The sequence below is a fragment of the Gossypium arboreum genome, chromosome 13 (genome assembly GCF_025698485.1).
Source record: "Gossypium arboreum isolate Shixiya-1 chromosome 13, ASM2569848v2, whole genome shotgun sequence".
NCBI lineage: Eukaryota > Viridiplantae > Streptophyta > Magnoliopsida > Malvales > Malvaceae > Gossypium > Gossypium arboreum.
The window spans coordinates 10681658-10825836 of NC_069082.1; the positions used below are offsets into that span (position 1 = coordinate 10681658).

At 32.2% G+C, this 144179-nt stretch overlaps 8 protein-coding genes and 4 long non-coding RNA genes across 17 annotated transcripts; 3 read left to right on the forward strand and 9 right to left on the reverse strand.

The window, feature by feature from the left end:
* The first annotated feature begins 4935 nt into the window (after nt 1–4935).
* Nucleotides 4936–8858, forward strand: LOC108461766 (uncharacterized). Its single transcript, XM_017761697.2, has 6 exons — nt 4936–5316; nt 6354–6565; nt 7018–7335; nt 7442–7516; nt 7615–7689; nt 8141–8858. The coding sequence occupies exons 1-6, from the start codon at nt 5103–5105 to the stop codon at nt 8690–8692; spliced, it is 1446 nt and encodes a 481-aa protein (XP_017617186.1). The 5' UTR covers nt 4936–5102; the 3' UTR covers nt 8693–8858.
* A 2074-nt stretch (nt 8859–10932) lies between these two features.
* On the reverse strand, nt 10933–13159 carry LOC108464267 (transcription factor TCP21). The gene has a single exon (XM_017764463.2). The coding sequence runs from the start codon at nt 12722–12724 to the stop codon at nt 11957–11959; it is 768 nt and encodes a 255-aa protein (XP_017619952.1). The 5' UTR covers nt 12725–13159; the 3' UTR covers nt 10933–11956.
* Nucleotides 13160–23876: 10717 nt separating this feature from the next.
* LOC108462953 (uncharacterized) lies at nt 23877–26979 on the reverse strand. The gene is made up of 3 exons (XM_017762871.2): nt 26650–26979; nt 25191–25356; nt 23877–24316 (listed from the first exon to the last, which is right to left on the reverse strand). Exons 1-3 carry the CDS (start codon nt 26759–26761, stop codon nt 24061–24063), a joined length of 534 nt encoding a protein of 177 aa, XP_017618360.1. The 5' UTR covers nt 26762–26979; the 3' UTR covers nt 23877–24060.
* Nucleotides 26980–28273: 1294 nt separating this feature from the next.
* LOC108464525 (E3 ubiquitin-protein ligase RING1-like) lies at nt 28274–32060 on the reverse strand. 2 transcript variants are annotated; one of them, XR_008277457.1, is made up of 3 exons: nt 30792–32060; nt 29913–30055; nt 28274–28664 (listed from the first exon to the last, which is right to left on the reverse strand). XR_008277457.1 is itself a non-coding variant. In XM_017764872.2 (2 exons), the coding sequence occupies exon 1, from the start codon at nt 31814–31816 to the stop codon at nt 30797–30799; it is 1020 nt and encodes a 339-aa protein (XP_017620361.1). In that variant the 5' UTR covers nt 31817–32049; the 3' UTR covers nt 28274–28664; nt 30792–30796. The 2 variants fall into 2 exon arrangements, 1 of the variants encoding a protein (XP_017620361.1); XM_017764872.2 differs by lacking the exon at nt 29913–30055 and having other exon boundaries at nt 30792–32049.
* Nucleotides 32061–56614: 24554 nt separating this feature from the next.
* On the reverse strand, nt 56615–57238 carry LOC108463696 (uncharacterized). Its single transcript, XR_001868129.2, has 3 exons — nt 57161–57238; nt 56817–56867; nt 56615–56689 (listed from the first exon to the last, which is right to left on the reverse strand). It is a non-coding gene; the product is annotated as an uncharacterized LOC108463696 (long non-coding RNA).
* Nucleotides 57239–59476: 2238 nt separating this feature from the next.
* Nucleotides 59477–62697, reverse strand: LOC108461880 (protein TRANSPARENT TESTA 16). 5 transcript variants are annotated; one of them, XM_017761854.2, is made up of 7 exons: nt 62550–62697; nt 62036–62274; nt 61173–61239; nt 60704–60868; nt 60566–60607; nt 60091–60132; nt 59477–59885 (listed from the first exon to the last, which is right to left on the reverse strand). In XM_017761854.2, exons 2-7 carry the CDS (start codon nt 62221–62223, stop codon nt 59685–59687), a joined length of 705 nt encoding a protein of 234 aa, XP_017617343.1. In that variant the 5' UTR covers nt 62224–62274; nt 62550–62697; the 3' UTR covers nt 59477–59684. The 5 variants fall into 5 exon arrangements, with proteins under 5 accessions (XP_017617343.1, XP_017617344.1, XP_052879837.1 ...); XM_017761855.2 differs by having other exon boundaries at nt 62036–62279; XM_053023877.1 differs by having other exon boundaries at nt 62036–62241; nt 62550–62669.
* Nucleotides 62698–82276: 19579 nt separating this feature from the next.
* Nucleotides 82277–83031, reverse strand: LOC108464377 (uncharacterized). Its single transcript, XR_001868280.2, has 2 exons — nt 82845–83031; nt 82277–82541 (listed from the first exon to the last, which is right to left on the reverse strand). It is a non-coding gene; the product is annotated as an uncharacterized LOC108464377 (long non-coding RNA).
* A 14859-nt stretch (nt 83032–97890) lies between these two features.
* Nucleotides 97891–99228, forward strand: LOC108464376 (uncharacterized). Its single transcript, XR_001868279.2, has 3 exons — nt 97891–98084; nt 98394–98839; nt 98950–99228. It is a non-coding gene; the product is annotated as an uncharacterized LOC108464376 (long non-coding RNA).
* A 3136-nt stretch (nt 99229–102364) lies between these two features.
* Nucleotides 102365–109538, reverse strand: LOC108462003 (lysine-specific demethylase JMJ29-like). The gene is made up of 8 exons (XM_053024497.1): nt 108913–109538; nt 108717–108820; nt 107357–107456; nt 107036–107269; nt 106627–106713; nt 105514–106281; nt 104657–104983; nt 102365–103150 (listed from the first exon to the last, which is right to left on the reverse strand). The coding sequence occupies exons 1-8, from the start codon at nt 109276–109278 to the stop codon at nt 103013–103015; spliced, it is 2124 nt and encodes a 707-aa protein (XP_052880457.1). The 5' UTR covers nt 109279–109538; the 3' UTR covers nt 102365–103012.
* An 11996-nt stretch (nt 109539–121534) lies between these two features.
* On the reverse strand, nt 121535–125405 carry LOC108461431 (succinate--CoA ligase [ADP-forming] subunit alpha, mitochondrial). Its single transcript, XM_017761271.2, has 7 exons — nt 125079–125405; nt 124581–124790; nt 124184–124354; nt 123430–123553; nt 123098–123159; nt 122519–122600; nt 121535–121845 (listed from the first exon to the last, which is right to left on the reverse strand). Exons 1-7 carry the CDS (start codon nt 125295–125297, stop codon nt 121706–121708), a joined length of 1008 nt encoding a protein of 335 aa, XP_017616760.1. The 5' UTR covers nt 125298–125405; the 3' UTR covers nt 121535–121705.
* A 3802-nt stretch (nt 125406–129207) lies between these two features.
* On the reverse strand, nt 129208–129709 carry LOC128286919 (uncharacterized). Its single transcript, XR_008277607.1, has 2 exons — nt 129350–129709; nt 129208–129261 (listed from the first exon to the last, which is right to left on the reverse strand). It is a non-coding gene; the product is annotated as an uncharacterized LOC128286919 (long non-coding RNA).
* A 912-nt stretch (nt 129710–130621) lies between these two features.
* Nucleotides 130622–132142, forward strand: LOC108462004 (receptor-like protein EIX2). Its single transcript, XM_017762012.2, has one exon. The coding sequence runs from the start codon at nt 130622–130624 to the stop codon at nt 132140–132142; it is 1521 nt and encodes a 506-aa protein (XP_017617501.2).
* Nucleotides 132143–144179: the final 12037 nt, after the last annotated feature.

Below are 144179 nucleotides of genomic sequence, written 5' to 3' on the forward strand. Positions count from 1 at the left end.
GTGCCTTCACATAAAGAGGCGGCACTAAAAAATTCAAAAAACAGTTGTTGGTGCCGCCACATTTAGAGTTGGCACCAGGAAATTTTTTTTTACTGATTTTGGTGCCTCTACATGAAGAGGCAAAAGTGAAAAATCCAAAAAAATTTATTGGTGCCACTACATTTGGAGTTGGCATTAGAGAAATAAATTACTTTTACAGATTTTGGTGCCTCCACATGAAGAGGCAGCACCAAAAAAGAAACAAAAATACTAGTGCCACCACTAGGGGGAGCAAAATCCGATTCGATTCTAAAAACTCGAAAAAAATTCAAATTTTGAATTAAATAGTTCGAGTTATTTGAGTTAATCAAGTTATTCAGATCAACTCGAATAAAAAAATTAAGTTTTTTGGTTTAACTCGAATATGAATTACACAATTCAAGTTATCTGAAAATCCAAATAAGAAAAGGTAAAACTACATTGTTTTGATAAATGTTTATCTTTTCTAAAGTTAAAAGGTAAAATTATGTTATTTTGATAAATATTTACTCATTAAGTTAAAAGGTAAAACCATTATATTATTTATATAGTTAAATAATCTTGTACTTCGTCTACCAGTTAAATAATCGATCCATATAAACGCAACATTGAGTATAAATAATAGGATTCGTTAACTAGACTCAAAATTTTTTTACTCGATTCAACTAGACTCGATCAAATATTCACCCTTAGCCACCAAATTTTGTGTAACCTCTGCAACTCGACCTAGACTTTAGGCCCGAATTCGAGGGATTACATCGGCCACCAAAATGGCCTAGTAGCGATCGGGGTTTTATAAAAAGTAATTTTTAGACGATTATTTAATTTAGAAGAAAACTTAGTTTATTTTCGGAAAAACTCGTGAGTTATCAAAACTGATTAACTTTAACATTTTTCTTGTAACGATGATTATTTTTGAAAACTTACACAATTTATTTATTCTTCCCAAAATTTGTTTATAGCTTGACAATGGAAAAAGTGATATTCAATTTAGTTTTAATAAAACCTATATTTAATGCATACTTGAATATAATCATTATTTCATCACTTAAAAGAAATTTAAAAGTCATGCATGTTAACTAAAAACCAAAACCTAAATATGAGTCTCATGCCACAAAATAAATAAAATAGTACAGTTCGTGAAATAGTATAAATTATAATAATAAGCCCAATAATACTTTCATATAAATAAAATAAATTTAAGTCCTCTATATGTCGTGTTCGCGTCCTAACTTGATGGGTTGTCTGTAAGGTTGGAAATTAAAAAGGGAGTGAGCTATGAAGTCCAGTGTGATTTTGTCACAAGAAAACTAGTGCGAACAGTAGACAATTCATACAAAATATCAACTCATAAAATAAATCACAATTAGATAGCAATGCAAAATATCGTTAAATCAAATCACTTCATCAACATATTATCTTAGTGTTAATAGTCATGTAAATACTTATGGATGCAATACAGTTTCAATTGAACAGTACAAAGGTTCCTACCCCACCACTAGACACCACAATAGGAATTCCCCAAAACTTCTTTACCTTTACACCACAATGTGGATGGATCACTAATGTTGAGATGAACTGGTAATACGATGTGGATAAACCACCAGGTTTTTTTTTCTTATAAAATAATTTTTGCAGACGAGCTATTAATAGGTTGTGGATACACAACACATTTGTAAATAAAAGTTGTTAATACAGTGTAGGTAAACCACTAATTCAGTGCAGATAAAGGTTGCTAGTACGGTATAGATAATCCATTAAATGGTGCAGACAAGCTGCTAATACTTCATTCGTACATATAGTCCCATCACATGCAATGCAATATGACAAGCTCAAACAAATCAATACGGTAGCATTTAATTATGTTTTTAACAAAACAATATGATAGCAATTAGTATGCTTATAACAGTTCAACATAGTTGCAAATAATATGCTTATAACAGATCAACTCAATACCAAAAGTCATGCTTATTAAGTGTTTGGTTTAATGGTAACATAAGGCATGTTGTACGTACAATCACAAATGCAGATACAATAGACATGTGTATTACTCACCATTCATGCAAATATCTATATAACATTAACTCAGTCAATTAGATCATGGATTCTAGTATTACTTATATTATCAAGGACTAAATTGAATAAAATAAAACATTAAAACAGTTTGGGAACCATTTAGGGACCTCGAAAACAAGATGTATTTACCAATTCTTGGCAAGAATAGAGATACTATTAACGTCAATCACAAATCCGAGAGAAAGAATGATTGAATGAAAGATGTTTTAATCTGGAAAAACAAAATAATCAATAACGAGAAAGATGAAAATATGGTGTAAAGAGAATAGAAAGAAAACAAAAAGAGAATAAATAAAAGGATGGATGACAAATTTTATTAGGATTTGAAAAGGGGGAAATCGAAATTTTAATTAGGAAAATAAGATAAAAAGATGGTAGAATTCTAATTCTATTGGAATTTTGAGAAACAGTAAGATATAAATTATAATTAGGAAAGAATTGAGTCAATTCTTAGGGTTTGTTAACCTTAGAGGCAACATCTGCAAATTTTCCTAAATTTTTGCCGAATCTAAAATTAAAATGAAATGAGGCAGCAGCTTAAACCCTAGTTTCAAGGAGTACCAACGCATTACCATTGAGCCTGTTACTCATTCTTGCTTAATTTTTACACTTAAAAATTACATATTTTAATGTTTGTAGTGTCTTTAGCGAAATTATGAAATAAAAAAAGAAGGGATTTAAACTTAGGTCAATTAGGAAGGAACTTAGTGTGCTACCCATTAGGCCTAAGCCTATTTCTTTTTTAGTTTTTACCTCAAATATATTTGTTTTAGTGTGTTTTTATCCTAATTTGTTGAAAATAAAAATATATATATAATAAAAAAAAAGGAAGGACCTTTAAGATAGAGAAATAGCACTTAACCATCAAACCTAAAACTCATTTCTTACATAATTTTATTTATTAATTGTATATATTTATTTCGGGCTCAACTTACCTATTCTTTATTAGCTTATACATTTACTCAAATTTTTATGAACTTATTTAACTTTATAATTTTTAATGCATTCCGATTTTAATTTATATACAATAATTAATACTTATAGTCAAGTCTAATTATTAATATTTTAATTAAATTTACCTATTTTTCCAATTAGGTCCTAACTCAATTAAAACACATTGTTTTCAAATTAGACCTCGCAATTGAATTTCGTTTTAAGTTGATTAATAAAATAAAAACCTAATTATGTTTTTTTTTTTGACAAACTGGCTGAGGTTACTGAAATTTTAACTAATTATTTACGACACTAATTTTGGTATCCGACTTAAACCCTCAATTTATTAACCCGATTATTCTAAACTGGTTTTTGGGGTGTGACACTTAAAGCTGAAACCAAGATTTTTATTTCCTCTACAGATTTTGGTGACTCCACATAAAGAGGCGGCACCGAAAAATAAAAAAATACAAGTGTTGCCACATTTGGAATTGGGACCAAGAAAATAATTTTTTTACAGAATTTGGTGCCTTTACATGAAGAGGCGGCACCCAAAAAAATAATATTAATAATAAAGAAATTATTGACACTGGTGCCGCCACATTTGGAGCTATCACCAGAATTAATTTTTTTTTCTACTTCAGGATTACCTGTGAAAATAAATGTATTTTAAAAAATACATATAGATGCCATTTGGAAAATTGGTGGCACAAAAAAATTATTTTTGAATGTAGTCAATATCTAAATGATTGGCTGATGATTTGGTAAAATTTTAGAGTAGTATCGCCTTAAGAAGTGGCAGCATCGACGTCTATTATAGATTTCAGGCCATTCCAATAATTAATATTGAAAATAGGTCATTTTCATAATTTATTAAGAAAGCCATTTTACTCTTAAAAAAAAACCACCTTAAATTTATTTTGATTGGTACAAAATCACTGTATGCTTTTCTCCCAAGTGCCCATTTAGGAGATTTTTATGAATGATAGCACCCCTTATTTAACTCCATTTAGTATAAAATGCAACAATTCAAATTAAAAATAATTTAAATTAAAAATAATCTAAATTTAAAATAATTTAAAACTAAAATAATCCATCATCATAACTCATAATTTAAAATATCTTGAAAATTTGATAACCTAATTTAAAATACTTGAATTTAAAATAATTTGAACCCAAAACAAACTAGATCCAAAATAATCTGATTGTAAATTTAAGAACTCAAATTATTTGAATCCAAATGGATTCAACTAGACCTGATCATGGGTTGGGTCATTCGTCCAAGGCGAAGGCCTGCCCAAAAAGTGAAAGAGTTTAGACAAAAATAAAGACCCAAAAAATAAACTTGGACAAAAAATAAGACTCATTTTCTAAACGAGTCGGGGTTGGGTAGGATATTCGGCCTGGGCTCAATCCGAATCAATTATTTTGTTGTTGTTTCACTGTTGTTTTATTGTCATTTCACTGTTATTTTGCTATCATTTCATTATTATATTGTTACTATTCTGTTATTATAATTTGAATGTTGTATAGCTCCTGTTTTATTATTAATTTTGTTACTATTTTAGAGTCATTTGCTTTCTAAGTTGAACCTATATTAGGATTATTTAAGCATAAATATTAAATACTTTTTAAAATTTATTTTCAATTATTGAGAAATATTTATTTTAATATTTTAGTGTATTCGATATATTATATTTTTAAAATTTGTTCTTATATTAAAAAAATAATCTAAAAATTTTGAATACAGACAGGTCAAGTCGGGCTTAGGTTAAAATTTTTTAATTTAGACTAAGCTTGGACAAAATTTTAAGTCATTTTAAGAATGAACCAGGTCAAGCCTGAAAAATAAGCCTAAAATTTTGTATCGACATGACTCGACCCATTATCAAGTTTAGATCCAACCCACCCATCTATGCTTTAGCTTTGACTAAAACGGCACCGTATGTCCCTTGATTGAAAAGAGAAGGGTTTTTGGTATGGGGGTTTTTGAATTTGGATCGTTATTGGCCAGGCATTCGTTGAATTCTCCTTCTTCAAGCTTGCAAAAAAAGACTGTTCCCCAACATTAATCGATGTGGTATTTATGTGTGTTTTACCACAGGCTGCTCGATTACCGGAAACCCGAAGTCGAGTCCCTGGCTGACCTTTTCGGAGCTTTCGAAGACAAACGGCGCCCTGGTAACCGAGTTCTACAATGGCGGCTACCTCAACACCATCACCCCGACTCCCCTTTCTATTTCGTCGACTTGCCTTCCGAGGACGTGGCCAAGAACATCGCCAATCGAAGTAAGTACTGCCGCCACTTCCTATTTCTTTCATTTTAAAAAATGTCTTTTAGTCAAATTGTGGTTTTAGTCCCTCTACTATACTTAAACTTGGAATTTAGTCTTTTACTTTAGTTTGGCATAGTCTGATAATTCTAATAATTAACAGCGATTATCCTCACAATTAAAATGCTGATTTAGATTTTTTTTCCCCATAAAATGATAAAAACACATCTGAAAAAAAATAAATCTATTTGGATAACTTACATGATTTCATTAGTGAATGTAACTGGAATGTCCCTCTATTATAGAGACCAGATCAAATTATAAATGGATCAATTTAGTACATGCACTATTAAAAAGAATCCAATGATTCTGGATTCTAAATTTCGAGGAGTTATATTTTGAAAGCTTTTTATGATTCTGCAAACAGAACATTTTGTTTGGAGTTAAACTGCAAATAAGGAAAAAAAAACTATGTCATTTTTTAAATAGTAAATGTTAACTTGTTACAAATTGGTCTTATTTGATTTTTTTTTTTAATAGAATAGGGATTAAATTGATCCATTTAATAGTAAAGGGACTAATTTGATCTAGTCCTTATAATAGATGGACTTAGCATATACTTTAACCTTATTTCGTTTATATTTTAATTGCAATAGTTAATGGTATTTAGTTATTTGGAATAAAATCATAGTTAGAGCAATATAAAAGTATATTATGCTAAAACTAGAGGAATGGTTAGCGGTGTTAGTTAATATTTTGAAAGTAAAATAATGGATTATACCACAGGCTGTAGTTTAAGGTTGTAGTGATCTCATCTGAGGGTGGGAACACAAGTTTGAATCTTGGAAGCGCACTTGTTGGGAATACTTTAACTCTCGGGTCGATAAGGACTATTCTTAAGTTCAATATGACTTGAGGACACCCTGGGTTTACACACAAAGAAGGATTGAATTATAATATGATTAAATTCCAATTTTGAGCAGAATAGAGGGACCAAAATCATAGTTTGAACTTTTTTTTTCATTCTAAGAAGTTTTGTGAATCCCTTTGTAGGTATACTTGTGAAGGGAATATATGAACTTTGGGGAGAAGGAGGTAGCTATGAGGAGCTTGAAGAGGCTGTTAAAAGCTACCCTGATGAGCGAAAGTTGCCATATTTGGGGTCTGAAAGTACGTTTAAGATTACCGTGGATAGTTTTGGGAAGGTTATGAGCCTTCTGGAGCAGAATGAACGGATTCGGGGGCTTTCATATATTTCTTTTAAGGTTTGGTTCTTAATATGATTTTCTTGATCCTGAAGTTTGCTTTGAATGACCGGTTTCCTTTGGAACATTAAAGCCATAGCTGGGGCATGTAGAGTAAAAGGAAAAATAAAATGTTATAATATGTTACTCGGACTCGTGAGTGAGTGTTCTGATACAGGCATGTATTTGGAGGATCCTTGGAGTTTGTATCCTATATCAGGTACTTCAAGAAGAATTAGAATCCGAGCAACAAAGATGTTATATTTTCATATTTTGGTGCTTTTTCTTTAATTGTATTTTATGTTACTTGACTCATGGTGAATGTTGGATGGGCATGTGTCTAGCACATGTATGCTTTGTTTTCTTTTTAAGTTTTACCATATCTCCGAATATGTATAGAACGCATATTGAAATGAAGTCTGGAGGTAGATAGATCGTCTTTGCTATGGTAACTGTAATCAACATGTTTGCAGGGTCGAGTTAATTTAAAGAACCCCGATCACAATTTCTGGCTCATGGAAACTGATGACATTGCAACTAATAATGGACTTCCACCGGTAGCACAAAGGAGAATATTCTTCGGTAGGGAAGTTGGTGGAGCAGATAGGAAGCTTCTCCCCACGTATCAGTTGAAAAGCCGAAATTATCTTGGACCAACAGCAATGGATGCGGAAATGGCTTTCTTAATGGCCAATCAAGCGCAGGCTGCGCCTGGGAAACTTGTATATGACCCCTTTGTTGGCACGGGGAGCATTCTGGTTTCAGCAGCTCACTTTGGAGCAATGACAATGGTGTTTTATTTTCTTATTTTAGTCTGATTTATTCTTCATCCCATTGCTTATTATTATTATTATTATTATTATTGGAAATCATACGGGACTGTTTGAATTCATCCAGGGTGCTGATATTGACATCCGAGTGGTGCGTGATGGGCGCGGCCCTGACCGTAATGTTTGGAGCAACTTCAAACAGGTGAATCTGCAATATAACTAGCAATACCTTTTTCCTGAAACCCACCTGCAAATAGTTCTGCATGAGATTACATGCTCATTTGCCCTGCATCTTTTTAGTACGGATTGCCGATGCCAATTGCTTTGTTGAGGGCGGATAACAACCTTCCTCCTTGGCGTCCTGGATTAAAGGAGGTAATTTCTTGTAAAAATTGCTTGCTTTTGAATATGTTTGTGCCTTCTTTATTCGTATTTGAATTTGATTTGTTCCATCTAGGCATTGTTTTGATTGAAATACAAAAACACAGTATGTGGCTGGTACATTTGCTTAATTCGCTATGTCATCATAATCAGTCATTCATTAATGGGTAAACAACTAAAAGAGCCCTTGGACTAGTTTACTTTTGCTAAATAAGCCCCTTATACTTTTCTTGTACCCAAATAAGCCCCTATATATACCTTATTAGGGTACAAGTTAAAGATTATAGACTTATTTGGGTGTAAATAAAGGTATAAGGGCTTATCTAAATAAATTGACAAAGTTCAAAGGTTTATTTTGTGAGGGAAAAGGCAATCTTTGCTATCCATTTACTGTCATATATTCTGAAATTTACTTGTATGATGTTTTCGCTCTGCTTTGACATAGGTGTTTGATGCAATAATTTGTGATCCTCCATATGGAGTTCGAGCTGGTGGACGGAAATCTGGAGGCCGGAAATTGCTCAAGGGGGTTATTGGCCCTTACACTGTTCCAGATGACAAAAGGGCAGACCATATACCTTCAACTGCGCCTTACAGCTTAGCTGAGTGTGTGCATGACTTGCTTGACCTTGCTGCTAGGATGCTTGTAATTGGTGGCAGGCTCGTATTCTTTTATCCCGTGTCGAGAGAAGAAGACTCGTGCGAAGATCATTTCCCTGAGCATCCATGTTTCGAGTTGGTTGCCACTTCAGAACAGATACTCAGCTCACGATACAGTCGGGTTTTACTCACCATGGTAAAGACGTCCTCGTACACCGAGGAACTTGCGTTGGCAGCTTGGATGAAACATTTGGAGTTCAAGGCGAATCATTCCAAGTGGTTGGAAGAAGGTAAAAATCTTCACTCTTCTGTTTTCAGTCCAGCAGATGTTCATCACTCTGGTGATTCAAAACTGAGCAAAGAATCAAAGCGCAAATATAGAGGGAAATACGTGTAATATCTTTGCTGTTGTTTTAGGGGCTATATTTATTCTAAAAAGAAAATAAGGTAAAATTCTGATTTTCACCCTTCTTGTTTGTAATTCTATAAACCAAAGTTACAAAATTATTGTCTCACTTTTTAATCGAAAGTGTTTATTTCTAAAGAATGGTGAAAAAAACAAACCTTATTTAGCTACTTTAGGTCTAAAATAAAAATATATATATTTGCCTTAATTAATTGAAAATACTCATCTACTTTTTGAAAAAAACCATTTTTCTTTCTTAAAAATAACCCTTTTAGCTTTTAAAAAGAACCCTTTTGTTAATAACCAACCACATATTATGCATTTATTATTTTCTATAAAATAATTGTTTTTCGATACTATAAAATAATAATTGTTTAAAAGACAATTTCTTATAAAATAACTTTATCATATTTTCAATCCAATTAATCCCAAATGAAATTTAAAGATAATTTCTCTTTCAAATTTCTTTCTTTTTTTCATAAAACATGTACTTAATTATTGTTAAAAGGATTTAATGCCCTTAGTAGTCTTTATTCATTTTTCATGGGCCCTAAACTGAGAAGACCCACTATAGAGTAAAGAATAATCACTATTTTCCGAATTTAAGCGAGATCAAACGTAATTACCGAATTCGGAACAATCTTAGACCAAAAGAAAACAACCCATTCCAACAATATCATATATACGTGTGTATATATATATACACGAGTAAAATGCTCCCCAAAAAGGAGCAAAGAAAACATATATAAAAATTGGAGCAATCACCAAAATCTGAAAATTGAGGCCCCCCCATGATTTGCAAAAGCATTGCTGTTGCACTTGCATGTGCTCTGCTTCAGTAGCCAAGGATTATCTCAACTACTATGGCCCAACCCCATGAATGAAAGGATATGGTGGCCCCATTTTTCAGTTAGGGACCAAATTTCGCCTGTCTGAAATCTAAATGGCTATTAAGATTTTTGAATTAGGATAGGGATTGAGATCCTCCAATGACATCATAAGACAATCCCCAATTTCCTTCTTTTTTTTCAACAAGCCATTTAATCCCCCCAATGAAAGGGGGGCCCGCCATCATCAATTATTGTGGACCTGCCTGCAATAATTTAATTTTCAAACAAAGGTACAATGATGAATGATTTTTGTACTCATTATATCTTCACTAATATTTGCTTTGTTCATTGCTGCCTTCACTACTTGTTTGTTTCCTCACTTTTTTTATATTTTCTACCCCCCAATTCAATAAAATATACTATCAAGCTTCATGTCCCCATTTCTTTTCCTGGAAAACACAGAATGAAGTCACCATCTTCGCTAGCTATTTTTTGATAGTCAAATCCATTCTCAAATCATGAGATGGCCAAGTTTTCAAGGAACTGAACTCAGTGCCTGTCATTGCTTCCAAGAAAATGCTTACTAGTCGCAGCAGTTCATGCTAATTCCTAGTAGTATATTTTTCTAGGGTCAGAACATGCCACCAGCCTCATAGAGGGTCCTAACACTTGCCAAATGGGGACTGCTATGTACTCAACCGACTGAACCAATCCATATTAGAATTGATATGCAAGTAAAAGTTCAAAGATCCACAAATAGTTCAATTCCCTACCAAGCAACACCTTCTGAAAAAGTATGATTTGAACCATCACCACTGAGCTTTGCATTAACTGCAACATTTTTTTCCGGTGGAGGGTCTGCGATGACAGCTGCATGTGCTCGTTACTGACCTCTCCAAGTGCTAAGAAGAAGAGTCATGAAAGTATCATTTAAGCATATGCAAATATACGTTCATAGGTCCGAGAAATAGTAGCAATAAATAGCATGAGAAAGTCATTAAAATCCAAGTTAGTGGCAACTAATTTCCAAGGACTAAATTGAGAATCGTAGCTAGTTTTAAAGTTCTAGGCTCTCTTATCATCAAGATCAAAGAAGCTAATTCTAGTGTCTAATGTTCACAAAGCTCATAGTGAATATGTCGATGAAGCTACAGTGATCAGATTATTGTACCTCTAAACCAAACTATTAATCAGCATATGGGATCTGTTTATTGGTTACTAGAGATATCAAAAGAAGACATCCACCATTGAAGGAACAAGAGTTAGTAAGCCAGAGGTAAAAGTATATAAAAAATCAAACACGACTCAGACATTGAATTTGCACAAATAATCAATAGCAAAACAAAAGTCATGCGTACAAGAGAAGATGATGGGGATAATTAATGTGCAGAAGGAACTAAATTGAGAAAAACATATGGGTTTTTTTATTCACACAACAGGCACCCAAAACAATACATGAAGAACACATTATTTGCACACGATAAATCTAAGAAATGGCTAAAAGTACAGCTAAATTTTTCCAAAATAAAAATCTTACAGAAAGGAATGCAATCTTTCACACAGCAGTCTCCTTTGAGACCATGCGATCAAACACAAACACTGAAAGCAGAAGAGAGAGGGCCAGATCAACCCACGTCAACAGCATACCATGAGCTATGCACTTAAGAACCATAATTTCCGATGCTAAGCAACAGCTGCAAAGAAACTAATAGTCCTCAAACAACCATAGCAATAGAAGGAATTCCAGAATATTTAGGGAGACCATATATCCACAGCATCAAGTTAAGTAGCCAAGCAAGCAAATCTCGGGCGTTCAGCATCCAGTCACCCTATTTTGGTTAACCGATCAAACCCCAATAATATGTAAATCAAGTACAATCCAGAAGTAAGATTAATCGCTTTGCTCGTTCGTCGTTCCTATGACAAGAACAATGGAAGAACTTGCCAATGAGGGAAAAGCCTGAATTCTCCAAATCCAGGCTTGAAACCTCTAATTCTTCAATGCAGCAAGAAATCAGCAAGTACTTGCTCAAAATCAAAGAGCAATAAGCAAACCCAAATTAATGACAAAAGAAATCCCCAAGTATATATCACTCATGAAAGCTCTAATTCTTGAGCCCCTCTTCTTCTCCAACATAAACTCTCAAATTCCTAAACAATTGTGAAAGCTCTAAAACCCTAATTAATCATCAAATAGAAGTGCTAAGGGAAAAACCCTAATTTGAATCCATTCATCAGACTCCAAACTCACAAATCGTTTCCTCAAAAACCCTAACTCCCCTAACCCTAAAAATTCCAACTAGAAATGATCTTCCACATCCACACACATGAAAACAACATTGATACACAAATATTTATAGAATCTATGTATTCATATAAATATATATATACTCCCAACAACAAGGGTAAACCGGTCCACCCAAATTCAACGAGGGTCATCGTCTCTTTGACCCGAACCTCCCGGAGCACCCGACAAGGAGGCTAACAAATTCAGATGACCGGGAAGATAATTGCCAACCCTCGCCGCCGACGCTTCACCCATCGCTTGCTGTTGCTGAACGAAAAACGCAGCTGCAGCTGGTTGCTGAGCCGCTGTTTGTACCACCATCTCGGGAGGAGGCGGGGGCGCGAAGCTCCATATTTGACCAAAGTCAGGCCTAGCTGGAACAGCCCAGAACGCACCCGTGTGTGTTCCAGCGGGCCCCACGATAGAACCCACGCCCGGTCCCACCGTGGCCCCTCCGGAATCGTCCTTCCCGGCGTTATCGTCGTCGGGCCGGACACGTTTTCCGAGTAAAAAGGGGGTGGAACCCAACAAAGGCTTATGATCCAACGACGAAGAAGTCGTTGACGTCAAAGAAGTGGAATTGGCTCCGCGGACGGAAACTGACACGGTGGAGAAGCTGGCTGGAGTCGTCCCCGTACCTGTAGCGGCTATGATGGAAGGCTCGGCCTGGCGTAACAGCCACTCGATGGTCTGACCGTCGGATTTATGACCCAACTCGCGAGTCAACTGGAAAACACGAGCGGCGCAAATGATGGGCATCCTTATCCTCCGTCCACGACCGTCTACTTTGCTGTGACGGTCTTTGGAGGGAGGTTTCTTGACGGCAAGGGCACCGTTCCCCGGCGCTTGTTGTCTCTGGGTATCCATTGTTGCTCCGTTTTTAGCAGCAGCCTCTGAATTGGACATGCGGCACCAAACAAAACCCCAAAACTGTATACAATTTCGACTAGGCTCACTGAAAATGTTCTCACTTAGTTTTTTTCTTTTTCCTTTTTCTTTTTTTTTTGTTGGGGGGGGGGGGGTTAAGCTGAAAAGATTGGTTGCAGTGTTATTGTAGGTGTTTGATGTGAAAAGAAAAGCAAAAAAAAAAAAAAGAAAAACAAATTAATGGAAATACAGAGAGGAGAGGGATGGATATTGGGGAGGGAGCAGAGTGCTAATCATTGAGCGGCAGCAGCTGGTGGAGACAGGAGGGAGGGCACATGGGTGGTGGTTCCCACTTCCTAAGCCCCCTTTTGAATCACATTAAAATTACGCTTTTTTCAATTATTTCCCTCTCAACTATACCTCTACCCTCTTCCTTTCGTTTCATCTTATCGTACCCATAGCTAAATTAACATCTACGGTGGATTTAGATTGATGATAGGTTTATTTATAGTCTGTATAAAAATATCAGTCATAATGAGATTAAATATTATAAAACTATTATAATATAAGGTAAAAATAAATTAAATATATTTTAATTTATCCTCCATTTAAATTGACCTTTAAATTTTTAACTTCAAGTATTTTTTAATTTTAATATATAAGTTAATGATAAACTAATTTAATAGTTAATATTTACTTACTTTCACTTTCTTCTTCTTTTTTTTTGTAAATAGAAATAAGTTTTTATTTATTTTGAAAATGTTTTATTTTTATAACAGTTTTTGTTATTTTTAATTTAAAGTTTAAAATTGTTTATTATAGGTCCAACTATTTTAATACATATGTATTAAATAATTTTTTCTTCAATATTATTGTATTGAAAATCAAAAGAGACATTAAATTTTTAATTTTTGTAATTTAATTTTTGAATTTAGATTTCATATTAAGTTGTGAAGACGTGACACTCTCTCAAAAAACAATATTATTACTCGAAATTTTTAAAATATATATATATAAAATCTAAAAACACAAATTTATGAATTTACTAAAAAATTATAAATATATATTTTAAAGTTCATGTGATGATATGGTATAAACTCTTGCTAGCACATCATCACACTTAAATATCAAATCAAGAACAACAATCAAGTTTCAAGATTAAATGTTGTTTTACTCGTTTTAGTGACTAAATTATTGAGTATTAAAGTGAAATAAAAAACAAAATTGTTTATGAGATCAATGACATACTTAACCTTTAATCAAAATAACATCTTCTTATCTAAACTTTGTATGTCATGAAAACTAAACCGTAGACGAATTCTTTTATTTTAATATTGATGCATGTTGATATAGATGAGTTTATATGTATCACTTAGAATTTATTGATATTTAAAATATATATATATATGAATTTGTTAGGATTTGGGAATCGATAGTCTAAGTGAGTGATAGGATTTGGACCTTCGACTTGGATGAACCTAACCTAGAAGAAGAATGTTCGCCTACAGGCATAGTCAGATGAGGAACTTGTGGGAATACAAGATGTTCGAAAAGATAGCTCGTGCGGGAAGCCTGCGAGGGAGTTCGCGTAAGCTTTGCAGGAATGAGGTCGCAAGAGGAGAGCTCGCTCAAACCTCACTAGGATGAGGTCGCGAGTCATGTCTATGAAGAGGACCCCCACTCGTGACTAACAAGTGTGAGGTTCGCTAGGAGAGTTAGCCTTAGGATCAGAAATGACCGTATGCTCTGCAAACAAACGTCTAATAAGCCAAAGGAGGCCTAGAGAATGTCAGCACTAGGGACAGGGAATGTCAGTATCATCGGCCTAAAGGTCAAGACAAAATAGAGTGCCCTATTGTGAGCTGTAATAATAGCAGTAGGAATGTGTATAAATAACCCTTATATTTCCTGTAGTACAACACGAGAAAATATTACTCAACAGGATTTATATTTTTAATTCTAAAATTTAATATCCATATATGCACATCTTAATTGCATAGATATATATATATATATATATATATATTTCTAATTAGGTTAAACTTGAATAAGTTAATGAATTTGTATTTTTACATATTGTTATAAAAATAAAAATAAAATGTTTAAGATGAAAATATTAGAAAGTATTAAATAAAAATATTAAATTATTTTATAATTTAATCTTTGTATTTTCTGTCTTGAAAATAATATTTGTAAAATAAATCCCAGATATTTATATCTTGACGTATAAAAGTTTTATTATTTTAAAATGTTTGATTTAGTGAGATTTAATTGGGCACTATATAAATAAATTATATTAAAATATATGTTAAAAGATTTAAAAATTAAAATTAAAATTCTAAAATCATATTTATAAATTAATAAAATATTAACCGGTTAAATATCACATAAAACAATATTTGCAAGTTTACTATTTATTTAAGGGAGTAATTAATATTGAATTTATTTAAATAAAAATTTGGTGGCATTCTTTAGAAAATATATGTTTTATGAATATTAAATTTGATTTGATGGTTTTAATAAATGTATTATTATTAATGGCAATAAAACCAAATCTAAATTTAGAAAACGATATTTAATTTCAATATAACTAAAAAGGAAGTATTTTAGAACTTGAAAATTATCCTAAAACTCAAAATTTTCATATATATAATTACTTAACCAAGTTAGCATAAGTGAACTATTTTGTTAATGATTAATTTGATAACATCAAAAGTTTACAACTTAAATAAAAGTTAATGCTAAGTTCAATGACTTAAAAATAAAAACTTTACCGTATATCTCTCATCATCCGTTTATTATATTTATAATTACAATCTTAAGGTTATTCGTCAACACCTATATATTGGAAATACGAGTAGGGATGACAATAAAGTAAGGCGAATTTTTTTTTTTTTTTGTGTGTGTGTGTGTGTGTGTGACAAAGAAAATAAAAGAACAAATTACATCATGTAACCCATTTCCTTAAATGGGAAAACTTCAAACACTTGTAAACCTTGACCATCCAAATGAGCCAATTTAACTAGTCTATCAGCTTTCTGATTTTCTTCTCTAGGGATATGACAAATACTCCAATGATGAAACTCAGATAACCGCTGCAAAGTTCTCCTAATCAAAGTAGAGTTAGATCCTATTTTGAAACCCTCCTGAATGGCAGACACCACTTCTAGACTATTCGTCTGAACCGTACATCAACATAACCTCGATCACTCAAGATGTCTAAGCCATCTAAGGTGTCCCACATTTCAACCTCGAATTCTGAGTAGCTCCCCAAGAATCTATTAAAGCCAAAGATCCAATTCCCAGCTTGATCTCGCACAATTTCTCCTATTAAAGCAGAGTCATCCTCAAGTTTTACTGAATCATCAATATTCGAGTAGACTCAATTCCCATGTAAATTAGAACATGATGTTGAAGGTTGAGGTGATCTCGTTGGGCCCCTAACTGTCATTATGAACTGTCTGGCCCAGCTATAAGAGACCTTGATCGCATCGATATTACTCCAAAATGTCCCTTGAAAATTAAAGAGATTGCGATTTTTCCACATGCGCCATATAAGGATCCCAAAAAACCATTTCCAGTCAACCTCTCCAAATCCCAAGTCATGCTTGTTCTACATGTTTGAGACGATCCATTCCTATAAACTACCTGAATAAAAACTAACAATTTTATTAGTAGGAATTAAACGATTTCAAATATCTCTTACAGCAAGACAATCCCTAATAACATGCAACACATCCTCAATGATATGTCCACAAACCTCACACGCCGAACTATGACTTATACCTCCCTGAACTCTTTCCATATTAGTTTATATGCAACTAAACTTATCTTATTTTTATTTAATATTTTTATATGGCTTCTTCAATCACATTATAACTTATCTTGAAAATTTAAATAATGCTTTACAATATATTATTTTTAACAAAATTATACTAAATATTATAAAATTAAGATATTATAAAAAAAGGTTAAATTGAACTATATGTTATGAATTACTAAAAAATTAACATATTATAATTAGAAAAATATATAAATAGGTATAAATTTAAAAGAATAGAATTTCAACAAATAAATCAAGCATGTTTACCTAAAATCAACTCAAAGGATATAAAATAAAATAAAAATCAACTTGCTCTAACTTGGAAGAAAAATGTCAATAGCGAAGGCGGATTGAGATCTTAACTGATTTTGAGGGTTTTTTTATCATAATCACCTTCTATAAATAACATTTCATTATAATAGTCAAGTTTATTGTAGAACCAATTTTTTTATATTTTATTTATTTTATATATATAATAACAATAACAATAAAGTATAAAGTTTGCTATTTAGTAAATGTGTTATTATTCTATACATTACTAATAAAGTAAAGAAAAACCTTTACAAGCGGGGTTAGGTTGATGCCAATTATTTATTTTTTTGACCAAAAGATGCCAATTGTTTTTAGAGTGTATTAAAATAATGATAAAATAATTTTAAAAAGACACTCGGCTCCACTGGCAATGGATAGAACAATTAGCCTTAGTAAATTAGTTATTTATAATAACATCTTGTCCTATTCATAAGTGAAAAATAATAATAAATTGTAGTTAAGATATTATTTCAATTTTTTTTTACATTTTATCTAAAAATTTATTAATCATATTTATTGAATAAAAATAATATTTAATAAATTGAATTATTTAAACATATTATCTAAATCTCACTAGTTAATATTATAGTTAATATATTGTAGTTTTTAAATTTGAAAATTGAAAAATTCAAATATAATTTAAATATCAAATATTATTATAGGGTTAGTGTTTGACATTGCTTGAAAAGTGTTGTGGAAAAGCAATGTGAAAAAGTACAATTTATTAATTTCAAGTGTTTGGTATTATTATAAAATTTATAGTAAAAAGTTAAAATATTCATTTTAGTTATGAGATTAGAAATTTAATTTATGCTTGAATTATACATTTTGAATATTTTTAACTAATTAATAAATTATTTTTAATTTTAAATACATATAATATTTTAAAATTTTAAATATAATAGCGAATGATATTTAAATAATTTAATATAATAGTAACTTATATTTAAATGATCTAATATAATGATATATAAAATATTAATTAATCTAATTTTTAAATAGCTAATATAAATAAAGTCAATAAGATTATTTTAATAAATTTACTTTAAAACATAAAAGTCAAAACTACAAAGTTTAACTTTTGTGTTAAGAAGAAAAAACATTTTGTGATTAGGGTGAAAAATGTGAAAATGTGGTTTTTTTCCCTCAACTACAATCTCAAACACGGTTCAAGTGTATAACAACCATCGCTCAATAAAATTTAAAATTTTAACAAACAAATATAGATGTTATTGAGAGGATTAATTATATTAAAATATTAAAATATTATATATTTGGTATGACACTATCATTTTATAGTGAGTATTGAAGAGTTGTATGGAACTTGAAGAACTGTGTAAGATTCTTTTATTTCCTTTTAAAAAAAGATTACAGTTCACATGTTTTTCTTAGTTATATATTAATTTTGTTGAAATTAGAAAAAAAGAAAAAGAAAATAAAAATCTTGGGTGTTGGTTGAATGGGGCTGCGTTGCATTAAAAAGAACATATCCCTACCTACTAAAATTCTTGATTGGTGGCTGAGACAAGCTTTTATTATACAGAAAATGACTAATCCCAAACACCAACTTAGTCATATAATAATATTAAAATTTTACTTATCTTAATTACACATATCAATTTTTATTTATTAAACGTGTTAGATAATTCGTATATTTTGACTGCAATTTTCGTTAAATATTTTTATTTAAATAACATATAAATATTAATATAAAATATAGGCCTAACATTTTCCAAATATATCAACAATGAATCACAAAGTTAAAGCAGACTGAATTTGCGTTTGTACATCAACTTTTTTTTTAATAATAACATTAAAAAATATAATTAAAATATGGTATAAACATTATTGTCAATATAAAAGAACATGAGTTCGAGTGCGTTAAAGCACATTATTCTTCTATTTATGAGTTAGAGAGGGATTACGAATTGTTCTAAGTATTGTGTCAAGAAATATGGATATGATCAAAATCTATATTGAGATTGTGCAAAAAAAAATCCATTAACTTTTTCAATAATGTATTCTAAGTTTCGGAAAAAACATTTAAAAATCCAAACTAAGAAAAATAATCTTACTTTTTTTTTTATTTGGGTTACAATATGATGGCATTTTTAAAGTTATTTTTGTGTTGAAATTGAGATTATTATTTTTTCTTGACTATTTGATCTCTAAAATTTTCATTTACATAAGTCTTTCTTTCAAATTGATCTTTAAAATTAAATTCCGTTAAGGTATGATAATGTGGTTCTTTGAAATTGTGTCACACTACCTTGTTATTGCTTGAATTTTTTTTAATTTTTATAATTTCTTTATAGTGTATTAATATTTTTCAAGTGATGACGTGTCACAATATCAAAATGTGACACCATAAAATTACTAAATCCAAAAATTGAATATTTATTATTGCTTTGTCTTTTACACTATTTTTTCAGCAGTAAAGACTCCTTAGATTACCTCATAAAATTACATGGGCCTGACGTGGGCCGCACTTAGAAAAAAACAAAGTAGTTAAACTAAAGTCAAAATTAAAAAAAAAAAAAAACTTTTCAATTAACTATTTAAACTTTAGCTAATAATCTCAACACTAATTAGTTATGTGCGTAAATGATGTCGTTTTTGACTGTTTAATACCAACAATAATCACTCATTTATTGGCTAATTTAATTAGAACAGACGGTCATAGATTAGTATGGTATTAATTACGTTGTTCTAGAAGAGCGAAGTTAGAAATTTAGTATTGGGAATCAAAATAAAATTTTAGAATTGTTAGGGGTTAAAAGGTAAAAATTAAGCTTAAAAAGCTTAAGTTGAATTCTTGTTAAAACAATGGGACTAAAACCGGAAATATACCATTTAATCAAGAGAGGCCAATTTAAGTTGAATTCTTGAAGTCAGTTTTTTACCTTGATAAAAAATTTTAACGTGGTCCTTAATTTTCTTTTGTTTATGTTAATTCTGAAACTTGATAAATTTTTTTGAATTGGTTTCAAAATTTAGATTACGTTAAGATGTGATGACGCGACATTTCAATATTGTACCACACTATTACATGAATTTTTAAAATTTTATATAAAATCTAAAAAGTATAATATATATAATTTTTAAAAAAATCAGACGATGACATGGCCACAGTCCTAGATGCTATGGATCCAATTTTAGGGAACGAATTCAGAAAAAAAAAAACTGCTGCCAAGATCTAAGAATAACAATAATAATAAGGAAGTTGAAGGACCCATAAAAATCAGGGGCTAAATGTTGATTTAACCCTTATTACCGTTGTTAGTATTATTAAAATGATAATTAGGAGAAACGACAAAGGATAATGGAGCCAAAGATTTGCTGTACGTAATCATAATTGGATAACATCTATTATTATTTGTTAATTATTTTGAATAGAACATTCCTTAGTGATCAGCATCTTCGTTTTCCATTTATTTAATTCCCACTAAGCCCCCATTTATTAACCTACTTATTTTATTATTGTACAATGTTTCATGCCTCCAATTTTTTTTTTCCCTTTTTATGTCTCCATTGAAATACCTTTTTTTTTTATTTTTTTATTTTTTTTATTTTTAAATTTCGTCAAAATGGTTAATTCAAAGAAAATTCTTTTGTAATTATTATTTTATTTTTATGTCAATGAAAGGTCGCATTCTATTAAAATGGCTGTACTTTTGTCAGTGGAAGGGCCCCCATCCTATTAATATCTCAATTATCTTAATATTGTCTGCTTTTTTAAGAAAAAGTGAATGGCTTAAATGTATTGAGAAAAATTTTGTTACCAATGAATTTTGACATTTGTATTATTTTTAAAGGTGAATATTTGAATATAACTTTTATGCATGAATATCGATATAATATATTTTTTATTATCGGTGAAATTAAAAATAGTTGGTTTTATAAAAAAATTATTAATAAATTTATTTAAAGTATAAATTCTAAATCTGAAATATAAAATTTAATATAAATTATAAACACTAAACTCAAACTTTAAATTTATGACTTGATACTCTCTAAAACTTAAATTATAAATGCAAAAATATAACAATTACAAATAATATTTAATTATATTTAATTAAAATTATTAATAGTTATTTATAAGTATTTCAATGATTTTTTCTTTGCTTGATGATAATACATTATATTATTATTCACCTATTATGGTACATTAAATATCATTAATTCTTTAAAGCATTAACATATTTGCACTTTGTGTAAAAGTTATTTAGACATGAAAGAACTTGGTAAGGGTAAGAAAGTGGTGCAGTCAATATAATTAGAACTTGGTAAGGGTAAGAACTTGGTTGGGATGAAACCACGTTCACATATATATTAACACTAAGAATAGGTTTAAATAGGTGGTGGGTGTAGTGCGGTGTGGTATGATGTGTTTAGTTTACTTTTTGTCTCACATTACAATATCGCTATAGTAATTAATATCACCGCCACTACTGTTTTTACACTAACTGTTGATAAATACACCACCAATCCAAACCCAACTTAAATTTTGCTAAATTCATAATATAAACCCTAAGTTCTATTCAAGTTTAATCATAATTGTAAATGACTACTTAGACTATTTAGTCTCATGATTTTTTTTGTTTTTAAAAATATTTTTATGTAATATTTAATAATTATGTACTTTTTACTAGTATTGTATAAATTTGATTAAATTTCTAGATATAAACAACTTTGAATATTGGTAATCAAATTTGGTCGTATTTTAAATAAGTTTTATTTAATTTCATTTTTGGATCTAATATATTATTCAAATCCTCTAAAATACCATATAGACATTTGAACTAGTCTAACCCTTAAATAAATTATTTTTATAATTTTTAATGTTAATAACAATTAGATTATATAAGATATTAGGGGTGACTATGTTGACGATTTATTTTATAGATGACGCAAATATTCTCTAAAAATGGTAATTTACATTGTAGATAATGCGAAGAGTCACTAAGGTGATCATTAAGAAATTATTTGATTAGAAAATGTATGTAGTCTTCTTTTGTTTTTCCTGGAGAGGATTGGGGTTTGATCCTTCATCTCATAATCATATTTTTAGAAGATGTGATTTTTTTTGGGAGTTAATATTAATGAGATTGAGTTTAGTGGTTTCGCAACGATGCCTTATTTATAACGGTGTTTGATGCTCATACATAAGAGGTATAAAAGGTACTTATGTGTAAATGTGTAACAATTATATAAATTTAAATTTAGTAAAATAAAAGTATGTATTGAACCTACGAAATTAATCATATTTAAATATATAAAAAATCAATTAAACTTCTTTTGTTAATGATTCCTGTTTTATTCATATTAATCGTTAAAATATAAATAAAAAATCAATAAAATAGAGATATGCAGTAGCTTTTGATTTAATTTTTACTTTTAAAAAATACAAAAATACTCAAAGATCATAAAATTTATAGAAATATTAAAATTAAATAATTAAAACATTGCAAAAAAAGTAAAATAGAAAAGATTTAAAAATAAATGGAAAAAAGAAAGGTTGAGTTGGGAAGTAGGAAATGAGGAAACAGTTGGAAATAGAAACGTAGTTTGTTCCCAACTCAGTGTCATAAGTGCACAAGTTGAAGCAAAAGTAAAGGCCCCACATGGGTGATTCTATCATTTCCATGAGAGGAGAAAATAGTTAAAGCCACAAAATCATTAATAACATGTCAAACAGCTGGACCCCATCTCTACCTGTTTTTGGAGCTATTTATGAAAATGACTATTGCCTCCGCCTCCGCCTCTTTTTTTTTTTTTTATACAACCTCACTTCCATTTATTACTATTTATTTAACGGATTTTATATTTAATATGATATATTTTATTTGAGTTTTTCTTAAATTCGCAAAATGATTAAAAATATTTTTACAAAAAAATATTTTTATAAAATCAATAAAATTTCATAAATAAATATATTATCATGAAATGTTTAAACTCACAAGTAAAATCAGAGATCAAATATTAACAAAATATACATAATAATTACTTTAAGATAAGAAAAACATATACAAAAAAATCTCTAAATGTTTTTCTTGGTTCTCAAGATACTGAGCTTATGTAAATTTGTAAAGCACAAATGGAAACTTGACACATGATGGATGACTTGTATGAACAATGGGCCATCATCATTTGCCAGTCTGTGGGTGTTGTGTTGGGACGACCATATATTCTCAAACCTTTTTCCATAATTTATTATTAGAAAGCGTTACGTGTACGTTGTAAAATGAGTGAATTTTTTGTCTAATTTAAAAATTTGGATTTGTGTTTGAATAATTTCTTTATTTAAAAAAAAAATACAAACGTGTGTGATTATATTGGTGTTTATGAGTAGAACAATTTTTTAATTAACCTTGCACTTCAGTCCTGGTGTTCAAAAAATTTATATACTAATAAAATTCCTATCAAATTGGTAATCCTGATGAATATTTCTCAATGAAGAAATTAAGAAATGTTCAAAATTTAAGAAAAAAACTCTAGATAAATTAGATTTTGTTGGTATAAAAGGTTGGACTTTCCATTTTTGCGTACATTATAGTTCACAAATTAGAGAGATGAATTGCTTTGATTTCAATGCTAATTGGGGCTTTATTGACGGTAAAAATATGTGGTAGGTCATCATATTATACAGACTTTTGAAATTAACCTTTTCACTACTTATATTATTACAAAAAATCAAACAAGGCACAAAATTGATTTGGACATTAAATCATGCAGCAATTACTAATCCAAGTATTTGTCTCAACTTTGGAGTGCAGATCTTAACTTTGTTTCTAAGTAACCCTCGTTAGGTTGGTTACATCAACTAATTAAAACAAACCTAAACAAGGTTTACCTATCAATTGAGCACATCAGGAAAGTTTTGGATGATTACCTTTTAATGATCATACCAAATTGTAGCTGGATCAAATAAAAATTACATGTTCAGATCAATTCTGGTGATTTCGAGTTACATATTCAGATTGTTTATTGTTAAAAGTATTTCCTAATTCGGAAAAGTTCAAGTTTAAATTATTGAATTTTATAAAAAAAATCAAATTAGATCAAAGCTCGAATGATTTAACTATTGGTTTCGGATCAGCGTCGAGAACAACCATATATACCAAAGGGAAAAATAATAATATATTGGCTGCGACAATCACTTGGTAATTCCATTACTAAGAAGCATGAAAACTGAACTATCACCGAACTATTTTGGTAGCTTGAGCAGCAGGTCTAAGACTCAAGACTCACTTGGAAGAACATTGAAAAAGTGATATACCTCATCTTCATCAATGACACCGACCTCCGTTGCGCAGACCGAACAGTGGACCGACTTGAATGTTTCCCCACTGGCAGCAGCAACTGCTTCACCCTCAACAGTTTCTCTTCTTCGCTTGCCTCTTTTTGGTTTTACCCTTTCTTGCCTGACTTTTCCGTCTTCAATCTTGCAGTTCGCAACAAAAATCGCCCTGTATTGTGTCACATATTTTTCATGCCTGCAAAACCCCGATTAAGCTTAGCTTAATGGCAAGAAGAAATGCACGTTTCAACTGCATCACAGATTTCTTGATAATGCTACAAAGAAGAATAGAGTCTCTAAATCACAGTAAAAGGATATTATGCTACATGTAGCCATTACATAAACAAAACTACATAAAAGCTGCAAAGTAATTATTCTCTCAAACCAAAAAGAACCATAACTTGATGCAAGGAAGAAATAGCTTGAGGTCGTATCTTATTGCCAGAAGTTATATCACCGGAAGTTAGCTTTAGCGCCTGTTTGAGCTTGGTGTCACTTGACTTAGCTATACTTTGTAGAAAAGTACATAAAAACCAAACTACAAAATAAACAACATATACTTATCAAATTATATTAGTAATTTGATCTTTTTCATTTAAATAAGATTATTTTCCTCATATATCCACTCTTCTATTTTCACTCTTGGTATATTCAGTTATTTAACATTTTTCATCATCTTTTACATTTTTTATTCGAAATATCTTATTTTCATTATATGTTATATATAGTTTTTCACTCAGAGAGTGAGTGTACATGTGACTGTGCGGTAAGATAACATTACACCATCAAGACAAGCCAAATTTCAATTTGGCTCGACATCTTTACAATACGTCCATTTCTTTTCCCGATACTATCATACACAAATCACAATTGTTAAGAAAATGTTCGATTCAGACTTAAAAGAACTTGCAATAACGGAATAGTGACACATAATGATAGGACAATGACATGAAAACTGATATGCTTGATGTACCTAGACAATATTCAAAGACCAATGTCTGATCCAATGTGTATCTTGGTTTTCCAATGACTTGCATATTGCCAAAAACGGAGAGATTAAATGTACGTACCGTTGACACTCAAGGCAAAGGGTGGTAAAACAAGCAGGACAGCTTAGCACGGCATCAGAAACACAACCTTTCCTCTTACTTTGGACCCATAATTCATCTTTGTCGTCAAGGTTCGGGTCATAGAATTCTGGTTTGATCGAATAGTCTATCTCATCATCGTCAGAAACTGAAAATGCACACAGCACAATCAACAATTCCGATTAGATTTTATGGAAGGACCAGATATTAATATGCAGATGGACAGTTCCACAACAACTCATATTCATCATGTATGCTATAAAAGAAAATTTATTTGTTCTTTCTTCAATAACAAAACTGAAAGAATAGCTGCTTCATATTATTGCCACTTCTTACAAAACCAAATATATTAATGAATTTAGGTAAAAACACCTCTCCTACCCTTTTCAATTTTAATATTAAGCAAATTGGCCCCTCTCAAAAAATCGAAGCAATCCAGTCCTTGTAATTTCGAAAGTGAGCAACCAAGGAAAATTAATCACGACATTAATGTTTTTCATCAATTATATATAATTTTAATTGGTATAATAACAAATAAGCCCTCAATATTTACATATTTTGTCAATTTGGTCTAGATTCTAAAAAGCTTTATCTGAAAAAAGTATAAAAATTAAAAAGAATATATAAAACTTTAGCTTCAAAAATATATAAAAGAGACAGGATATGTAAACTTTGAAGGCTAAATTTGTTGCTATACCAATCAAAATTATCTAAAATAGACAGAAAAACATTAACATTAAGTGATTTTTTTGAGAGGAACCAATTTACCCAATATCGAAATTGAGAGGGATTGGAGAGGTGTTTTTACCTAGAATGTATAATTGGCTAAATACTTCACAGGCCATTGTACTATAGATTGAAAACTAAATTACTCTATATCCTATAAAAAGGCAAATATTGAACCTGACTAAATCTAGAGTCAAGTTGGGTTGAGCTCCTAAACGAAAGACAAAACGCTACCAGCATTATTTCCTCCTTTCACAAGATTCAAACTAGAGACTTCTTGATTACGGGTACCAAGTACTCGGATCCAACAAACGTTGGTTGGTACCCTTAAATGTTAAACAATACCAACTTGTCATGTTTCAAGATAGCATGGAAAAGACTAATGCTTGGCAAGGTCTCTAGTTTGAATCATGTAAAGGGAAAACAGCATTGGAAGAATTTGCCCCTGAAATAGCATCCCGCATAGCTCGAATTCGAATTTAGTCGAGATCCTTGAAGCCAAAGAGAAAAATAGCATGGAAACGGGGGATAACCAAAATCAATATTTCTAAATACTGGAATTTAACTAATATATATAATTAGCCAACAAATCGCAACCAAACTACGAGAAATTCACTAAGAGGGCTAAATTCTCTACTGGAGTTTCAATTATATATGGTAGAGAAGCCAGTGAAGATTAAAGGAGAATAAAAGGACTAAGAGAAGAAAAAACTACTGGTTTGCTGGGAATTGGTGGGGGAATCCATTTTTGATGTTGTGGTGTCTTCTTCCATCTCCGATACTTGATTGCTACTGCAAGTGGTGGTTTTTGTCTTCTCCGTTTCCATTATTTCGTGGGTGCCCGCACTTTTTTGTTTTGCCGGAAACTGAAAAAAATTAAAAAAAAGAACCGCTTACACCGCCAAGCTCACAACGAACGACGCCAGTACTGAGGGTTTAATCTGTTGCTTAACGAGCTTGACTTGGACGGCCCATTTTTCACTTATGAATGGGCCAACACCATTGAGTCCATGCCTGTACAAAATGATTCAGTCATTCTAATCAAAATAAGGAGAGATCATAATCTCTCCTTACCACATCATTTATAGTCCCTATTAATTAAAAATAACATCATCTTTTTTTTACATCACATATATAGTTAGTAAGAAGAGATAACGTGAAAAAAAGATAAAATATTTATTTTTAATTGGTTGAGATCATAAATAATATGTTAAGAACCCTTAAAATAATTTTTCGTAAATAATTCACTTTACATTATATATATATATTTTAGCTGAGACCCTTCAATGATTCGATAATCGTATTTAACTTCGATTAAATTTAAAATTGAGCTAAATTAAATCTCTAAATAAACAAAAAAAAAAAAAAACTTACTTAAAGAATTATCCAATTCCTTATCATTTAACTTAATGCCAACCTAATATTTCCATCGTTGATCAGTCAAAATACCAATGAGTTGTTTTGAAGTTAAGGTCACGAAGGCTTTAATATTTCAAATTTAAGTCTTAGTAAATTATGTATATATTCTTTTTAGATTTATTTTAATTTAACTCACACAGACTCTATCTAAATTTATATAATATATCCTAGTTACTTAGAATTTCTCCATTCACATACATCAAAATATAATTAAACTTTGTAATAATTAATTTTAATTTTAGTGATTCAAATTGTATTTATAAATTTTTTCCAAAAATAAATACATTAGTTACATAAAAATCAGACTGAAGATATAATAGTAATACAAATAAAGAATTTCAATTTTCCAAGAAATAGTTTTTAGTACTTTTAATTTCAAAAGTAGTTAACAAAAGTATAAAAGACCATCTTACCTCGAAATTTTTAATATACAAGAAATTTATCTTAAAATATAATTATTTCGTCCCATAAATACAATTGGAAGTATTGACTAAAACTTGGATTGCATATGGAGTTTGCTCATATTTAAGCTTCGACGATGGCCAAGTTTAGTCAAACTATAATAATTAAATTATTGGAAATGCTCAATATAAATATACATGTTATAAACATAAACTAAGAAAATCAGATTTATATCATATTGATAAAAATATATCCCTTCAACATTAAATTTTCCTTTTACATCAAACAAATACTTGGTTACAAAATGTGTAAAATTAATTTACTTTTACACATTAGATAAAGAAAACTATTTGGCATATTATCACACAAGCAAGATTGACAGGGTGTCATGTAGGTATAGGATATAGTACAAAAACATTAAGAAAATGAGATAATGACAATTTAAAAAAAAAAAATTACTTGAAACTTTGTATCAATCAAATATCTCTATGTCTCAAACATATCAATAAAAATATTACTTTTAAAATATATATTTAATGATTGAAAATTATTATTCTCTACATTGAAACATATGCTACATGCATGTTGTCTTTCTACATTACTTTGGAACCTTTTGTTCATTTTCACACTCTAGTAGTTTGCAAATTTGAGCAAAAGGACCAAAGAATCTATACAACAAACAATGTATGGAAGTCTAATTGAATCCCACATGCAACAAACAAAGCGAATTCAGATATACATATAATACCAGCAAATGGCAAAAACTAATATTTTCTTAAAATGTAACCACTCTAATCTTAGTTCTCCATGTTTAATTTAAAACATACCCCGCTTTCCAGACATCCAAAGAGGTCGATCTATTACCACGTCTCATGATAGAAATGCCTGATATTTTGCAGCACTTCAAGGCTGCCAAAAATCAAATCCAAGTTAGGGTATATTCAAATTGACCATGAAAATGCATATAAAAGTAAATTTGAATGCAACTACTACTACTACACCATGCAAACATAGGTTCTATAGGGGAGGAGGGAAGCTCTGATTTGTGTATATCACAATTTTACTTGATGAATCAAGAAACAATAGGTTCTGTAAGTACAATGTTATTTCCAACTCCAACGCTTAAATAACAAAACCACACTTCTATATCACCTTTCCACCAAGCATGAAGGTCTTCATGAATAACATTTGTCTTAATAGCAGAAAAAATTTACTTTCTATAGACTGAATCCGCTAAATACACAAATTTTTTAACCAAGTACCATAGAAAACAAGTGTAGAAGGAGACAGTTCTATTAATAGCAAGTACTGTGGAATGATTGCAGCATAAATTCTTTATCAAAAAACAAATTTCAACATTTTAATCAATTTTAAAATGTGGCCTTTCACCTTTCTTGGTTGGTATAGAATGATCCTAAACCTACAAGAGATCCATTGCAGCCTAAAATTTTAATAACTATAACATTCAACCTCATTACAACGTTAGAGTTAGCTACTTAGGGATGATTGATGCACTGAGAGGTAAAATTATCAAGTAAACATGGATTAAAAAAAAGTCAACTCCACCATGGATATTTGTATTTTTACATCCAGATCGATTCATTTACCGATATTTCAACAGGATTTAAGATATGTTCAGATTGAGTTCGCCAGTATGTTAATGCAAGAAAAGCCACATGCAGAACTAAAAGTGAATAATCAAAGCTACTTGCCCTTCCAAGTATCAAGATGTCCACAACAATTTGCCAGATTTGCACAGAAGAAAAATATAATCGCTTAAGAACCTAGGCTACTAGGACCACAAGTTTATTCAAACTGCCTTTTAAAGGAACAAGCTTAAGATTGAAATATTGAACAACACCACATACACAACCTAGACATTACATGACCAGCAGAACTTGCCCGGAGATTCTTCCACAATATATGATTTTAGTGTCACAAATTATATATTGGATGTACACAAGTAACATATCTTTCAAGTTTTTTATTTCTCACACTCAGCCACCACCCCTTTTCTCTTGCAACTTATTTACATACCTTTCTAGTTATATATTGGATGTCCCAACCTAAATAAGGTTAGAGTTAACTTTTTCTCTTATGTTGAATAGTTGCCTAAATAAGTAATAAGAATTCCATAAGAAAATCACATGGTCCTACAATTTTCTGTTCTTCAAAATATTTCAGAAAACATGTCTTGATTCAGCTACCCCATCTTTCAATGCCCCTGTGAATTTCACTTTACCGAAAACTCCAGCTTACTATTCAATCTTTATGTAAGATTAGTTCCCACCACCTTAAGCCTGAAAGATTGACCACCAAGCCGTTCACAGTTAACAGCAGTTAACTACATAGTTGCAAGCATTTAAGTTCAGAAAACAAACCACTTATAATACCTCCAAAATCAATGTAGCAAGTATCCATATAAAGAATTAAAAAACCTAACAGGAGTGTCGAATACAAAAAATGCACCCTCAACCAAACTTGGCAAAACCATTAGGGACCTTAAGTGGTAACTGTCATGCAGTGGAAAGTAAATTATTAAAAAGACCCTTCTGTTATCACTGTAATTTATGGTTTTCATAATAGCAGCTAAGATACAGTGAATATTTAAAAAGAGCCTTGATCTCAAACTTCATAACTACACTCCTATTATAGAGATAATTACCAAGCTTTATGTATTAATGAGTGCATAAAATGAAATACTAATAATCTAAGTTCTTGCTCGAGCTTAGTTAACCTAAAAGAATGCATATATTTGATTGCTTCGACTATTACTTTTCGATCAAATTCACATAAATGACACCTATGATTTGTTAGCAAATGCTGCCAGGCCCTAAGACCTTCAAACCCTCAAAGGGCACAATCATATGGAAGAAAATTTGATGATCATGCTCATCATACATGGTAGATGGTACACAAGAAATTAAACTAAAACCCAGAATTTCAACAACCGCAAATTGAAAGGCAACACATATAAAAGGGAATATGCGATAGATATAGTTGTTAAAGAAGGCAAAGAAATAAAAAAGAACTTACAGTTTTCAATCCAAATCTTCTTGCCTGGTCTGCGGATTATCACCTGATCCTGATCCTGAACCCGACCCACGAGCCCGAAACGGCCAGGGCAGCGATATCCTAAAACTCCTCTCCGCCGTCCGATTATCCCCCGACCTCTGCTCATTATCACCGCCACTACTATCGCCGTCATTACCTCCACCAGTAGCCTGCGCCCCACGAACCCTCCTCTCATAATCAGGATCATCGGTAGGCAGCTCGTGACGACAAACAGGGCAGGAATTATGCAATTCCAGCCACGGAAGTATGCAGTCCTTGTGATAAAGATGCTTACAGGGCATTTGCTTCGCTTCAGCCCCTTGCTCGAACTCGTCCATACAAACCGCGCACTGGTTGAACTCCGAATTCAAGTTATTCTTCGCTATCTTCACCGAAGGCAGCGCGTCGATGGCCGATTTCGATGCTGGTGGGGTCCCATACCGGTTCGGATCGTTCTCAGCCAGTTGCTGGATCAGTTGTTCGAGGCCCGGTCCGATGAAATAATCCCCAATGTTCGCTGGAAGCCGAAAACCCGGCTCGGACGGATTATTCTGGATCACGAATTCGATTTGGGCTCCTCTTGAACGGAGATCGTTGAGATGGTTTTGGATGAAGGTAAATGGATCGAAAGCGAATGGGTCACCCCGGCCTGACCGGGTCGACCCGAATAAGTTAGGGTTATGAAGGTCAATTGAAGCAGGAGACGGCGAAGAACTCGTCGTTGAAGAAGAGGAAGGGAAAAGGAGCGGGAGCAAGGAAGAGAACGGATCCGATACCGACAAAAAGGGTTCGGATAACGGGTTTGAGTTCGGATTCGGGTTTTCAAAGCTAGGGTTTTCGTATTCTTCGAGGAACCCTTCGTTGCATAGAGGACAAGAAGGGTCAGCGGAAGGGTAGATTGTTACGGTGACGGTACGGTTACATTGGTAGCAAAAGAAAGGCTTGTTGGTCGCGCCGTCGGTGTTAGCGTCGCCGCCGCCACCGTGGACGCTGGCGTCGAACGACATGTTTTCAGGTCTTAGATGGTTTCAACGGGACAGCCAGAGAAATGAATTTTGCTTTCGATGTTTTTAATATATATATTGTTCTATTTGGAAAAATAATGTACGGTAATCTGAGAGGAGAATTTTATAATTAATTTATTTTGAATTTGATAAAAAATAGTTAATATTAAAAAAAAAAAACCCTCAAAATAACCATAAAAGAAATGTTAATTGCAATTTTCCATTTTCCGTGGAGGCTTCTCGAAGGCTACCTACCAATCTTAATTAATAAATTAATTGAAGGATTTATTTAGACTTTCTATGATCCGGGATAAGGTGGAGAGTGGGTTTATGTCTCCTCCTCCATTTTTTATTTTATTTTTAGGTTAATATTTGATATATTAATTATATATTCTTTTTATTTTGATTTTATTTTATGAATTTTGAATTTAATTTATTTAAAATTTTAATACCTAAATTTAATTAAAAACTTCCTCGAAATATTACATAAACTGTTTCATTTTATATTAATTGTAAAATTAAATAAAATACATATTATAAGAATAATATAAAAGTAGTTTATTTATAATTTTAAAATTGATCTCTTTTGAAAAAAATTAAATAAAGAGCTTTTTAAATCAAATATTAATTTTAAATTAAGATTTTAATTCAAGTCATTCTCACTTTTGAAAAATATTTTTTTATTTCCTATTAAATTTTGTCTAAGATAAATTTTTTTCTAAAGCATTTCACAATGATAATAGACATTTTTTCCAATAATTTTCAACTTTAATAATAAATTGGAGTTGTTGTTTTTTTTAAATAAAAATAAAAATGCTAAATTATTTTCAAAATGTTTTAATAAAAATAAAGGATTATTAAGGAAATAGTTGATATGAGGTTTGAGTAAGCACAAATATAAAAAACGTGTTGATATTTCTAAAGCATTGCATGAATGGAATGGGTAACCTATGAAGGATTGACGAGTCATAGTTTTTCTTGTGCCGGTTTTTACCAGCAACGCGTTTGATTATATATCGGAATATGTATTCTTTTTCCTGGAGAGTCCGAATTTGTGTGGAATGTATTGAGAAATGAAAATAAATACAAACTTTACGTCCAAAATAATATATAATAAATAATAAAATATATTATTAAAGTTAATTAATAATTTCATATGTATAATATTAAAATAAAAATTTAATATAAAGTTTTGGTTTAATGGTAAATTTAAGTTTTATTAATATATTTAGAGTGAGTTCAAATTCAATCATGTATAAATTTTTATTAATTTTTAAAAAATCAAAATTAAAAATCAAAAATACCTTTAATAATATAATTTATTTTAATTACAGAAGGATGTTTTTCATAATTTCTCTGATTGAGTTGGTGTACAACTAATTTATAACACCAACTCAATCAATGACTTAAATAATAATATAGATAAATGAAACTAAATCAAGATAAAATTCGCTGAGAAAAAAACAAGAAATACTAACGGTCAACGAAATGAAATGAAAAAAAAATGACTGAAAAAGTGTATTTTATGCATTCTTGTTAACGATTGTTTTACTTTTGGTCATCCGTTGTTAGTTTGAATTAGGTAATATTAAATAAAATTTAATTTTAATAACTTATTTCCTTTATTTAGAAATAATTTTATTACTTTAAAAAATTTATTTAAGAAAAACATAAGTTTTACATGAAATTGAGTTGATAGTATTTTCAAAACCATCTAATAATTGGATTTCGATGTAATTGTTTATAATTGGTAGTTCTCACCGAATTGAGAATAACTCAAATCCAATTACACTTCCGATTCTTAATGTGAGAATTAGAGTAATTACATAGATAATTTATACTCAAATCTAATTTAAAAATATTTTTATACAAATTATAAAATTATATTATAAGCATGACATGTATGAGTACTTGAGATAGTTATGACAAAAATTTTCTTATGTTATAAATTCTAAAAATTATATTATAAATATAACTTGTGTATTTTATAAAGTTATAACAAAAATTATTTGAACCCTAAAATATTTCTAAATTTATGTCTAAAAGTTTATTATAAAATTAATTTATATGCTATAAAAATTTTATAAAATATTTATTTATAAAAAATTATAGATATAACTTATTTATGTGTCTATGCTATATATTATAAAATAATATACCTATTCATAAAAAAATATAATTTTATCATAATTTATTTATAAAAATAACTTTTAAAAGTAATGACAAAAAATATTATTTATAAGAAGTGTTATGAAAGTTTTGGACAATTTATAAAACCTCTTTTTATAAAGGTTAAATATTACAAATTTTATATTATTTTGACTTAATTTACTTATTATGAAAAGGGATATAACCTATCATAAGTTTTTATCTAAATTAAGTTTATATAAGTTTTATAATTAAAGCTACCGCTATTTGCATTGTAAACCTAAATATTATAAGGTCGATGCTTATTATGCCAATAGAAAATGTTTTCTTACACCATATAATAGGGTATGATACTATTTGAGAGAATAGTTCCAAACACAAGTACCAAAAACAACTTGCGATTTATTTAGTTTGATACATTCAAGACTTTAGAATGTGGTTGAGAAGATATTTTTTGTTCTAAAAAATATTTATCATATTAACAATATCACCTTAGTATGACATAAAAAAGGTGGATTGTACTAGTATGTTACATATTTTATAACTTCAATCATAAGTGGAATTGTGATAATCCATATATTTCGAATAATACATGGAAGAAGGAGATATTCATAATCTTAATGATGCATATTTAAATTCAGATGATGATGAACTTGATCAAGGATTAATAGATGATGATAAGAAGCATGTGATAAACATTAAAAGTTTAATAACCCAACAGATATCTTGTAACATTCTAAACCCGACCTAAACGTTATGACCAGATCTGGAGATGTTACTACATATTATTTAAAAATTCAGGATTCATTTGACTTGTAAAGCATTTCTAGTTCTTGTTACAGAAAGTTCAAGTTTGTTTGGAGAAAATACCTTACTTAAATATTTTGATAAATTTGTCGATTATTTACTTGTAAAATATTTACATTGCAACGGAAAAATCTTAGTTGAGTCCAGTTTTGAAAAACGCAATTTGTTATTGAAAAAATAAAATTCAACGTTTTGCAATTTTAATCTTAATCAACCAAAATCGTTAAGACAAATAAAAACAGAAAATATAACCCAAACAACAATCCCAAAAGTTTGCAAATAGTCCAAAACTGATTAGACCAAAATAAAATGGCCATACAAAATAAAACAGAAAAGTTAAGAAAAAGTTAAAAATTTTGAAAACAAGGGACACACAGCCATATGGCCAGGCCGTGTGTCACAGGCCAGACCGTGTGGATATTCTAAGTCCAGACACACAACCGTGTCCTAGCTCGTATGCTCGTCCATGTGGATATTCGAAATAATGACACACGGTCGTGTCGCGGACCATGTGCCAGCCCGTGTGTACATTCAATGTTTGGTCACACGGCCATATTGCAAGCTGTGTGCCAGACTGTGTTCGAAACTGTTTTGAAACACATGGCAGTGTTGCAGGCCATTTGTACCCTATACCTGAAAATGTTAAGACACACGACGTGTGACAACCTGTGTCTCAGGCAGTGTGTACCAAAATTTGATTCCAGAACAAGGTATAATTCACACCTATCTTAGGTAACAAACTAAGCATACAACATCTTTTATAAACACCACCAAAAACACTTCCAAACCAAGTAAAACAAGTCAAATTCATACAATTTATGTGCCCAACCAATGTGCCCTCATTGACACCACATTTAAATCATCAATTACAAGCAAAAATTTCATTAATCCTATACTTAACCAATACGTCATTCAAAGGCACCTCACACCAAGATTAATCATTGAAATAACCAAGTTAAAGAGCATATGGCACTAACTACAATTTCCACTCTCAAACATCCACCATAATAACCAAATATAACCATTTCACCAAATTGACATTGCACATAACATTTACCAGTTCACATCAACAATTATACACATCCAAAAGAGTTAAACTTATCAAACATGTTTATTTCATTCATATCTATATACAAACATTTGTTTCAAGGCAAAACACATCTCAAAAATTATATAACATTCAATATAAGTATCTTACACTAAGTTTAACCAGACTATTACTTAAAATGTCATTATCCTAGGTACATGCTAAGACACAAAAAGGAAAACGTCACCAACATTGAATTCGAGATTTGTCGTTGGATGCTGAGTTGATAGTCAAAATATAGGTACTTAACTTGCACACAAAAGAATGATCAAATACTGAATAAATTTCTTAACCCAAAGAACTACATATGTGCTTAATAATCCATCAATTCAACTATCAATCTCGTAATGGTTATTACCACATAGTGTACCATAAATTCTTCATGAACAATTCATATACAATTCAAGCCATATCTTATTTACCAACCATCTTCAAGGAATCGATTAAACATTATTAATATTGACCAACCTATTATTGGTACTCGATACCTGATGGATAAATTGTGACAAGTTTTGTGCCCAACACTAGTCAGTTAAATCGACAGTAAATGTGCACTGCACTAGTAAAATAAATTGACAAAGATTTGCGCCCAGCGCTAGTCAGATAACTATGATTTCAATTGTGTGCCCAACATTAGTCGGATAAACCAACAGTAATTTGCGCCCTACTCTAGTCGGATAAACTGGCGAGATCGAATGTGTGCCTAGCATTAGTCAGATAAACTAATAGAGATTTGCGCCCTGCGCTAGTCGAATAAACCGGCGAGATTGAATGTGTGCTTAGCACTAGTCGGATAAACTGACAATTACATACTTAATTGCATACTCCACAAATATCTTATTTCACAACTCAATATTTGCATATATATATATATATATATAAATGTAATTAAGATATCAAAGTATTAATTAAAAATTTTAAAGTAAATACATAGAGCTCAAGTTGAAGACTACGAACTTACCTTCGCAATAGCTATCGGTATTCGATAATGATTATTCAACAGCTTTTCCCTTCCACGATTATCGACCGATCTACTTATTTCTTGATCTAATTTTAACAATTCAATCCAATTAATCCCAACCAAAACCTTTAATAATTTAATTCATATAATCAATTCATTAGTACTATTTTACATATTAACTCTAAACTTCTACTTTTATTCACATTAGTCCCAAAAATCGATACTTTCAATTTAACATGAATTTACCCTATCCATGCTTAACCGAATTTTCCTAGAGTCCTTATAGGATTTCTTATTTCTCAATTAAACCTCCAATTTCGTGATTTTTTATAAATTAGATTCTAATGCACAATTTCATAATTTGATTTTACAAAACAATCTTATTTCACTACCAACCTTAAAATCTATCAAAACAACAACAAAAGCTTAAATTCCTCTACAATGGAAACTTCCATAAATCTCAACAATTCTAAAAATTTGAACATGGGCAGATTTGTAGCACCCCAAACCCGGCCCAGAAGTTATGGCCGGATCTGGCATGCCACATCAAAAACGTTAAAAAAAAATTTTCCATTCTAAGTCTAGAAAATCGTACTTGATGTTCAAAAGATTAATTCATTAAGGGTTAAAGTGAATGGAAGCTGTGCACCAGGTAGGAAACCGGAAAAGAGGTGGTGAGTCCATCGGACTGCTTAAGTACCAAGCTTCCTTCGGATCCAATCCTAGACATGCATACCGCCATTGCCACACCTTAACGTTATGGATATTTCTAGGAAACCGATTTGATTAAGTCATTTTTAGGAAAAGTGATTAATTTTGGAAAATACTTTCATTGCGGAAGCTTTGCTTGTTGTCGTGTTATTTTGAAATCAACTGTTGTTTTTGAAAATGCGCCCTAAAGCTATCCAGTTTCAACAGTTAAAATAAGTAATACCTATCTTAGTAATACATATTAAAACCATCAAAAATAAATAAGCGGCCTTATTACATTTAAAAGCCCAAAACCTCAAACGTAATTAAAAGGATGTCCAGTTCACGGAAGAAAATCAAACTTTCGAGCGGGTGGCCACTCCGAATTCCCTCACGACTCAAGCCCACTATGGTTGGGGATTTCTGCGTGGATGAAAATAAAAGGGTGAGTTTGGGAAACTCGTGTGTAAGGAAAACCCATTCAAAGCCCAAGTCAGCTCAAGCCCATTGGGCCTAAGCCCATTCAGTAACAGTGGTCTGGGCGAGCCCTTTTCATTTACAATAAACCGGGCCTTAGCCCTTATTCAGATAATCAGTATGGCCCATAGGCCCATTTCAAAATACATGCAACATCAGTAAACATATGCAAGCCCATTTGGGAGACTACTCAACCCACCAACCACTACACTCCACCCGTACCAGCCATACACTCCATGTGGGGATAGCTCAACCCACCCAGCCCAACACTCCACAGTTGCAAACATTCTTTGCTCGATTATCGATAAATTGAGGCAAAGCCTCCAGTACGTGGACAAGCCATTTTCAGTACTTCCTCCGTCAATATCCCAGTCCCATGCATTAGATAATAACAACATGGCATGTAGCAAATAACAACAGTCAAACATGCATTTAGGTCAATTTAATCCTAGGGGTATTTCGATAATTTATCTACTAGGGGTAAAACTATAAATTTTCCACTTTTAAAGGTATTTCAGTAATTTATCTATTTTAGGGTTTTTCATGCATATTCTTACCTTTCACGTACTAACAGAATCACTACCGAGGGTTCTTATCGAATTGGGCCCGTTGGCTCATCATTCCAATTTTGGCCCATTAAGCCCAAAAATATCGAGGGCACATAAATCATGCACTTTGCAGTCCAAACATTACAGCTTACCAAAAACATTAATCGATTTACCTCACGAGCATTCGCACACTCGCAAATCTACAAAATACCAGTTTTCGGCATTTCGGCTTTTCGGCTTTTGCCGATCTAGACTAAGAAAGAGGGTGTTAGTTACACACCTGTTTGCGACGATATGCTGACGAGATCCACACACGAACCGCCTACAATTGGATTACTAACACGTTAATCTAACTATTCAAATACGAACTACGTATTAATCCCTTACAATATTCGGCCAACCACACCTACAGATCATAGTAAGCTTATAAGAAATCAATAAGCAACCCATTAACAAATTTTTGTCAATGTTTACCACATAATCATAATTTCACTGCAAGCTGTCTCCCTGAGCAACAGTCACTAAATCATTTATAACTGGAGCTACGAAACTCCAAATCAAGTTCCGTTAATTTTCCCTGAAAATAGACTCATATATCTTCTATCCATAAAATTTTCAGAATTTTTGGTTTAGCCAATCAATACCAGATTTTTCTCAAAGTTTCCCATGTTTCACTGTTTGACTAATCTGACCACTCTTCATTACGAATCAAATTTCTCAGTGTACAGAATTCAAAATATGTTCTTGTTTATTTCATTAGAAACTAGACTCAATAAGATTTAATTACATAATTTATTCAGCTTCTAATTCATCTCCCACAATTTATGGTGATTTTCCAAAGTCACGTTACTGCTGCTGTCCCAAGCAGATTTATTACCAAATCACTCTTTCATACACCTATCTTGCATGCATGTTATTTAAACATGTATATCACCAATCAATCATCACATATCTATGATTTTTACTTAAGCATAATCTCCATTTCATCATTTTAAAGCACAACATGTTAGCCGATTTTTCCTTTAGCATCTAAGGCACATGCATGCTCATTTGTTTGGCTCAACTTCACATATCTTCCATTTTTCATCAAAAGAACATGAGACAACAACCATTTCCTTCATTTTAATTCATGACCAAATGCTCACAACACAACTAAAAATCAAAATATACTTCAAGAGTTAAGGTAGAATCAAGAAGAACTCATGAACCTCAAAATAGAAGCAAGGTACCAAGAACTTACCTTCAATTTTCCTCCTCCTAATGACCGAATACTCAAGAGCTTTCTCCTCTCCTTTCTCTTCTCTAACTTTCAGCTATGATGAACAAAGATGGACAAAACTTTGTTCTTTTCACCCTTTTCTTTTAATAAAACTTCATATTTCATCCATTTAATTCTTTAATACAAAAGACATGATATTCTTATCATGAAACATTTACCTAACCCATTATCATGGAACATTTACCTAACCTATTATCAATTTGTATCAATTTGTACCATAAATTATGGATATCAAGTGTACATTTTGTCTACAACAACATGATGGCTGGCCACTTCATGTAAAATGGGAGGTTTGTCATGCAAATCCTCCTATTTTGCACTCCTATTTATTTGGCCACTTCAATTTAGCCTATAACATTTTCAAACATTTTCACATAGGTTCTATTTCATAATTTCACCCCCTTTTTGTTATGGAACAAAAATGAACTAAAATTGTCGGGTTCTATCTTAAATTTGGGCTTTCTAGAAGCCCACTAACATAATTAAACCTATGCCAACATTCACAGAATTCCCGAAAATTGGGGCGTTACAAGATTAACTCATGAGATTAAGACTTCAAAAACATAAATTTCATGTAAAAATAACCAAAATCTACTAACCAAATTACACATGCAATATTTAGCTCTTGGCCGTACGTGACTTCTACCCCTTCCTTTTGTTTCGAAAAATATGCTTGGCTTTCTTCGCTTTCTTCTCTCCGCTAACTAATACCCAACATTATTATTAACATTATATATTCTTTTATAACATAATTTTAATTTAAGTATTATAATAACTTAACATATAATACTTATAATATTACTATAACCGTCCACAATCACATACCTATATAAATAATGGCTAATTTATTTAATAAGTCCCTTAATCTAAATCCACCTTATAATTTAGTATTAGTTCCTATTGTTATCACTTATTTGATTTAGTCCCTTTACTTTAATTAAATACTGATTCAACAAAAATTTCAACCGAATTTCGATTCGCTTCTATAATAACTCTATAAATATTAAAAAATAAAAAAAATTGTTATAGGCCAATTTTGGCCCAGTCCATTTACAAATAAACCAAAATAAATAGTCATTTTTTACAATGGCCCGGCAAGCCCAAAACCAAACTACCCATACCCAATTCACAAACCCTAAACTAGCCCATTTACAACTGAAACCCTAGCCCCATTTTCGACTTCCACTTGTTTTGACACCAGCCATCAGCCGCATACCCTGGCGCCCCAGTTCTCCATGCCACCATGTCGGCCACCACGCCCCTCGCATGCGGAGCCACCACGCACGCCACCACGCCTCTGAGGGTCATCTGACACCTGCAAAGTGAAGCAAGCACCAAGACAGAAGTAGACAAATAGAGAATGACAAAGAAAAACAATATTTTTCTACTATTGTAATCGGTTATAAAGCCGAGAAGAAATCAAAACAAAGAGGGGATTTTGTCTCAATACCAAGGATTCTAATATACAAGCAGATTCAAAAAAATATACAAGGAAAACACAAGAATAGCATTAATCCAGTAATCAAAACGCAGGCATCAAACATTAAGGTGATTTTTATTTTTATTTTCTATTTTTAATTTCGCTTTTAGACCCTTTTTTACCTATATATATATATAGAACATATTAACATAAAAAAGAAAATTTTCAAAAAAAAAAAATTACCTTTTGAAGGCGCCGGCGACGCATGGTGGTCCGGCGATCGGACGGGTGCCCCCCCATGCCGGAATCCCTCCCCTCTCCCTCCTCTCTCTTCTTCTCTCCTTTTCTCTTTCTTTTTTTTTCTCTTCCCTTCACAAGTGATTTTTTTTCTTTCTGAAATTGGGCCTATTTATAGCCCTCCAAAACGACGTCGTTTTGGGGGCTATACTTAAGCCCAAAAACGACGTCGTTTTGGCCTAACCCGATCCGACCCGACCCGTCTTACCCTAGGATTCGCGTGTTTTTTGTTTGATGGTCTAATTGCGCGATTGGCCCTTCCGCCTTTTCATTTTTCGCAATTGAGTTTTTTAATATTTCCTAATTAGGCCCCGGAATTTGTCGCGCTTTGTGATCTAGTCCTCTGCCATGCGCGGCGTTTTAGGAGGAGGGAATATTGCGCTTTTGGTTCCCCAGAGTTGCTCGCGTGTTCATTTTGGCTCTTTGCCCTTTATTTCTTTTTAAATTTTCCCCAAAATTCTGTTCTTAGTTCGATTTAGTCCTTTTTTCGTTTATTTTCATTTTTTTTACATATTATTAATATTATTACTATTATTTTATTTCTATTATTATCTTTATTATTACTGTTAGTATTATTTTCATTACTATTATTTTATTAACATATTAATTATTTTCTAACGTATTATTATTACTAATTATTATTATTTCTAGTTTTATTATTATTATTAATATTAGTGTATGTATATTATATATGTATGTATATATATTTATATATAGTACTATTTTAATTACTTTATTTTAATATTACTATCATATTATATTTGCTTTTATATATTTCATTATTATTTCTAATATTATTATTATTATTAGTCATTATTTATTTCTAATATGTATATATTATGCAAATGTTTAAATATTATATTATATATTCTTCATATATGTTATATATATATGTTTTCAATATTATATTTTTATATATTATTATATATTTTAATATTATTAGTTATATATATTTTATACTATTATATGTATATTTATAATATTATATTGTATATTTCTAATACTATTATTTATATATGTATGTATATGTGTGTGTGTGTATATTTGTGTAGTGTACAAAGTAGTTTTTATTATTATTATCATTTCCAAGGTATGTATATATTGTACATGTTTTATGTATGTTATGTATATATTTTAATATTACTAATTATATATATTTCTTATACATTTCCATGTACATGTTTTTATACCATCTTATGTATATATTTTAAATACTATATTGTGTGTATATATATATATTCATATTGTGTATATATCATTATTACATTTATTTTATTCATTAATATCAAGACATATATTTTATTATACTTGTATGCATATTTTATATATAGTATTATTTTAGTATATCATTATAATTATTATACCCATTATTTTCACTATTATCACTTATTATTTTATATTACTATGTATATATTTTTCATATACGTCATGTGCACACATTTTTCATATGTATATATGTATATATTATGTATATATTTTAACATTATTAGTTATATTCTTACCATCAAACATTATATATAGTTTACATACCTACCCTTAATATCATGTATCTACATTTATTATTTCCATTTCATATTTAATTCTAGTATCATATATATCTTTATTGTTTATAATATTATTGTCACATTTATATTCGCTTCAATGTACCTCTAGATTTGTCTTTTATTTATTTTTTATTTATTAATTTGCTTTGCATTACTTCAAAAACCATATTCTTGTTTTCTAATTAATTTCAATAATTAAGGCAACATACCGATTTAACATTAAGCCATTGATTTCATCGCTATGTTGGGTAAAAATTAATCGACTCGTGTTAAAACGGTATGTCCTTCTCAAAAATCAAAAGAATTGAAATTTCTCGTCTTTTCAATCGGATCACGATTAAATCTTACTTTGAACTTGCAATTTTGAAAATTAAGACAACGCTTGTTTAATAAGATACCAATTTTGGGCGTCGCGAGGGTGCTAACACCTTCCTCGCACGTAACTGACTCCCGAACCCAACTTTATTCTGGCTTTTGACGTAGACCTAAATTCGGCCTTCATTTCTGTGCAAGAATAAGTTTTCTTTTCTAAAAAAGGAGGATTTATTAGGGGCCCAGTCACACCTCGGAAAAAAATTGGTGGCGACTCCCTTTTTTTTTTAAAATCGAAAATTGGTTTTCAAATGTTTAATAAATCGCCACAATTAGCGACCGAAAGCGAAAATTTTTACGTCGCTACAAAAATTAACAAGCCCGGTTTACGAAAATGAGGTTTTGAACTACACTTTCTGACGCCATTGACTTTTGGGTCGTTACATATCCTCTCATTAGCGTTGCGTGGATTGATAAATATGGAATGTGACCACGGGTTGTTTGTTCTCGAACGAGCAATTTATCACAATCATTAGTTGACAGTGATCATATTAATCATTAAGAAGAAACAATTGTGACAATGAGATAAAATATGATTGTATTGAGTGAACAGATTTAACTTAAAAGAATCAAGGGTATCATATGAAGGTAACACACACATGACGAGGTCATTGGGAAAAGTAGTTGGATGATTTGCTTTCGTAAAGAGTACATAATAAGGAGTTTTCAATCATGGTACTTCTTATGGGCTGACTTCATGATTAAGTAAATTGTGAATTATCAGAACGATACTTTTGGACATAATTGTAATTACACAAGTCTAATTGTATGCTTGATTGGTCCCTCTGCTAGCTCAACAAAAGCTCAATCATATTACCTTTGAATCAGAAGAAAATTTTACGATTTTAGAAATAATTTAATTGAGCCAATTTATTCGAATGAGAGTTAAATTAGGCGGTCGTGAGAATTTATTAAATTAGAGAATTTGATTAAAGAAGTTTTTTGAAAAATTAATTTAGAAAAACTCAGTGGTTTTTGAGAAAATTAATTTTTATCAAATAAAATTAAATTAATCAAATTAATTAAAATAAATATAATATTTTTGAAAATTAGTTTTCAAGTTAGACAATTAGCCCAATGGGTAATTAAATTTGAAAATTGAACTTGAGATAAAAAATTGGACTCGAGAACCAAAAATTGAGACCGAGACCCAAAACTAGTTGAACCAAACCCAGTGTATGAAATTGGGCCAACGACCTAACTGGTTGTCAAGCCGGATTGGTCAGGCTGTCTGTAACACCCCCTAACCTTAAACCCTCGCCGGAACAGGGTTACAAGGTATTACCGGACAATCGGACAATTTACGATTAATATTCAAATAATTATCGAACATATTATAATATAATCATAAATTCATATAACCTTTTGCTAATTGACTCTTTTTTTTTTAAATTTCGATAAAAAATTCAATATAACTCATTTTATAAATATCTAACCTTCCCTGTAATTTCAAACCGGAACCAATCCAAAACCAATATTTCAACCAATGCAATTTCATATTTAATCGTATTAAAATCATACCTATAACAATAATTTGATAATTTACTCTATGAACATTTATGTTCCCATTAAAAATTAAATTAGAATTTCATTCATCCATTCTAAATTTAGCACCAATTATACCATGAATATCATGTAAATTTTCATACTATCTCGTTAGTTTAAACACCAAAATACCAAATATCATTCTTTACAACAAAAATTATATAACATTTTAAAGTGACTAAATTAACACCTATGTACATGCCACTTTTTCCAAAAGAAGAATACATCACCGAGTTTTGCGCTGGAGTCGGGATTGCCTGGATGCTAAATCGAGACTCTGAATGCCTACTAACCTGCGCACGAAAACAACCGTACACTGAGTATTTTATACTCAATGGTATTACCATAATTCAAATTATAAACATAATAATCATGTAAATTAAATCATCTAACTTTAATACTTACTAAACCAATTCAAGCATAAATTTGCCATTCTCAATATATTCATACAATTTTAATTTAGCTATTCGTCAATTGAAATCATAAACATTCATGTTGAGCCATTGTCTAATTCATGAAACATTAATTCATGCTTTCCATTCTCATACTTACATTTAAAATCACATTTTCAATTCATGTTCCATTTTTACATTTCTTTCAGTGGCTTAATCAATTCATTTATTCAACTTAACTATTCTTTTAATTACCCCTATTAACAGACTCGGACTTTGGTAGATACACGGATCCAACCAAACACACTAATTTGACACCCAGTGCTTCATCGGATAGTTCGAAGCAAAGTTGACACCCAGTGTTCATCGGCCTAGCAAAAGTAAAGTGGTACCCAGTACCTCATCGAATCTATCCGAAGTAAAATAGTGACACCCAGTGTCTCATCGACTCAAGGTCGAAGCATCCCTGAACACTTCCAATCCTATAGCATGCCAACTATATCCGACTCAGCCTGACTAGTTAATAGGGTTTCCGGATCACATATAAATCTCAATTAAATTCAGCCGCAATTTCTCACACTTTCAATTCAATCATTTTCCACTTTTCAATCAATTTTCAATTCACATATTTATAATTCAATACACTTTCTCAATTCAATATGCATTTCAATTATTCACATATAATCACAATTCAATTTAATTTCATACAATTTAATACTAATACTTACCATGCATATTAACTTAAAATTCAACAATTAATAATAATTAAATTCAATTATAGTAATACTAACACGTATTTCTCATTCAATTCAATTTTCTAAATTTAATTCAATAAAATTACTTACCTCAATATTTACTTACTATAAAATAAATAAATTTAAAATTAATACTTAAAAATAAATAACTTGAATTATAGTAATACAAACCCGAAATTCTTGATTTATTCCTCAGTAATCTTCTCCTTTCCCTTTTGAGCCGATATCTCTGGTTCTTTGTTAGCTACGAAAATTAAAATAATTATACTATTAATTACAACACTAATTAAAATAAATAATTGAATTTCTAATCAATTCCTACCTTATTCAGTTTAATCCTAAATAATTTTACTTACTTTTCTAATTCAATTCATACTTTATTTCTATTCAAATTTCCTCCATACTTACATTTAACTATTAATTTTTCAGCATATTTTCCTAATTTCGAAATTTCTTTAATTTAATCCATACAACATAAAACTTATAGCCTAGTTTACAATTTAATCCTTTAATCAATTCTAACTTAAAATTCATTCAATTAAATCCCTAATTCTTCTTTTTGTTCAACATAAACTTTACTTAAAACTTATAAACTTCCAAACTATCAACTTAATTCTATCAAAATCTTGTTTTAAGACTTCTAAAACATCAAAATTAAAAGAAAATGGCTTGATTGACTTACCTATCAAAGCTTTAAACCCTAAACCCTTAGTTTTTCCTTTTTCTTTATTTCTTTTATGCTTTATTATTTTATTAACATAATATAATAATAATATCATATATTAAAATATCTTTTACTTTAATATTAAGTAAATTAATAATTAAATAACAAGTGTACATATTTATATTATTACAAATGTCATTATCTAATTTGTTTTTCATACCAAAAATCTTGTTTTAATTATTTATCCAATAAATATCTTTAACATAATAATAATAATTAATAAATATCTTTTTAATATCAATTACATATATTATATTTGTACACATACATATTATTACATTTGTACCCTATCATCCTCGTACATTTGTCATAACTTTAATTTATAAAATCTCATAATATAATTAATACAATTAATTATTATAAAATATCATTATACTTAAATTATAAGTAATTTGAGTATTTAATTTACAAATGTATCAATATAATTTTTACACATGTATATTTTTATTACCATACAATTATTTACTATTTAATTTATTTAATAATAATACTAATTATAATAATAATCTAATATAAAACCATAATGTTAATTAATATTATAATAATTATATATAATATTTAAATATAACCTAAATAAAATCTTAGATTGTAATACATATATGTCGCCTCAACTTTTGTAAATGATTTAATTACCATTTTAATCCTTTTATTTTCTATTACTTTAGAATTAAATTTTTACCCCTTATTCAATTTAGTCCTTTTTACTAATTACTCTAAATTAAGCTAAATTCACCTAATTAAGACCTAATTAGACACACCACTAGGCTCACAAATATGTTTAATAATTATTTTCGAACTTATTTCACTAAGACGAAGGCCTTATAACTCACTTTTCCGGTGCCCGTGAATTTGGGGTTATTACATCGTCATTGGCCCAGACTGAATCGACAACAGTCGAACTGGCTATCGCACCATCCAAACATGCGAATGGCTAGCAGATGGTGCCTCGGCTATGGCAGCAAGCTGTTCGAACAACTTGCTAGGGGTCTCGACCAACCCTATTGACATCACCGAGCCAAGCGTTCAAATGCCTAGCCAAGGGACGCTGTGTAACACCCCCTACCCGTATTCTGAGCCTAGAATAGGGTACGAGGCATTACCAAACTTAATATGATCAATCATGTAAAAAAATCAGCCATAAAATTTCTTCTAAATTAAAAACTTTCATACATATGTTTAACGTCCCTTATATGGGCCTACGGGGCCCAAAACATACATTCGGGGTGGTTCGGGACCAAACTGTAAACATATGAAACTTTTGCAACAGTTAGAAAATTTTCACACTTTGGAGAGTCACATGCTCGTGTTTTCAACCCGTGTAACTCTCTGTTTATAACTTCATCACCATTGTTAGTCGTACACTTCATATAAATAACAAGAAACGTGTATGGGCTTAATTCTCATTCAATTTCTCATATATATACACAATTTCACGTTATGTAATCATACAACAAATATCAGCCATATCTCTGTAATCTAAATATATTTTCATAACAACTTATCTTGATTTCAGACTATTTCATATTTAAGCTTAAATAACCAAAGTATTTGAAATATCATCTTTATGCAAATAGTACACATGAGGTATATAATTCTATAATTATGAATAAACACATTTATCAAACATTTTTCATATTCATATATCAATGTCTCATGTCTCCATATATCAATAACTGTCATTTTCATGAATTCCGAGTTCAATTTCATAATTATTTGTCTCGTGTTCAATTTATTCCATATCGAAATTTTATTCATTAAAACATTTGAATTATCAATACATATGGACAGTACATTCAAGATGAACAATTATATAATCACAAATGAATTCATTTATCAACCAAGTTCTATACTCGTATCTTATCAACTCGTACTTCCTTATATCACATAATTCCATGCAACACTTACCAAACTTTGTCAAATTAGTGAACGTCTTACGGAATTGAGTACTTCGTTTTCTCGATGCCATAGTTCAACTATGGTCTTACACATCTTCACATAATGATGCCATAGCCCAGCTATGGTCTTACATATTCATATATCGATGCCATAGCCCAGCTATGGTCTTACACGAATCACATATCTCACTGATGCCATATCCCGGATATGGTCTTATACAGTAGCATATATTACACCGATGCCATATCCCAGATATGATCTTATACGGAAATCACTTGTCACTTGTCACTTGTCACTTGTAGCCGAAGCTACCACTATTCACTGATCAGGTAGCCGGAGCTACCATTTTTCACTGATCAGGTAGCCGGAACTACCACTTTTCATCGATCGTGCAGCGAAGCTACCACTTTTCATCGATCGGTAGTGAAGCTACCACTTTTCACTTGTCATTTGTCATTGATCAGATAAGTGTAGCCGAAGCTATCACTTATCACTTTCACTTTTCCTTGATCAGATAAGTGAAGCCGAAGCTATCACTCATCACTTGTTGCCATGGTCCAACCATGGTCTTTTCCTTCAATTCATCTTGTCACTGAACTGAAATATCATTTATTCAATTTTCATGCTTTTACATTATTCACGATTTTATCATCAATACATATGAAATAACACATCATGAAATTCATAAAATTAACAAATAATCACTAAAATTTAACCATATAAACTCATAAGTTCAATTTTTGTATTATAACGATAATCATAATTTCATAATAAATATACCAAATAAAACATTATATCATTTCTAATCCAACACTTATTGAATATAATCGGGCATGTGATCAATTTATACACGAGTCATTCATGTATTTTTGTATATTTTCCTCCTCCTCCTCTCCATCCACATCCTTAGTATAAACAACACACTTGTACGTAACATTATCCATAATTTTCACTATCTACTTATGTGAATATTCAAGCTGTCCATCTGTGTCATAGTCACTAAATTATTTTTATCTTGAGCTACAGAACTCCAAATTAAGGTCCATAAATTTTCCCAGAAACTAGACTCATATGTCTTATTACCATAAAAATTTTATAATTTTTGGTTGGGAAAATTAATACAGTTTATTCATTGAAGTCTCCCCTGTTCTGCTGTCTGACAGTTCCGACCCTTCTTCACTAAAAATTAATTATCTTCTAGTACAAGATTCGAATGATGTCCTCATTTGTTTCTCTTGAAAATAGACTCATTCAGGATTCTAAACATATAAATTTAAGCCTCTAATTATTTTTATCCAATTTTTGATGATTTTCCAAATTCAGAACAGGGGAACCCAAAATCATTCTGACCTTGTCTCACAAAAGTTATTGTATCTCATGATTTACAATTCCATTGCTTACATAATTTCTTTTATAAGAAACTAGACTCAATAAGATTTAATTTCATATTTTATTCATCCTCTAATTTGATTTCTAAAATTTTTGGTGATTTTTCAAAGTTAAACTACTGCTGCTGCCCAAAACAGTTTTAGTGCAAAATGTTGATTTCCATTTTACCCCAAATTTTACAATTCATACAATTCAGTCCTTGCTCAATTAACCCCTCAATTAAGATAATTTTCTTAATTAATACTTTTTCTAGACATTATAAGTTATTTCATACCTATTAAAATTCAGAATTTCCACATAAAACTCTAACTTCAAACTCTTTTGCAATTAGGTCCCAAACATTCACTTTCTATTCAATTCTTTCAATAAAATCAGAATATAAACAATTTAAAGCTCTAATTCCATGCCAAATCATCATATACTTCCAGCACTCATCCATAAGAACTTCAAAAATTAGACATGGAATCAAAAACTAAAGAAATAGTAAGTTGGACCCAATTTTAAAAGTCCAAAAACATAAAAATTTCAAGGAGAAAGCAAGAATTAAACTTACATGAAGCTAGAGTATGAAAACCAGCTTGAACCATCCTCCATGGCTGTTTTTTTAGCTGATGAATATGAAAAGAAATGAAGAGAATTCTAGATATTCCAATTTAGTCCTATTTTTATTTAGCCAATTTTGTCAATTTTCCAATTTTTCCCTTATTTCACCCATTTCCTGATTTTTCTCAGCTATTGCCGCCCAAAATATCTCATTTGGGCTTATTTTCACTTTAGGTCCTTCCTCATTTGAGAATTGAGCTATTTAATCCTTTTAGCAACTTTTACACCCTTTTCAATTTAGTTCTTTTTATTTAATTAACCACCCAAACGTCAAAATTTTCTGACTAAATTTTATTACTACCACACCAACACTCCATAAATATTTATAAAAATATTTATGGCTCGATTTATGAAGTCGAGGTCTCGATACCTCATTCTCGACCCAATTTACCTAATTAATTCTTTTAAATCACCAAATTCACTAATTCAAAAATGCTTTTATATTCACATTTGACTCATAGGTATTAATTTCTTAAATTTTCAACTCACCCGTCGGATTTAGTGATCTCAAATCTCTATTCCTGATACCACTGAAAATTAGGCTGTTACATGCTGCACTTTATGCGGCTGGTCGTGCAATCGATCGGCCTGGGCAGACACCCGTCAATTGAAAAAAAAAGTGGAGGTTGGGCGTAGGGCTAGCCATTCAACCCCGCCCCAAGCACGAATGCCAAGTCGGTCAAGCCCATTCGGGAAAAACGACGACGATTCGGGGTGCTGGGGGAAGTTGTTCAACGATGACACCACCAGGCATAACGGCTACAACGACAGCGATCCAACAGTTGAAAGATGGTCGACGACGGTGGTTCTTCGGTGGTAGAGCAGTGGAAAAATTATACTCTTAGTAGGACTGTAACACTCCAAACCCGGCCCACACGTTATGACCGGATCCGACATGCCACATCGAAGCGTTCAAAACATTTTATATTATTGGTCCAGAAAAACTTACTTAGTGTTTTAAAAAATAATTTCATTATAGGTTAAAGCGAATGGAAGCTGTGCACCAGGTAGGAAACCGGAAAAGAGGCGGTGAATCCATCGGACTGCTTAAGTACCAAGCTCCCTTCGGATCCAATCCTAGACAAGCATACTGCCATTGCCACACCTTAACGTCATGGATATTTCTAGGAAACCGATTTGATTAAGTCATTTTTAGGAAAAGTGATTAATTTTGGAAAATACTTTCATTGTGGAAGCTTTATTTGTTGTCGTGTTATTTTGAAATCAATTGTTGTTTTTGAAAACGCGCCCTAAAGCTATCCAATTTCAACAGTTAAAATAAGTAATACCTATCTTAGTATAATACATATTAAAACCATCAAAAATAATTAAGCGGCCTTATTACATTTAAAAACCCAAAACTTCAAACGTAAATAAAAGGATGTCCAGTTCACCAGAAGAAAATCTAACTTTCAGAATGGGTGGCCACTCTGAATTCCCTCACAGCTCCAAGCCTACTATGGTTGGGGATTTCCTGCGTGGATGAAAATAAAAGGGGTGAGTTTGGGGAAACTCAGTGTGTAAGGAAAACCCATTCAAAGCCCAAGTCAGCTCAAGCCTATTGGGCCTAAGCCCATTTAGGTAACAGTGGTACTGGGCCAAAGCCCTTTTCAGATTACAATAAACTGGGCCTTAGCCCCTTATTCAGATAATAATGATGGCCCATAGGCCCATTTCAAAATACATGCAACATCAAGTAAACATATGCAAGCCCATTTGGGAGACTACTCAACCCACCAACCACTCCACTCCACCCGTACCAGCCATACACTCCATGTGGGGAATAGCTCAACCCACCCATTTAACACTCCACAATTGCGGCCTTCTTTGCTCGATTATCGATAAATTGAGGCAAAGCCTCCAAGACGTAGACAAGCCACTTTCAGTACTTCCTCCGTCAATATCCCGGTCCCATGCATCGATAATAACAACATGGCATGCAGTTAATAACAACAGTCAAACATGCATTTAAGTCAATTTAACCCTAGGGGTATTTCGGTAATTTATCTCCTAGAGGTAAAACTGTAAATTTTCCAATTTTAAAGGTATTTCAGTAATTTATCTATTTTAGGGTTTTTCATGCATATTCCTACCTTTCACGTACTAACAAAATCACTACCGAGGGTTCTTACCGAATTGGGCCCGTTGACCCATCATTCCAATTTTGGCCCATTAAGCCCAAAAATATCGAGGGCACAAAAATCATGCACTTTGCAGTCCAAACATTGCAGCTTACCTAAAACATTAATCGATTTACCTCACGAGCATTCGCACACTCGCAAATCTACAAAATACCGGTTTTCGGCATTTCGGCTTTTCGACTTTTCCCGATCTAGACTAAGAAAGAGGGTGTTAGTTACACACCTGTTTGCAACGATATGCTGACGAGATCCACACACGAACCGCCTACAATTGGATTACTAACACGTTAATCTAACTATTCAAATACAAATTACGTATTAACCCCTTACAATATTCGGCCAACCACACCTACAGATCATAGTAAGCTTATAACTGGAGCTACGAAACTCCAAATCAAGTGCCGTTAATTTTGATGTAAGGGGTCTCATATATCTTCTATCCATAAAATTTTCAGAATTTTTGGTTTGACCAATCAATACCAGATTTTTCTTAAAGTTTCTTATGTTTCACTGTTTGACTAATCTGACCACTCTTCATTACGAATCAAATTTCTCATTGTACAGAATTCAAAATATGTTCTCGTTTATTTCATTTGAAACTAGACTCAACAAGCTTTAATTACATAATTTATTTCATTTGAACCTAGGCTCTGATACCACTAAATATAGCACCCCTAACCCGGTCCAAAAGTTATGACCGGATCTGACATGCGTTCAAAACATTTTATATTATTGGTCCAGAAAAAACTTACTTAGTGTTTTAAAGGATAATTTCATTATAGGTTAAAGTGAATGGAAGTTGTGCACCAGGTAGGAAACCGGAAAAGAGGTGGTGAGTCCATCGGACTGCTTAACTACCAAGCTCCCTTCGGATCCAATCCTAGACATGCATACCGCCATTGCCACACCTTAACGTCATGGATATTTCTAAGAAACCGATTTGATTAAGTCATTTTTAGGAAAAGTGATTAATTTTGGAAAATACTTTCATTGTGGAAGCTTTATTTGTTGTCGTGTTATTTTGAAATCAAATGTTTTTTTTGAAAACGCTCCCTAAAGCTATCCAATTTCAACAGTTAAAATAAGTAATACCTATCTTAGTAATACATATTAAAACCATAAAAAATAATTAAGCGACCTTATTACATTTAAAAACCCAAACCTCAACGTAAATAATAGGATGTCCAGTTCACCAGAAGAAAACCAAACTTTCAGAACGGGTGGCCACTTCAATTTAGCCTATAGCATTTTCAAGCATTTTCATATAGGTTCTATTTCATAATTTCACCCCCTTTTTCTTATGGATCAAAAATTAACTAAAATTGCCGGGTTCTATCTTAAGCTTGGGCCCACTAACATAATTAAACCTATGCCAACATTCACAGAATTCCTGAAAATTGGGGCGTTACAAGGACTCTAACGATAACTTGATTTCAAATTAACTTTTTCAAAAAGAATATTATTTTAATAAATTTAATATTAAATTTAATTTAATATTTATCTTGATAGTATTTTATTAATTTAATATTAATGTGAGATATTAAATTTGATTTAATATTTATCTTGATAATATTTTATTAATTTAATGTGAGTAATTTCAATCCTAGTTGAACTCTCTCTAAACTCGCTCTATATAAAGAAAGCCTAGGTCATTATTCTCACACACTTGAATTCAAGAAAAGTTGTAGAGAGAAAAATCTCTAAAAAAATTATTCTAGGAAATTTCTAGAGTTATTTTTTATTATTTATAACTTGACCCTAGGAGTTTACAGAAGTTACGAAATTGCACCTGTAACCTCCCAAATTCGGCCTAGACGTTATGGCTAGATTGAGAAGGCTACATTAGCCACCAAAAAGGCTAAGTTAACTTACGTTACTTTTGAAGACTTTAAATAAACTCATTTTAAAGAAAACTGTAGTTGTACTTTGAGTTAACTTAAAAATATTCATTCATTAGGTCGTGTATGCTTAGGATTCATTTTATTGTTGAGAGAGTTATTTTAGAAAAATTGTTTGCTTGTTGCTCTTCTTTTAAAAAAAACTCGATGTTAAACTATTGCAGCGGAAAAACTATTTTTCAAGTCATTTTGGAAAATTAGTTGCCTTATCGATTTGTTTTTCAAAAATAGTTCATTTGCAATGTAGTGGAAACTAGGAAACAATATCAAATTTTACTTAAGGCCGATATAATGCATTATCCCGTTATTATGCTTGAGTAATTCATGCATGCAAAAATTTCCAAAAGAAAAGTTACCAAGCCACGGACTAGAAATAATTAAAAATTACAAGCCAAAACCAATGAAGACTTAATAATACTTAATTAAAAATAATAATAATCCGAGGTCTAAGTTGATTCTCCAAATGCTGAATCCAGTCATAATTTTGAGGTTTACCTGAAAAGTTAAACACTATCGGGGGTGAGCTTATGAAAAGCTCAGTGTGAGTCAAACAATTATTTAAACAAACATAAATATCAAATACAGTGAAACATATTAGTTTTAATAGAAGAAAACAAAACCATCATAGGAATTTCATATCGTTACATAGCCATTATCAAATTGATGTCAAATGGTGCATAAGCATAGGTTATCATTCATTCGAGTAACAATCATTAATTTCGATACCAATTAATACAACAAAATAAAATACATAGCATAAATCAATAACATTTGAATATGTCGTGCACATGATGCAATGCAAAAAGTTTTCTACCCATACCATCCGCTACACACCCGAGTTTCCAGAACCTGTCTGCCAAACTTCAAAACATTATGAGCATAGCTTGATTTGGTAAAATGACCAAATAATCAATAATGCAGAAAATCTGCCGGATATCAAATAGTGCGATACAATTGCCAATAACATGTAATATGCGATAAAATTGCCAATCCCCTCGATAATCCAAGTGTAGTGCACTGGCTACTAATAATACGGGCTTAATATGCTGTCGGTACTCTACGGAATTCCTCCGTCTACCACAAAATCCCAACCCAACCCAATGCATATGCAATATGTCATACAATCTCATATATAATCATATCTCAATACTTTTCACATTCATTTGACATGCTCAGCATGTCCTCAATAATCACATACTTTCAATAAATGGAAACAATGTTCCAATCTTTCAAATTACCATTGAGTTGGTATCAATCAATATCGTTCAATTTCACATACTTTGCAGATTTTTATTGTGCATAAATAACACCCTTTTCAATACCCAATATAACAAATATCTCATGCGTTTAAATCATACATAAGCTTAATATCTCAACACATTATATCATTTAGTCAAACATTCTCACATCTCATAACTCAAATATGCAATTACAAACTCAATCAAACATCCAAACTATCAAACTAGTAATTTTGCCAACATGTCAATCTTTTAATGCTCGAAACATACCTGGTTCGGCCACTCAAAAAATCAATAATTTGGCTATTAAGACAATCCAATCAACAAGCTAATTTATCATATATAACATGATATTTAACATTTTCAAACAATTTTATGAGTTTAGGATCCACACCTTATTTTTTGCTTCCTCGCAGCACACTAGCGAATCTTCCAATTTTTGTTAATAATTTTTTAAACGAACCTAAACCAAAATTCAGTATGAATTCAATCAATTTACCATTAAACCAGCCCCCAAACACCCACTTTTGAGCTCAAACCAATCGTTGAAATTATAACTATTTTATAAATCGAAACTAGTTAGATTCCTTACACTGTATCGATGCGAACCGTACGTACAATCGTTCTTCGCCTTTACGGATGGTTTGGGGTGTTTGGGTTAGCACCTAATTCAATAATATACTGAAAAATTAGTGTCTAATTAATGATTAAATTCCTTCATTTAATCAAATCATAACCTTTACCCAACAACTATGTCGAAATAACAAACTAGTTACCCTTAATTGCACTTACGCTTCACGATTTGTGGGATCCGAATGACCAATCGATCAACAACATTTTTCCCTAATTGAAATGGGTTTAAAAGCTGATTAGGAGGGTTCACGAACTCAAATTAATACTAGAAAAATATAGGCAAGAACCAAGAAACAAAACAGCCCCTTTTCTTGCCCATAAGCGCACGCACCACCACTCACGGTGGCCAAAATTGGGGTTGAATTTTAAAACAGTTTAAGATTTCATTAAAATTTGGAAAAATACCTTTGAAATCATTTAAAATCCACCAAATTCTAGATCTGGAAATTTAGGTTTTGAATGGACAAGATTAATTAAGAAATTGAAGAGAGAAGAGACCTTACCCAAGCTAGTCGAGAGAAACGACAATGGTACTTTCTTGGCAATGTTCAAGATCAATCCTGAAGTTCAAGATTTCAGATTTGGGGCTAATTTTAATGAGGAAAAATGAAAACAATATGGTGGAGAATATGTTAACAAATCTTGTGGCAAAAAGAAAAAGAAGAAAAAGATGGTAAAACTAGGTGTAGGCGATGACAACAATGGGAGAAAGAAAGAAAATTGAAGAGAAAAGAGGAGAGGAAGAGGGTGAACAGCTTGGGTAGGTAAAAGTTAAATTAAAGGCTGAAAAATACAATAAAAAGTTATATTTATACTTAGGGTTCAAGGGCATGGATGGCACACACATTAAAAAAAATAAGGAATTTTGCAAAATTTAATTATTTCATAAGGGAAGGGATTTGAACTTGGGACCTCATTTAATTTCCATACTTTCTCATATTTTTTTTAACCATTGGAAATTTTCCTCATTCTTGAAATAATTTTGCAATATTTATTTTAAAAACACGGCCTGTCGCATACTAGGGTTTAAGGCAAAATTTGCAAAATAATAAAAATGGTGAGAGAGAAGGGATTTGAACTTAGGTTTCAAGGAACATTTCACTAATACTTAACCGACAAACCAATACCTCATTTATTTACTAAAAATGTATAGATAAATTTTAAAAATTAAGGCATGACCACTTTCTCTCGATTCACAAACTCAATTCTACTAACCCCTGATTTTTGGGATGTTACAACACCACTGGTAATTTTGTGAAAAAAATTTATAATTCAAAGCAAGCCCACACTTTACGGACTTAAGCTTGATGATAGCGGAGAAGACCATTCGGTCTAAGTGTTCATCCTAGACGAATAAAAAAGGTATGAAATTTGATTAAGTGTTTATTATTTTAGATAACACAACCAAGTTCTTGCTTTGGGAGAAAAAATTAAAACTTTAATTTTCCCTTAAACCTATTTTCTGCTGTATTTTCCAAATTCAATTTTCCCACATAATGTACATTACATATCTATTGTAAATGAATTAAAAGATAGGTATTACAAATGTATTAACTATTTTCTGGATTGATATTAACCGTTTGATATTCATAGAGTTACCACTAAGTATTTTATACTCAATGCATTGTTTTTATCTCGTGTGCGGGTTTGCCGAGTTGATTTCAAAGTTTGAAGAGTTGAATCACCTCCTACGCGCGAGTCACGATTTTATAAGTAAACCATTGTTTGATTGGTGTATCTATCTATCCTTGGCATGTATGTAGGTGGTCAAAGTCATGGATTTCACCGTAGGTTATTTGTTTAAGGATGCTAAAATGGTTAGATAATTTATCTCCGATCAACGATGAAGTCATTGGAGTTTGTCTTAGACATTAAAAGCAACGCTGTTTAATTAGGGTTGTCTCCTATTCGGGTTAAAAGGTATTAGAATTACCTTAAAATAGTTTATTGCAAAGAATTTTGAGATGAAACATAAAAAAATCATTTATACGTTTTAATTCATGTATTTTCTTTAAAAATATGTATATTATTTATAAATTCTATAATTAAATTGGTGTAATGAGTTAATTGGATAAATTCAATTTAAATTTTTTAAAAAATAACTTCATAATTTCTTTTTAAATTAAATAGCTTAAACTATATTTTTAAAAGAAAATTTAAAATGCATGTGAGTGGTGAGTGGTTAAGTTGAGGAATTTAAAATCTTTTGGGTGCAAGTTTAATCCTTGATGCTGATTTTATGTATTTTTAAAGGTTAAATTATGTAATTATTCCTATATTTTACTTTTAATCAATTTTAGACTATAAACTTTTCAAGTTGGTTAATATTAATTTTTATGCTTTTCAAATTTTGATATTTTAATTTTCACTTAATCGGTAACAATTAAATTCATTAGGTTAAATTTTGTTATTAGTCTTACATTATGTGCAAAGTTATAGATTTAGTCCATATTTTTAATTAAATCATTCTTAGTCCCTATACTTTTGAAATTTGAAATTTAAGTATTGATACAAACGATAACTGTTAAATCTATTAACTCAACTTTTTATAAATAGTATATGGAAATAACAAGCTGGTTTTGCATTACACAAGTGATAATATATATTTGTCACATAACATTTTGAAAACAGTGAAATTTAATGAATTTAATGATTAATACTTCATCAGGTTTAAAATTTTAAAATTCATAAAATACAAAAATTAAAATTAAAATTAAACAAATTAAAATATAAAAATTAAATCCATAACAACATAATTTAAATTCTTTTAGATAACAATTTTCACCTATAATATAAATGTATATAATCAGTAATTCATATTTCTATCTACACTCAATAGCATAATACATTATAAAAGGGAAAAGAAATTCAGAAACACACAGAAAAAGGGTCATTAATCTTCAGATGAATGTTTGAACTTAAGAAACATGAAATCATAGCACACTTCCTAAAATAAATATGTCTCTTATGAATTCCCTAAACCCTTAAACCAAACATATTTAATCTTGAGGGTTTATATATATATAACTAAACATTTGAATCTTGAAGGTTGGGCTGAGCAAGCTGAAGTTGATAGGAGAACTGTTGAGGAATGGTTGCAAGCTGAAGCACACTGCTTGGCTCTCCGTAGAAGGGGAATTCATCAAGAACTTGTTGATGATGCTCCACTGGCTTAGCTTCTAGCCCTCCATGTTGTTGATACTCGATTGCCGCTCGGTGTTCTTGAATCTGTGAGGTCAGAGGCGAAGGCAGGAAATTTTTTTTAGGGAGCCAAGATAAAAATATAAATGGTTGAACACCAAAGCCAAAAAATTGTATACTAGAAAGGTTTAAATTGGATTATTAGTTTGTTAAAGGGACTAAAAATGAAATTATATAATTTTATCAGAATGCTTTTATTTATTATACAAAGTTTAATCTAATTGTTACTTACCCAACGATACATGTTGTTGTTTTCTTCCTCTAGCATTCGTTCCTACAAACATGCAATAAACCCAGGATTGATATTAGCCTATCTGATAATTTAGTACATGCATCTGAGCGGTTTAATTATGTCACCAGTCCTTGTAGTCTTTGTATCTTTGAAATTTAGTTTCTCTATTTGTTTGATTTAAAAATTAAAGTGTAATTAATAATTCTGATAATGAACTGTGACATTCTCATATTCAAAGGTTTGGTTTTAAAAATTGAATCCCAATTAATAGTACATATTCAAATTTAATAGAAATCAATTTAATAGTTTTATCAATTGGACTTGATTTTTAAACCAGACAAATAGGAGGACTAAATTATCAGAAGTAAAAGCAAAGAGACAAAATTTCAAAAGTTCTAAGAGTACAAGGACTGAGAGCATAATTAAACCTACACATATGGTGAAATTTTGAAGGGCTTTATAATTGGCATATCACCTTTCTACGTAGATTATCAAGCTGTTGCTGCAAGAGCTCATTCTGCCAAATTTTCAAGCCAATTTATATCTAGATCTCAAATTTTTAGAAGCGATTGTAAGAACCAAATGAATTAAACTTAGAATTTTCAAACGGTACCTTTCGCTCTCGGACCTTGTTGACGGAGCGTTCGAGTTCTTGTTCGAGTTGATCGAGCTCCTCGTAGGGTATAGAGCTCATGTCCTCACCGGTGTAGCGTCTCATGCTTAGTTGAAGACGACGGGTTTCTTTCCTCAACACTGCCAATTCATTGTACAAATGTTCCTACTTACACATACATATAAAATCAAAGGGTAAGACTTGAAAAGTTTCCAAGTAATGAATGTTAAATAATTGAGATTAAGTAGCATTTAGTCCTTGAATTTTGTAACATTATTATTTTAGTCCATGAACTATTTTTTTCACATTATAGTCCTGAAACTTGACAGCTTTTCTCAATTTAGTCTGATGGGCACAATTAAACGTAATCCAAATTTAGTGATCAAATTGAGAAAGATGATTAATTGAAAAGTTCCTAAATAATTAATCAATTTGTACCCCAAAAAAATAATTAATCAATGAATCTTACCCGATTGTCATGCTCAGGAATGCGAGTCCCAGTGACCTTCTGGTACCTTTCAATGATTTGCTCCATTCTGCATATAATATACATATATATATATATAAACCATAAAAGAAAAGGGTAAGAGCTTGAATCTTTATAATATCATGTGAAACTGCAATTTCGGATAAAAAATAGATTTTTTTTTCATATAAAAGAGAAGCTCTTTCAGATTTAGTTTGGGAAGAGAGTTACAAATATTAAGGTTCGAATATATCAGAATAATACTTGTATCATAAACATATAGATATCTATAATTCACTTACAACCATAGAAATGTATGCATTTGCATAGTACTTTCTGCCCAGGGACTTGAAACCCCCCATGATTATAACAGACATAAGACACTAGTCAACTGATTATGCAAATTAATTACATATATATAACCGATTAAATTTTAGCTAGATTGATATTGACAATATTATAAGAAATCATGAGTTTGAATGCGCTGAAATATATTATTATCTTATTTATTTATTGGAAAATGGCTATGAGTAGCTCTAAACATTTTATCAAAAAGAACAAATATAATAACAAGATTAATATTAAAAAAATTACATATATAATATCAGAAATCATTAGGTAATTTAATGAACCTAAAATCTTGACCATCCATTACACACAACAAAAAATCAAAATTGACTTGGGATTTATGACCATAGAGAAACCCTAGGTAGCTATGTTATCAGAATTATTGGGACATGGAGGAGTAAAACCAGAACCAACCCAATCGTGGTCTATCAACAACAACCAAATTTTCACGCATTTTTAGGCCATATGTATGAATGATGAAATGAAGAAAAGAAAAAGGGCGTGGGGGAGAGAGAAACCTATAAGGTTGAGTGCAATACTGGCACATCTTGCCGGTGCTAGAGAAGATGATGAGGCCAATTTGAGCATCGCAGAGAACGGAGAGCTCATGAGTCTTCTTCAAAAGCCCAGCTCGGCGCTTCGAAAAGGTGACTTGCCGTGTCGTTTGGTTCTCGATCCTCTTGATGGCTATCTTTCCACGTCCCATATTAAGCAAAAACCCCACCTTTGAAAAAAATTTCTTTGTGTGTCTATGAATCTTCTCTAGTTAAGGAAAAGACAAAATCAGGGAACTATGTTCTCTTTTAATTCACTTCAAAAACCCACACACACAAAAAAAAAAAAGGGAAAATGAAGAAGAAAGGAAAGGAGGTGAGGCTAATAAAGAAGTGAAATAAGGGACAAAGTGGACACAGAAAGAAATGTAATGATAAAATGGAAATTAAAAACTATCTGCAACCCTAAAATAACAAGTTTTATAGTTCATAAAAACAGGAAGGGAAGAAAGGAAGAAAAAGATGACTGTGAGTTTACCTATTCCTTTGCTTCTAAAAACTCCTCTTTTCTCCTTTTTTGGTCAAAGCGTATAGCAACGAGGAATTTATTCTATAACCCACCCACGTTCTCCAAATTATCCTCAAGCTATTTTTTTTTTTTATTTCAACTAAAATTATGTTAATTTTTAATAAGTATATTTATATCATAGTTTTCTTAACAATTTAATTATATAAATGTTTATAGGTTAATGATTTGTGTTATGCAGAGTTAAAAATTTTAGGATAGGAATGAATTTTAAATTTAGAATCAAAATGCAATTTTATTATTTTATTACTTTAGAAATTATAATTTTAGTGAAAATTAATCATAAATTTATCATTTTGGGTTGAGGTTTTATCTATCCTTAATGCTCTCGCCTTACGCATTTTGAAATTAAACCTTTCAATCTTTATCGAACCCAAATTGGACTCAACTTGATTAGAGCATAAAAAGTCAACAGTTTAAACCTGTCCAATGTAAATATGAATAAATTCGAATTTAATTTGAAATAACTCGAACAAACAGCTCAAAATGATCCAAACTTAAAGTGACTAAAATTCGAAATGATTTTATTAGAAAAACACAAGCCTCAAATACAATTTATTCGAACCAAAAATCCAACCTAAACCCTAAATTCGACTCAACTGATTTCACCATAAAAAACCAACAACTCAAACCCGTTCAATTCGAATTCGAATCTACTTGAACTCAAAATTTACTATAACCTAAGTAGCTTAAACATGAAAGATCTAACCTCAAACTCAAATAATCCAAACTTGAAATAAATTCCAACATAAAAATCCTCAAATTCTCTGATTGAAATCAATGTTAGGGTTTAAAGGAGAGCAAGGGAGGGAGGGTTTCATTAGTTTCAATGGATAATCACCACATCCATTAACAAAGGCTTGAAAATCTTGGATTTTGGCCTGGCCAAGGAGGAGGAGTGGCATTATCAGCAATTCAATAGCAATAAGTATTCCTTTAATTGTCTTATGCGGAAACATAGGCAAAAGGGTGCTGTGACCCTTAACCACTCTTCTGATCTCTTCTGCCAAGCTACCTGAATTTTACCATTTCCAGTATTTCCTTTTTCTTTGCTACAATTTGCAAAACTCTGGCTATCTAGGAAAAGGAAAAGAATTATTTTCAAACCCCAAAAACCCTAATCACCCCCCTATTCGGAAACGACAAACTGTAACAATCCCATGACTAAGACCTATATGTATAGTTCATGCTATGGTCATTCAGCATCACCACCACCTTGAAAGAAAATTATTTGAGGTAAAAAATGTAAATGTGAAAGTTGGTGATTCTTTTACGTCTAAACCTTGAGATGTAAAAGTATTTAAGTTACACTGAGTTTTGACTAAATTTAGAGTCGAGTTGAGTTGGACCCTTAAGCAATAGATAAAATACTAACCAATCTTTGACATTGTTAGTATTACCATCAAATTTTATCATCAATACACTCATGCAATCATACCAGCTTAAGCAGTAAATTATCATGAACTCAGTGAATATATATGATAATATTGTTACATTTTGTCCAAATAGAGGGACTGAAAGCCTATTTTATTTTATTTTTTACAGCTAAAAATGGTAATACAGGAAGTATTCAACACATGAAATCTGATCAAAAGCCAGTGTGGTGAAAAACCAAACTTTTGCTTTTTCATATGGTAGGTGCTTTAAAGCAATGAGGCCTCTTTTTAATTTTACTTCCCACCAAATATTGATCTAGCACCAACTACATACACACAAGTCATTACTTTGGAGTTGATCAGAAAGCAATTTCTTTTTTTTTTCCTTTTTGGTAAATATTTTTTCAAAAAAAAAAAAAAAACCACATCCTAATTTAGGGTGAAATGAGCTGGGTTTGATTTTTTTTTTTTAGAATTATAATTTGATTTGGTTCTCGATTTTTTCATTGATTTTTATTTTTATTTATAAATTTATTTTGAAAAATGAATTTTTTTAATTTTTAGATATTATTTTATTAAAGTTTCAAGTCTTTTATATAGTATTTTTATAATATATATTATATAAAAATTAATTTATTTCCACTATTTTAAATATAAAATATTTTTACATAATAAAAAATAATTATAAATTAAATAAAAAATTAACTTCAATTTAAATAACCATAGTTTTTAAATATATATTTCTTAAACCATCCAAACATTTTAATTTGGATTCGATTTCTCAATTTTTCTTCCTCAATCTTATCCTAAATGAGGTTGAGTAATATACATGATCATATTCGAATTTTAAACATACTTAATTCCTTTTCTTCAAATAAAGTTTAATGAATCAATTTAATTAAGTTTGGATTAATTATATATATATTATTATCACCATCAAAGAAATTTAACATAATTTAATTCTTTATTTTTATAATATTATTAATTAATTTAAATAGTAATACAATCTCTCTATTAATTCATCATGTTATCATGTATTTTATTTTTTGTGTGTTGAAAGAAGTGTTTTTAAGAAGAAAGTTTCAACTCAGCATTTTAACTGTTAATTAAATGAGTTAATTAATGATATTATAAAATTAAAGAGATCAAATTATTAAAATGTAGAGATTAAATATCAAATTTAAACATAGAATATTATCTTAAACCAACTTGTCAATTTGATTTTACTCTACTGAGATTAAAATAATTATCTTTTTAATGTAATAAAAAGAAATCAAAACCATAACTTAACTGAACCCTGTGTGTTGGCTTGATGGTTAGGGTGTTCATCGTCTCAAGTACAATTTAGATTTGAGTTGCGCTAGTCGCGTTACTATTAAAACTTTACCCTTCTTTTATAATTCAACAAAAAAAAACCCATAATTTAACCCTAGTTAAAATATAGTTTACTTTTTTCCAAAAATAAAATCCTGAGAATGCATGGACATGTATTTACCATGCATGTTTAATAAGTAACGCAGTAATTTTATTATGTTATAGTTTAATTAATCAAGCATTTGTGTGAGTCTAGTTTTAGAAACAAGCCCTAGACAGACCATACGCATTAGGTTTTCCAAAACTGGATGCTCTATGGCTATCCTTTTGGTCCCCCAAAGTTTGTCTACCATTTTCATCCCTACTCAACGTCACTGATTTAAATTGCCATTACACATCCCATCTCCATTTATCGTAATTCCAAACGTAATAAATGTTATCATGATTGATTACGATAAATATATATTAGGCCATTTTGATTATATTCTAAATATCAATTTCATTACTATTTTACTTAAAAATATTAATTTGATTAATTCATACTTATATTCGATTCTGGGTTAATTTTAGAAAGTAAAAAATTTATACATATTCAATTGAAGATAATCTGATTCAGAAAATTTGATGGACAAACTCAAACCTCAAAATGGTTTAGATCAAAAATGACTTAAAATTTAGAATTAATTTGAACTCAAATGATTTAGATTTGAAATAACTTGAAAATTTTAAAATTTGAAATAACTTGACCTAAATTAAGCTGAATCAAAACTAATTTGACTCAAATCCGGAATGACTTAAACCTAAAATGACACTAATATTATCTAAACCCACAATTAATGGCCATATATAGAAATAAACAACCCAAAATTAATTCGATAGATAGATGATCCGAATCCTAAAATATTACAAAATCTTAACTAAACTTCTTTCTGACTATGAATCTTAACTCGATTAACCATGTTTAACATATATAAAATTGAAAAGCTTAAGCGCGTGACTACTCTCTCAAACTATGTTTCTCTCTACTCTCTAATGGGTTAAAATCGTAATCGGCTAAGAGAGTTGAAGCTGAAGCTGAAGTGGAAAGTGGGGGGGGGGGGGGGTCATTGTCTTCGTTTTAATGCATGTATATAATATAATTGAAATGTAATAGTGGTAAAAGAGCGAAGACCATATGAGTGAAGGTCAGCATTGGAGACTGAAGAAAAGAAACGAAAGGAGAAGATGGGGAGAGATGACCAGAAATGGGAAGGGCGATGGCAGAAGCGGTTTTAGGTCCACTATCTTTAGCACTTAGCAGCCCCTCATTTTAGGGGGTGCTCAGTTTCTCACATGCCCTTTTAGCCTTACCCATCAAACTGCTCCCAAGTTTCATCATGATTACTAATAGTGACATGCTTGAATTTATCTATTACCATATTTTATATTTACTTAAATTTAGTTTCGATTTGAAATATAAATTTTAAATTTTATGTTAATTTATTTATATTTGTCAATAGTTAACTCAAATGCTTTAATTTCATCTATATTATTATGTTTAGTTATTTTAATTATATTATTTTAATTTAATATTTATTAATTCAAATTTTATTGAGTTAAATTTTAAACATAGACAGTTTAACATATCTTTTAATATTTATGTTATATTATTATATATTTAATTTAATTTAATTTAATTTACATAATATATAGAAGGAATAAATCTTAAAATTATACATGAACTTGATTTAATGTGCAATCATATACATGAATGTTAATTTGGTGCGATTATACATGTAAAACTTTAATTGTGATTCAAATGTATATTTGAAACTTTAATTTTGATTTAATCATACACATTTAAAGAAAGAAATATACCAATTGTGTTAGTAATTTACAAGAATTGAATCATATCAAAATTTCATGTATAAAATTATACAAAATCAAATTTCGTGTTTATAATTGTACATTAAACCATAGTTTAGGCCTAGTTTTGAGATTTATCCCTATATAAAAATAAAATAAATAGAATAAAGTGTTGGCCTTGACTGTTAGAGCATAAACTTAGTCCATATTTCAAACAAGATTAATTTTTGTCTAAACCCATTTCTTGAGCCTCATACTTTTGTCTAAATCTTCTCATGTTTTGGATGAACTTTAGGAATTGGACGAGTAGTCCAACTCTTAAACAAGTCTAATGGATAATAAATTTTGAGGCTTAATTAAAATCTTTCTTAAACAAGTCTAATTGATAATAAATTTTGAGGCTTAATTAAAATCTTTGAGACTTAATGAGAATTTTTAAATATTTTTAAATAAAAATTTAAAAAGACTTGAATAAAAATTAAAAATTTCTTAATAAAAACTTAAATCTATTCTAACTTAATTTGATTGAATAAGTAAACAACATTAGTTCAGTCAATCGAATTTAAAATGATTTAAATTTGTAATGACTTAATTCAAAAATTCAAACCTCAAACCTAATCCAAACTTAAAACAATTCAAGCTCAAATCTACTAGAGGCTAAAATTATGTCAAACTAAAATATCCAAAAATTTTGAAACTTGAATCGACTTAATCTATATTAAACTGATCTAAATTGAATTATCTTAGTTTATTTTTTTATTATAGAGAGAGAGAGATATTGATATAAAACTAATTAATTTTACATATATATTTTTAAATTTTGTATATAATTGCTATTTTAACAAATGGATCATTACATTTCACAACACAATTGTAGTTATTAATATTATTTGGAATCTCGAAACAATTTCCAAATCATACTCGCCCCAAAGGCTTCTTCATTTTTATAAATATATAAATATTCATATAAAATTATTTTTTATATTTTATACCAATAAAATTGAGCTCGATGAAAATTAGAAAAATATAAACCCAAATTTAGATAATGCAGGCTAAGTTGATTGGACCAAGCGAACCACCCAACTTATAAACATCTCTCATAAAAAGTAATCTAACAATAACTAAATTTAAGAAGTTAGAAGTGTATTGAACCATATTTAAACCTAGATAAAACTATGACTACTTGTGCAATACAAAATAACATGTACATTTTCTCATATGGGAGAGCCAACAAGTATGTAATTAACTCTAGAAACAACGCTGAATGCAGTACGCCCAACAGCACTGTAATGAGCATGCATCTTTCCTTTCAGCTCTCTCCTTTGATTTCTCAATGATGCCAACTTGCCCTTGACTGATTCTATATCCTCTTTCACTTTAGTATACTGGCTTACCAGTCTGAAATAGTCATCGTACGATGCTATCATGGTCCTAGTGTCACGGACTTAGGATTCTTGCCTCACAATTCGTGCGGCCTTAGGCAGTTTCTTACTCCAAAAACGCCTAAGTCAGCCCAACTTCTACAAAAGAAGGATTCAACAGAATTCTTCCCAAAACACAACTTAAGCGAAAGCACCTTAAAGCCAAACAAGATGAAAGAAGAACGAAACAAGAACAAGCCAAAGAAAATAAGAACACAAGAGAGAGATTTGAGTGAATGCTCTCAAGAATTCTTATTGCTCAAAACTCAAGTGATTTACAATGAGGAAGAGGTCTCTTATTTATAGTTGAGCCTCTCCAAATCCAACGGTACAAAATTAAGTACATCAATGGCTAAGATTAAAAGGCACCTACCACCAAATATAAAATCATATCTTCTAAGATTACATATCTTATCTAAGATATGTAATCTTATAAAATAATATCTTGTAAGATCATGTTTCCATATTTGTCTAACTTGTAGATGGGCCTTCAATCTCTTCAAGCAATGGCCCGATGCGATTGGGCCAAATAACCTCCTTCCTTCTTGATAGTTCACACAGATGTGTCATGGTTGCGGGCTCCCATGCAACCCATGACATTCTCCCCACCAAATCTAGCGACGCCTCGTCGCGTCTTCCGCATGGTATCGATCTATCTTGTCTTGGAATTGCCACAAGGCTTCAAAGAGTTCCCAACTCATCTCACTATCCGGAATCCTTCCATCGGACTAAGTATTGGCGGCCATGGCGGTAGTACTTACGTCGACCACACGATCCGCTTCAATGTTCTCGACCTCTCGATCATAGGCGACTTTTACCCCATTGGTGCTCGTTCGGACTTGCTTCGATTTGGGTCTCCTCCATCTTCATGGAATGGCTTAAGCATACTCACATGGAATCTTGGATGAACTTTAAGCTTTTCAGCAACTCAAGCTTGTAGGCCACCTTGCCTACCTTCTTCACAATTCGAAATGGCCCTCATACCGCCGAACGAGTCCTTTGTGTAACCCATCATGTCGCAGAATCGGTGTAGTTTGGCAAGAATCGGGTCACCAACCCGAAATTGCACGTCCCTTCGATTTTGGTCGCCCATTTCTTGTTGCGCTTACTTGCCTTATGTAGACAAGCTCTAGCTAGATCGTTTTGCTCTTGCCAATCCCTTGCAAATCGATAAGCTGCTGGATTCGGTCCTGCATAACGAGTTGCAACTGCATTGGGTGTAAGCGGTACATTGCCCGTCACTATCTCAAACGGACTCTGGTTCGTTGCCCCACTTCGTTGTAAATTGTATGAAAACTGGGCCACATCCAACAACTTTGGCCAATCCTTTTGTGTTGCACTTACATAGTGTCGAAGATACGTCTCCAACAATGCATTCACTCGTTCGGTTTGCCCATCAGTTTGTGGATGCATGCTAGTGGAAAAGTTTAGGTGCGAGCCCATTAACTTGAACAACTCTCGTCCAAAATCGACCGTGAATCGCCCATCTCGATCACTGATGATAGATTGTGGTACTCCCCAATACTTCACCACATGTTTAAGGAATAAGCGAGCTGCCTCCTCAGCAGGACACTCCTTGGTTGCGGGGATGAAAGTTGCATACTTCGAAAACCTATCCACCACAACAAAAATACTCGCAAATCCATCAGATTTAGGCAAGCCTGTGATAAAATCCATGGACAAACTCTCCCATGGGCGCTCCGGAATGGGCAACGGTTGTAACAAACCAGCAGGGGCTTTCAACTCAACCTTATCTTGTTGGCATATTAAACAAGTTTTCACATAGGTCTCCACATCATCACCCATGTGAGGCCAATAAAATCGATCCTCCAATAGAGCCAAGGTGCGGTGTACTCGGGATGGCCACCCATTTTGAATCATGACATTCCTTCATGACTTCTTTTCGTAAATTCCATGTTGAGGCACATATAGGCGTCGCCATGAGTGTATAGTAATTCTCCTCGAGCCAAAATCGCCTTGTCTTTCCATCTCTAGCAAGCTCCATCGATTTTTTGCCGTGGGATCATGGGACGATCCTTCTTGAATGCGCTCTAATAAGGGACTCTCGGGTTGGCTTATCGTTGCAAATTCCATTTTTCGGCTAAGTGCATCGGCCACAATGTTGGCACTCCCCGGCTTGTATTACATGGTAAAATCAAACTCTGCTAGGAAAACCTGCCAACGAGCCTGCTTGGGGGACAACTTTTTCTGGGTTAAGAAATAGCTATTTGCAACATTATCAGTGAATACCACAAACCTGGAACCCAGCAAATAGTGTCTCCATGTGCGTAAACAATGCACCACCGCCGTCATCTCTTTTCTTGGACCGTGTATCTTCGTTACGTCTCGTTAAGCTTTCGACTCGAAAGCAATCGGATGCCCATCTTGCATCAACACCCTCCAATCGCATACTCTGAAGCATCTGTGCGTACCTCATACGCCTTTGAAAAATTTGGCAATGCGATACAGCTCACTCGTCATCGCTTGCTTCACTTGGTTGAAGGCTTTCTTACACCGAGGGTCCCAATCCCACACTTTGCCCTTTTTCAACAGTCCGTCAAGGGTGCGATGATCTTGGAATAGCCTTCAATGAAGCGACGGTAGTAATTTGCTAATCCAAGGAAAGACCGCAACTCCGTCACCTTGGTTGGTGGCTCCCAATCGGCAATTGCTTGAACTTTACTTTCATCCATTCGAATCGTGCCACCTCCCACAATATGGCCTAGAAATGGCACCTCTCGTTGGGCAAAGGAACATTTCTCCTTTTTGACATATAGCTCATTTTCTCGTAGAGTTTGGAACACTTTCCCAAGTGTCCCACATGTTCTTCGACGTCTTACTATACACCACAATATCGTCAAGATAAACAACCACAAAACGATCCAAGAAAGGTTGTAATACCTTATTCATTAGGGTACAGAATGTGGCCGGAGCATTTGTCAACCCAAACGGCATCACCAAGAACTCAAAGGACCCATATCTAGTTACACAGGCTGTCTTGGGCTCATCCCCTTCGGCTATTCTCACTTGGTGGTACCCCGATCGCAAATCCAACTTAGTAAACCATCTCGCGCTACCAAGTTGATCGAACAAATCTGCAATAAGAGGAATGGGATACTGCTTTTTATGGTGATTTTGTTTAGGGCCCGTAGTCGATGCACATTCTCAAAGATCCATCATGCTTCTTTTGAAATAACACAGGTGCACCAAATGGGGCTTTAGATGGTCTAATGAACCCGGCATCTAAAAGCTCTATCAACTGCTTCCGCAATTCCTCTAGTTCCGGTGGAGCCATTCGATATGGTGCCCTTGCTGGCGGTTCAGTATTGGGCAACAGCTCAATCTTGTGGTCCACCTCCCTCTTTGGTGGCAATCTTTTGGGCAACTCCATGGGCATTACATCTTGAAATGACTTTAGCAACCGTTCCACTTTCTTTGAAATTTCCCCCTCAAATTTATCATCCATATTGTCTCTCAAGGTAGCTAGGTAGGAGACTTCATTTCGACGGACTCCTTTGGCAAATTGGATTGCCGATAAGGTTTTTCCCTCCATGCTTCCCTTCCTTTTCATTCTCACCATATATCGTTGATTTGCATCGGAGATTGTCATGTAGTTCTCGGAAGGGTGAATATCCGCATTAAGCCTATCAAGTAAACTTAATCCAACTACAAAATCGTAATCATCAAGTGGGATTACCTTAATGGTCGCTTTGCCGTCCACTCGCCAAGTTTGAGTTCCACCTCTTTTGCCACCCCCGTTATGGGAATGCTTTCTGAATTCACCGTTTTGATTCGTCCCGAATCTTCCTCGATTCTAAGGCCCAGTTCCTTTGCCATTTCTTTAGACATGAATAAATCAGATGCACCAGTATCAACAAGTGCATTCAATCTTTTGCCAGCTACGATGATGTCCACAAACATCAGCCCATTGCTTGACTTCTCTTGACACCTCCTAATATCGAATTGAGGCTTTTGGTGTCATCTTGGCCTCCTGCGTGCCTCCATGGCATGAAAAGCGGCTCTCTTTGGACGACACTCATTCTATGTGGGCCTTGGCGGAGAAAGCACTTCATTGGTCCTTTTCTATCCCAAGGCTTACCTTGACTAGACTTTGGGCCTTCGTCGCTCTTTTCCCTTTGATCCTTGTTTCCCCCACCATTGTCTTTTGGTCCCGACTTGGGTTTGGAAGAATCGTTATTATCAAACTTTCTTCCCCCAACATCATAGAAATTTTCTGCCTTTGCCATAGCTTCGGTCAATTCGGTGATATCTAGGCGACGCAACTCTTGCTTTGCCCATATTTTTAAACCATCCTCGAACCAATAGAATGCTTCTTTCTCATTCAAGTCCGAGATCCAAGCATCAACTCATGAATTCCGAACATAATCTCGAGCGATTGCCTTGTTGCGTGGCCGACGCAACTCAAAGACGAGCCTCCTTTTCGGCATGTTGTGGATAAAGCGCTTCTTCAACTCTCTTTGGAACTCCTCCCAAGTTCCAATGGTCGTTCCTCCACGTTTTTCATCCGTGGACCCACGTCTCCACCACAAGAGAGCAACATCGAAAAGTAAATGGAAGCGGTGTTTACCTTGGTGGCATCATCCTCAATGCCAATTGCTCGAAAATATTGCTCCAATTCCCACAAGAAGTTATCCACTTCTCTCGCGGACCTAACTCCCTTGAACTTCTCGGGTTTTGGAACATCCACATGACGTTGCCTCGGTCCAAGCCAACATCCCACTTCCTGTGGCAGCCTTACAGATTCGAGCTCCCCTTAAGCTCAAGCAATCTCTTCTTTCATGGCGATCAATAGGGCCTCAAGAGCTTCATCCTCCCGTCGGTTTGTCCGAAGTGGATCCGAGGAGTCCAACACAAACTCCTTGCTATCTTCCCTCGGTTCCTCCATACGGGTTAGGACCTCTTGAGTGTCTCCTTCATGTCACCAACGGACTCCTCGAGATTGACCACTCGAATCTCCAAGCTCGACAAAGATATCCCTCGATCGACTAGCCTTTCTAGCCCTCCCACGGGTCTCCATTGGCTCATTCGATCAACAACTTCTTTCGACATATCTCAAAAGTGCTTTCGAACCGGCTCGATACCAACCTGTCACGGACTTAAGATTCTTGCCTCACAATCCGTGCGGCCTTAGGCGATTTCTTACTCCAAAAATGCCTAAGTCATTAACTTCTACAAAAGAAGGATTCAATGAATTCTTCCCAAAACACAACTTAAGCGAAAGCACCTTAAAGCCAAACAAGATGAAAGAAGAACGAAACAAGAACAAGCTAAAGAAAATAAGAACACAAGAGAGAGATTTGAGTGAATGCTCTCAAGAATTCTTATTGCTCAAAACTCAAGTGATTTACAATGAGGAAGAGGTCTCTTATTTATAGTTGAGCCTCTCCAAATCCAACAGTACAAAATTAAGTACATCAATGGCTAAGATTAAAAGGCACCTACCACCAAATATAAAATCATATCTTCTAAGATTACATATCTTATCTAAGATATGTAATCTTATAAAATAATATCTTGTAAGATCATGTTTCCATATTTGTCTAACTTGTAGATGGGCCTTCAATCTCTTCAAGCAATGGCCCGGTCTGATTGGGCCAAATAACCTCCTTCCTTCTTGATAGTTCACACAGATGTGTCATGGTTGCGGGCTCCCATGCGCAACCCATGACACTAGCCTCTTCAATGAGAGGCTCCAAACAATGAACACTGAACCCTACTGCCCCTCCGTCTTCGATGGTCCGTACCATGCGTACTAGATCATCTTGAGATAGTGAGCTTCATGGTCTATCGGACAATGCCAAAGCATTGCCGAACAGCCTCAGCAAGGATGCGATCCACTCTGGACTTTGGATGATGCAGTTCTTCCAGAAAGGACCCTCGATGTTGTAGATGGCTTCCAAGTATTGCTTGTGGTGTGCCGAGACCTTGAAACCATAGAAATCAACCGTGCTACAGTCTGTGTGATGCATGGTAGAAGTTACTGGTGAACTGCATACATGTGCATGAACCGGAGAGGCAACATGCTCCTTTGAATAAGATGGAGCAATGATGTCTATGGGGTAAGGATCTTCCATGTCATTGTCAGCATCCGTCACAACTACCTCAATTTCAACGTCCTCCTCCATTGTGCCTCTGTCAGGCTCCCTAACAACTGCCTTGATATGGACTTCTGCTTCTTGATAGCAAGCAGCCTCATCTTCCTTGTCAATGTCAGGGTCTTCCATTGTGGGGTTAGAACAAGGGCCTAAAGAATTGTCCGTCATTGTCAGTATTGATGGCATCTACCTCAATTTCAGCTTCCTTCTCCATTGTGTCTTCATCAGGGTCACTAATGACTGCCTCAGTCTGGACTTCTGTTTCTCCATTATGAGCAACCTCAGCTTCCTCATCAATGTAAGAATCGCCACCATGATCACACCAATCAGACTTTTCATCAGAAACAACCTTATATTCTTTACCCCTAGTGTCCCACTCTTCCGTATCAAATCCTTGCCCTCTAACTGGCTTCCTACAGGCAGATCCACTCTCAACACCATGCTTGCATGAAGCATTTGAACCAAAAGTACCCTCAGGTCTGGACAAAGTAGGGTTTAATTTAATGCTGAGAAACAAATAAAAGCCTTTAATTCAAACTCATAAAATTAGCTCCATATTTAGATGTGGGACAAAACAAGGCTTAACATGATGAGCATTGCTAGATCAAATTTCGGAAAAGCTCATCTAAACAAACTCAAAAACAATATGGAATCATACAGTGTTTCCACAAATATCATGGTAGCTATAAAACCACAGAACTCAGTAATATATATTCTTTTGTCCTCGAATACTTCTTCTAAACAAGAAACTCAATTACTCAATAAATTCAACGATATTCCTCTCAATCTTGAGATCATGGCATGAAATTGTATTGGATCACTATTTAAAGAAGTTTGTCAAAAAGATGAAAACGAGCTGTGTTTTATTCCTGAAATGAGCATCTATTTATACACATAAATTATCAATAAAACTCCTGGATAAGACGAGTTAATTTACATAATTTTAAATTTTAAAATTAAAAAAGAAATCTTTATGCCACAAGACTTGGTCAGCCAATACCATTAACTAGCATAAACAGAAAACTTTTTACATCAATCCTTCTCTGAACACTTTCAGTCAACAGAACAATAGAGGAAAGAAACTTTGCCATGCAGAAACCAAGGCACAATACTAATATTTAGATTACAATTTTCAGGTTTTAGCAATTTAGATAGACTTAAATGCAAAATTGGCCCTCAAACTATATTGATACTTAAACTATTAATTTAGTCTCATTTATCCTCAAAACATTATAGTAGCCAATAAAAATATGACAGGCATGCTCTTATTGGACATCATACACTTTCTGAGTAAAATGAGACGAAATTAATAATTTAAGGAAAAGCAATATAGTTTGGAGACAAATTTTGTAGTTAAGCCATAGAAATTTTATGTTACAGATGAGTTCATCAAATCATATGCATGTTGTTTGCAATCATTATCGCCGCATAAAAGCAAGGGAATCTAACTGTAATGCACCCTCAGGAATTCCCACTAGCATAGCTTTCAAAATGATTCAAATAATCAATTGAGAAGAGTCACCAAGTTCTCCTTGCATCTCTATTTTCCACTTCTTCTTGTAATTATCCAATTAAATACTACACCAAGACAACCTACAGAATTGCTATTCAAACATCTAACAATTAATTAACACACTGTGTCTACTAAGACTTAACGGATGTATGATAACATTACTCTGACAACAACCTAGAAAGAAATCCCAAACACATCCCCAGCATAAAGACATGATTATTTGGATATGCATTTTACGGCACAAGCAGTAAGAAGAATAGAATCTACAAAACAAAATAACCGAAGGCCCAAAAAACAGCAGCACATCACGAGGGTTTTGCAGAAAAAAGAAGTTATTGCAGCTTTAATAAAGTAGCAATATACTAGAGAATTCACAAGGAATATGCATTTGAAGTAACTCACCATGCAGTTGGATCCAAACAATTCACTGCCCAACACATTGCTTGTAGAGCCATGCTCCTCACCTGTTTCAGATAGCATTTACAGACAAACAACATAAAAAAGAATAAATCACTCAGGCGTAATAACATGCTATAAGTTTTATATATACATAAGCAGAAACAGTATATTCAACAGTGCATCAATCTCAAAACTCAACCAACATACCAGAAGTTAATTAGTAATTAACCATCCACATACCTTCAGTTTGTCCACTTTAGCGCTATGGCCTTGGAGAAGTACACGATATTCTTCCGTCAAACGAATACATTCACCAATACTTTCAGGTGAAACAAAATTAAGTGCAACGTTTACGCAAGACTGTTCAAAAATGACAAAATAGCTAGAATCAGAAAATTATAAGCAGCCTAACCATATTGACCGTTCACCATAAGAAATCAAATCTATGCATGGCAATACTGTTGAGAATCTTTGATTATTTGATAGCATTGAATAGTATAGCTTTAGAGAATACAGCTGATTTTTAGGGATTTTATTTTGAGATATTCTTTCAATCGTTCATGTATATATACCTGTACATATTTTTAAGAAATACATACTTTTGAGTCAGTTTTTCCTCAATACATTAGAGTATTTCTCTCTAATCATGGTATCAGTTTTTTATCTGATTTTTTGAGATTTTTTTCGGATTTTAAATTTTATTCCAAAAAAACCCTAGAAACACAAAATTGATACTTTCCACCCTAGCCTTATCTTTTCTCTCACCGCCCTTACCATTGGAGTCGACATCCACTCCCCGGCGAAACCCAAAAATCCAATGACCAAAAGACCTGCACTTGGGCCTCACACGCTGTCACAAGCTTTTACATCTTTGTTTCACGCACCGCGCATGGCCTTCACCTACTGCCGCCATGTTTTTTCCGACACCGTCACTGTGCTCTCTGCTCCCTTTAGGTCATTCTCCTCTAAGTGGTGCCATTTTTTGGCTAAGTTTTTGTTGGTATCTCTTTTGTGTTTTTTTGGGTGTTTTTTTCCCTAATTTTCCAAGCAGTTTTTTTGGGTATTAGTTTTTTTTTTCCAGCATTATGTCTAAGGACGAAAGTTCGTGATTCTAACCGATAATCCCTCGTTGCAAATTAGTCTTGTGATGCTTGACGGATTTTAGGTCAAGGTCCTACTTGTTTATCAAGGCTCATGCAACGTCGAAACCTAAACTCACTAATTCAACATTTAGTCAGTGGGATTCAACGAACTCTCTTATTATGACATGGCTTATCAACTCTATGCAACCCAATATTTCTAAAACCTATTTGTTGCTTGATATTGCAGAAAAAATTTGGAATGTTGCTGGTCTCACTTATTCTCGTGTTGGGAATGATGCTCAAATTTTTTAGATTCGTAATAAGGTCTATGGTAGAAAACAGAGGAGCTAACGATTTCTCAATATTTTTTTAAACTAAGTGGGTTGTGGCAAGAACTTGATTATTATCAAGATTTTCAGGCGTCTTGTAGCAATGATGTCAAAAAATTTCAAAATATGGTGGAAAAGGAGCGCGTTTTTTATTTCTTGGCTAAGTTGAATACTGAGTATGATTAGATTCGAGTTCAAGTTCTTGGCAAAACTTCGTTCCTTTCTCTCCATGAGGCATACTCTTATGTACAACAGGAGGAGACTCGTCGTGTTATTATGCTCTATAATCCATCTCTTGAGAAAGTTGATCTCATTGCCAACCAAGATGGTCCATCGGGTGGTAAGTCTGACAAGGATCACTTGACGTATGACTATTATGGTAAGCCTCGGCACACTGAAGATTCATGTTAGAAGTTGCATAGTCTCCTCACTCGAGGTCGTGCGGAAAACGAGGGGGTATCAAGCACATTTGTCAGACTCTATGTCAACAGAGGACAAGTCCACTTCTACTGGGAGTTTTACCTCACATGAGATTCAACATATTTGACACCTCTTGTCTTAATTGGACTCTACCTTAATTGCCAAGTCTAATCATGCGAAATCAGGTACTATTTTAAATGCTCCATCTACTTCTGAATCTTGGATTATTGATTCCGGTGCGAATTGGCATATGACAGGATCAAATAAAAATTTATATAACTATAATACTTTTCCATTTACAAATAGAGTGCGAATAACCGATGATTCCCTTACCTTTATCTCTGGAACAAGTTCTGTTGTTTGTACTCTCAATCTCACTTTATCCTCTGTCCTCCATGTCCCTAATTTCCCAGTTAACCTCTTATTTGTTAGCAGAACTTGGGCTAGACTTTGATTGGGCAATGGTAAGCCGATTCGCTTCTGGGATGATGTTTGGCCGTGCCACTCTTCTCAGAGATGCATGCTATAATTTATATCACTAAAGTCTTAAATTATAAACTCGAATTCTTTTTTGATTACTGTGTCTTTTAAGACATCCACACATGAAAGACGATTGACAATGATAGATTGTGTGATGGCTTATATCTTCTAGATTGATCATCCAGTATGTCTCAAGCCTTATTTGGAGACAATAAAGATGTCAATCGGGAGATAATTGAATGGCATAGGCAGTTAGGACATTCGTCATTTACTGTTCTTGCCAATATTTTTCCTACTTTGTTAGGACATTCGTCATTTACTGTTCTTGCCAAAATGTTTCCTACTTTGTTTTCAAGAACTCAGTTAGACTCTTTAGTTTGTGATCACTGTGAATTTGCTAAGCATACAAGAAACAATTATCCTTTACATAATAATAGAAGTATTATTCCTTTTAAGATTATTCATTCGAATGTTTGGGGCCCTACTCGCTTTACTTTTTCATCTGGTAATCGTTGGTTTGTTACATTTATTAACTATTACACTTGGATGATATGGGTGTTTTTGTTAAAATCCAAAAGTGATGTTTTCTCGTGTTTCAGTTCTTTTCATAAATTGATAACTACTTAGTTTGATGCTAAGGTTAAAATCTTGTAAACTGATAATGAAATAGAGTATAACTTTAATGATTATTTAGAACTATATGGAATTTAGCATCAGACCAATTGTCTAGGTACAAATGCTCAGAATGATGTTGCTGAAATAAAAAAAATCGACATCCTTTGGTGGTTGTTAGATCACACTTATGTTCCCTATGAACCTCCCAAAGCCTTACTTGAATGATGCAATTTTGGTTACAACTTATCTCAGTAATTGGATGCCTCTTTAGGTCCTTAATTTTAAAAGTCCCAAAAAAATCTTATAGGGCAAGACGGATTACCCAGTTTCACTGAAGGTCTTTAGTTGTGTTAACTTTATTCATCTTTGACATGGGAGCAAACTGGATCCTCGAGCAGTCAAATGTGTTTTCATTGGATACTCTCCCACACAAAAGGTTTATAAATGTCATCATCCGCTATCTAAAAAGTATTATGTAAGTATGGATGTAACATTTCGCCAGGGTGAGCCCTACTTTTCTTCATCACAACTATCTTTTCAGGAGAGGTTATTGAAAATGAAGAGATAACACCCTGTTCTGTTACCTTTTCGAGGGAGAATTTAGTTCCAATAGAGACTTCGGTTCAAGAGAAGACTAGTGGACTGTTGTTGGATAGGCCTAATTTAAGGACATACACAAGAAAAGGCAAGAAAGAAGACAACATCATACAATCTACTTTATGCCTTGAATCTTCACTATCAAGTGAGTATTCTTTACCTGAGGTTGCTACTGATTTAGAATTACCAATAGCCCAACGAAAAGGTGTTAGAATTTGCAATATACATCCTATCTCTGACTTTGTCTCTTATGATTCCTTATCTTCATCCTATAGAGTTTTTGCTTTGTTTTTGTTTTATATGTCTGTTCCACAAGATTGTAGAGAAGTCATCACTGATCCAAGATGGAAAAAGGAAATGATTGAAGAAATGAAGGCTTTAGCAAAAAATGAGACGTGAGAATTGGTTAATACTACTAAGGGACAAAAAATGGTTGGCAGCAAATGAGTGTTTACTATCAAGTATAAGATTGATGGTTCAATTGAAAGACTCAAACAGACTAGTAGCGCAAGGATTCACTCAGACATATGGAGTGGATTATCAAGAAATATTTCCTCCAGTTGCTAAATTGAATACGATTAGGATCCTTCTATCATGTGTAGTAAATCTCGATTGGGACTTACAATAATTTGATGTAAAAAATGTTTCCTTACATGGAGACCTAGAAAAAGAAGTGTATATGAAAGTTCCTTTAGGATTCAAGGATAAAGACACTCAAGGGAAGGTATGTAGATTGAAAAAGGCCCTATATGGACTAAAGCACTCTCCCAGACTGGTTTGACATATTTAGTAAAGCCATGGTGTCGTTTGGCTATCGATAAAGTAATGCTGATCATATCCTCTTTATCAAACATCACAAGGGTAAAATTACTCTCTTTATAGTTTTTGTTGATGACATAATTATGACAGGAGATGACAAGGAAGAAATGGTCTAACTTAAGAAACAATTGGCTCAAGAATTCAAAATTAAAAACTTGGGAAAGTTACAATATTTCCTCAAAATAGAAGACGCTATATCGAAAAAAGAAATCTTTATTTCCCCCAAAAAATATGTCTTAGATCTTTTGACAGAGACTAGCATGTTAGGTTGCAAACTAGTAAAATCACCTATTGAAAGTAATAATAAGTTACAAGCAGGGATTAGTGATGTCGAAACCATTTTTTTATTTTAAAAAACGAGAATCGACTTTAAAAAAAATATGGAGTCGCCACCAATCCTTTTATTTAGATGTGATTGGCTCACTTATAAAACATTTTATTTTATTAAAATATTCCTACAAAATTTAAGAAAAAAGGTTCGGGAGTCGATTACATGTGAAGAAGGATTAGCACCCTCGCAGCGCCCAAAATTGATACCTTATTGATTAATTAATGTCCTAATATTGAAAATTTAAAAAGATTTTAAAACACATTCCCTTTAAAAAATTTTGGATAACTCGAAGTGGATATTTAGATTCTCTTGTTCCGAAGAAATAAAATATCATATCCAGCACGTTAGAATACGACATTTCAAACCCTCGATACCAAGATCATCTCATGATTTCAAAAACTCATGCATTGAAATTTTAAAAGGATATTCAGTTATTTGGTCAAATGGTAAATCGAAACCCAGCACGTTAGGGCACGATTTCTCAAATTTCCAATTACGAAATATTGCCTTGTTTAAAAATTTCCCTTTTTATAAATTTGGAAGTAAATCAATGGATTATTAAAAAATAATATACGAATCGAATGCTACAAATTACAAGCACCGCATGATATGCCACTATTCCAATGACAATGCGAACAATTGAAGATACATGAAATAAAGAAAAACAACGGAATATAAAGGCATGCACATAAAGGGATAATACCAACTTAAAGAAACGAAGAAATAAATAAAATAAATGCACGAATAACATAAGAGAAAATTATTTATAAAAACATTGAAAATTCGAGAACCACTTTAAAATACAAATGAAATTAAAGGTACATCTCGTAATGCAATATATGAAATAATATAAACAAAGATAATAATGGTAAAAATATACGTACAAGTAAAATAAATATAAGAAAAATAGTAAAGTAAAAAAACTAAAATTTGGGAGTTAAAATCCTAATATTAAATAAATGAATGAAAAGTTTGTAAAAATAATTTTAAAATAATAATAATAATAGTAATAATAATGATAATTGTAAGAGGCCCAATCTGCCCGGGCATAAACTATAAAACAAAATAAGGTCCAAAGTCCCAACATTACAAAACCCAAATAAACACGGCCCAATTGGCCTGTTTTTCACAGACCAAACCTTACCCAAATACAAGCCCAAAATGATTAAAAACTTAGGCCCGAATGGCCCAAAAAATAAATAAATTTTCAACATGGGTAACACTAACTTTCGACTACCGCAAGCCACCTCCACAACGACCTCCACACGCGCCACCCTTTAGCTGTACCTACAAAATAGAATAACAAATTTGACAGCCAAATAACAGCAAAAAAATAGCAGTAACAAATAAAGCAGAAAATCAGAAATTTGTAATTTTTATTTTTATTGCGGCTATATAAAGCCGATTGTAAACAGTGTAAGGGGATCTTTTTTTCCACATAAATATAATACAGAGACACGCAGATTCTATAAAAAAAGTTTCGATAAGGTGATTTCAAGGGATTTTGCTATTTTGGTCTAGTTTTTATTTTGCTTTTCTTTCATTCTTTTTAGATCCGAAAATGAAGGAAAAGGGCTTACTCGAACTTACCTTGGAACAGGGTCGAAAGGTTCATTTTCGTGCGTCGCTGGCCACCAAGAATGGTGGTGGTCCGGTGGTGTGACGAAGGTTTTTCCAGGAGAAGAAAAGGGAAAGGAATAAACCCTTAAAGCTTTTAGGTTTAGTTGTGAAAAGGGAGAAATCTTTGATTTTTTTATTATTATTATTTGTTTATTATAGCAATAGCAGAAATATATCTTTAATAAAATTTTGGTGCTGGATCGGCGCATTCCCGCCTTAAATGGGTAATTTTCGCGATCAGTCCCTCCTTTTTGCGTTGCAGTTTGATTAAGTCCCTGTTCATGCCCTTTTACTTTTTAATTTTGCCCAGGAATTTTGTGTCAGTTTCATTTTAATCCGTGCTTAAACGTTGCATTTTAGGAACCTGGAATATTTGCATTTTTAATCTCATTGGTTTGTGTGTATTTTATTTTAGTCCTTTTAGTATTTATTTATTTATTTATAAATTATACCCAAAATTTTATTCTGATTTCAATTCAATCCTAGATTTATTTAACCTTTTATACAAATAGTTCATTTGTTATTTTGTTACTTCATTATTTATTTATTTAGTCTTAGTTTTCAATTTAATATTTTATTGATATTCAATTAGTTATTTATCTTGTTTATTTAATATTTTTGTTTTTTATAATTGTTTTTATATATATTCTTTTAATTTTACCTTTGCGCATATTTATTTTAATTATTTTATTATGTTTTTCATTCCAATATTATTACTATTATTATTATTCTTATTATTCTTATTATTATCATTATTATTACTATTATTATTATTTTAAAATTATTTTTACAAACTTATCATTCATTTATTTAATATTAGGATTTTAACTCCAAAATTTTAGTTTTTTTACTTTACTATTTTTTTATATTTATTTTACTTGTACATATATTTTACCGTTATTATCTTTATTTATATTATTTCATATATTTCATTACAAGATGTACCTTTAATTTCATTTGTATTTTAAAGTGGTTCTCAAATTTTCAATGCTTTTATAAACAATTTTCTCTTTTGTTTATTTCTTCGTTTCTTTAAGTTGGTATTATCCCTTTAGGTGCATGCCTTGATATTCCATTATTTTTATTTATTTCATGTATCTTCGATTGTTCGCATTGTCATTGGAATAGTGGCATATCATGCTGTGCTTGTAAATTGTAGCATTCGATTCGTATATTACTTTTTAGTAATTCATTGATTTACTTCCAAATTCATAAAAAGGGAAATTTTTAAACAAGACAATATTTCGTGTTTGGAAATTCGAGAAGTCGTTCCCTAACGTGCTGGATTTTGATTTATCATTTGACCAAATAACCGAATATCCTTTTAAAATTTCAATGCATGAGTTTTAAAAATCATGAGATGATCTTGGTATCGAGGGATTGAAATGTCGTATTCTAACGTGCTAAATATGATATTTTATTTCTTCAGAACAAGAGAATCTAAATATCCACTTCTAGTTATCCAAATTTTTTTAAAGGAATTGTATTTTAAAATCTTTTTAAATTTTTGACATTAGGACATTAATTAATCAATAAGGTACCAATTTTGGGCGCTGCAAGGGTTCTAATCCTTCCTTGCATATAACCGACTCCCGAACCCATTTTCTTGAATTTCGTAGGCCAAAATCAATATTTTAATAAAATAAAATGTTGTATAGGCGATCCGATCACACCTAAATAAAATGATTGGTGGCGACTCCATATTTTTTTAAAGTCAATCCCCGTTTTTCAAAATAAAAAAATAATTTCAACAGCTTGGCGATCCACTGGGGATAAATAAGAGAGTCAAGCCGTAAAACTGATTATTTTCTATCCTTTTGTCGAAAATTGAAAGTTTGATTTGAAAACTATGATTCTTTTGTTGCATTTGTTTGTGGTCCTTATAATTGCTGTGGTTTGAGGCTCATAAAATACTCTTGCATTACATTGCATGACCGTTATGGTTACACCTTTTAAGTGGGAATGAAAAATATGCCTTCGTGAGGTTTTCAACTCCGTATGGGCTAGTGGACTGCTTCTGGGATATATCCGTACCTATGTCTTCGTAAGATTTTCATCTCTACATGGCCATAGGGAAATGTATTCCCCTGAACTGAACTCGATCCATATGAGCCTATAATGGATGAGGATTGAAGAATCTACTGGTTCAGGTACCCTTTCTTTAGAACTGAACTGCATATAGGGAACCCTAAGAGCCCACCCTAGGTAAAGATATGATGAACCTTAGCGGTTACCCAGATAGGTGTTGGACTTTTTTTTTTACTTTGAATTTTATCATTTGTATATTATACTGACTTGTTGTGTTTTATTTTGGCTGTAATTGCATGACATTGCATATTTAAATAGGTTTCGATTCATGTTCGGTTACTAAGTTAGAAGGCTTGCCACGGAGAATGAATTTCTTAATAAAGTGGAGGATAATGCGGCTGTCCGTATATGGTCAAAGAAATTGCAATTAGAGAAAAGAGATAGTCTAGTTGAGGGGTATACATCAAAATTGTGGGACTTCACCAGTATCAATGTGACACAAAATGAGCTTTAGGAATTGAGAGATATATGGGCCCATTGGGATGATGAGACTAAGCAGTTGTTCTACCATAATTATGGCGATCTACCTTGCTTGACATCAAGGTGTACAAGCATTTGTTTCAGGCTATGACTCAGTTTTGGAACCTTGCCTATAGTTGTTTCACTTTTGAGAGGGTGGACTTGGTGCCCACTGTGGAAGAATATACCACCTTGCTTCGTTGTCCAAAGATCCAAGTCGAAAAAATTTACTCTAGGGCCACTAATATCCCAACTTTTGTGAAAAAGATAATGAACATTACTGGAATGAGTGAACATTGGGTTATGACCTGAATTCAGCAAAAAATGGATGGTAAATGAATTCATTGGGTGAGTTTGAGGGACCTGATCCTAGCACATCCGGATGTAAAAAAGAAAATTGACGTCTTCGCCTTGAGTATTTATAGTTTGGTAATCTTTCCTAAAGCTTTAGGGCATATAGATAAAGCAGTCGCTGATTTATTTGATCGACTTGATAAAAGGGTTACACCTGTACCTGCAGTTCTAGCTGAGACATTCAGATCTTTGAACGTGTATCGGAGGACAGGTGAAGGCAAATTCATTGGATGCGCGCAGCTATTATTGGTATGGATTCATGGTCATTTCTAGAAGGTGGACAATGTCTCTTACCGAGTCTTCTCTGAGAATTATTCCCCATTAAATGAGGAAGCAGCTAAGCAAAGGAGGGATGGCATATCAGAGGAAAGGTGGATGTCAATTCTTCAGAATCTCAAAGAGGAGGATGTTGAAAGAAAAGCTCTTTGAATTGTCCCAGACGAGATCTTTTATCGGTGTGGGAGTTATAATTGAGTATTTTTTGCTTAGAATTTGAGGAGCCGTTGGGTATGCCCTTTGTTCGTATTAAGGCAGTATAAATCAAGGCAGATTATACCGTTGACTCACGGGCTAGCTCAATATGAGTTCTTGTATAAGATGGACAATTATAAGAAAAAAGTTCAAGATATTTCTGATGCTTGGAAGTAGACCCGCTGGATGAAGAGATTGGCTGTTGGTTCAATAACGACTTCTGAATACAACGAATGGTTTAGTAAAAGGATTAATAATAATATCCCTGGGCCGACTTTAGAGGGCGCTCAATCAATGGATGAATACTTGCAAGTTGTCTCATCAGAGCTAGAGATCATAATGCAAGACTTTGAAAGGAAGAATTCAGTGCTCAGTAAGAAGATAAAACAACTAGAAGAGGAAAAGATGCATTTGAGACTAGATGTCGATGTTTAGAAATTGGAGACTGGGAAATTAAGAAAAGAAAATAATAAGGCCGATAAGGATCTGGGTAGTTTGAAGACAGATTATAAGAAGCTACATCTATCGATGAGAACTGCCAGGTTAGGGAAAACATCAGAGTAGTGGAGCTAAGAGATTCGAGAGGAAAAGATCAAAGCTGATTGGTGGGAAAGAAAATTTCAAGATGCTCAAATGCGAAATGAGGCCCTAGAGAAGAGTCTTTCAAAAGCCCAAAATGAGAAGATCGGGTTGAAGGCTAGAATGGCTGAACTAGAAAAATCACTTCATCAGCATCGTAACCGCAACTTCGTAATGAAGCTCAAGACGAGCTTGGATAAGATTGAAGAATGAAAAAAAAATGATCTAAAAAATTGAAATTGCGCTACAAAATAGTGAGCTCTAGGTTGAGCTCCTTAAAGCAAGTAATAAGCAACTCTATCAATCTTGGGGTCAAATTAGAGACAGAGACTACATTATGGGTGAGGCAGTGGCCCAGATTTGGGAGGTGGCTGACCATATATAGACTTTAGCAGTTCAAGCAGATGTATTAAGTGTGAAATACGAACTAGAATCAGACCGGGGCCGGGAATTGGCTTGATTTCTTAGAAAAGTAAAATCTTTGAGCATTAGGACTAGGTCGTATCTGTAATCCATTTCTATGTAAAGAACTTTGTTTTCTAGTAAAGTTTTCTAAATGGGATTGAATCAAAATAGTCGCATTTTTTGCATTCATGCATCTACATTACATTACATCATATGCACTAAAGTCTACCAAAAGATCCTAATTAATTAAAAAATTATTTCAGTAATATAAAAACCGGCAAAAATATACCAAGTACGCATCCTTACAGTACACAAAGAAAAACCAAAGTAATGGACAAAAAACTAGAAAGGTTGAAACAAATGTAAAAAGAGATGCAATAGCAGATGGCTAAGATACAACAGGATATGAGGGACCAAATGCTGGAATCACAAAGGAACATGATGAACCAGCTAACACAACTGCTAATTGGTGGATAGGAGAAAGAAAAAGGCCTTATGGTCAATACTGGAGATGACAATAAGGATCCTCTTTACCCTCCTAATTTTACCCCGATGAACGCACAAACACAAGCCAAGATGTGCACACGAAGGCCATCCATTACAATCATGCCCCCAACAATTTCAAGCTAGTATTTCAATAGCAATTAACTATCAAGCTGGCTCAGGCTCTAATCTAAGGGATAACCCAATTAATCTTATTGTCCCTGATCTGAATAACATAGTGGAAGCCAAAAGAGTGAGAGTAGAGTTCTAGAAACAATTGGAAGACTAATGCAAGTGGTTAGAGAAGAAGTTCAAAGTAATGGAAAATGTAGACTATCACTGTGGGATTGACGTTAAAGATTTGAGCTTGGTTCTAGACTTGATGCTTTCCCCCAAGTTCAAAACTCCTGAGTTCGAGAAATATAACGGGACTAGCTACCTTGAGGCTCATATTACCATGTTTTGTAGACGAATGACTGGGTACGTCAACAATGATCAATTATTGATTCACTACTTCCAAGACAGTTTAGTTGGGTTAGCATCCAAATGGTACAGCTAATTGAGCCGTACTAAAATCAACTTATGGAAAGACCTAGCTCAAGCTTTTATGAGGTAATATAGTCACGTGACAAATACAACTCCGAATAAAATTACCTTGCAGAACATGAAAAAAATCGAATAAGAGCTTCCGACAATACGCCTAAAGGTGGAAGGAGGTTACTATACAAGTCCAGCCATCTCTTTTAAAGAAAAAAACTGCCATGCTATTCATCAATACCTTAAAGGCTCCATTCATTACTTCTATGTTGGGGAGCGCCACCAAAAGCTTCTCAGATATAGTGATGACTGGCAAAATGATTGATAACGCAGTAAGGAGTGGCAAAATAGATGCAAGGGAAAGTACCAAGAGGTTAGCCCCAAGGAAAAAGAAGAATGAGGTAAACAATACAAACACGTACAGCAAAGGTTATTCCAAGTCACTCACTGTAAACTAACCGAAGACGGTAATCGCCAATCATCTGGGAACCTTAAAACAAGAATCTAATATAAGGATGAACACAGAAAGACTACAGTTTACGCCTATACCCATGATGTATAGGGAGCTGTATCAAAACCTATTTGATGCACATGCAGTGGCTTCTTTTTACTTAAAGCCATTAAAGCCCCAATACCACAAATAGTACGATGCAAATGCTCAATGTGAGTATCATGCAGAGATTACAGGGCATTCGATAGAAAGTTGCACTACCTTTAAGAAGTTAGTTGAAAGATTTATTCAAATGGACATTTGAAAGTTTGATAATGCACCTAGTGTAGAAAATCTATTACCTAATCATACCGATAATTGGGTAAACGTGATAAGTGAAAATATGAGAATGATCAAGGCAGATATTACAGAAGTAAAAACTCCTTTGAGATGGGTCTGAAAGGAGATGACAAAGAGGAGTTAGTTATTTCGAATCTAGAAGAGTTACAAAAAGATAAAGAATTACTGCGAGTTCCAACATAAAGAGGAGCACGAAGTCCAAGAATGCGTAGAATTCAGAGCTTTGGTGCAAGGTTTGATGGACAATAAAGAGATAGAATTTTGTGAAGAATTTAAAGAAAAAGGAAGCATATGCGCGTTAGAATCAACAACGAAGGTCTCAAAAGTCAACTACCCAGTGGTCATTATTTCACAACCTTAAAAATAATGAAGTGGAAATACGAATGCCACCAAAAGTCATAATCCAACAGCTTGCAGTCTTCCCTTATAAAGATAGCAAGAGGGTCCCATGAAATTATGACTGTAATGTGATGATCCCAATAAGAGAGAACCCGGCCGATACTTCAAGGCAAGGTTAAGACGTAGGATCTTATATGTATAATGGAAGGTGCTACAATTTAGTGGACACAGAAGTGGAACTCACAAAAGGAAAAGCTACAGCGGTTGAATAAAAAAAAGAAAGAACGGCTAGACCTGAATCTCTAGTTAATGAGTCGGTCAATAAAGAAGAGGCTAAAGAATTTCTAAAGCACAGCGAGTACAGTGTTGTAGAGCAACTGCAAAAACAACCAACTCGTATCTCAGTGTTAACCTTACTCCTAAATTCAGAGGTCCATCGCACGCACTGATGAAAGTATTAAACGAAACTTATGTCGCTAATGATATTTCTGTCAATAAACTAGATCGCTTAGTTAACAATATAAGCGTTGATAACTTCGTCTTCTTCAATGATGACGAAATATCACATGGTGGCATGGAATCAACTAAGGCTCTACACATCACCACCCGTTGCAAGGGGTATATGCTACCAGGGGTGTTGATCGATAATAGGTTAGCCTTAAATTTCTTACCATTATCCACACTTAACAGATTGCCCATGGATAGCTCTCACATGAAAACCTGCCAAAATATAGTAAGGGCACTCGATGGCATAGAATGAAGGGTAATTGGCAAAATTAAAATACCTCTTCTGATTGGCCCGAACACACATGAGGTGAATTTCTTGGTGATGGATATTAAACATTCATGCAACTGCTTATTCGGAAGACCTTGGTTACATTCAGTAAGAGCAGTGCCTTCGTTATTATATCAGAAGTTAAAACTAGTATTAAAAGATCGACTAGTGATAATAAATGCCGAAGAAGATATTATCACAACCGTAATGTATATTTCTCAGATATCTGAAAAAGTCCCTCCTTCAGTTGTCTCTTCAGATATGGCATTGATATGTATATTTATTAACATTTCCCCAATATTTACTTCTTTTAGCATCCTTTGTTCAAGACGAATAATCTCTCCCAATACGAAAGTTTTGGATATGTAAGAGAATATCATTGGTTCCCACTTGATTTCTGAAAAATATGCATTGGCTGCGATAATATCTTCCTCAACATTTATTGTCACCAGTCGACCTTCTAATACTAGTTTTAACTTCTAATGTAGTGATGAAGGCACTACTCTTGCTGAATGTATCCAAGGTCTTCTCAATAAGCAGTTGTATAAAGGTTTAATATCCATCACCAGGAAATCCACCTCATGTTTGTTGGGCCGATCAGAAGAGGTATTTCAATTCTGCCCATTACCCTTCTTTCTGTGCCATCAAATGCCCTTAATATATTTTGACAGGTTTTCATGTGAAAACTATCCACCGGCAATCTGTTCAGTATGGATAATGGTAGGACATTTAAGGCTGACCCGTTATTAATTAACACCCTTGGTAGCGTATACCCCTTGCAACAGGTGGTGATGTGTAGAGCCTTAGATGATCATATGCCAACAGGTGGTATTTCGTCATTATTAAAGAAGATAAAGTTATCAGCACATATATTGCTAACCAATCGATCTAGCTTGTTGACAGAAATATCATAATGATATAGGTTTAGTTTAATACTTTCATCAGTGCGCTACGATGAACCTCTGAACTTAAGAGTAAGACTAACACCGAGATACAAGCTAGTTGTTTTTGCAGCTGCTCCACAACACTGTACTCGTTATACTTTAAAAACTTTAGAAATTTTTTAGCTCTCTCTTCATTAATTGGCTCATTAACTGGAGATTTAGGTCTGGCCTTCCTTTCCTTCTTCTGTTCAGCTGCTATAGCTTTTTCTTTTGCAGGTTTTGCTTTTGCATCCACTGAATCGTAGCGCCTTCCACTACGCATATAAGATCCCACGTCATGACCTTGCCTTGAAACATCGACCAGGTTCCTCTTTCCCAGGATCGTCACATTACAGTCGTAATTTCATGGGACCCTCTTACTGCCTTTATAAGGAAAAACCGCAAGCTTTTAAATTATGACTTTTGATGGCACTCGTATTCCCACTTCATTATTTTGGGGTCGTGAAATAATGACCACTGGGTAGTTGACTTTTGGGACCTTCGTTGATTCTGACGTGCATATGCTTCTTCTTCTTTAAGTTCTTCATAGAACTCTATCTTTTTATTGTCCATCAGGCCTTGCATCAAAGTTTTAAATTCTGCGCATTCTTAGACTTCGTGCCCCTCTTCATGATAGAACTCGCATAGGTCCTTATCTCTTCGCAACTCCCTTCTGAATTCGAAATAACTAACCTCCTCTTTGCCATCTCATTCTAGACCCATCTTAAAAGAGTTTTTACTTCTGTAATATCTGCCTTGATCCTTTTCCCCATATTCTCACTTATTGCGTTTACCCTATTATCGGTGTGATTGGGTAATGAATTTTCTACACTAGGTGCATTATCAAACTTCACAATGCCTATTTCAATAAATCTTTCAACTAACTTCTTAAAGGTAATGTAATTTTCTATCAAATGCCCTATGATCCTTGCATGATACATTCAGCATTTGCATCGTACCATTTAGGGTATAGGAACTATAATGGCTTTAAGTAAAAAGGGGTCACCAAATGCGCATCAAATAGGTTTTGATACAACTTCCTATATATCATGAGTATAGGCGTAAACTGTAGTCTTTCTGTGTTCGTCCTCTTATTGAATTCTTATTTTGAGGTACCCGAATAATTGGCGGTTACTGTCTTTGATTGGTTTACAGTGACTTAGAATAACTTTTGTTGTACATGTTCGTATTATTCACCTCATTCTTTTTTTCCTTGGGGCTGACCTCTTGGTATTTTCCCCTACGTCCATTTTGCGCTTCTTACTGCATTCTCAATCATTTCACCAGTCATTACTATTCTGAGAAGCTTTTGGTGGTGCTCCCCAACATATGAGTAATGAATAGAGCTTTTAAGGTATTAATGAATAGCATGATAGTCTCTTTCTCTAAGAGAGGTGGCTGGACTTGTATAACAACCTCTCCACTTTTGGGCGTATTGTCGGAAGCTCTCATTTAATTTTTTTCATGTTCTGCAATGTGATCCTATCCGGAGTCATATCCGTCACGTGATTATACTGCCTCATAAAATCTTGAGCTAGGTCCTTCCACTAGTTGATCTTAGTACGACTCAATTGGTTGTACCATTTGGTTACTATCCTAACCAAACTGTCCTAGAAGTAGTGAATCAATAATTGATCATTACTGACGTACCCAATCATAAGTCTACAAAACATGGTAATAAAAACCTCGGGATAGCAAGTTCCGTTATATTTCTCAAACTCAGGAGTTTTGAATTTGGGGGAAACACCAAGTCTAGAACCAAGCTCAAACCTTTAGCGTCAATCCCACAGTAATAGTCAACACTTTCATTGCTTTGAACTTCTCTAAGCACCTGCTTTGGACTTCCAATTGTTTCTAGAACTCCACTCTCACTCTTTCAGCTTCCACCATGTCATCCAGATCAGGGACTACAGGATTATTGGATTATCCCCTGAATTAGAGCATGAGCCAACTTGATAGTTAATTAAGATTGAAAACACCAACCTGAAATCGTTGGGGCCTGGTTGTAATAGATGGCCTGTGTGTACACCTCGGCTTGTGTTTGTGTGTTTATCTAGATAAAACTGAGAGAGTAACGAGGATCCTCATTGTCATCTCCAGTATTGACCATTGGCCATTTTCTTTTCTCCTGTCCATCAGTCAACAGTTGTGTTAGCTGATTTATTATGTTCCTTTGTGATTCCAGAATTTGGTTCCTTATATCCTGTTGGATCCTAACCATTTGCTTTTGTATCTATGCTTGCATTTGTTCTTGCATCCCCTTCTGCATTTGTTCAACCTTTCTAGTCTTTTGTTAATTGCTTTAGTTTTTCTTTATGTACCGTAAGAATGCGTACTTGGTAGATTTTTATCTATTTCCAGATTACTGAAATAATTTTTTAATTAATTAAGATCTTTTGGTTAACTTTAATGCATATGATGTAATATAATACAGATGCATAAATGCAAAAAAGGCATCGATTATGATTTAATCCCATTTAAAAAATTTTACTAGAAAATAAAATTCTTTACATAGAAATAGATTATAGATACGACCTAGCCCTAATGCTCAAAGATTTTACTTTCCTAAGCAACCAAGCCAATTCCTGACCCCAGTCTAATTCTAGCTTGTATTTTACACTCAATACATCTGCTTGAACTGTTAAAGTCTATAGATGGTCGGCCACCTCCCGAATCTAGGCCACAGCCTCACCCATAATGTAGTTTCTGTCTCTAATTTGACCCCGAGATCGATGGAGTTGCTAATTACACTGCTCATTACTTACTTCAAGGAACTCAACCAGGAGCTCACTATTTTGTAGCGTAATTTCGAGTTCTTGGACCTTTTTCAATTATTCAAACTTATCCAAACTCACCTTCAGCTCCATTACGGAGTTGTGACTATTATGCTGATGAAGCGATTTTTCTACTTCGATCATTCTAGCCTTCAACCCGATCTTATTTTGGGCTTCAGACAGACTCTTCTCTAGGGCCTTATTTCCCATTTGAGTTTGTTGAAATTTTCTTTCCTACCGATCAGCTTTGATCTTTTCCTCTTAAATCTCTTGGCGCCACTACTCTGAAGTTTTCCCAAACCCAGCAGTACTCATCGATAGACGTAGCTTCTTATAATCTGTCTTCAAACTATTCAGATCCTCCTCAGCCTTATTCTTTCCCTAACTTCCCAATCTCTAATTTTTGAACATTGACATCTAGTCTCAAATAAATATTTTCCTCTTCTAGTTGTTCTATCATTTTACCGAGCTCTAAATTCTTCTTTTCAAAGTCTTGTCTTATGATCTCTAGCTCTGATGGGACAACTTACAAGTATTCCTCCATTGATCGATCGCTCTCTTAATTCGGCCCAGGGATATTATCATTAATTTTTTTACTAAATCATCCGTTGTATTCAAGAGTCGTTATTGAACCAACAGCCAATTTCTTCATCCAACGAGTCTCCTTCTAAGCATTAAAAATCTCTTAAACTTTTTTATTATTGTCCGCCTTATACGAGAACTCACATTGAGCTAGCCCGTGTGTCGCCGATATAAACTGTCTTAATTTATACTACATTAATAAGAGCAAAAGACATATCTAGCGACTCCTCAAATTCCAAGTAAATGTACCCAATCAAAACTCTCACACCGATAAAGGATTTCGTCGAGGACCATCCAAAGAGCTCCCAATTCAACATCCTCTTTGAGATTTTGAAGAATTACCATCCATATTTTCTTATGTCATCCCTCATTTGCATAGCTGCTTCCTCATTTAATGGGAAATAATTCTCAAAGAATACTCGGTAAGAAACTTTGTTCACCTTCCAGAAATGACCATGAAATCATACCAATAATAACTGCGCGCATCCAATGAATCTGCCTTCACCTGCTCTCCGACACGTTCAAAGATCTGAATATCTCAACTAGAACTGCAGGTACAGGTGTGACCCTTTTATCAAGTCAATCAAATAAATCAGTGACTGCTTCATCTATATGCCTTAAAGCTTTAGGAAAGATTACCAAACCATAAATACTCAATGCGAAGACGTCAATTCTTCTTTACATCCGGATGTGCTAGGATCATGTCTTTCAAACTCACCCAAAGAATGTATTTACCATCCCCTTTTTGCTAAATTTGGGTTGTAACCTAATGTTCACCCATCCTAGTAATATTCATTAAGTTTTTCATAAAAGTTGGGACGTTAACGACCCTAGAGTAAGCTTTGCCGACTTGGATCTTTGGACAGCGAAGCAAGGTGGTATATTCTTCCACAGTGGGCACCAAATCCACCCTCCTGAAAGTGAAACAACTATAGGCAGGGTTCCAAAACTGAACCATAGCCCAAAACAAATACTTGTCCACTTTTATGTCGAGCAAGTAGGGTAGATCGCAATAATTATGATAGAACTACTTAAGTCTCATCATCTCAATGAGCTCATATATCTCTCAATTCCTAAAATTTATTTTGTGTCACACTAATACGGGTGAAGTCCCACAATTTTGACGTATACTCATTAGTTAGGCTATCTTCTTTCTCTAATTGCAATTTCTCTGACCATATACGGACAACCGCATTATCCTCCACTTTATCAAAAAATTTATTCTCCATGGAAAGGCTTCTAATTTAGTAACCGAACACGAATCGACATCTCTTTAAATGTGCAATGTCATGCAATTACAGCCAAAACCAAACACTAGTCAGTATCATATACAAATGATAAAATTCAAAGTAAACAAAAAAATAGTCAAACACCTATTTTGGTAACTGCTAAGGTTCATCATAGCTCTACCTAGGGTGGACTCTTAGGATTCAATATATGCAGTTCAATTATAAAAAAAAGGATACCTGAACTAACATATTACTCAATCCTCACCCATTATAGACTCATATGGATCGAATTAAGTTCGAGAGAATATATTTCCCTATGGCCATGTGGAGATAAAAATCTCACGAAGACATAGGTACGGATGTATCCCAGAAGTAGTCCACTAGCACATGCGGAGGTGAAAACCTCACTAAGGCATAGTTTCTCACTCCTACTTAAAAGGTGTAACCACAACAGTTATGCAATGCAAGAGTATTCTACGACTCAAACCACATCAATCATAATGATCACAAACAAATATAACAAAAGAATCATAATTTTCAAATCAAAATTTCAATTTCGACAAAAAAACAAAAAATAATTAATTTTACGGCTTAACTATCTTATTTATCCCTAGTGGAGTCGCAAAACTGTCGAAACTATTTTTTATTTTGACAAACGAGAATCAACTTTAAAAAAAAATATAAAATCGCCACCAATCCTTTTATTTAGGTATGATCGAATCACCTATAAAATAATTTATTTTATTAAAATATTAATTTTGACCTACGAAATTCAAGAAAATGAGTTCGGGAATTAATTACGTGCGAGGAAGGATTAGCAATCTCGCAACGCCCAAAATTGGTATCTTATTGATAATTAATGTCTTAATGTTAAAAATTTGAAAAGATTTTAAAATACAATCCCTTTAAAAAATTTTGGATAACTCGAAGTGGATATTGAGATGCTCTTGTTCCAAAGAAATAAAATATCATATCTAGTACGTTAGGATACGACATTTCGAACCCTCGATACTAAGATCATCTCATGATTTCCAAAACTCATGCATTGAAATTTTAAAAGGATATTCAATTATTTGGTCAAACGGTAAATCGAAACTCAGCACATTAGGGCACGATTTCTCAAATTTCCAATCACAAAATATTACCTTGTTTAAAAATTTCCCTTTTTATAAATTTGGAAGTAAATAAATGAATTATTAAAAAATAATATACGAATCGAATGCTACAATTTACAAGTACCGCATGATATGCCACTATTCCAATGACAATGCGAACAATCAAAGATACATGAAATAAATAAAAACAACGGAATATAAAGGCATGCACATAAAGGGATAATACCAACTTAAAGAAACGAAGAAATAAATAAAATAAATGCACGAATAACATAAGAGAAAATTGTTTATAAAAACATTAAAAATTTGAGAACCACTTTAAAATACAAATGAAATTAAAGGTACATCTTGTAATGAAATATATGAAATAATATAAATAAAGATAATAATGGTAAAATATACATACAAGTTAAACAAATATAAGAAAAATAGTAAAATAAAATAAAACTAAAATTTTGGAGTTAAAATCCTAATATTAAATAAATGAATGAAAAGTTTGTAAAAATAATTTTAAAATAATAATAGTAATAGTAATAATAATGATAATAATAAAAAGAATAATAATAATAATAATAGTAATAATAATGGAATGAAAAACATAAAATAAATTAAAATAAATATACACAAAGGTAAAAATAAAATAAAATATATATAAAAACAATTATAAAAATGAAAAAAAGATTAAATAAACAAGATTAACTAATTGAATATCAATAAAATATTAAATTGAAAACTAAGACTAAATAAATAAATAATGAAGTAACAAAATAACAAATGAACTATTTGTATAAAAAAGGTTAAATAAAACTAGGATTGAATTGAAATCAGAATAAAATTTTGGGGAATAATATATAAATAAATACTAAAAGGACTAAAATAAAATACGCATAAACCAATGGAATTAAAAATGCAAATATTCCAGGTTTCCAAAACGGAGTGTTTAAGCACGGATTAAAATGAAACTAACACAAAATTCTTGGGCAAAATTAAAAAGTAAAAGGGAATGAATAGGGGTTTTAATCAAACAGAAGCGCAAAAGGGAGGGACTGATAGCGCAAATTACTCATTTAAGGCGGGAATGCGCGAATCCAGCACCAAAATTTTATTAAAGAAACATTTATGCTATTGCTATAATAATAATAATAATAATAATAAATTTCCCCCCTTTTCACAACTAACCCTAAAAGCTTAAAGGGTTTATTCCTTTCCCTGGAAAAACCTTCGTCCCACCACCAGACCACCACCATACTTGGTGGCCAGTGACGCACGAGAATGAACCTTTCGACCCTGTTCCAAGATAAGTTCGGGTATGCCCTTTTCCCTTTTCTTTTTCTTTTATTTTTGGATCTAAAAGAACGGAAAAAAAAAAGCAAAATAAAAACTAGATCAAAATAGCAAAATCCCTGGAAATCACCTTATCAAAACTATTTTTTTATAGAATCTGTGTCTCTGTATTATATTTCTGTGGAAAAAATGATCCCCTTACACTGTTTACAATCGGCTTTATATAGCTACAATAAAAATAAAAATTACAAATTTTTAATTTTCTGCTCTATTTGTTACTGTTATTTTTCTTACTGTTATTTGGCTGTCAAATTTGTTATTCTGTTTTGCAGGTACAGCTGGAGGGTGGCGCGTGTGGAGGCCGTTGTGGAGATGGCTTGTGGGAGCCGAAAGCTAGGGTTACCCATGCTGAAAATTTATTTATTTATTGGGCCATTCAAGCCTAAGTTTTTAATCATTTTGAGCTTGTATTTGAGTAAGTTTAATCTGTAAAAAACAGGCCAATCTGGATGTGTTCATTTGGGTTTTGTAATGCTGGACTTTGGACCTTATTTTGTTTTATAGTTTATGCCCGGGCAGATTGGGCCTCTTATAAGTGAAATGGTGGATAAGGAGATATATCAAAGACTCATCGAACGATTGATTTATCTCGCTCATACTAGACTTGATATAGCCTATGCGATTGGTTTGACAAGCCAGTTTATGCATGATCCTCGCGAAGCCTAGATGTAGACAGTATTACGAATTTTGTGCTATTCTAAGTCTACACCGAGCAAAGGTATTCTATTCTTTAAAAATAGTCATCCAAGATAGAAATATTTACAGCTGCAGATTGGGCTAGCTTTCTTGATGACAGAAGGTCTACAACAGGTTATTGTACTCTTGTAGGAGAAAACTTAGTCACTTGGAGGAGCAAGAAACAAAGTGTTGTGGCTCGATCAAGTGCAGAGGCTGCATATAAGGCCATGGCTTAAGGTGTTTTTGAGCTTTTATGGCTGCAAAAGGTATTGGAAGAGCTAAAATTGTTAAACTAAAATAGATCAACCTTGTACTATAACAACAAAATGGCCATTAGCATAGCTCAAAATCCAATGCAACACGATAGAACCAAGCATATCAAAATTTATCGAAATTTTATCAAGGAAAAAGTAGCCATTGGTGCCTTAAGTCTATCTTATCTAGCATTCGAAAAACAATTGGTTGATATTTTTACTAAATGGCTCAACTCTAAGATTTATTATAATCTTCTTTGAAATTTGGGCATGCAAGACATCTATGTGTCACAGGACTAGATCTTTCGTTTTACGATCCGTTAGCTCCAAACTTACTTAAGTTAGCCTCTACTCCCAAAAGTGAGGATTCTTTTAAAATATCTAAAATACCAACTTGTATAGCGGAAGCAATTGTGTCAAAAAAAACAAAAAACCACAGAAATAACGTATACAAAGTGTTTGAGTAAATGCTCAAAGAACTCTATTACTCTTAAGAATTCAACTTACAATGGATGAGATACAAATGAGGGCGAGGCTCCATTTATAGTTGAGCTCCCCCAAAATCGATGGTGAAGATCAAATTACATCGAAAGACGAGACTAACATATCCCTTGATTTTAGGGATTTAAAAGATTACACCACATCAAATCAAATCTATAAGATATGATTCCTATAGATACTAAAAATAGCCTATGTTGCCATATCTTCATTATCGGGCCAGTTTTCGTGAACTAAATGATCCTCATCTAATAAATAGACTTTCATGGAGTGCATCATGTGTTATGGTCACGGGCTTTATACTTTGGCCCGTGACATTCTCCCCTACCCATTCTCGCAACGCCCTCATTGCGACTTTCGAATGACACTGACTTGATTCACCTTAAAACTCTCTCGTTACCTTTAGTTTCTTCCCGACTTGTCTTGTGATCGGGTTGTCCCTTCCTTTGGAACCTTTGCCTCGACTTCTGTCGCCTCTTAACTTGAACCGTTACACTTATGATACATCTCATTGGCAAGAAGTTTCCGCTATAACTAGCCCCAATTTTGACTTGTTCCCATTGGAATCACTTTGATTTTCGCATCTTTGCTTCAAACCACCCATAGTCCCTTGGCCTCCTTGCTTAAGAACTTTGAAAGGGCCCCTACGACCTTACCAAGCCAACAAGTCAGAATTCAAATTAGAGTGTACACAATGTACCTTACAACATTTACTCATTTCAACTGCTTTTGTATCACTTTTTTCCCTTTGAAGTCCGATACATAACCTACTTTTCCCAAATGTGGTGGCTCCACCGTAGACTTCACAGGCCTTATATTGGTTCCATGCTCCACTAACTTTTCCAAAGGGGCTTTTGTAGCATTCCATTCTATCAAGTTAATATTACCATACGAAACATCTTCGACTAGTTGGATTGAAAACACCACATTGGTCCCAAACTTTATATCCCAATGCACCAGCACAATAATTTTTTATAACGGACCAGTGACAAATGAATTTGATCGTCCCATGAATACAAAACTGCCTAAATCCTATCAAGAAAATTTAAGCCAAGCACATAATCGTAATAATCTAAGTGGATTACCTCAAATTCTTCCTTGCCTTTCCATTCGCCGATTTGTAGTTCCATATTTCAAACTATACCTACAATTGGGACCTCCTCGAAATTTACTATCTTTATCTTCATCTTCTCATTCGATTTCCTAATCAAGAGACTAAGTTTCTTCGCAGTCTTTTCTGATATGAACAAGTCTAACGCTCCCGTATCAACAAAAGCACTCCGCTTCTGAGTTACAATGTTGATGTCTACAAATACCAACCCATCTCCACCATCCCTATTCCTAGGAAAGGGCACCATCGAATTAATCCTCGATGTCTTTCTCAACAGGCTTTGCTTCTTCTAGCTCATCTTTCTTTTCGATAGCCAAAATTATCAATTTCTTCAAACATTTTCACATCATGTCTAGTCCTTGACAAATGAAGCATTTTATCCCTTCCCCTTGTTCATTAGGTTGTTGGATCCCTGCTTCACACCTCGTGATTTTCTATTGCCACTGGTGCTATCGGTACTGTTGCCAACATCGTTATGTCCCTCTTCATCTTTCTAATGGTTTCTCTCACCATTACCCTTTCCATTGAGCTTAGACAACTCGAACTTGTCTTTTGTTGGACCAAGCTCAACAAAGAACTCTACTTCAGCCATGGCTACAATAAGTTTAGTGATTTCTTGCCTACGCACATGCTTTGCCCACGGCTCTAACCTATCTTCGAACCAATAGAATGCTTCTTTCTCGCTCAAGTTAGAGATTTGAAGCATCAGCTCACTAAATATCCGAACATACTCCCGAACAATGCCTTGTTGCTTAAGACAACGCAATTTAGACCGAGCCTCCTCAGCATATTATGGGTAAAACTACTTTTTCAACTCTCTTTGAAACTTCTCCCAAGTCCTAATTGCGTACCTACCACGTTTCTCATCCGTAGACCTACGACACCACCACGAGAGAGCCACATCAATAAAATAGATTGAAACAATGTTTACCTTGATGGCATCATCCTCGATACCCATCGTTCAAAAGTATTGCTCCATTTCCTACAAGTTGTTCACATCTCTTGTGGACCTTGCACTCTTGAACTTCTTTGGTTTGGGAACATTCATTGCTTGTTGCTTCGGCCTCAAAGTCAACATCCCATTACTCAAAGCAACTTTGTAAATCGTGAGCTCCCCCTTAAGCTTTTCAATTTCCTTCTTTATGGCTAGCACCATATCCTCGACAGTATCATCCCTCTCTGTCAGCTTTTCCGCAGTAAAATTGACTAATCCATTCATCTTTTCCACATTGGCATCAAGAATCCAACACAAATTCTCTGAGTTACTCTTCCATCAAGTCAAACTCATCTGTGCTTACCTCGACCAACTCAAGCGTCTCCTTCATTTCCCCCACGAGTTCCTCGAGGTTACCAACTCAATTTTCCAAAGTTGTCAACATGACCCTCGAGCGACTTGCTTTTCTGGCCCTCCCACAAGCCTCCATTGGCTCACTCTGATCAACAACTTCTTTCGACATCCCAATAGTACCTGTGCAACCAATAGCTCAAATACCACTTGTCATAAGGCTAAATCTTGCATCTTGCAATCCATACGACCTTAGGCAATCTGTTAGCTCCAAACTCGCCTAAGTTAGCCTTTAATCCCAAAAATGAGGATTCTTTTAAAGTTCTTTTAAGGCACCAATTTGTATAGCGAAAACAATTGTGCCAAAGGAAGCTAAAAAAGAAAAACAGAAAGCGACAGAAAAACGCACACAAAGTGTTTGAGTAAATGCTCAAAGAATTCTATTATTCTTAAGAACTCAACTTATAATGGATGAGATACAAATAAGGGGGAAGCTCTCTATTTATAGTTGAGCTCTCCCAAAACCGATGGTCAAGATTCAATTACATCGGCGAACGAGATTAACCTATCCCTTAATTTTAGGGATTTACAAGATTACATCATATTAAATCAAATGTACAAGATATGATTCCCATAGTTACTAACAATATCCTATGTTGTCATATTTTTATTATCGGGCTAACCACTTCAACCTGACAGGCTTATCCAATAATTCTTGGAATCGAGCCAGTTCTCATGGGCTAAATGATCCCTATCTAATCGATAGACCTCTATAAGGCGCGTCCTGTGCTATGGTCATGGGCTTTACACTTTAGCCCGTGACATATTTCTAAGAAATATAGACCTCTATATGCATCTATATGCATTTTTACCCGTGGTACTGGAGTACAATGTATATGCCTGAACTCCCTAAAGGGCTTGTTAAGATAATCCCTTAGCTTGGGGAACATCTTCTCTCCGGAAAACATCCTAAATAGCACCTCCCTGAACATCTTCCACCGCACTGTCTTCTAGTTTTGACACCCTTGCAGAACTAGTGCCATTCTGTGTGGAGTAGCCAGCAGGCTAAACTCTGTCAACCTTTTTCTTCATCCCAAATATTTCCTTCAGATCTTGCACATGGTGCCTTTCTTTTAACATCATGATGCTTGCAAGCCGCTCACCTTTAAGCTTCACTTCAGCAGCATGCACCAAAACATTCACCTGAAACAGAAAGATTAACAAATAAATTTATTTTAGAAACTAATCTGAGACCTAATAAATGATGAAAATTAAGCATAGAGTAATTCATTATCCTGCAGAAAATAGATTACTGAGAAATGCTACCTTTGTCTGATAACAAAGACCATAAAAGCTAGTTATTGATAATATCTCACCGTATGAGAAAATATGGTTCAAGTAGTCACAATTCCAAAAATCTTAACAGCCGAAGACTTGCTAAAGATAAAGCAGAAACTATTAAACTTAATGCACACAAAGTTGGAATCAATGTATAACTCAAGCTCTTTTTTAATTGTTTGGGGAAAGAGGATCTGAAAATATGACCTCTATCATGGGGAGCAGTTGATGCCAACTAATATATGTCTGAGCCACACATGTAAGAGATAGAACTAAAAATGCAAGAAAACTACCAACTGAAGGTTCAAATCGAACAACCTCATTCACCCAAACTAGTGTACTAGGTAAATATTCTCTGTAGAAACACAGTCCTAAATATTCCTAGCATCTGGTCTGTACAATATACATCACAAACTCTATAAGCCTCCACACTAAATTACATCAATGCAGTCCAGTCCCAACTCACCCCCCGCAGCATCCAAAAACGTAGAAATAGAGGAAAATAAGAAATCTAGGTATAAAAACCCTTTAAACAGAAAAAAAAAATGAAAACATGTTTAGAGGAAGTAATGCAGCTTATCCGATGCCTTTGAGGCAAGATTGATAAAATAATTGTAATGCATTAAACATAAACACATATGGATAGGAAACCCAAATAAATCTATATAATAAATAATATTTATAAAAAAATCCTAAATTGACAATACACTCCCATTCAAACTTGCATACTTTAGGAATTTCCTCCTTTTTTCTTTTTCTCATTTTACTTTGGACTAATAATCAAACAAAGATTTGAACTTAACTTGTCAAAGTTGCGGATGTAAAAAACTAGTTTACAACAACAAAGCAAACAAAGGAAGTTTACCAAATATATCTCTTCCAGTTTTTGTTGCATAAAATACATGACTATGAACCAAGAAACTACCAATGGAAACTCATTAACATTCTCCCTAGTGTTCCAAAATGCATATCGAAAATATCCGCCAGCCATAAAGGAAAACTCAGCAAACAGAAGCAGGTATATTGTCTAATATTCATATTCAATTTTTTGTTCCCACATGCATGATATGCATATGGTAAATTTGGGATTTTACATGTCTGACAAATGGAAACTGCTAACTAGTCCTTTGCCCCATAAGTATTTGCAGTCAGCAATATCAGGCAACAAATGAACCATTGTTTTCCAGACATTATCAGATGACTTTCAGATCTTATAGATAAGGCTCATAACCCAAAGAAACATTGTTCACTGCAACAAAATATGTTGGCATAATAATGGAAGTTCCTCAAAGTCCTCTGATCTGACGTAAAGTTTCTAATAATGCAACATTAAATATTTACAGAAAGGAGGAAAAATGTTAGCCCATATACCACATCAGACATATTGCAGTGAAGCTTGGTTACACAGTCTCCCCGCCCAAGCTCTTGAGCTACTCCATATGCAAGATGTAACTCTGGCCCCATCTCTAGCTTAGGAAGTACCTCTGATAATTTGGTATCAAGGTTAAGGCCACAATGAGAGAGCGTGTATTCCTTGAAGGGCAAACAACAAAGAAACTCAGCATGATGACGCGGAAGGTGCTCCTCAAATTTCTTGGATGCAGGCAAGGCTTTCAATTTCAAAATTTGTGGCCATAAACAGTAACCCAAACGACCATACATATAGCCTTTGAAGAATTGATGAAGATTGATCTCTACCTGCATTTCATAGAAAGCTGATTCAAAACCAAACTTCAAGAACTGAAATGTTCGCTGAAAACATCTATAAACACCTTTAAACTAACAATAAGATTGTCAGCTTATGACTATCTATTCCATACTTTGAGGTAATTATATTTCTGAAGAAAATTAACAGCAATTGCTTTCACCAGAAAATAATTTGACTATTACTCTGTGGTAACAAGGAATCCAATATGTTAAGTCAAACAATTTCTGTTCCATGTAATAGAAGGTGACAGAAGGTTTTACAGAAAAATAGAAAAGAAACAAGAATGCTGCTTTTAGTATAGAAACTATACAAAGTATCATTTAACACAATAATCAATTATTTTACCATGTAGTATCATATTATAGTGCAGACAATATCGTATAATGTACAGAACCTAGAACGGGAATGGAATATTAATTTTGACTACATCACTCAATAAACATTGGTACAAGTGCATGCAATCAAGTTTAGTCATGTATGTTTATAATTTTGAACCACGACATTTGAGAACAAAACTGACCTCCGTCCAATCTAAGCAATCAATAGCCTTCACATGCTGTTCAAACTTGTTGCTTTTAATCCGACATAAGACACGCCACAAAACAAACGGTTCCCAGCTCAAACCAGGTGTATTCTCAAGCACATTAGTAACAATAACAGGCTCCCCTTTAGTCCAGTGCCTTTGGAAATGCTTTAAATTCCTGTTCTGAACATCTTTAGCTTTTGGACAATATAAATAGTTATCAGTGGAATCTTCTCGAGAAGCTGCTTTCCTTGGTTTATTATTGGCAAACTCAATTTCATCAATTGAGGTGTAACAAAGGCACTGCTGTTTAGGATACTTCAGCACGGTCTCAAGACTGAGATCTTTAGCTATTGCCTCTGACTTTTCTACCAATTCAACGACAGCATTTTCTTTAAACATAGATCTCAACTCTAAAAGAGCACTACCACAACCGCCCAAATCTTTTGGGGGGCAAGAAATGCTACCGTTTTCATTTGCTTTCCACCTAGCTGCTATACAGCTGTGTTTTGTAGAGTCAATTCCAGAAGACGAATCAAGAGGCATCCTCTCTTCTGAATATGTAAAAGACCAAAGTTCACCATGCAAGTAACATGCACCACTGTCAACATATTGAATGTTTACTTCCTCTTCTCCCACCTGCAAATGCCCCTCATGGATTTCCCGGCAACAAATAAGGCAGAGAACATATTTACAGTTAGGACAACTTCGATGATAATCAGCAATTGAAGTTCTGCAGTTGCCACTGCAGAAGAATGCATAATGGCATCAGGAATCTGTTAAATACATTATATTTTAAGTTTTAATAACAAATCAAGTGATCCTTACTCTAGCAACAATATAGAAAATGATCATATATGACAATATTTAGAACATACCAAAATATACAGTTATGACAACCAGGAACTGCCTACTTCAACTGTATTTCTGACGGGAACACCCCTACTCATCCAAAAAATCAAAGTTCACAAAAATTACTTAAAGTGAAGGAAAATATTAAATGAATATTAACTAATAATGTTCTACTGGGTACTTACATATCACATACAAAGATCCTTTCCTAGCAACAATTCATTATGTTATTTTCTATTTTGATAAGGCATAACAAACCATGCCATGAAGAAATGATGGTAGCATAAAAGACTCTGGCTTTATCAACCTGGGTACAATGTTAAGATAAAAAGAATAATTTGATCCCTGAAAACAACATGCAAATCCATCAAGAAATCCACAAGAGAAAGAGTGCAAGTAGACCAATTTTGTATCTATCAAAAGCCAAAATGTTTTAGAAATTTTGAATTCTAACAACAAACTTCAGCAGCATAGTGATTGGCATCTTCTTTCCATAATCAAGCTAACTTTGTTCTTCCACATAAAGACACAGATTTTTTAAAGACAACTGATAAAAACAAGTCAACGTAAATAACGTACTAAAATAGGTAATGTAATCTTAATTATTTAACATTTGACACTAAGAAAAGGTTTTAGACTGTTCTTTTACTACAATGCCAAGTTAGACCACATAAAAAGCCACAAGTAGCAAGAAAACGCTCTTGCATTGCAAAAAGTGCAGACATTTCCTCCCAGATCGAAGGGAAAAAAACATACCTTGAATTTTAGCTTCTATCAACTTCTCTTTAATTTGTTCTTGACTGAATTGTTCAATGTGTGGGAGAAGACACTGAAGCAAGTATTTGGAGTGCGGAACTTGTTCATCATCAGTGAACTTTAAATGTAGATTTCTTGCCAATTTCTACAGTTTATCACAAATACTATATCATATATCACTTATTACAGGAATATGAATAAAATGTAGTAAAGCAAGAGATACAGAACCAACCATGGTAGAACCATCCTTCCGCAAGCATGCTATGCAATTGCAATTATCCCGACAAACTGGGCACTCATCAGCAATGGCATCCTCTGACATCCCTGGATACCTAGTCCAAAATTCACAATAGATAAAATGTAAAAGTATGTAACAGGAACAAGTGCTAGCAATTGCATACAAACCAGAGCAATGCACATACAGATAGCAGGATACAGATGCACTCACATGTAAATTATGACTAGAGAGAAGAAGGGAAACACTTGAAAAAGAAAACGTAAATTGCTGTTGAAGTCAACTACTCAACTATAACATCAAACAAGTGAAAAAGCGATGCATATATACTTGAAAAAAAGTTCACATTTCATGATTCTTGGTGCTTTTCAGGTGTTAATATTCTTGGCTAAAGCTAATTAATAATTTATAGGGCAATTGGGGACAATAAAGAGGAAAGAGAAAGCACCCTGGCAAAACAGCTGAAGAATAATAAACACATATAAAATTTATCTATTTAAGAAAAAACCTACAGAAAACTTCATTGGAACTTCTTTTGATTAAAATATATCCAAGTGTGCACTATTTGGAGGCACCAGCAAGGCAAATATGCAACTTTTCAGCAATTCTTCAAACCACACAATTTTATTCATTTCTCAACATATTTCAGTGTTTAAATAAAATATAGAAGGTAACAGGTCTTCTCAGTTTTATTCAACAGAAGCACTGTTTCTGACCAGATAATCACTGTCAAAGTTGAAGACCTTTAAATAACAATACTATAGCTCTCTCTCGCTAAGGTTAAATGATCATCTTGAAGCATTAATAGCATGTCATCACTACAAAACAAAATAATGGCTTTCAATTGAAATGTAGCATTGCCAACATTATCTAGTTCTGATCCAATTTATCTTTTGTGAAAAACCATCTCATGAAAACAGAAATACAAGTTAAATCTAGTATCAAAGTTTGGGGGAATGAGAAAAATGAAAAGGAAAAAAAAAAAGTAAGCAAACTTATGTAACTCATATAAAAGCTGAAGAATTTTTAGTGATGCTATATCAATTATCAACTAGTCCACCAAGAATAAGTAAGAAGTGTTATCATTAAGGAAATAATAAATACAAGAGCCCCAACCAACACACAGGCTTTCATTACAGTAAAGCTCTAAAGGTGAACACCTGAACTCCAATATAATCCAGTATTGCAAAAGAATTCAAACATCAGCTCTCAGCCACATACAACCTAAAGTGGCTGATGAGAAGCATCTATGAGTCAAAACCAAGTTACGGAGATGAACAATTGTAATAACAACCAATAATAAGAAGACATTAATAGTTAAAAGAAAGAAGACAAAGCTAGTGAAATAAAGAAATACCATTTTGTACAGCGAACGCAATATCGTTTCCGGCGGCAAGTTTTGCACTCAATAACTCGGCCTTTCTCATTCCTCTGGCACTGATGGCACATTAATGATCTTTCCTGAAACCAAAAAAAAAAAAAAAAAAAGAGAATCAAGGAGAAAAAAAGAAACACCATCAGGACCAATGTAAAAGGGTTCATTTTCTTCTTACCATAACATTTCTTTTTTTCCGTGAATAAGTTGTCACAGGTTCTTCCCATTTCTTACTCTTTGCATCATCTTTACGTTTAAGGGAATGACCAGGATTATCTTTCTCTGTTTCTGTATCTTCCCCTTCATTTTCTTCACTGCCATCAGTTTCCATATCAACGCTATCCTCCATAGCAGCTGCTGCTTCTTCTTCTTCTTCAAAAATCTTCTTTTTCAATTTATTGGGAGAAAACACGGCTTGATCAGTCGTGGGTCTTTTGAAAGGAAGCTTCTTTACCCCAAATCCGTACAAATTCTTGGGTTTTGCTTGCATTTGTGTGGAGTTGGGTTTAGCTCTCAGAATCCTACTATTATCATGATGTCTCATACTCCTAGGTCGCTTCCACGTGATAGCTCCTTCCAGTTCATTATTTTACCAGCCGCTCTCGTCGGCTTTAGCCCCTTCATCGGCACCGGCACCGGCACCGGCATCGTCGAGAAACTAAAGTAATGGATGGTGGAAATAAATACAAATGAGAGGTAGGGCGTGGTGCAGAAGATTTTTGCTTCCCAAACAAGTTTCGACACTGTCAGTGAGCTGAAAAAAGAATAAAGAAACCTAAAATATTTTGAAAATCTAAAATGGTTCCTTTTTATTTATTTTACTAAATTTGAATTAATATTAATTTATATTGTCATTTAAGATTAATTTTTATTTTTAAGTTAATAACTATATTATTTGTTATGAATATTTTTAAACATATATTTATTATAATTAATCTTTTACCTTTCATCTTCTTTTTTAACTTTTTATTTTTCATCTTCCTTTTCAACTTTTTATCTTTCATCTTTCTTCAACTCTTCACATTCTATTTTTTATAACCCTTTTCTATTTATATATTAAAAAAGAGAAATCTACTACTAATAATGATGATGAAAAGAATAGAAATCCCCATTATTTTCATATATTATTTTTGTGTTATTTGCACTATTATAATTTTATAATACGTTATGAGTACGAGCTTGTTGGATAATATTCAATATTCTATTGGAAAATAAGTAAGTTAGACATACAACGTCCTTGTTGAAACAACACTATTAAGGTATGTGATTTCTATGCATGCTTGAACGATTTTGATATTTCAATATTCTTAATGCAAAAAAGTTTAAAATGATGGTTTTTTTTCGTATTTAAGTATAGATTTATATTTTATATATTCTATGATATGCTTGTTTAAATATGTATATCTTCCATAACATATGCCATTGACATGATTAAAAATGACTACCATTTTTAAATATTTTATTTTGTTTGGTGACATTTACCAAATGTACTACGTTGTCTATTAAATTATTTCTAATAGAGCCACACATAATTTGTAAGTATGAATGAATTTGACTTTTATATAGACAAAGTAAAAATTATTGTTTTTGTCCAACATCATCTACATGAAGAATTAAAAGTGGAATATCTAATTACAAAATATCATTTTGACTCTTGAATTGTGTAATAATTTGAAAGAATGATTTGACCATTAAAAAATGGTAATAAAACTTGTTATGATTGAAACATATTATGTGCTCTTGCAGCAACAATATCGTGAAAAAGATTTTAAAAAATATTTTGAAACGATCTCATACCTTCTAGTGAAAAAGAATCTATTCCCTGACGTGAATATAACAATAAATAACAATTATGAAAAATCAAAATACAAATATCGTGGTTGTCGTTGTAATTAAAGATGTGGTTTGAGACATATTAATAATTATTATCATGGTGGTTATAATAGTGATACTTTTAACTACCAAAAAAAGAATAATAATGAAAAATAAAAAAATAATGGTTAAAATATTCGAAGGTTATTGAAAATTCATGCTACCAATGTGGTATGGAAATGCATTGGTTACTTACCTGTAACTTTATCAAATAATCCATTAAAAAAAAGGGAAACAATATTGAGATAAATTTCGTTATCCCAAAAATGATGAAATGAAGGATAATTTTTCGGTAAAAAATGAAAATTTTTACTATGATGCTAAAGTTGATCATACACATAAGAATGATTAATATGCTCTTAGTTTATGTCAAAATTTTGTTGAGATCCAAGCATTGAAATGGTTTAAGAATCATTAAAATCAATGACTACTTGATATTTGCTCGAGGATGATCTCTTTCTCTCCATTACAAAAGATGCTTATAATCACTACTTCTCATCCATGGCAACTTAAGTCAGTCTAATAAATTTCTTTTGAAATTTGATTTGATTTAGTTTAATTTATATAATTCTCTATCCATAACTCTATGAATTTTTAAAACTCTTTACACATTTAGTTATTGGGATGTTTATGCGGAGATAAATGTTTTATTTTTCTTATTGGTTCATTTTAATAGAATTGATTGATTTAATTTTGATTTGGATTAAGATATATGATTATTTTGGAATGAGAGTAAAAGTACTTGTCATGAATTTTGGGATATTTACCCTATCTGGATAGTTTCATGATTGAGATGGAGGTTAGAAAATGTTTATGTTAAACCTTTATAGCTATAAAATTATTTTAATCGACCTTATAATATTTTGTATTTTGTTGTGTTATGATATATATATATATATATATATATATTATCTAACCATAGTGATTTATTAGTAACATGAATTTATTATTTGTTATGTTTAATATATGTTTTATTTATACCTATTCATTTTATTTTATATAAATAAATAAAGTTCTTGAAGATCATAAATTTTTATCCTTCATGTTGAAAAGAAGTGTAAAAGTGTAAATTATTTAAAAAATTAAACATTCATTAATATTATCTAATAAAATAATTACATGTTCCAAAAGGGCTAATATTGCTTCAAACTGTAAAAGTTCTTTAAGAACTAATATTTTACCTTATTGTGATGCAAAATTTTGTAAAATATAATATTATTTTTCAAATCAAGTAATATATGTTGAAGGAAATCTTTGTGTTATACATTAAAACCATAAATAGAAATAACATTAGATGTATTTGTATTATATATATTCCCGAAGGAATACATTACACTTATATGAATGACATATGAGATAGTGAAAAGAAGTTCATAGTGTTGGTATGACCGGTTAGACCATCCCGAGTCAATGATGATGCAAAATTATTTGATCATCATTTATATGATTTTATTGAAAAATTAGAAGTTATATTTTAATAATTGTCGTCAATACTAGTTCTTTGGACAACATATTGAACTAACACCAGCTAAAGTTAAAAGTTGGTTGCATTTTTTTATGATAACCAAATAATATATGAACTCATGTATCACATGTGTGCAATCTAAAGTTTGCGATATTATTTCTTGAAATAAATTGATTGTGAACAATCTCTATAGTACCTAATTTGTGCTAACAATACTGGTGCATTATATCTCAAACTTGATTTTCGTAGTTTTAACTAGGATAATGTCAAGTTGTCTATGTCTATATATGCTATACTTAATGGTTAGCAAAACTATACCTCCATTTGATTACTTAACCATTAATATAAGAATAGTTTTACAATAAGCATATAATTTTATTTGCATTAAGTCAACATGTAAGAAATATTTGTCTCGTGAGAATTTACTTTCATTTATAAGCCAATAGATTTCATCTAAGAATATCTAAATGTATTATATCTATTTAATATTCCATCATAATGTACTACGATGAATCATCAAGTATGAAATTGAGAAAATTTAGAATTTTCATTAAATGTTAAAAGTTGAAAGGAGATATATTTATAATTTTGAAAAGTATTATCATGTTACACATCTTCTTAGTATCAAGGGGAGACAAGTTGGTTAAATAATCATGTCATCATTTTTTGTGATCCTTACTAATATTTTGTGCACAAAGTTTGAAGGATAAAATTATTTTCCAGACATGTTTAGTGATGACTGTAATGGCCCAAATTTCAGTGATATCGGAACAGTGATTTGAGATCACTAAATCCGACATGTGAGTTTAAATATTAGTAAGTAAAAGTTAAGTGTGGTTTTAGAAATAATTTTGAATTAGTGAAATTATGAATTAAAAGAAATTTGTAGATTAAATGAGATAAAAACGAGGTATCAAGACCTCGAATTCATAAACCGAGCCATAAATATTTTTATTAATATTTATGGAGTGTTAATAAGTTAGTATTAAAGTTTCGTCAAGAAATTTTAATATTTCGGTAGTTAATTGGGTAAAAAAGACTAAATTGAATTAAGTGCAAAATTGTGAGATGAGATTAAATAGTTCTACTAATAATTAAAGAAGGACTAAATGGACAATTAAACACCTATTATTGGGCTGGACGGCATGTGTGTGCAGGAAAAATAAAAATCAAGTGTGAACAAGGGGCAAAATTGGAAATAGGGTAAAAATTTAATAGTAAAATATGATGTAGTTGGTAATTCTAGAGAATTCAACATTTTTTTTCATCTTCATTAGCTAAAAACACCATTAGAGAACTTTTAAGAAGCTGGTTTTTATATTTTACAGCATGTAAGATCAACTCTTGATTATTTCTGTAATTTTTGTGTTTTTAAGATTTTTACAACTAGGTCCACTTGTTTAATTCATTAGTTTTTGATTTCATGGGTAATTTTGGAAGTTCCCATGAATAAATGCTGAAATTTTATGATGATTTATTGTGGAATTGAAGTTTTAATTTTATTATATGATAATTTTATGAAGAGATTTTCATAGAAATTAATTTTAGGACCTAATTGTGAAAGTTGTTGAAATTAGGGTTTTGTGTTAAACCTTGGAATGTCAAAGACTAAGAAGTAGTTTGTAGTGTTTAGATAAAATGATATTTGAAAGGAATTAGTTTAATTGATGAATAAATTGAGTAGGGACTAAATTGTAAAAATTGAAAAGTTTAAGGTAATAGTGTAATTTCAAAAATTTAAGAGCATAAGTTGTGAAATAGAATAGAATTGAAATAGATGCTAATGAAGGAATGATTTTATAATTATAGATCAAGAAAACAAAATGAATCGTGAAAATGAGAAAATTCAAGAATAGTCCCTAAATTTCTACGACTTTTGCAAATTAGCTTAGGTAAGTTCATATGGAAAAGTTCAATGTTTGATATGAAAATCTTATGATTGTTAAAGTATTTTATTGTAGATGAATATTATCAAATTGTATTAATTACAAAATAATATGTAACTGAAAGTACAAATTAGTTGGAACAATGGATTTGAGTGCTTTCATTTTGTGACTATGATGAATCGACGGAAAAAGATGTAATATGTGCGCCCGTTTAAGACCATAGCTGGGCTATGGCATCAGTGTAATGTGATATGTGTTCTCGTATAAGACCATAGCTGGGCTATGGCATCAGTGTGACATGATAATGTGATTCCGTATAAGACCATATCTGGGATATGGCATCGGTGTGTGGTGTGATCCGTGTAAGACCACAGCAAGGCTATGGCTTCGGTGTGTGATATGTGAAAATGTGCAAGTCCATAATTTACTATGGCAATGTGATAATGAAGCACTCAATTCCATTAGTGTTCCATAATTTGTCAATGGAAATAAATGAGAAAAAGGGGCCCAAAGAAGTTAAATTCAACATGGAAATTATTCAAAGGAGTTTAATAACGAATTTGTGATTTACAGGATAAAGTAGTTAAATTAAAAGATATATGATTGTGTATAATGTTCGGTAAGATTTTTTGATTTTATGCCTATGAGCTTACTAAGCTTTTATAAGCTTACTTGTGTATGATATTTGTTTTGTAGATTGACTTATACATACGGAGGATCGGATCTACAATAAGGATCACACTATCCAGATTTACTCCAGTAGATTTTGTTAAACAACTTTTTGATTTATATGGCATGTATAGGAGGTGATTTGATAATGTAATTGTATGAATGATTAAGTATGCAAAGTATGTTGAATGTAATGTTTTGTGTTTGAAAATGAAATATACATGTTTTGGCTTGAAAAAAAATTGATTGGTTGGACTTTATTAGTGTATAATTGTGTTTAGGTACAGGAAATGCATAAATGAATGTTATTTGATCAAGATTTATAAGTCAATGTATTGGGCATGAACTAGGTGTGTTTAATATGTGAAAATAGCTTAAAAATGGTGAAAAATCAGGCTTTTACAAGGCCAAGTTACATGGGCATGTGCCCAGGCCGTGTAGCAAAGTCAGAATTGCACACAGGCTAGTCCCACGATCGTGTGAGCAAGACAGATCTGCTCACGGGCTGGCCCCACGGCCATGGGAGCCCCACAAGCAGGCCACACGAGCATGTCCCAGGCCACACAGGCGTGTGCCCCTATTTTCAAGGAAAAGTTTCCAAACTTCCCGGTTTAGTCCCAAATCATTTCCTAAGCATATTTTGGGCCTCGTAGGTCCATATTAGGGACTTAAAGATAAAATTTAAGAAATTCTAAATTGAAATACAGATTTATGACTCGGTTTTGTTTATTTATTAGTGTAAAATTTCGGTAGTATCTCGAACCCTATCCCAGCGTCGAATACGGGCGTGGGGTGCTACAATGACATTAGAGATTGCATATACTAGTTGATATATATGCCAACTAAAATGCTCCAAATAATTATATGTCCCAGAAGGACAATGTGTTTAAAATAAGTCTTGGGCATGCTAAAAGTATGGCAAACTAGTCGATTCCATAAAATGAAAAATTCTTGAAAGAAAGAAAAAAGAAATAAAGATGGTCACATGTTAAAAGAGGCGAGTACTCATAAAGAAACCCAAGAAATAACTTTTGATAAAACCTCAGAAGAGGTTTAGGTACTGAAATTATGAATATAATGAGATATATCAATTAGTTATGTCATAATCAAAGATGATTGAGCTGACAAAAGAAATTTTTGTCAACAATGATCATATACATAGAACACTTCAATATTATGAAAAAATGAGGATCTTGAATGAAAATATACTTAAAAACATTAAGATGAAAACATATCATCAAAATAAATAAGTGTTTCTATTATAACTTATGAAATGCATCTTGAACATGAAGTCCAAACACTTAGAAGATGTAAAGCCAAGTGGAGTACATGTTAACATAATAGCGGTGTAACACCCCCTACCCGTATCCATTGCCAGAATAGGGTACGAGGCATTACCGGAGTTTACTGAATATTTTCAGATAATTCTGAGTCATTTATTATTCAGATTTTGAAAATAATCATAACGTCTCTCTATTGGGCCCTCGAAGCCCCAAACATACACTAGAAACCAAATGGAATTAAATCGAGATTATAAAAAAAAATTCGCAGAATCTTAAATTTTATTTTCATCTAAGTACTTACCATTTCAATGCTTCTTGTAATTAAACATATTACCATTCAATCAATAGCTTGTCCTTTGTCTAAGTGTCAAGCCACATCATTGTTAGTATACTTGCATATATTTCATATAAATTCAACATTGATATACTTATTTTCTCGACATGTCACATTTGAGTTTAATAATTGTCTTTACTTACATAATTTCCTTGTATCAACGTATCAAATAATCATATATGTACATGTCATGAAACATATTAATTCTATTACCGTTTCTTTATAAGTATATATTAATCGTTTCATTATATCAATATTTCATGTTTCATCATTTCCATATATTTTAAGTATATTTATTCCGGTAAAGTTTATATCAAACTTAACATAAATTATATTCCATGTACTTATTCTTATTTTGTTTATCTATCTTCATAATTATTTCATACAGCTATTTTGTACATATATTTCCATATGACCAGTTCTTGTAAACATTTCACACAACCATTTCATGTAACCATTCGTCATCTAATACGTATTACCTGAATATCGATTGTTCAATAGATATCATAGCGTCTCCCATCCACGGTCTTATTTATCTTTGACATGATGCCATAGTGTCTTTCAACTATGGTCTTACTCATTTTCTGTCATGTTGCCATGGTATCTTTCAACCATGGTCTTATTCATTTCCCGTCATGTTGCCATGGTATCTTTCAACCATGGTCTTATTCGTTTCATATCACGTTGCCATTGTATCTTTCAACCATGGTCTTACACATTTCATATCAGGTTGCCATGGTATCTTTCAACCATGGTCTTACACATTTCATATCGAGAGCACACTCCCTGAACCTCATCCTTACATGGGATTACCACCAAAGCTAAATCCACTGTAATATAAACTCATAGAGTATTGTCGGGATTACCGGTCGAGCTAAATCCTCGCAACGACAATTACTCTAATGAGCTTGGATCTGAATTACCATCCAAAGCTAAATTCAGACCCTAATTCGGATTACCCGTCCGGCTAAATCCATTTTACACATATTCTTCGGAGGGCTATATCAGATAGGATCACCCGTCAAGGCTAGATCCTTTTACCGTCAATTCCTTTTCGAGATCCATCGAATTTTCCTTTTATTCAAACGGATTTCTTCCCATTTTATCAAATATATCAATGTTTCATAAATTTCCATATAATGAACATTCAAATCATATTCATATAAAAAACATACGTTTCAAGCATTTAAGAATATAATTCAAGTTACACGAACTTACCTCATTGCTTGTTTGTGTTTATAATTTCATTAATCCGATATCTTTTCTTTTCCACGATCAAGTCTCATATTTGAGTCGTCTGGATCTTTATAAATAAATTTGATCATCATTTTCATTCATTTCATATTCTAATGCATTTAATTAATGCTCTAGGAAAAGTTACCATTTTGCCCCTAAACTTTTAATTAATGACGATTTCATCCTTAGGGGCAAGAAAATAAAATTCTTGCAATTTAATCCTTCTTTCCAGCTATTATTCTCATACATATTGATAACAATCCATGAATTCTATAAAATATCAGAATTTTTCCATAATTTCAACACTTTTCAATTTAATCCCTAAAACATGTTTTCCCCCTATCTTGAACTAAATTAATAATTTCATTCAATTTTGTAATTTAAATAATAAAATTAATCCATTTCATGCAACTTGGTCATTTTTTGACATTTTTACAAAATTACCCATAAAGTTTTACTTTTATTCAATTTAGTCCTTAAGCCTAAAACATGCAAATTAGTCATGCTTGCTGAATATTCATATATATTTTCCTCCTCCTCCTCTCCATTCCACATCCTTAAATTTATATAATATGCTTATAAGTAACATTATCAATAATTTCACTATTTACTTATATGTATATTCAAAGCTGTCCATTTGAGTCATAGTCACTAAATTATTTATTTCTTGAGTTACAGAAGTCCAAATTAAGATCTGTAAATTTTATCTGAAACTAGACTCACATATATTATTACCATAAAATTTTCAGAATTTTTGGTTTATCCAATTAGTACAGTTTATTCATTAAAGTCACCCCTGTTCTGCTGTCTGACAGTTCTGACCCTTCTTCACTAAAAATTAATTATCTCCTTTTACAGAATTCAAATGATGTTCTAGTTTGTTTCTAATAAAACTAGACTCATTCAGGATTCTATAAATATAAATTTAAGCCCCTAATTATTTTTATTAATTTTTTTATAATTTTTAAAAGTCTGAACAGGGGAACCCAAATTTATTCTGACCTTGTCTCAAAAAATTCATTATATCTCAAAATTTTCAAATCCATTGCTTACACTGTTTCTTCTATGAGAACCTAGACTCAGTAAGATTTAATTCCATATTTTTTTAATCTTCTAATTCAATTTCTACAATTTATGGTGATTTTTCAAATTTAGAATACTGCTGCTGTCTAGAACTGTTTTAGTGCAAGATATTAATTACCATGTTAATAACACCCTTATTTTCTTTCTCTACACTATTTCTCTTCACTTTCTCATATTTTCTCTTCATTAACATATCAAGAACATAGGACCATATGTAAGGAAACTCTACATTAACATCAATCCCAAGCTTTTCCAATAATATCAAACTTAAAAATATATTGAAATCATGATGTTCTTACCTTGTTCTATTGATTCCAACCTTCATCTTGATTTTCTCTCCATCAGCCTCCATTTCTTGAATCCAACTTGATATTTTAACTTCCCATAGCCTCCTTAACATTTTCTCTCTTGGTAGCTAAGGAAATTCTTTTGATTTTTAGGTGAAAATCGTGAATTTTTGATAGAAGGACCAAATTGTAAAGAAAAGAAAGTTTCTTTCTTCCTTTTCTCTTCATACGTTGGGTGCATGGGAAAAAGATGATGATTCTTCATCTTTCTTTCCTTATATATACTAAATAAAATAATAATAAAATAATAAAATATTATTTAAAAATTAAATTAAAATATTAATAAACTATTATTTATTTATTTAATCTAAAATATCTCCAACATCATCATTGCTTTCTAGATTTCTCTCTCTTCCAATTGACCATTTTGCCCTTTATTATCTTTTAAAATTCCATCCTTGAGTCATCATTTAATTTGGTAAAATTGAAATTTAGTCCCTCATAGTTCTTCACTTATTCAATTTGGTCCTAATTCATCCATTTTCCTTAGTTTCTAGATCATTCCACTCTTAAAATATTTACACTATTGGTCCTTCAACTTTTTCATATTTACACTTTAACCCCTCAAATTTTGAGTATTTACTCTTGTGCAACAAAACTTTTCTCACTTTTACAATTTAGTTCTTTCTTGAATTAATATACTTCTCAATTTTGACATAACTCAAAATTTCCCTTTTTGTCACTTTATTTCCTTATTTTACTATATCAATGATAATATCTTATTGTAAAAGTTTTCGAGGTATTACAAGCGAAAAAATATATAAGTCATAATTTATATAATTGACTTGTAACACAAACTTTCACAAGACACTTGACTTTGGTTATGAAAAATAATTAATTTTTATGGATGCAATAGTCTAACACTAAATAAATTATTTATTTAGGTCTAGTAAATTTGTATTTACCTTATATAAATTATTTGATAATATTGATCTCAAGCATAAACTGTAATTTCATGAGAAAAACATTAAATGTAAATATGATTTTGTTCAGAGTTTTATTAATTAATGTATTTAAACCTATATGTTATTATTAGTATTGTTGATATTAATGTATCAAATATCATTAGAGTTCTGAAGAATTTTTAAGAGTAATAATTATTCGGTAGATAAACTTTATAATTAAAGTATATCTAAAAATGAAATTTTGTCTCGACGTGAAGATTGAGTGTTCAATAAGGATAAATTGTTACACAATGATATTATAAAGAATTACTTTTGAGTATCCAATAGTGTTTATATAATCAAAATTAACCAGACTAATTTTACATGTAGATTAGAGATATTGAAAATGAATACAAATGGTCAAACAATAATGTTATAAAACGATGATCCTGAAGTACCATTTCTTTATGTGCCCAGTGCACTCATTGTATTGGTAATAGTGAACGATATAATATAATCTACAAAAAGATGGAGATGTAAATATTCAATAGATTCGTTCAAGTGAAATTTGACAGTTCTTTTTACTAAGGCACTCCTTATTGCTACATTTGAAAAGTTAATTTCCAATATTGGATTACATCGTTTCAAAAATCTTAAGTGATGATTAAATGAGATAAAATCCGTACTACATTTTTCTTTTAAGGTTGTGACATATTGTGTATTAAAAGATTATGTACTCTTTTTTCCTTCACTCGGTTTTTATCTAGCAAGGTTTTTCTAATAAGGTTTTTAATGAGGCATATATTTTATACAATGAAGTGATGAACATCCAAGAAAGAGTGTTATGATTACTATTAAGTGAGTGTTCATTATAATTAACTTTTCACTATTCATCTTCCTTACCTCTTCACCTATCTCTTTATATCCTATTTATGTATTAGAAAATGATGAGTTTAATCTCCTTGCATATATAAGAGTATACTACTTGTAATGATGGTGAAAAGAATAGAAATGTAATAGAAATCTCCTTATTCTCCTATATTATTCTTGTATTCTTTGCATTATTAATATTTTATAATTTTATTCAAATTAAATTAATTTTTATTTAATAAATAATTGTTTGATCGGATGACGATTTTTTTCTAATTTCACAGATGGTTCATGTCATAAGTGAAGTTAAAAAAGCTTTTACCTCTAGTTATTTACTCTTTGTTTTTAAATATCAATTAAAGAGTTAAAAGAACTCCTTTATTAAGTATCGTTTTCATTAATTTATAGGCTTTTATAATATAAAGTTAAATATTATATATTTAAAAATAGAAAAATAATGTAATTATAAAATTGATTAACTGAAATGGTATAAATCAATAAAATACTATATAACAGTTATAAATTTTCTACCTTAAATAATTATTTGCATTTGTTAATGAGATAATAAATAAAAAAGTAAATGTATATTACTTTATTAAATTTTAATGAGCGAAAATATATTATTATTAAAAATAAGATTATTTATTATGTTGTTTAAAAAACTCTAACATAGCAAATATATATATATATATATATATATATATATATATATAAGAAAATGAATTATGAAAGACCAAATATCACCCCAAAAACTCAATGAATTCATAAAATATAAAAATTAAAATTAACATAATAAAGCTTTTTTTTGTTTTCTTATCATTTAATTAAATTAAGTTGACATAATAAAGTAGAGTTAAAAGTATTGCCCGTCTTGTTTATGCCAAATCTGGTTTCATTGACTGAGGTATAAGATTTTTCCCTCATTTTTCAGTATAAAAATAATTTTGGACAAAAGAAAAACAATGGAATTATATGAAAAATGTCCACCTGAAACTTATTCAGGAAAAAGAGTTTTCCTTTTTCTAGGAAAAAAAAAAGGGTGTTAATTCAGGAGGCCTCTTTGCTTGAAAACATCATGCATTGCTACACCAATCTTTGCAGGAGATTCAACAACTGTCACTCCAGCTTCCCTTAGAGTCTTGATTTTGTCCTGTGCAGTACCCTTGCCCCCTGATACTATAGCTGTTTGTATAGACATCACAAGAATAATGAGTAACTGAATAAAACATTTTACAGCAAAAAGAAATGGCTATATTATTTGTTGTAAAAACCACACCAGCCAATTCCAGCAGTTCAATCATAGAAGTTTACTCTAAAAATTAGAACATCGACCAGAACCGGAGAAAAGAGAAACCAAGAACCAAAAAATGGGAAAAACCCAGATTTTTTGAAACGAAAATTTGAGATTTTCCACTATGTTTTTGGTTTATTTTCATCCTTGGTCTTTTGTAAAAATAAATTTTCCATTTTAAAAATATTTTTCTTCATTTTTTGAATTTTACTTCATTATTATTAATTTATATTTTTAGTGCAACTAGTTGAACCGGAAACAAAAGATCTAACCGGTTCGGTTTTTTTAAACCATGCCCACAAGAGTAAATTTCAATCGTGTATCCTCCCAACTTGAACACATACTTGCATACATTAACAAAAGAGTTAGCTATATAGCGTTCATATAAAATGTGAAAAAAAGGTGTTTTGATTATTATATAGGTTGAACATTTTCCTTTTAAAGAATAAAGAGGGTCTTAGGATTGCTATATTTGAGCTTATGCAGGAGTGCATGCAAGAGATATAAAGTACTTGCAACTGCAATCAGAAGCCTAATAAACAAAACATTGAAGCAATGTATTACCTCCTGCATGACCCATACGCCGTCCTGGAGGAGCAGTAAGTCCAGCAATGAAGGCAACAATGGGCTTTTCAGTCCCACTTTCCTGTTTCATTTATACAACAAAACAAGATGTTAAATCCACAAGTGGTAAAGGAAGACGATTCTCTAGCCACTTTTAGTTTTATGGAGTGCAGTAGAAATGAGATAAAGAAGGTTCGATATTACAAACTAGTATATTGCACTATGGAAAAAAGAAATAAATTGCAAACATTTCCATTATAAATATGGCAGTAAAATTAACAAAATGTAGCATAAAGCAAAACCAATTAAGCATATGTTAGAGTGGCTGAATTATGTCTTCATCATATAGGTATATATGAGGACAAACACATACTCATTTGTGGATCCAGGGTAAAGAACTATAGATTATAAACGAATTCTTGAATAGTATATTTGATCTTACTATTAACCAAGTGAGAATCTGCATGGAAGGCTACCATTTTTTACCCACATAAGTACCACAAGCAGTAATTAGTAAAAATTAATATCAGTTTCTGGAACAAGGAGTCCTTAGTTCCTTTAGTAAAATATTAACATTACCTTTATTAGTGCAGCAGCATCTTCTTCTGCTGTGCCTCCTATCTCACCAATTAGAATAATACCTGAATGAAATTGCAATAATCAGATAGTTTGCCTTCCTATTAGACATCAGTTTAAAGCATTTTCCACAATGGTAAGTTTTACCTACCAAATCCGTCAACCAAAAAGAGAAAGTGTAAACGAGAGAAAAGAAAACAAGAAATGGAAAAAGAAGAAGAAGAGAACTAGCCACAATAGACAAGATACAGCCACACAGTAATAAAGACCCTTTAATTCAATAACTAAAGTAGAATAAATGATAGTCAAATAATACTAAATTAGGAAAATGTTACCTTCTGTCTGAGGATCAGCAAGGAATTTGGTCACACAATCAACAAAGTTGGTCCCATTAAAAGGATCTCCACCAATTCCTACGCAGGTTGATTGCCCCAAACCAACTGCAGTTGTTTGAAAAACCTACAAGATAAAATGACATATTATTATCGAAAAATAACTCAACAGGAGTGCACATGACATCAGCATATGAAAAACAGTGTTAGTTTAGTGTAAGACGCAGCTTTATGCGAGTTTTTTTGAGTTCTATGGTGGTTGAAATATAACAACTATGAGCTTATACATATAGTATGTAATATATAGTGAAGGGCAGGGCAGATTAACTTAAGTATCAAACAAAACTTCACAGGGTTAATTCTATTCATACTATTCAAAAACTTCCATCAAATCAAATTTATCACTTGAAAACTTTCCTTTTTGGACATTTGTTCTTTATTAAATAGAAACACTGTTATATGACCACCACTCCAAGTTGTCTGTTACATACATAGATATCTTAAAAGGACAAGACCATGTGGACAGAACAAAGATACTAAAAAGATAGAGACATGCAGTTTGGCCACAAGCTCTGCCAGAAGAGCAAAACTCCCTCTTCAAAATGTCTTGAGAAATAAGTTGGGCAGTTTAGGAAAAAAAAAAAACATGTGGTGATGTATCATCAGGCATATAGATATTAAATGAGCGACTAATACACACAGATATGAAGTAATCTAGGAACATTTTAAAAAAAATGTGTAAAATAAAAAGTCTTACTGCTTCATATGTTAAAGTGCCGGATCGAGAAACAATTCCTATGCGACCTGGTTTGTGAATATATCCAGGCATAATTCCAATCTTGCATTCCCCAGGTTTAATGATGCCAGGGCAGTTTGGACCAATCAGCCTGGTTTTTGATTGCTGATTAAGGGCAACCTTCACACGGACCTGCAGCACAAAGATATCAGCTTTGATCACAAAATATCAATAAAACTCATTTCCAATCATAACCCCAAAGGTATAAACTGTAACTCGAGTCAAAGGCAGCCCCTAGGAGCATTTTGCAGTTATGCTCTTGGAGTTACACATAATGCAAATAAGCTGACTGAATAAAAAGTTTAGACACTCAATTAAACGAACAGATTTGGTTCTAAGGTTCCTCCAATTCATTTACCATGTCATGTTGAGGAATTCCTTCTGTGATACAAACAACAAGGTCCAGCTCAGCTTCCATAGCCTCCATGATAGCCGCCGCAGCAAAAGGGGGAGGAACATATATGACAGAAGCATTGGCCTTGGTTTCAGCATTTGCTTCAGCTACTGAGTTGAAAACAGGAAGTCCTAAGTGCTCTGTGCCGCCCTTCTTCGGTGTAACTCCACCAACCTATCAAAACAAAAAAATACATAAAACAAAGGAATAATAAGAACCCTTGGATCATTCCAACAATTCGTACAGTACATTATGAAAAAATTTATGATATGCAGAATTTTACATAACATATTACAAAACTAACTTAAACCCTGTTCACAGACATGTATAAACAAATAATATAAAGGCTTTGACTTTCCCATATTTTCTCAATACCACAAGTATTTGCTGTGAAAAGAAAATATACTCATTTATCAGATTCATGAAAAAAAGGGATAAAAGTTGGATTCGAATTTGAAGTACCATCTTAGTGCCATATTCGATGGCTTGCTCGGTGTGGAAAGTGCCATTCTTTCCGGTTATGCCTTGGCAAATAACGCGGGTGTTCTTGTCTACGAAAACCGCCGGTTGAGGCGCCGGAGCCGCCGAGAACGACCGTGAATGGAGGGGACTGAGTGGGGATTTGCGATGAGAAAACTGGGATGACAAAGATCGGAGGAGTCGTGAGGCTTGTCTAGCCATTGACGTTGCTGATGCTGGTTCAGTGATGGATCTCCTTTGCCTCTCGCGCTGTAAGAACCGAAAAAAGTATGCCCTCTTTTGTATTGGTTAGCTTCCCTTTTCTTTATTTTTCTAATTTTTCATTTTATTTATTTTTTAGGTTAAACTCTACTATTAGTCCCTGTACTTTTATGAAAATGGTGTATTTAATCCTTTTACTTTAATTTGGTTATTTTTAGTCATTTTACTTTTCATATTTTAAAATTCCTGTCCTCACCAAATGATAATTGTTAAATTCATTAGGTTAAGTTCTGATATTTTTAAAATTTAATACAACAAACAAATTATTATATGTATAATGTTATGTTAGCTTGCTATTTCCACATATTACTCACTAAAAATCTAGTTAATAATATAGCGTATGTTATTTGTGTCAAGATTAAAATTTCAAAATTGAAAAGTATATGGGATTAGAATGATTCAATTGAAGAATATAGACTAAATCTACAATTGTATACATAATACATGACTAATAATTGAATTTAACCAAATGAATTTAACTGTTAGGGTCTGGATCAAGGCTAAAAATCCAAAATTTTAAAAGTAAAAAACTAAAATTTACTAATTTAAAAGTAAAAGGGTTTAATTTGATCAAATTAAAGTATATGGACTAAATCTATAACTTTTACAAAGTATAGAGACTAATAAAGAATTTAACATTTTTGTATTTTGGGTTCTTTTATAAAAGATAAATGAATTAAAAGGAGTTGGTTTTCAAGTTAATATAACACTAGACATTTCTAAACTATGACATTGATTAAATTTACTTCCAAACTTTGAAACATTCTAATCACATTTTAAACTATCGATGTTATATTAATCACGCCTTTAATTATTAAAATCATTAATTTAACCATTAGATGATATGTCAAATCTTATGTGGCATAATTTAAAATAAAAATTTTAAAGAAAAACAAAATATTACTGAATAACTTTTAAAAGTAAAAACTAAAAACAAAGTAAAACTGAAAAAAGAGAGAGAATGAATGATAACGTTCTTATAAAAGCTTGAAAATTAAAAACAAAGATTTTTATATCCATTTTATAATATTCACTTTTATTTAAACTTTTCATTTTAAAATTTAAACTATGCCACATAAAATTAATGACCTTATTGATATAACTTGGATAGTTTAGGTGTAATTAGAATGTTTTAAAGTTTATGGACCAATGTATTATGAAAGTTATAATTTGGGGATGTATAGTGCAATTAAGGCCAATTATAAAGCAAGCATGAACAATATAAGGGTTAATATAGTATTTGGTACTGATTTTCACTTCAATGTTTTATTTGGTATTTAAGTTTTTTTCCCAATTTGATACATAAGTTTGGTTTCAATATTCACTTTGATACTTAAGTTTTTTTTTTTCTTTTCAAATTGATACTTGAGTTCTTTTTCCCCAGTTAAGTACCTAAGTTTGGCTTCAATGTTCAATTTGGTACATGAGTTTTTTGAGTTCGTACTAAGTATCTATTTTTTTTTTACTAGAGCGCATATATCAAACATTCATTAGGTCATAATATGTTGTTTGATTTGTGTATCAAATTGAATATTAAAACCAAAATTACATACCAAATGATGTATTAACTAAAAAAATAATGTAAATGGTTAATTGCGATACATTTTCTTATAGGCTCTATGCACAAATTAGCCTCATGATTTCTCAATTTGATACATAAACTTTTTATTGTCCCATTTTAGTACATGAACTTTGTATCGTTATTCGTTTTGGTACCTATGAACTAACAACATTAAAAGAATCGGCCAATCAGAATGCACCACATCATCAATGAGATGGCAGCTTGACTGATGTGGCATGTTGATCGATCAAAAAAATTATTAAATTTTATTTAAAAATTATAAAATATTTTAAAATGAATTTTTTGCAAAAACTAATAAAATTTATTTAGAAAATATTTAAAATTTATTTTAAAAATATAAACATATATAAAAATAGTAGAAAGTTATAAAAATAGAAAAATGTTAACAAATTATTTAAAATTGTAAAAATTTTATAACGATTTTAAAAACTATAAAAATTTTAAGAATTGTGGAAAATTCACATTAAAAAAAGTACAATTTTATAATTTTTTTTCAAATTTTAACAATCATTTAACAATTATAAAAATTATAAATTTGTAAAAATGTGAAGATCATTAAAATATTTTTTAAAATGATTAAAAATTGCAAATATTCTTTTAAAATTGTTTAAAATTGTGAATATCATAATAAATTTAAAAATTGTAAAATTATAATAAAATTTACAATATTTCTTAAATGTGTCTTATAATATTTGAATTTAATGCTTGTTTTCTAATTCAAAGTTTAGTTTATTTTTCAAAAAAATTCAAGCATTTTATTGAAAAATTTAAATTAGATAGTGATGCCTAATTAACCAAATATTGCATGAAATCTGTGATTGTCAACCCATAGGCATAGGGATGAATCTTCAATCTTTTATTCGAATAATATTGTGATGTTTGTAATCATAAATTTTAATGTTTTTACAATTTTTTAATATTTTAAAATAATTTTATACATATTTAAATAAAATTTAAAATTTGCTAAATGGTTTGTACTATTTTTATAATTTTAAATAATTTTTAATTGATTAACGACTAAACAACGTAAGTCAACATCAATCAAGGTTTGATTAATGTAGTCAACATCAATCAACGCATGGTCAACATACCATGTCATTATTATTTGACTTTTTTCTTGACATCATTAGGCACTAAAACAATAACATGCAAAATATAAATATCAAGGTAAGAAAACATATATAATCAAGAGTTAAATAGTGAATGAAACCTTCTTTTATTTAATAGAAGTAGGTTTGTCGAGATTTAAATTAAGATTTGATGTGGACAAAATTTAAACAAATCAAGTTATCATATGGATGAAAATTTTGATTTTATTTAATTTTTATGATTCATTAACACCTTTTCGCATAATATTATTCTATGTACTAATAATTATATTTTATCTAACATGAAAATTAAGGTTTTATTAGACTTCTAAAGTGGGAATTTAAGAAGTTAGGAAGTTTACTTATTACTGTAATAGCTAGGAATTAAAAAGAAAGCAGAAAAATATGAAAGGTAATGTAGATAAAATTCATTAAAGAAAGTAATTGTGGTATCTTCAAATCAGCATCTAAATACAATAGTGCTTAAACGTCTTAATGACGAACTTATAACATTGTACTACTAATGGACAACATCCCCCGGATTCACCAGAAAACTTGCCAACTCCAACTTACAGCTTCCAGGAAGTAGAGATGTATTTTCTGTGTTGATTTTGTGGAAAAACACTACCACCTTTTTTTTTTCTTTCTCTTTTTTCCATATGACTTTATATTTCATCAACTAATGCTATATAATTTTATATTAAGTTTAATATATAACTTGGTATTTGAGTTTGACACTTTTTTAATCTGATATATGTGTTGTTTTTGTCTAATCTGGTACTCGTATTTGATAAAAATTTATATTTGGTACCCAAAAGTAATGGTGTTAATTTTAGTGTTTAATTCGAGTTTTAATATTAATTTGATAAAATTCATAAATTAACTAATAATATTAACAATTAATTTTATCAAATCAACATTAAAACCTAAATTACATACTAAAAATTAATTAACACCATTACCTTTAGATATCAAAATATATATATCTTTTGTTAAATATAAATACTAAATTCAATTAAAATAAAATATCAAATTTGGATATCAAATAATATATTAAGCATAAATATAAGCACCGAACTTCCTCTATTTTGCCGTGTTGGACAAGGTCTTTGCTTTCTTTATCTTCTACCTCCGATTCTGACAACTTAAACTTCAATACTATTGCAAAACAACCCATGAATTGGGTGAAGGGCTAGAAATGAAATTCCACTGTGGAAAAAGCATCCAAGGGCAACTATAAATATTGACAAACTTCATACATTAATTGATGAAATAAAAAATAGATCATATATGGCTAAGCATAAGCTTGTGACGGCGATTACCAGTTGCTGTAGGTGCTTCATACTTGTGCTTCTTTGGTTCCAAAGCCAAGGGTGCTTAGAAGAAGAAAGAGCAGCTCTTCTCCAGATCAAAGATTCCATGAGCAGCTACGAATCGTCAGCTTTCTCAAACTGGTATGTAGAAGAATGTTGCGATTGGGAGGGAGTTGAGTGTGACCCTTCTCATACTCGTATTCACAAGATTTTCTTTCCCCACTTGAGAAGTGATTCCGAACCTTGGTTTCCAAACGCTACTTTATTTGCTCAGTTCAAAGATTTGCAAGAGCTTGAACTGCCAGGAAATTATATAGGAGGATTCATCTCAATTCATGGTAAACATTCTAAACTCTCAATTTACATCTCTACATTATATATATATATATATATATATATATATATATATATTGGTGAATTACATCTCTACCTTATATTTTGTTTGTTGGAAATTTATAAAAAGTTATATACGAATTTTTATTTTTATTTAGTTGGTACAAATAGTTTTAATTCGAATGAAATTATCTTTAATTTTATAATTGTATTAATTTTTATATTTGATTATAATTTTGTGTATTTTAAATTATCTTTAATTAATTAATCTTATTTAAATTATCTTTAAACTTAAATGGTGTTAATTTTTATATTTTTATAAATATATATTTTAAAAATTAGATGGTATATATTTTTACTTTTAAACTAATAATATAAAATTAATATTTCACGAAAAATTAATAATATATAGAATCACTAAAAAGGCATGTTTGAAATGAATAGGGACAACCATTTGTCTATGTTCATTCCAATGTGAAATAATATTTATTTTTTATAAATTCAAAATTATTATTTGGATAATCATTTGTTCATATTGATTCCAAGCGTGAAAATTTTTATAAACATTTTAGACCCTCTCAATTTGGTTAGACTGAGACAGATGTGATAAATTTAAACCAAACTTACTTATTATAAAATAGCTTTTCTTGACATGTTTATCTGTTACTTAATATAAAAATGAAATAACTAACAAGATTTCTTTGATAAAAAATCTATGCAGCTTTCAGAAAACTGAAGCATCTTCGAAAGTTGAATCTTCGTGACAATTTCATACAAAATGGCTCCAATCTCTGTTGGGGCAAATATCTTTTGCTTTATAACTTGGATTTGTCCGGTAACAAGTTACAAGGCAATCTTCCAGAATGCTTGTGTGACAACCTATTTTTAAAAGAACTGATTTTGTCCAATAACAATCTTTTTGGAAGCATCAATTCATGCTTGGGAAATATGACCTCACTCCGCCTCTTGGATCTCTCTGACAATCAATTTAGTGGTTATTTTCCTTCTTTGATAATTAGCAACCTAACAAATATCGAGTCGCTTTTTCTATCAAGAAATGAGCTCCAAGGCAATATTTCACTTTGTGTTTTTGCTAATTTGTCTAGGCTAAGTGAACTTGATATTTCATTTAATCACTTGGAAGTTGAAACAGAGATGATGTCACCAAGTTGTTTTCCATCTTTCAAACTAAGTACTTTGTCTTTAGGTGGTTGTAATGTCAAGAAAATTTCTCCTTGGATGCTTCACAATATCACTTTAGAATTATGGCTAAGTGGCAATAATTTGACTGGTCCCTTCATTAGCAATTTTCAGAACATAACCTCAAAGCTTACCCTTCTTGACATTTCTGACAATTTCTTACATGGGACACTACTCGAAGATATCAACTTGAATTTTCCAAAGCTGCGCCATTTAGATCTTTCCAATAATAGCTTCAATGGCAACCTCCCCATATTCTTCAGTGGCCAACTTCAGATGCTGGACTTATCAAACAATCAATTCCATGGAGGGATTCCCTATGGCATGACAAGTAATATGAGTTGTCTTGTATATTTGAGGTTATCTGGAAACAATTTGACAGGTGATTTGTTTCCGAAAAACTCGAGTTTGCCTAACTTAAGATGGCTTTATCTCAACAACAATCACTTGTCTGGAACATTTCCATATGCCTTGTCGAAGAGCATGGAGTTAGGAATTATTGACATTCAAAAGAATGACTTGTCGAGTGAGCTTTCATCATACTTGCCTGTCCTCCCAAAGTTAAAGATTCTACTCCTCAGTGGGAACTGGTTTGAAGGGAAAATACCGGTGCAAATTTGCCAAATGAAGGATCTGCATATTTTATATCTTTCAGAAAATGATCTTTCTGGTGACATTCCCCACTGTGTTGACAATGTTACTTCTTGGTTGGATAGTTCTTATGGTGGTTATCTTCCATATGACTCTTGGAACAACATTGAAATCATGTACAAAGGTTTGGATTTGTTTTTTGTCTGTTTGTTACCATATGTAAAGGGAATAGATGTCTCTTACAATAGACTAAGAGGTAAAATTCCCATCCAAATGACACTATTGAAGGGGATTCTTTTTCTGAACATGTCGAACAACCTTCTCATAGGTCAAATACCTTCTTCATTGGGAAACTTGATAAACCTAGAAAGCCTAGATCTTTCACATAACAATTTCTTCGGTGTATTACCCCATGAATTAGCTGGTCTTCATTTTCTCGAAGTTTTTAACGTATCATTCAACAATCTATCAGGCATGATACCAATAGAGAAACAATTCGAGACATTCGAAAGTGACAGTTATTTAGGCAATCCTAACCTTTGTGGACATCCACTTCAAATCAAATGCAATGACAGTGCAGAGACACCACCAATTTACGCTAAAGAAGAGAAATCTGTTTCAATTATGTATTTTGCGGTTTTGATATGTCCTTTTTTCATAGTTATTTGTTTAGGATGAGAATTGAATATTAATAAAAATAATATTTTCACTTAACTTTTATTTTGAATGAACTTTGAAGCTAAAATTTGATTTTTGGTTAAATTTACTCTTCAATTTTAATTTAATAAAATATTTTAAATATATTATTTAAATAATTAAAAGAACTAATTAATTAACATAATATTAAATATTAATAAAATGATTATTTATGAAAATATAGTATTCTTATTTTATATATATTTTTAAAAATTCAAATCTTCCTTCCATTAAATGTTTACTATTAAAATTAAAATAGTTGAAATAATATTTTCCCATCAAATTTTGTTTTCAAATGATTAAAATCAATATCTAATGGTAAAAATTTATTTTAAAAAATCAAAGATGATGGGAAATTAATTAAAATTTAAAGTTTATTGCTGAATTTTAATTATATAAAAGTTGAGTGATAAATTTATCTATATTCTTAAAATATAATGACTAACATAAATCAAAATAAAATAGAGTGACAAATTTCAATACGCACTTATATTTTAGGGTAAAATTACACAATAATTATTTTCATCTAATGTGAGTATGCCATAATTTAATATAAATGTATAATTAAAACTTAAATTACGCAAAATTAAAATAAAAAAATAAATCTCGAACTTCAATATCTTAAATGGATTAAAATTATAGTGAGAGCGAACGAAGTACTTTATTTGTTCTGATTTTGCGTTACCAAATCAATCTTTGGTTTATCTTTGCCATATTCATGACCGTAAGACCTTCATGATCTAAGGAGAAAAAAAAGAATACTAATGTTGATGCAATATTTTGGAAATTTGGATTTCAAACTAGTATTAAATTAAGTGGTAAAAGAGATATAAATATAGCAATATTCATAATTTTAGTGATTTTGAAATTATTAAGAATTTATAAATTTATATACTTTCCAAATATATATTATATTAAAACTCGATTAATGTATTATGTATGCATTCCATTTTATAAACTTCTTAATCTAGTGGTAAAATTATTTATGTTGTAACCTAGAGTTTAGATTCAATCCTTAGCAATTCTACTCCTACTTCTACTTCAATTATATATATATATAAACGCTAGTGACAAAAACAACATCTAGAATTTAACCATTTGCTGTGACAAATTTAGAGACGGGATTGCGACAGAAATGTGACAAAAATCATATTCCGTCACAAATATCATCATAGAGTTCTGATATTATTTCTTGACAGCACTTTGTGATGAAAATTTTCGTTGAAATTATAAATAATAACAGTAATTTGTAATAGAATATTGTGATGAATTTAATTTATTAAATTATTCCCTAAGAAAATAACTTTATAATAGATTGAGATTATAAATAATATTGGACATTTCCTTCATAAATATTGAAATTATGTTATAAAATAAAGAGAGATAGAAAATAACGAACAAAGAAAATGGGAAAGCAAAAGAGAGAGCATTTTATTTATCAATATTCTTTACAATACTTCTCTAAAGTCTCTACTTATAGACATAAGAAGTATAAATGAAATAGAACTCTACTTCTAATCACTATTAGAATTTAAAGTTCATCAAAACTTATCTTAATCTTGATGGATATCCACTTAATAAGATATTCATAACACTCCCTCTTGGATGTCCATTGGTAGATACTATGCATCGTTAAAAATCTTACTAAGATAAAAACTCATGTAAAAAATTCCCAATGAAGGAAAAAGAGTACACATATCTATAATACGCATAACATACTTCCTCATTAAAAACCTTACCAGGAAAACCTAATGGGACAAAACCTCGGTTAAGAAAAAAGAGTACAACACGTATTTACTTCCCCCCATGAAAACATCATATAATATCTCATATTCTATGTATTCAATCTTGAATACTAGCTTTTCAAATGGCTATTTGAACGTATTTTCTAAGAATTTATATTACCATTCTTTTGAAAATCATGAGTAAAGGAAATTTTAGGAAAATATGTTTTGATCTCTTTAAGTGTTTCGACAGTGGGGTTTTCAGATTTTGTCGAAACCCTATTTTTCTACGTTTCGCATACACAACTGTATAATTTATGCTCTTAAAACAACCACGAGCACTCCCGAACCTACACACGACATTCCAATGCCCAAAAATCAGCCTAAAACCACGATTAATTCGAAACCACCACACTATCAAAGATTTAGAACATCCAATTAATGCTTACCTCGAAAACCCCAGACGTTTTCCACTACAATTCGGCACTAAACAACCCCCTTACACCCAATTCTCGACTGTCAAAACAGTATACATAGGTCTCCAATTAATATCTTAAAAATTGAGATTACAAAGCACCAAAATCACTTACCAGTACCGACGAAAATAGAGAGCGAACTCCGGAAGAGTAAATACGAATGAATAGCAAAGAGAGTAGTAGCGTTTGAGAACAAATTGACAAAAGAGGGAGAAGAAGAAGGGAGAGGGTTGCCATCCAAGCTTTTGGGGAAAAAGAGTAAAAAAGAAAAAAAATCTAACTTAACCTATGATAACCCTTTAATCCAACAATCCCTTAATTTTCTCAATTAACCACCCACTAGCATCCATGTAACACCCCATTAACTCAGAATTCACGTTTGACCGAAACTCTCTCGGTCAAACGAACAAAAATAAACTCTCATGCTCGCGTAGGGATTCAAACACCAGGCCTTCAGCACTCTAACACTCAACTTAACCACTAGACCAGCAAGCCCATTCTGATATAATTTAATAAATAATTTAATATACGCCCACTGAACAAGTATAAGGCTTAAGTCAGAAAAATACCAAAATTTGCCAAAGATAAGGCGTGAACTTGGGACTTCACACACACACCCAAAACACTTAACCACTGAAGTAGATACAAATTTATGTCACATTTTAACAGAAACAAAAAAAAAAAAAGAATTTTGGGGCGTTACATTCTGGTTCTTTAATGAATGTCCATATGAATTGTCAATTAATTTTTGCATCATATATGATCTAGGATGGTCTGACTGGTCACGTCAAGTAGTAAATGCATTTGTATTAGTAAACTTCTAGTTTACTTTAACATGCATTTCAATTGTATTATTAATATCAATATAAATTGTGACAAATTGATAATCTTACTGTCTTTCCTGTTACTTGATATCCACATATAAGTACTACTATGATATTTACTACTGAAAATTTCTAAATTAATGTGAAGTCTATAATGTCACTAAGTCAACAAAATAAATATAAATTTCAAACAATTATATGCAATATTTGCTTCAAGGAATATGTCAAAATCTTTCTTCTTCGTTGAGTCTTGATGATTTTATCAATAAGTAAGCAAATTGAACTCCAGTAGTAGACTTCGAATCCAATCAAAATCTATTAATAGTAAACTTTGAGGGTGAATCTTATTTTCCAGATGTACAATAGGTACATAACCAATGACTTTTCATACATAAGTTTTCTCTCTTGCAAGTTCTTATCAGTAATATTTTTCCACGTAATTTTAATTGATAACTTATTTTGAATATTGTAGAGTTATACTCACAGTTTAAAAAAAAAACTTACAACTTTAAGTGCATCCAACCATAACGAGTTTTAGATAAAATTACTATATTCTATTTCTCATAAGTAGATCTTTCATAGCCAGATATTTTACTTCCAACCCTTAATGGGGATGATGACAGCAGTTTATCATAAAAATAGTCACAATCAATTCAATTTATAACAAGAGCAATAAATATAAATCAATAACCCAATTCTCTTTTGATTCATATGAAATATAATTATTTCCCAATTCACAATCTCAATATGAGATCCATTATGAATATCTTTTAAAACCAATGGATTAACCATCATAAGATATTAATATATTAGCCCTTTAGGAACTTTCGACTAATTTTGTACTACAAAATATTGGAATAATATTGATTTTTATTTTCTTTTGTGCTTGTGTTCACTTTGGGGAATGCAATAGATATACCAGGATAAACTTATAAGCGTCCCAGTAGATTTTTTATTTAATAATCATCATCACAAATATGCATGGATTTCAAATCAAAACCTATCTATTCATGTTGTCATAATTAGTCTCCAACTATGGTCAACATGATATAATAAATAAATTATAGTAAAATATACTTGAGATTCTTTAACATAATTATTATCACCCTGACTATTGTCACGAGCACAAGTAAGAATTATATAAATTTATTTTGATAATGATTACCCATAACAAGCCTCAATTAAAGACTAAAATTGTAATAGCTCTAGAAGGCAATTGACAACAACTTGAGCAGTAAATTTGGAGTGACCGTATTATAAAATAAAAGAGAATCGTGCTGATAACGTGTTATAAAATAAAGAGATAGAGAGAGTAAAGAACAAAGAAAATGGGAGGGTAAAAGAGAGAAAGTATCTTATTGATCTATCAAAATATTTACAATGCTTCTCCAGAGTTCATAACTATTATAATTTAAAGTTCATCAAAACTCATCTTGATTTTGATGAACATCCACTAATAAAATATTCATAACAAATTATAAAAAGTAACAATATCTTGTGATGAATAAATGAATTAAACTATTTTTAAAAATTTTAAAAAAATTATTGTGATATGGATTGAAATTATAAATAACCTTTCAAAAAGAAATTATATATAAATTATTAATTTTTTGTCACATGGTTTTAAAATATATAAGGATAATATATCATAGAGTAGGTTCGAGCTTAAATGTAATGATAGTCTGAGAAAATTCGAGTCTGAAAAAATCTCAGTTTGAGAAAATCAGAGCTCAAGCTGATCCGAGCCTGAGAAAGCTTGAGCCTGAAATATTATAACGATCCGAGCACAAGACTGATTTGAGCTCGAGCCCGAGATAGATTTGATCTACAACTCAAAAAAGTTTGAATTTATAATTAATATATAATTATATTAAAATATTTAAAATAAAAATAAAAGTAAAAAGTTCGAGATATATCTGGTTCTTATTTTCAAATTTTTCTAGGCTATTTGAGTTGTCCAAAGTTTCAGTCAGTCAAGGGGTTCAAAGCAGGTACAATTCACTGTTCTTTTTAATCTTACAAGTTGAAGAGAATTTGCTTCATTTCATTCTTTTAATTCATGCTTATTATTTTATATTCTATCAGTTCTACTTCATTTCATTCTTTTCAAGCTTATCGTGTTAAGTATTACTTTTTTCAATCCAAATTAGTGAAATACAGACAATAATTAAAATGCTACAAAAATAAGGATACGACCCAAGATGTGTGAAAAAGTTATATAAAACTAATTAAATAATAAACTAGATGAACATTTGTGGTAAAATCTTTTGAGTGCTACTTTACCAAGAATTAACATTTTAGAGAGGTGGAGCTGGAAACCTTTAGGAAATGGTTTCAAATACATTGGGTTGTGATATTTTAGAAATTTCTATTTTATTGTTTTTTTTTTTTTGTAAAATTCTTGGTTCATTTCATAAATATGTCCATTTAACAAGACTATAAATAGATGGGTTGAGTTAATTTTGAGATGGATTAATCTGAGTTGGGTTAATACATTAAATTTTTTTGAGTCATTTCGAAATCGAAAATTAGATTAAATTTTAGAGTTTGAATTTTCAGCTTAAGCTCATAGTTATATATTTTACTGTCATGTGCCTCTTTTCACCAAGAAAAAAAAAAAAAAAACATAAAGAAGCATACATTGCCAATTTATTGACACTTAGACCTGTTCAGTAACTATTCAACTAGTTGTTGAATTACATTGGTTTTTTAGGTGTTGAAAGATGGACTTTAAGCGTTACATGTGCCCTACGCATATGGATTTGTGAGGATATTACTTACTGTCTTAGTTGAGATTGCTACATTTCCCTTAACAAAGCAGCAGGTTTGGTTTTGGTTTGAACTTGAATTTAGCTGGGTTTTGACTGTGCCTTGTTAAATGTTTAGGTGGAATCACCATAAATAAAAGCTATCCAACAAAGATATGCAGGCAATCAGGTAGTACTTAAAGTTTGAATTTGAGTATTTATCTTTTATTGACTGGAATGGTTCATTTTGATGTCATTGCTTTCTTTTGCTGTTATTTAGGAAAGAATACAACTCGAAACTTCTCGCTTGTATAGGCAGCTTGGGGTTTAATCCTTTCAATCCCGTATCTGACACTCACAACAAAGAATAACATAGGATGTCTAGTAAGAAACGAGAAATAATGATGATGATGGTAGCAGGAATCCCATGCAGAAGCCAAAGAATTAGTCTCCATCATTTGAACTGCCGATGCAAGATTTCTTGGTAAAATCAACATTACCAACACATTTTCCCTAGTTAAGTACCTAAGTTTAGCTTCAATGTTCAATTTGGCACATGGGTTTTTTTGGATTTGAACTAAGTATCTATGCTTTTTTACTAGAGCACATATATGTCAAACATTCATTAGGCCATGTGATGTTGTTTGATCTGTATATCAAATTGAATATTAAAACCGAATTCACGTACCAAATGATGTATTAACTAAAAAAAAATGTAAATGACTAATTGCTGTCGAAACCATTTTTTTAAAGGGGTTTGAAAAACGGGGTTCAACTTTTTGAAAAATGAAAATGGGAGTCGCCACCAACCTTTTTAGGTGTGATTGGATCACCTTTATAAAATATTTTGGTCTACGAAATTCAAGAAAATAGGTTCGGGAGTCGGTTACGCACAATGAAGGATTAGCACCCTCGTAACGCCCAAAATTGGTACCGAATTGATTATTTATTGTCCTAATGTTGAAAATTTGAAAAAATTTTAAAACTTGAACAATTTAAAGTTGAAACTTGAGATTCCTTTGTTTCGAAAGTTTACAAACATTACATCTAGTATGTTAGGACACGATGTTTTAAATCCTCGTAACTAAAATTATCTCATGATTTTGAAAATTTATTAAAAGGATATTTGGTTATTTAGTCAACCGAAAAATCGCAACCCAGCATGTTAGGGCACTATTTCCCGAATTTCTAAACACCAAACATTGCCTTATTTAAGAAAAACTTTTTCAATTAAATGAAATATATTTTTTAAAACAATGAATAATATAGAATTTAATAAAAAAATAGTTTGATATAATACTAAAATTATTAAAAAAATAAAATATAAAAGAGAATTAAAAATCAAGGAAATAGGGATTAAATCAAAATAAAAAAAGGTTGAAAACGAAAATGAACAAAGAATAAATAAGAACAAACCGTAGAAAATAAGAACGCAAGAGGGAGAGAAATTTGAGTGAATGCTCTTAAGAATTCTTATTGCTTCCCAAAACTCAAGTGATTTACAATGAAGGGAGAGGCCTCTATTTATAGTTGAGCCTCCCCAAATCCAACGGTACAAATCAATTACATCAATGGTTAAGATTAAAGGATATCTACAAATTAAATCTCCAAGAATACAAGATCATATCTTCAAGATTGCATATCATATCTAAGATTGCATATCATATCTAAGATTGCACATCCCTAAAGATTATATTTCCATATGAGTCAAGCTTATAGATGGACCTTAAATCTTTTCAAGTAATGGGCCATTCCGGTTGGGCCAAATTATATGTTTGTAATTTTGGACTGAACTTGGACTTTATTTTTTTGGGGTTTATTATTTTTGTTTTTGGACTTATTTCTGGGCCCGGACAAAATTGAGTGTCTACAGCTGCCCCTCTTTGCTCATTGCTGTGTAACAGAAGTAGAGTAAAGACTATAAAAGGACCAATTTTGCTCGGGCTCGCCGAGTCTTGAGTTCTTGATCCTTGATGGCCTCTTGACGGCTTCAATCTGCTTCACTGCAACTCAGGAAGGCAATATCTGCTATCTTTGATCTACTCCCCGTCTAATACAGAGATGCCAAATCTGTTGTCTTCGATCTGCTCCCCGTCTAATACAGAGACGCCAAATTTGCTTCTTCAATCTGCTCCCCGTCTAATATAGAAATGCCAAATCTGTTATCTCCGATTTGCTCCCCGTCTAATACAAAGATGCCAAATCTGTCATCTTGGATCTGCTTCGATGTAAACACATGAAGGTCAGATCTACTATGTCTTTAATCTGCTCTCCGTCGAATATGGAGATGCCAAATCTACTATCTTCAACTTGTTCCCTATAAACACAGGGATGCCATGCTAAAATCTTCAATCTGTTTCGCTGTAAGCACAGGAATGTCAGATCTGCTATGTCTTCGATCTGTTTCCTGTAGACAAAGGGATGCCAAATCTGCTATCTTCAACTTGCTCTCTGACAATACAGAGACGCCAAATCTTCTATCTTCGATCTGCTCTCTGCCAATACAGAGATGCCAAATCTATTATCTTCGATCTGCTCTCTGCTAATACAGAGATGTCAAATCTGTTATCTTCGATCTGCTATTTGCCAATACAGAGATGCCAAATCATCTTAGACTTGCTTCAACGTAAACACGTGGAAGCCAAATCAGTTATGTCTTCGATCTGCTCTCCGCCGAATACAGAGATGCCAAATCTGTCAGCTTTGATCTGCTCTCTGCCAATACAGAGATGCCAAATCTACTATCTTCAATCTGCTCTCTGCCAATACAAAGATGCCAAATCATCTTAGACTTGCTTCAATGTAAACACGTGGAAGCCAAATCAGCTATGTCTTCGATCTGCTCTCCGCCGAATACAGAGATGCCAAATCTGTCATCTTTAATCTGCTCTCTACCAATACAGAGATGCCAAATCTGTTATCTTCGATCTACTCTCTGCCAATACAGAGATGCCAAATCATCTTAGATTTGCTTCAACATAAACACATGAAAGCCAAATCAGCTATGTCTTCAATCTACTCTCCGTCGAATACAGAGATGCCAAATCAGTCATCTTCGATCTGCTCTTTGCCAATACAGAGACGCCAAATATGTTGTCTTCGATCTGCTCTCTGCCAATACAGAGATGCCAAATCATCTTGGATTTGCTTCAGTATAAATACTTGAAGGTCAAACCTGCTATGCTTCAGCCTATTGCCCTACTGCTTAGGGAGTTAAGGCACATCAATCTTCATTGCCCCTTAAAGAACATAACCTGTATAATGCGTATGAGTTCATGTCTAATGATTAGGATGCTATGATCGAAATGAGTCAAATGCTCCTAATTAAACCTGTTATAATGCAAAATGTTTATGAAAATAACTCCTATTTTGGACGTCATCACTCATTCATCTATCGAGCTTTCCACCTCGTTCTTCTCGACATATTAATCATACTCTGCTCGTATGCCTCGAATCTTCTCCATCAATTTGGTCTACCGTACCATTCCTCGAATGTTACGACCCACTGAAGATGTTTATAAAATGATCCTTTTTTATGATCAATATTGCTTAAAACATCCAACCACCTTTTGGACTGAAGAAGAAAATCTCTCGAGTATCTCCAACCCATACATATGAGAATTCCTTAAGTAATTGTCTTGTTTCAGTTTCTTGTATTATCTAGAAATTTTTAGAATAATATGCAAAACTTCATTTGTGAAGATATTTTAGTTCATCTATCATTATTTCAATGCAACATACTTTATGAATAATGGGAGACAAATAAATTGATCCCGAGGATAATTAGATTTGGACAAATTATTGGAAGGAATGCAAAAAGATTAAACTGATAACATATCTTTGCGAAGAAAAAGAATCCAAAGATAGTAAATAGGACAGAAATTAGATGCCCTAGATATCGCCGCTTGAGCGTTTATACACCAGCTCCATGAAGACTTTCTTGAGTTCAACATGTGTTTAAAATATCTAAAATAATTCATTGATGTCTTGATATGTAACGTATTTCACTTCTCATCGAATCCAGTATAGCAAGGTCACTGCATGACTTTCCAAATTTGAGCTGCCCTTTTGGGTTTTCAACTCAAAACCCCTTTGGTCTCAAGGCGCCCTTTGCGGGTTTTCACATTGGCCTCTCCATTTTTTCTTTTTTCTTTTTTCTTTTTTTTCTTTTTCTTTTTTCTCTTTTTCTTTTCTTTTTTTCCCCCTTTTTTTGTTTTTTGAAATAGAAGTCCCAAAGTGCCCTTTGCGGGTTTTCACCTTGGCTTCCCTTCTCCTTCAGACAAAGTACTCCTTGGCCGAGTCCGAATTCACTGGATCAGATAAATTCTTCTTATTTATTTCTTGTCAAAATCAGTACACCTCTAGAGAAAGCCCTTTTCGCAACATATGGCGCTTTCCAATTCGGCATCCTTTTGCATGGGAATGATATCTTTCAGCACAATGTTTCCTTTATGAAATTTTTTTGGACGAACCTTCTTTGTCATAAGTCTGTGTCATCCATTTTTGGTACATTTGCTTAGGATGAATACTTTCAAGTTAAGTTTACTAGAGGTATTCAATTCTTGACTTCATCAAAGCTTGAAGGAAAAATCTTGATTCATAAACCCATGAGAAAGGGATTGCTCCAGCAGCAGTCCTGGCTGTTATTTGTCAAACCCTATAAAAAGATGGTTCAATGATTCTCAGCAGATAAGAATGAAGTTGCTGACTTTATCTTTCAAACTGGAAAGCTGAGGTACAAAGATTACTCTCGGAGCATACATCCTACCATAACACGATGATATTTTTGAAACATCCCTAATCTTCATAAATTGCCCCCAACTGTGAAGCTGCCAAATGAGTGTAGCAAATAGGAGCCACAACAAATATGACTGTGGTCTCCTTTGATACATATAGGATAGAGAATGAACAAACTCTTCCAGATCATCAGCCAAAAACCCAGCCTGGTCTAAGAGAACATGATAGTGGGTCTGCCTCGTGATTCCAATCATTCCAGCATGGGTACCAAGGTAAAAATTATTGTTCTTTGGATGGCATACTTTGTTGTCAATGATAGTACCATGTAGCACATTATCAGGAGATCCCTGCTGAAAAAAACTTGGTATGATGGTTTTTCGTACAACAATAACCATAATCTTTAGGGTTCTACTTCTCGTCAAGGAACTTTCAAGCCTCAACAACTTGATCAAAACTTGATTGAATTGAGACTCGCTAACCCCATCCCTGAAAATAATGATTTGATCAGGTTTCCTCTTCCCTGAACTTGTATAGAATTCTACGAGAGCTTCCTTCATGATATCGTCATCCACTTTGTTAGAAACTGGTTTTGAAGAAAGAATCTATCATTTTAAGCTTCAGAGACTGCGTATGGCCTAATGCCCCATAGCTGAAAATCAATGGCCATTGCCTGGAGCTAACCATCACAGCTATTGACGGCACATCAGACTGCTCAGGAAAGCTAAACAATGCACCCATTCCAAGGATGATGGTTGGAACCTTTGAAACAATTGGAATTAAAGTTGTTTGCCCCAGCGTAAGCATAGAGAGTAGGCGGTAGTTTCTTATGCCAATTTTTACCAGTCTCGGTCATCTTCTGTAATTTTTTTTCTCCTTTTTCTTTTCTTTTGGCAACCTTTATTGTATTGTGGTATGGCGCATTATCTTTGAAAAGACTACAAACTTTTGGCATTGTGCAGTTATATATAATCTTTTTTCCTTTTTTTTTTTGTTGAAATGGATGACTTTTGACTTTGTAATATTGGCATATAAAGCTATCTCCCCTCTTAATGGAGCAGTTGACGTCCACAAAGATGAGTCATTGTCAGCTTGAAACTTTTAACGAGCTCGGGCCCATAACATACATGCCCCATAAGTCTTGACTCCCTTAAATTTGGCATTCATTGTACAACTAATGCAATCCCTTTTCATGGTAGACCAACAGTGCCCCAAAACCTCATGTTTATTCTGGCAATTGCAAATCCTCCTGCATGCGTTTTTGGACCATATTTTTGAATTTTCATAATAGTCTCAACAAGGTCTTGTCTTGTCTCCTCAGCTAATTTCAATTTCGCAATCTTTCCTTCCTCTAAGGTTATATTTCCTACCACCACTTCATGGGGTATAAACCATTTTCAACAAATTCAGAAACAAGTCACAATTTCTGTCACCTTCAAAGTACTGAGATTCCTCTAAACACATATCGCACTCAAAAGGAACTCTGAATCTGTAGTATCCTTGCCCGTGTCATT

Bases quoted from the DNA above. Each gene is read 5' to 3' on its own strand.
- LOC108462953 (XM_017762871.2), bottom strand. From the start codon at position 26,761: ATGGAAACGGAGAAGACAAAAACCACCACTTGCAGTAGCAATCAAGTA. The intron at 25,357-26,649 runs GTAGTTTTTTCT...GTGCATTTTCAG, and splicing joins CACCAATTCCCAGCAAACCA to TTTCTGACGATGATGAGATA. The intron at 24,317-25,190 runs GTACGTACATTT...GGGGTTTTGCAG, and splicing joins CTTTGCCTTGAGTGTCAACG to GCATGAAAAATATGTGACAC.
- LOC108462003 (XM_053024497.1), bottom strand. From the start codon at position 109,278: ATGAGACATCATGATAATAGTAGGATTCTGAGAGCTAAACCCAACTCC. The intron at 108,821-108,912 runs GTAAGAAGAAAA...TTTTGGTTTCAG, and splicing joins GGAAAAAAAGAAATGTTATG to GAAAGATCATTAATGTGCCA. The intron at 103,151-104,656 runs GTATATGGGCTA...TTTCTGTTTCAG, and splicing joins ACTGCAATATGTCTGATGTG to GTGAATGTTTTGGTGCATGC.
- LOC108461431 (XM_017761271.2), bottom strand. From the start codon at position 125,297: ATGGCTAGACAAGCCTCACGACTCCTCCGATCTTTGTCATCCCAGTTT. The intron at 122,601-123,097 runs GTAATGTTAATA...TAAATGAAACAG, and splicing joins ATGCTGCTGCACTAATAAAG to GAAAGTGGGACTGAAAAGCC. The intron at 121,846-122,518 runs GTAATACATTGC...CTATACAAACAG, and splicing joins GCGTATGGGTCATGCAGGAG to CTATAGTATCAGGGGGCAAG.
- LOC108464267 (XM_017764463.2), bottom strand. From the start codon at position 12,724: ATGTCCAATTCAGAGGCTGCTGCTAAAAACGGAGCAACAATGGATACC.
- LOC108464525 (XM_017764872.2), bottom strand. From the start codon at position 31,816: ATGTCGTTCGACGCCAGCGTCCACGGTGGCGGCGGCGACGCTAACACC.
- LOC108462004 (XM_017762012.2), top strand. From the start codon at position 130,622: ATGACCTCACTCCGCCTCTTGGATCTCTCTGACAATCAATTTAGTGGT.
- LOC108461766 (XM_017761697.2), top strand. From the start codon at position 5,103: ATGTGGTATTTATGTGTGTTTTACCACAGGCTGCTCGATTACCGGAAA. The intron at 6,566-7,017 runs GTTTGGTTCTTA...ACATGTTTGCAG, and splicing joins TTTCATATATTTCTTTTAAG to GGTCGAGTTAATTTAAAGAA. The intron at 7,336-7,441 runs GTGTTTTATTTT...GAATTCATCCAG, and splicing joins ACTTTGGAGCAATGACAATG to GGTGCTGATATTGACATCCG.
- LOC108461880 (XM_017761854.2), bottom strand. From the start codon at position 62,223: ATGGGACGTGGAAAGATAGCCATCAAGAGGATCGAGAACCAAACGACA. The intron at 60,869-61,172 runs GTAAGATTCATT...ATGTGTAAGTAG, and splicing joins TTCCTGAGCATGACAATCGG to GAACATTTGTACAATGAATT. The intron at 60,133-60,565 runs GTGATATGCCAA...GCATGTTTGTAG, and splicing joins TTGATAATCTACGTAGAAAG to GAACGAATGCTAGAGGAAGA.